Consider the following 144179-nt stretch of genomic DNA (forward strand, 5'->3'; position numbering starts at 1 on the left):
TCTAGTCTAGTCATACATCTACAACATCTCCCATGAATAAAAATTTACAATTATAAAGATATTTTAAATGCATGACTGAACGCGTGCTGTGTCATTAGCGTGAGACACACTGAAACGTGATGTAAGGTCGGTGTGAGACATGCTCTATGAGAGCAGATCCGAACTGATCTCCTCTACCGACTCTTTAACAATACCGTTTCTCTTATTTCCTTGCTGGCACAACGAGAATATGTTTTAGTGGCATATCATTGTAAAGGACCTGGTCCATCTCTATTGGACCAGATTGAATTTTAATACCATCAGTTTTTCACACTTGTTAGCCATAAATTAAGACCTCATTATACATAATCAACGTCCATCGTCATAGTTAGGAAGTCAATCATGGTTGAAGGCATCATGGGAGCAAGGGCAGCTTCAATTACCACTGACCTTTGTTTCAAGCACCGAACTAAAAAACAAAAAGACTAAGAAAGAAAAAATGACATATGAGTTGAGTTGATTGAAGCCAATGATCACAATCTGGGTGTCAAATAAGACAAGTGGTCTCTCACCAGCACAAAACTTGAAAATAAACAAAAGCTCCGAGTCTCTCACAGAGTTTGATACATATTCTGGGGCTATTATACCTGATTAAGTAGGATTTGGATCTTAAACATGGCATCCACATGCAATAAGATCATTAATATATATTTGACTAATTACAAAATGATATTGAAGCCATTTGTGGTTCATTTTATTAATGATTCCAATTAAATATGTTATTTTTACCGGTAACTAGTTGAATTGCATGTGCATAGGGATGCAATAGACCTGTTCATGGCCGGGCCAGGCTTGGCTCGGGTCAGGTTTTGACTCTTTATTAACAGAAAAATGTTATGTCCTAGCCCGAGCCCGAGCCCGTGTCCGGTCTGACCAACGGGCCTACAATTTGGGCCCAAGCCCGAAGCCCGACCTAATAAAAGAAATTCGATTTTTTCCCTATTCAAATGGACATTTTATTTTAATTTAGATTTTCCCCCTATTTAAATGAACAATGGGCCTACAAGTAAATCAACAACATTCTCAAATCAAAAAAATTATTCAAATGGACATCACATAGGGTTTTTACTTAGGTTTAACTATAGGTCGGGTCGGGCCGAGCTCGGGCCGGGCTATTTTGGCAAAGCCCAAGCCCGGCTCGAATTTTATGCGGGCCGAGATTTTTGGCCTGAGGTTAAGCCCGCGGACCAAAAAGCCTGTTCATGCCCATCTAGGGGTCGGGCCGGGCTATTTTGGCAAAGCCTGAGCCTGGCTCGAATTTTATGCAGGCCGGGCTTTTTGGCCCGAGGTTAAGCCCATGGGCCAAAAAACCTGTTCAAGCCTGTTTGGGGGTCGGGCTAGGCCGGGCCGGCCCGTCGGGCCACCCGGCCCATGAATAGGTCTAGGATGCAAGTATCTGATTTAAAGAATTTACATGCATTAGGCCTGGGCTTTTAAATTGGGTTCATTCAATTTTTTTTTTAATCTCAGCCTGGATCTTCCCAAATTGCAATGACCCATAAACGAAATTATTCTGGACATTGGTTTTTGGGTCGACAGTTTAATCGTTCGGTTCTAACGGATGGCTTGTTTTGACAAATAATTAAAATTTAAAAATGGCCAAAAACCATTGAATGGGTCAACGGTTCGACCACTTGAGTCAATAGATTGTTGACTTTTTTAACAATTTTTGGCCAAATATCAGGTTTGAGATAAAATGAAACTGGTTGCTTGGACGATTGTCGGGCCGAATAGTCTGACCGTCTAGGTCAATGGCAGTTCAAAACAGTTTGGCTTATTTTAACCCCAAACTTTACTAAGTTGGAGGGATGCCCACTTAACCCATTCTTGCCCAAAAATCCAATATTACACTCAACCCCAATCCCAATACAAGCAACCAAAACCAAAAAAGAAAAGACAAGCCAGGCTTAAAATCTAGTCCACAAAGTAGGAAAAACAAGTTGATTAATTTTGGATGATCATGGATTTGAGTTTTTTTGGGAAACATTTATTCAAGTAACTAAGTGAATTTATCCATATTCTTTTATTTCTTAGGTAAATAAGGCAATCATTTTTTTAGTCATAGATATCCATTATTACAAGGGTCATTTTTGCCCCATCCAAGTGTTGGCAATTTTTTGCTAGGTGAGAAAGTCATGTACCCATCTGGGAGATGGGTATCACTTACCTGGGTAAGTGATTCCCAAGAATTTTTTTTTTTAGTTCCCATACAAATCTGAGAAAAAAACATGGGTTTCTTGGTTAATCTCATTGACTAATTTTTCCTCCTTTCAAAATCCAAAAAATAATAATAATAATAAAATAATGACCCCTGAAATTATATAGTAAAGATATCTATACTATTAATCATTGCCTTGGTTTCAGTATAGCAATTTAGTACAAAATAATTCCAATAACAATGGAACAAATTGGGTTTTATATCTGAATCCAACTTAAGTTAGAGCTATGTGAAAAATGCAAGGAGAGTAAAGGAGGCTAAGAGTGCAGATAGCGTGAGTATCAAAAGACTACCCTTGCCCTTTGGGATTGGGGCTACTTATAATAGAACTTTATCGAATCAGCCCCACCTGCCTCTGTCAGGGCAGGTATAACCGCCACTATCGTCCTGTCGCAGCTGTTATAGTCAGGGCTGAAGTGGCACGTGTGGGGCCGTCGTTGTAGGGTATGTACTTGTCAGATGTAAAACATCTTCCAGAGGTGGAGGACACAACACCGTCTGACAAAAGACGTGGCCGCAATCTCCAAGTTTGTTAAGTATAGTTGTCAGGCAGGAGATCTTCCTGCGATATGCCGAATTGCTCTTCCACGAGCTACCCTATAAGTGGCGAGTTACATTGAGCTGTCTGTAAGTGGCAAGCTGCTTGTGGCAAGTTCTGTTGAGCTGCCTGACCCGAAGTGTCTCTACCTCGGGGTGTCTAGAGGCGGATCAGGGTGTTCCTTTTTTGGAGTGGCCTAAAACCCACTGGGAGGAGCTCGGGCATTAGGAAAAGTCAGGGGGCCCTGAGCTCGGAGCACCCCAGCCTTGGGAAGAGGGTGCAAGCCAAACGACTCTCGACGAGTAGCCTAACCCGTCGAGTTGCCAGATTAAACTCGATGAGCCCTTCCCACTGAGTTGCGGTTATGCTTGCTGTGCTGTCACGCTGAGTCATTGCTTAAACAAGATCACACCCACGTGTCCTCGTGCTACGAGGTCGGGCCAAATCACCCTCCATTAGTTATATAATGTTACATATAAATGAATCGGTAAAAGATATTTTAAACAATTTTCAGAAAAATTAAGAAGACTTTAAGATATTACATAAACGGTAAAAATAGAATTACCCTCTCCCAATTTCCAAATCCCCAATCCCAATCCCAGGTAAAAATGGATTTCAATATCAAATCCTCACTATAACGAACCAGAGATCTTATTATTAAACGACTTGGAACCTTCACAAACCCAACCACTTATAATCCACTTATTTGCTTAGCCCATTAGATGGGTTTAAAGTGGGATTTTTAGAAATGGATCTTGAGTTTTAGAAATTAAAGTGGGATTTTTTTCTGCAAGTTGAAAATTAATGGATCTTGAGTTTTAGAAATTAAAGTGGGATTTTTTTCTGCAAGTTGAAAATTGATCATGTATAAAGATTGGGATATATACAACAAAAGAACTATTTTAGACTGAACTGTAGATACAACGTGGTTAACGTACCAAAACCGACATTAGGACACCCTTCCGAAATGCCATTGCTTTTACATAAATAACTTCTCATGATTCAGAGTAAAAAGTCAAAACCCAAACCCGGACATACTCGCTCTTGGAAACGTCGTACCGCAATGTTTTATTTATTTATTTATTTATTATTTTCGACTTCTGTTATCAATCCAATAGCTAAATTATCTCTATTCCCCATCTATACTGGTACAATAGTAATAAAACTCTCTATCAATTTGTAACTCTATATATGGTATTAAAACCCCTTCTACTCAGTTCTTTACGGAGCTCAATCCAAGACAACCCCCTGTTAAAGGCGTTTGAGTACTCATCCGTCAGAGGCTACTAATGTAAAATGCTTACCTGTCATAGAGTGTAATAACAGGAGTGATTTTATAAATAATAGGGGTAATAACAGGGTGCAAAGCCCTATTTTATAAATAATAGGGCTTTGCACTTATGATAAGGGTTATAGCTTATGCCTAGGCCTAGTTCAGTTCGGTCCGAGGTTCTGGGCCTGAAACATAAGTCCTACTTCAAGTCTACACAGACCCAAGTCGGACTGGGCCTGATTCTGGATTAATACCTTTCATATATAAAACATTATATATCTATAATATTTTATATTAAATGACATAATATACATATAAACTTATTTTATATATGTCATGTTATAATATAATATTTTTATATAAAATATATCATGTAAAGTAAAATAACATGTATACATTATACACAAAATATATAAATTTAAATATATGTGAATTATCCTGGGCCCGGGCTGGGCTTAAAATATTAAGCCCAAGCTCGACCTTAAAATTTTTGGGCTTGATGTAGGCCCTCTATACCATTGAGAATTTAAATGTACATCAATTTTCATTGATGAGAACGGATGTAAATGTACATCGATTTTCATCGATTAACACTGTAAAAGCCATCCAAAAAATAGGATTGGATCAATTTTCAATATAACTTTTACATGAGAAACACAGGTGTAATTTACACCTGTGTAAATGCAAAAATAAACTGGATATAGAGCTGTAAATGCAAAATCTACTATTGCGTTTTACCTCAATCAAACCAAACGCAGCCTAAAACAAATCCTACTACCTGCATGACGGTCCGGCAGCAATTTCGAGGTGGAGGCGCCTTAATTATTTCAAGACGGTTTAAATGATTGAGACCGGACTAGACCACTCAGTCAACGGAAACCCGACCGGATGCAGAACGGTTCTGTGATCAGGCGCTAATCCAAACATGGAAGATGGAACACGTGCGAAGGCGGAAGTCGTGCAAGAGATTCTTCTGGGACCGGCCACTCGTCTTTAATGGCGTTTGGCGTTTCGTCTTCTGAAGTTAAGATTGAGACTTGAGAGATCTTTGGAGTGGGGCTTCTTTCGAACAGCCAGCGGGTCTTCAATGTCTTCTCCTGCAGAGTAAACCTTCTCTATCTCTGTCTTTTCTTTCCTCAATTCCAGATTCATATTATTCTTTTTGCTGTTTCTATCTATTGGCCTCATTTATGTAACAAGTGTTAGAACTTTGAGCTTCCTATAATTGGTACTCGATTCTGAACTCCAGAGCCCTAGAATAATTCTTTTAAAAAAATTATCTTCTTTTTTTGCTTTTTTGGTTATTCAAACTGAAGTTCCGTTTGAATGAGCTTGATGTGTTCTATTTCGAAGGTGAATCTTCTGCATTTCATTTCTGAGCTTCCGTTTTTTTCTCTATGGTTATTTGTTCAGAAATACTTGAAAACTCTATGCAATGGTCTTTATGTGTCTGTTGTATAAATTTTTTGTGAGGGATAGTAGCTATCAACTTCTTTTTCGATGAGATGATTTTCCTTTGGTTAAGAATTGACTAGCGCTGCTTGGGTTTCTAGAAACTTTCTATCGATGGATACTGCAAAACGTTTGTTGGATTATTGCAGCGGGTGAAGTGCCATGTGAACAAGTGTCAAATCTAAGTTGATTCTCATATTGTTTGTAGTGACAAGATTGAGGATCAACTTACATAGAAATGAACTTACTGCAGTGGGTGAAGTGCGAAATCTGGTTTTATTGGCTGATGAGTTGGGATGCAATGGTTGATGGATGGATAGAAAGCTGGAAAGATAGAAAACAAAGTACTCATCAAAAGGGGGAAATTAGTCTTGATAAGAAATGTGTTATCATGCTTACCAATATACATGTTATCCCTATTTCCAATCCTTTTTTTTTTTTTGGTGAAAAACTAAGCTTCATTCGAATTAGTGGGAAACTGAAGATACAATTAAATCAGGCCTAATAAGGTCCTGAAACCAGGACTCATTTTGAAAATCAGACTGAGACCCATGCGCCACCAGGTTGCAGACATGGGGCTTAAGCTGAAACTTGAATATATGATATCGGGGAAAGATGAAGACAAATTTAGGATGTCCTTTAAGATTGACCCATGCAGAGAGTGCTGAAACTTTTCTGTATCCAGTAATTCATGAACAACAGTTGCAGGATCTGCCTTGACTATAGGGTTCTGAATTCTGTAATTTGAAGCCAAGGCCAGGCCTAATCCGATAGTGTGGGCTTCTGCGGCTTGGACTGATGAGCACCACACTGATCTCATACATGCAGTCACAGGCTTTTCATTGGAATCTCTAATTACAGCCCCAAGCCCAGCTTTAAGGTTGCCAGACCTGGAAGCTGCATCAGTGTTGAGCTTGTGCCATAATTCTGGAGGATGCTGTCAACACCTTGAGAGATAATGAGGCTCCAAATGAGCTTGAAGCCTTGAACCACTTGCTGGATGCTTTGAGACCACCAGTTCCAGTCCTTTCTGATTTGGGATAGTATTTGGATTGGAGAAAGGCCTTTTCTAGAGAAGACCAGGTTATTCCTTGCCACCCACAAATGGCAGCAAGTTAAGGACATAATACACCGGGCTTGACTGAAATTTCATCCTTCTTGTTACCTACCCAATTGAGGGTCCAACCCTGGTAAAAATCAAACTGGTCAGTCTAGGCAGGAATCCTCAGAGTGATGCCTCTTCTCCTAAGATTTTTTTTTTCAACAATACTCTTATGGCAGCCCACCAAATCAGATTCCTGACCTTTGGGGGAGCATCAATCTTCCGAACTCCTTTACACAGTTGATTAGGGGCCGGCCTGTCTTGCCAGATGAACTTGGTTCTCTTCATCTTCCATTGTCTTTGCTAATTGGTGTGCTGATTTGGCTGTAACTTCTCCTGTTTCGTCTAGGAACCAGATCGGAAAGTTTGGGTGCTCTGCCCAACTGATAGGGACACTCTGGATAGCTCTTGCTTCTGCAGTGTTAAAATATGACTGTATCATTAATAAATTCCATCTCTGAGTTCCTGGATACATAAGGTCTTGCACCTTCTCAAACTGCTAGTTCACAGTTGCGAGGAGCAGCTATTGACGAATTGGGGGTGGATTCGAGCTGAGCCGAGCTGAGCTGAATACTTGGATACTTGAGCTCAGCTCAAGCTTGATTGGAGTTAGAGACCTGAGCTCGAGCTCGGCTCAGTTCATAGCTCGCAAATTCGAGCTTGACTATAGGACAAGTTTTTTTTTGAAAAATAAAAATTATATGTATAAAATTATTTTTTTTTTATTTTTTAGACAAAAAATTAAGAATTGCAAAAATTATTTACTATTATACATAAAAAATAAAAATATTATTATATATAAGATAAAATTATTTATTATATGTATGTATATATAATAAAAATTATTTATTTAATACTAGGCTTGCGAGACTCACAAGCCAAGCTAAAGTGGGTTCGAGCTTTGCTCGATTAGCAAACGAGCCTATATATTGGGCTCGAATTCGGCTCGAAGCTCAGTTTAAACCGAGCCGAGCTCCAATAGCTCATGAAAGGCTCGGCTTGTTCAGTAAATTCAGGATCCATCTATCTTCCCAAACCTTGACCTTAACCCCTTTTCCAATCCTCCAGATGCAGTGCTGTTTCGGAACATTCCTTCCCCACAGCAAACTGTGCCAAGCCCAAGAAGCCTTGTGCCCCACTCTGGTCTCCCAGAAAAGAAGAATGCATGAAGATAATATGAAAAGATTTTGGAATTGCAAAAACAATTGAAAAGATGCAGAATTTCTTGTAGGAGGGGTGGAGGGAGGAGCTTAAATTTCAGTTAGTTAAGTAGAAAAGAGTTTATACTCCAAAGAAGGATGGGGGGCCTGGAATTAGAAGTCTGTGGGATGCCAATATGGCTCTCTTAGGGAAGTGGCCCATGCTGAGAGCATTTTAAGAAAGTGAGAAGAGCAAGAGAGAAGAAAGTGAGAAGAAGATTATAGTTGGGGGAGGAGGGGTCAGGGGAGGCTTGGGATGAAGGAGTTGAAGGAGATGGACAAGAAGAAATGCTCGATAAGGAATTTTAATCTGTTTGGTCTCAGGGTGGCTCTCAACCATTTACCTATATTTGTGATCTTGGTGTTTTATTTTGTTGTTTGTTTTGTGCTGTAGATGGATGGGTGTAATCTTAACACCCTGTTAGTTGTCTGTACCCGAGCCTTTTCTTTTAATAAATTTATTATTTTTATTCTTCAAAAAAAAAAAAGATAATTTTAGGTTACTACCTCTTCATATTTGAAATAGCAGTGAGCTGGTGAGGAAGGAGCTTCTGTAAGCCAAGGTTACAGTAGAAGACCACTGACCTGTTCAATTGACCCATCATCTCCTAAGCACTTACGGTTCAAAATCAATATTTTTCATTTTTTTTAAGAAAAAGTGGCGGTATAATTTGAAACACAACCATTTTTTTAAACATGAAAAAAACGCCCCCTGAATTATAGAAAATTTAGTTGAAATTTTGTTATGGAGAAGATTAATTCCTTCTTTAGAATATTGAGATTTGGGACCTTGCATGCACGAGGGAGTCTAGGTCAAAAGATGGTTATTTTACCTACGTGTTTGGGGCCCATGAATTGCCACCTGCCAACAATTTTCTCAAGAATTCTGAACGACCGTTGAATCGGTCCCAACTAGAACTCTACAACTATTGGTACACTATATTAGTTTAATCAAATCAATTTTAACCGACTGATTGGAAGCAAACTTTTAAATTAATAGTCCATCTGGATTCAGAAAACATCACATGTTGAGGAGCTTAATCTTGGGCCAGCTAAGTAGGGTCTACCTAATGGTGAGCTCAGAGTCTGAGTGCTCCAAGGCACGGGTCCCCTGACACGTGTACGGTCCAACTGCAACGCGGGCATCACTAGCAAGTAGCATATCTCATCATGATGGAATTGAAACCCGGCGTGGCCTAACAGATCTGATTGCCCTACTTCGAAATCATCTCATCTCATCTCATCATGAGGCTTCATGTGATACTGAGCTGGCCAGCTGGAGGTGGTACCTCACCATACAGATTTCCCATGCATTCCCCCACCTTCAGTGATCAGACGTTAATGATCTCCGAACACATGGTGGGTCCCATTATTGTCTTGCCTCTGGCAAATTATGCTTGTAGTGTACTTGAAGAATTCCACACGAGACACGACACTCCCCTGGGGGTTCATCATGGGGAAGATCGTCTCTGCATTAAGAAAGCAACAATCATAGGAAACGTGGCACGCATCCGATCAATGAGAGTTGTGGGGTTACCATTTTAACGTGCAATCGTGCAAACACTAAAGTAGAAGGGTATTTTCGTATTTCCAATGAAATCCGGGCGTATTTTTCTGTAACCATGAAGGACGTGTTCTGCGGACGTGAATGGCACGAATTGAATCGGATGGGATGGACGGTTGAAGGAGAAGTAGCGGGATCCATCCATCGTGACCTCTACTTATCTTCTCTCTCTTTAACCTCGTTCCAAAGCCTCTCTCAATTCTCAAATCGACCTCTATTTATTTGCTCTGTTCATTTGAACTCCGAACGAGAAAGAAGAAACAAGAGGAACGCGCAAAACGCCCGAGAAGAGAAAAACCAGAGGAGAAGGAACAGAAGACGAAGAGCAAAAATGTCGTGGCAATCTTATGTTGACGAGCACCTAATGTGCGACATCGAGGGCCACCGCCTTTCCGCCGCTGCCATTATCGGTCACGACGGAAGCGTGTGGGCTCAGAGCGAGTCGTTTCCTCAGGTTTTCTTTCTCTTCGAGTTTCGATTGTTTTCCTCTTCCTTGTTGTTGTGATTTCCATATGATCTGACTATGTTCTTATTGGTGTTTTCTTAGTCCGACTCCGTATTGATAGATGTTCCCTTGAGTGATGATTTTAGTCAATCGGATGGTCATTATTATGGCTATTTTCTGATTGAATATCCCTTTGGTGTTTTATTATTGAATCAGGAAAGCATTCTCGTAATGATTTGTCCGTATAGTTTGATCTATTTAGTTGATTAATTTTGATCAACCGTCGACTCCACATATCTACACTTATCGTTATTTCTCGTTTGTCTTTATTCTTTGGTGGTTTAGTGTTGATGATCCGAATACAATGATTTGAAGAATGAAAGAATTCATCCTCATCGAGGAGATGCTGCATTGTTGAAATATGTATTCTAGGTTCAACCACTTTTGCTAGGATTCATGAGTTTTCTAATTCGACTTCGTTTTTTATGATTGTGATACATTATGCTGGTCCGATCAATAACAGTGTTTGCCCTTCTGGTTCATCCCTTTTTACATTCTCAGTTTTTATATTGCAGAGTTGTTATTTGTTTATTTATTCTGTTAGGGGATAAACATTTAAACATGATGGTATTTCTCTATATGTTTTGATTGTCTGTCAACAAAACATGATGGTATTTCATCATGCCGGTTGACTTCTTCACTTGTAAATGTTTACCTTCATGGTGTGACGCTTCTTCCAAGATGTTCTTTTTGGCATAAATCACTAACCTCCTTTTTCCCGTTGTTGCATTTTTTGTTTTTCAGTTTAAGTCTGAGGAGATCAATGGTATCATGCAAGATTTTGCTGAACCAGGCCACCTTGCCCCTACTGGCTTATTTCTTGGAGGTACAAAGTACATGGTTATCCAAGGAGAGCAGGGATCTGTCATCCGTGGGAAGAAGGTGATTTAATTTATACTTAGATCTTCAATATATCCACACGAACAAATTGGTTTTTAGTTTCACACAATAAATTTAGGTATCTTTTTTCTTGTTTTTGTGATTTTATGATACGCACATGTGTGCACGTATAGCAATCTGAAACACAAGCAAAAACACAAGGGTTTCTATTGTGTACTTCTGTTATATGCATACCGGGGACGTGATGAGCTATATGCTCTAGACATGGTTCAATTCATGCTTGTAAAGAAAACCCAAATCAACCTATTAGATGTTGCCAGCTTAATTATTGGTTGACAGTCTAAGCGACAACCATTAATCACCAGTAGTTGAATCTAAAATCACATTAGCAATTTCTAGTTGCTGCTGGTGTCTTTGTTACATAAGGCTCAAATTACTTTTGCAGTTTGCTTATCTACTTTACCAGATATTTGCTGGGGAATAACTAATATTTAGTATCTGCTCATGTATTTAATTTGACAGGGAACTGGTGGCATCACCATAAAGAAGACCAATCAAGCACTAATTTTTGGTCTCTACGAAGAGCCCATGACTCCAGGACAGTGCAATATGGTTGTTGAGAGGTTGGGAGATTATCTCGTTGAGCAGGGCCTGTAGGTCTGGATCGTAATCATGGGTCCCTTTCTTTCTTTCTTTTTTGGATTGTAATTCCTTTTATCAATTCCCCCCCCCCCCCCGGTTCTAAGCTTGCATCTTCTTCCTTCTATGGCTGGGAATGGCAATGGAGGATTTGCAGACAATAACTGTGTGAAGATGAACGGTTTTTTGGAATCCTAGGATTTTTTATTTTTTTATTTTGTTTTATTTTTTTGCATTGTCACCATATTTTTCTGGATTATGGTTGTTCCTCCTTTCCACCCAAAAGTTTCTACTTGAGTTGAACATTAAAGTCTTATTGATCTTTGAATTCTTGTTTGTTTTCCTGCAATATAAATTTGAAATTTCAATTGGTTTTGACATTCGATTAACTATCATGTGGTAAACTGGAATTAGAAACTGCAGCTACATATTAGTAATTTACTATTATTGGCCATTCATCGAGAAAATTTTGGCTGTCCACGTTCCGACAGCCACTACTGTCCACAAGGCTTGGTAGCACTATTATTTTTACGTTTTACTTTGGGTCTTCAGCACTGCCAGTCCCCTGAAGCCTGGTCTGAGCCTGTATAGGGCGAGCATACATCCTTGGACCATCCAATGATTTTTTGCCAAGTTCCAAAATCCAAAATTGTTAAAATGATCAAAGAAATAAGTCGGTAGTCGGTACATACAAAGAATAAATATATAAAATAAAATTGCTCAAATAACCAAGATGATCCCCTCTATACACATTTTGAACTTCCAAAAATATTAAAAATATCTAAATAAATACATTTTTATATTTAAACCCTCTAGGATCGATTGTTCTTCAGACTTTGGCTTCTCAATGGCTCATACCCAAATGTGTGAGATATGTATCTTTTTCGATGATGACCTAAGCCTCATGGCAACCAGTATGACTCGCCAAGCTTCAAAATGTCACTAAAAAAATCAAGGTTTACAATATTGCAACGTATCGGTGAATTTTGACTAATACATATTGGTTTTCAATTGAACCTTGTTCAAAAAATCAAAACCATATTAGTACCCACTTGTTCAACCTGAAATCCTGAATTGAAAGGGGCTTAAAAAGTAGAATAAAATAAAACTGAATTAAAAAATAATCCATTTAAAGAGGATTCGGTTGGATCCATTTTTAATTGGACCTCTATCTTTATCGAATTATACTATTATCGAAATCCAATGGGTAAGATCGAATTTGTTAATAGAATCAAATTTGGATCGAGGCAGCCATATTTGGAGTTTGGACAAATGATAATAAACTACCTGTATGATCGATACTGTCAATTGAACATTCCATTTTGATTACGTATTTTTAAAAATGGAGTATTTCTGTTTTGATCACATAATTACTACTTTTTTGGGTTAGCCTGTTTTTTAGATTTCATCAGTCATCCTTACCGAGTCAAGTGATTCATGTGGCTGACCAGTTCTGTAGATGGACCCGCTTCACCATTGTGTACATGGAGAGTGGAGACAGAATTACACCATTCCGAGGAAACATGACACCCATAGAGTCCGATAGCGGTGAAAATGATGTAAAGGCCCCTGTTCCACTGCACTGTACGGTTAGTATCAGTCTTACTACTCTACCTAGATAAGTTTTTGGGTTAAAAGGAGGCAGAACAGTTATGGTAATAAATAGTGATTTTATGAGAGATCATCAATGGATCTTCTAAGGAAAATGTTGCGTGGATCACCCTAATTGACAGTCACTCGGTTCCAATCTAAAAGGACCTGTTGAACTATAGTCTCTTTGTGGCATGGTTAGTGGCCTCAGTCATGTGCACCCTTCTGTGTATGGGCCCTATCAAGAGAGGGAATAAAAAAGTTAAGATAATTTGCATAACATAATTTAAAAAAAAAACTTTATTTTTTTGTTCATTTAGGTTATATTTTGGTACTATAATTGTTTATACCTGAAAATGTTTTAGCTTGATCAACACACAGCTGTAAAAAACATGTAGTATTAATAAAATTGCGTTTATGGGGCTGAGGACTTTGTATTGATCAATCCAAAATTTTAATCTCATTGGAGATTAAATCTAATAGAGTTTGATTGGTCAATTACATGAAAAATTATACCTATATATATGTTTTGAAAATAGCTTCTTTTTTTTTATTAAAAACAAATTTTCAACTTGTCTCATATTGGAAATTACAAGTTTTGTTTTAGATCTTTCAATAGGAGTTTATTTACACTTATTAGATAAAGAAATGAGAGTATGGATGCTTGCTACCATGCAACGTACACGCACGTGTGTGTATGGTGCAATGAGGTGCTTTAGAGGTACTTTGCTCACACCTGCGTGGCTCGTGATTGGTGCAAGACTGATCGTTGATGGGATTAATAATCACAATTCGATCAGGTGTGATCAAGAGGCATAATTCAAAGTTAAGAATCATTAACTATTAACTACCTTTTAAACAGTCAATATTTGAAATTGTAACTGTTCAATGTGCATTCTCTAAAAGCACGTTCCTCTACTCTATAACTCTTTAGAAACTATTTGAGGAGCATGAATTAAGAATTTTACACACAATTTCAAAAATCATTCTCTCTCTCTCTCTCTCTCTCTCTCTAGTAGTCTGGTCTATTATTGTTTCACAGAAGGTTTCTTTAGAGACTCTTCAACTTTGTTGGTTACATATTCTCGCCCAAGGCTCTGTTGTATCATGGGAACGGATTTGCCTGTAACCCAACAACAAACTCAATGAAATTGAGTAGGGGCAAATGACGTTATAAAGACAATACGCACATCGAAGCTTCTCCTTCAAGTCTCAATGACCCTATTTCCCAACATAAAATACCTCTTCACTAATTCATACAATTTTTTTATGACCGACAACAAATGCAGGTAGCTCTACCCCAAAATTCAAACCAAAGAACTCCCAAAATCTCAAAATCCCAAATGACCATAATTGGTGAGCAGCAGTTTGTGAGTAAACCCCAATAAAGTAGTGGGGTTTTAAAAAGGAACGGGATTTGCTTCTCACACATGGGCGCCTTATAAGTACATCCACGTGCACTGAAAACATATCCTATGAATAAAAACTTATAAATACGAGAGATGTTCCCAATGCATGGTAGGATATGTATGTGAGATCGGTGTAAGACGCCCTGTGTGAAGAGCAGATCCAATCTCTTCTAAAATGAGTTTTATAATACTTTGTTTGCCTCAATTATTACCATAATTTGTTAATTGAAAATTAATCTCCTAAAAAATGCTTTGAGAGGGGCTCCAACTTTCCAAGTGAATTGGTTATTAATAGTTGGAATCGTCGTATAGCAACTCGATGATAGATAAAGTCTCTATGTTTAGTCAATGATATGCCTCGCTTGGCTGCAGGCGGGCTGAGTCTGGATTAGAAAAGTTGATGTGTATACTTTAATACTTTATCCATGAAACGGAAACCAAGGAAGCTGACTGGTTGGATGAAGTTGAAGGCATCCATACAACCGTCTTTTAATTCTAAATTACTGAACAGCAATTTATGTGGATACTAGTGAAGATTTATGGGTCCAATTCCCAATTTTATATGTATGTATATATATATGTCCCCATATATAATACATTGTGTCGTTTAGCGTAAATATTTTTACAATTATGCCCTCAAAATAGTCTATTTGGCGTCCACTATTCAATCAAATAAATATGAGTCACCTGAAAGTGAAAGGGATTGAATTCTTCAAATAAATCGAACAAGGTATGGACAAGAATAAAATATGCTTTCAAAATATTTGGATTTAAGTATTATAATATCAAATTGATATATACACCAATATCGGTGCATTCAGATATAGTTGAATATACATTAAAATACTCTATAATATCCTCTAATACTTGTTAAACTTAAAAATATAAAATTAAAAAACAGATTATTAGGCATACCAATGTTTTAATCTTTGATACGGACAGATGTAATTAGTAAATGGATTTGAAATTTCTTTTTGGTAATTAAATGGATTTGTATTTTTTTCTGAAAAGTAGATTAATTGTGGATTTTGAAAATAGGTTGTTGTTATTATAACATGGAAAATTTGATGTGCTTTCATTTTGAACCTGGATTATGTTTCAATACCCTATCAACATCATCTGGCATCATATATTTTATACATGACGGGTCTCACTTTTATGTTTAGCCCCAATTTTATAATAAAATGTGTGGTGTCATATCAAGTTGGCAGGGTGTTGGAATGTATTTGATTGGTAGATGATCCCATCTCTTTCATTTTAACCTCTACTATTGCAATCAAAAGAAAAGGAAGGCAACTGATTTGTGGGCATACCCTTTATCATGGTAAGTGATAACATTCACAAGAAATTATTATTTTTATTTTTAATTACAAAAAAAATCATTATTTTATAAATAATTAAGGATATTTATTTCATCCCAAAATTGGGATGTGCTCAATTCACTCTCAATGAAAAGGAACCCTTATGAACGACCCCACATCAGCGACTAAACACAGGCTCTATGTTCACTTCTTTATGGGACAGAGGGACCGAATGTGGTTGATATTTAGTCAAAGGCATCCATTTGAAGACTGCTATGATCAGTGGTGGAGTCAAGTTGGGGAGGGCAAATTAAAATGTTAAACAATTTAATGAGATAAAAAAATAGGGTTTGAGGGAAAATGGGTTTAAGTAGATTATAAATATTTTAAATTACATATATATTTGAGAATTGGAAAGAGTATTAAAGAGAGTAATCCTTTACATTTTATCACTTTATTAGGTTTTGATCCAATCTGTACATATTAAGCGCATATAAATGATGGTTTTAATAAAGGTTTGGGGAGGGGGGCAAGGACCCCACCAAGATACTTGTCTCCGCCCCTATCTATGATGAATCCGGTTACGTGTTTTGAATTGAGGAGTCCATGAAAAAGGTGATGGTATAGTGTCCACCGCTTTAATAATTAAAAAGAGCTGCCAACGATTACATAAATGGTTCAAAGTTCAATCCTGAGAAAAGATGCATATCATATATACTGTCCCCTGAGTTACTTTGGTCAATGTTTTACTAATAAAACTACGTACCACATTAGCATTAATTCTGTAATCTGCAATGGTTTTAGAACTCTCCAGTTACCCAAATTTGAGGTATTTGTATGTCCAGGATTTTACAATGTTATAACAAGGAAAAATTGGGATAAGAACACGGTAAATGCTTAATAAAAAAATTCTTCAAAAAGGAAATCTTCTGTTCAAATAATAAAAGTGTGCATATTATCACCTATCAGAATATTTTGAAAAAGGTCCTAATGTTTATAAATTTAGATTGCTTTTCTTTGCAAATTTCATATATATGTTATTCCATACTTTTGAGAAAGAAAAAAGAAAAAGAAAATCCTTCACATAGACATGAAATTACTACAGATGGGTGTAAAGCACGAATTAGGGGTTGCAGATTTGTAGAATTTTAACTAATGGGTTCAGATATTCGTGCTTAGACACATCGAAAATTTAACAAATTTATAATCCAACCTGACCAAAATTGCACCTAAATAGTGGTGAATTATAAACCATGGTCTCACAGTTACAGAGTTTGAGTAGTCAAACTCAAACTGAAGAGGACTGTTTTATAAGATTAGCAATTAAAATTTTGACTAGTCAGAAGACTCAAAACTGTCAAAGAAACGAGTTCAGTAACTAAGAGGCTAAGAGGAGGAACAGTAGTTAGCAATGCAATATGGTAAGAACTAACAAGTATTGTGCAGACAGATGAAATTGCTAAGATGGACACCAAGGGTTGTGTTTAGTTTGAAAGAAATGTAAGGAAATCTATACAAACACAGCCTAAGAAAGGAAGAATAGTATTAGCAAAGTAATATGAAATTGTATAGGTTTCCCTACCTTTCTCTTACTTTGCCTACCTTTTCTTTTAAACCAAACACAGTCTAAGAAATATTGAATTAGAAATGAGTATATTTGGAAGAACAGTCTTATAATAAGAACAAGAGATGTTTTTCGATTAATCCCTTTTCTCCTGATTCTCCAAGAACTATAAAGATCATTTTCCAAGTTTGAATTTGTTCATTTGGAATATGGGTTCTACTTTTTTCTTTTTTTTCCTTTCCCTCTCTTTTCTTTTTATTCCCTTCCATCATTCTTTAAGTTCCATAGTTAATGCTCTAACAGGTGATTAAACGGAAGAAATATGTTTAATATAGTTGAATAAATCAAAGTTCAAAGTATGACAGATCTAGTTTCAAACAACCAAAACTCTATTTCTGCTTGTTATGACATTTTGTCAGGGATTAATATTACATCACCAACTATAATTTAAGATATTTAAACCCAGTCAATTTCAAAGGGAATTTTCAGATTCTCCCACATCACCTTTTCTTCCTGTATAATTATACAGGTAGGCGAATTTGACACAATAAATGGGAGTGGTACTATGGTATTGTTTCATAGATGGAGATTTTAGAAAATAAAATCAGAAAGAAAATGAAATTTTGCAAGGTGGGATAAAATGAAAATTTCTCTAATTTTTTTTTTCCATATTTTGAATCATCAATATAATAATATTAGGAGAAGGCGACAACTGAATTGACGCTAATATATGGTTGTAAAGGAGTAAGGAAGAGATCATAAAAGGCCCTGATTTAGCAATAAAAGATAAAGCAAGGATCCATAACATGGGGCTACACTACTACTGTTTCTTATTCTATCTTTGGAGCCTTTTAAATCTAGGGCTGCAAGTCGTGTTGGATTCAGACCCATTGAAAATTTAAATAACAAATTTCCAACTCAACCCAATTCAAGTTGCATCCCCACTTATACCTAATTGATGTCATAGGAGATTAGATTGGCTTCGGTCAGGGCAAGCCTGTGCTCAAACCATCCCAACAGCCTTTTGCAACTTTGAATTAAGAATATCTCTAAAACACATAAATGAAGAGATATCGGAAGATATTCCCAAAGGTTTTAAAGACTGTTAAGACAGGCGTTGCCCTAACAGAAGCCGAACTCATGTTATAGAGTAAGCGCATTCATCTCTACATACGTATGTGACATATTGTAGCTCACTTTCTCATGAAGAAATATGTAAAAGCATTTGAATTGCTACCTTTGCTATTCCATGTAAAAAATATTTAAAAAAAAAAAGATTATACTAATCTATACTATTAGAAAGTGGATTTCACTACATAATATTAAATTTTGTCTTTTATTTTAAGGATTTATTTCCTTTTAACAGTTGAGGCCAAAAGGAAATGAATTTAAGGAACGCCCATTGTAACCTAATTATGTTTAATGTCAAAAGGCAAACTTAATTACCTTTATCACTACTTGAATTGTGGGAAATATTATTAGCTCACCAACCATATAATCTTTCTATTTTTCGAAATGATCAGGACTCCTAATGTCGAATGGAAAAGGTCCTTCGGAAGGCCCCAAGCCCCAACTACCTATGTCTGACACGTGGACGAATTTAATGCCCGTGACCTAGAATGATCATGTGTCTCTCCACCGACATCCTTACATTGTAGTTTGTTCCCTCTTTCCACAGGGCAAGATAACTTTGAGTTGGAATTTGCTCAACCGTACGATACCAAAGTTATTAAGAAAAAAGAAGAAAAAGATTGATAACAGTTTAAGTTGATGAATTTAGTGGGGACAGTAATTAAATAATGAAATAATACATGATATAGTTGAATTGTTTTAAAATTTTCAGTTCAGCCACTTGCTCTTATTATCAAACGGCCCCTTAGGTCCTTTATTGGGAGGGTTGAGTTTAAAATTCAGCTAAATTAGTAGGGTTGTTCATAAGAAGACCCAAATTGACTAAATTGACCAACCCAAACCGGCCCAACCCGAGTCAACCAGGTTTTCTTTAGCAGCGGTCGGTTTCGGGTTATAAAAAATCACAAACCAATGATTCAGTTTGGTTTCGGTTTTTATGTGTAAAAATCGAAACCGACCCAACTCGAACCAAAATGACTTAGTAGTTAGTTCTTAGTTAGTAATTACAGCCTACTTAGTTTCTACTTAACTAAGTTGTCTCTATCCTAATTACAACCTACTTAACTAAGTTGTCTCTTAAACTCTGCTCCCTCCACATCTGAATCTATAGATGGGCCACAAAACATTAAGGAAATATTGGTTTTCTTTGGAAATGTAGAGCCAAAAATGAACACTTGAACAACAACTAAGTCACCACTAAGTAGAGCCGAAACCGACTCAAATTGATTAAATCAATTTTGCTTAACACAGTGCCAATTTCGGTTTCAATTTCAAATAACCCAATCAGATCGGATTGATTGAAAAAACATGAATAAACCGACCTAACCTGATCCATAAACAGCCCTATAAATTAGAGTTCAACTGCTTTAAATGCTTTAGATAAATTATTCAACGAGGCTGAAGTGGATAGCCCTTCAAATGAACAGCTGATTTAAAAGGCTCTCCTAATTTTCACTAAACATAGCTTATGGACTATGTAAGGCCACCTTAAAAAGCCAGATGCAGCTGCGTTTAAGCCCTCCATAATGGGCATTAGGGCTTCACATAACGGTTTTTGCTTTGTGAAACTCTAGGAAAGCCTGCATTTGCCCTCTTATAGCAAAAAAAAAAAAAAACGACTTTCTGCGGTGAAATTTCTTTTAATTCCTCGAAAAAGCAGTTCGAACAAAGTTTCAGCACTGCCAAACGGGTTCTTGGCTCCAATTTTTCAGAATTTTAATGGATATACTTCAGCCACGTGTAAGGAGTTTTAAACCAACATTTTGCACTAAAAGAATAAAAGCCTGTAATAGAGGAACGCTAGAGAAACAGGTGGAAAAGAACACCTACTATCTTGCCACGTGGAAGATTCTCCTATGCCCTGTCCTTTATTAAAGATTCCTCACCTCGCAATACGACTCGACCAGCAGCTTTATATTGCATGGTTCCATTTCCATTTAACACGAAGGGAGAAACTTGTAATTTAACACTGGCGGACGTGAGGGGCACTTATGAAATCTCGTTAAATACGCATTTTGAGGGAGAGATGCCATAAAAATTCAAGTCAGGAGCTTTTATCATTCAGAATTCAGATTACCAAAAAAAGAAAAGGGAAAAAATTATTTATTGATTCGTTGTTTTCACATTTTCGGTGTTTCTACGCTACCCTCTTTATATTACTATCCTCGCGCTCTCAAGCCTCCCTCGTTGTGGAAACTCGAACAACAACCAAAGAAACTCAGTAGTAGATCGAAGAAGAAGCACAGAGATCGAACAAGATGTCTTGGCAAACTTACGTTGATGACCATCTGATGTGCGAAATCGAGGGCAATCACCTCACAGCCGCCGCGATCATCGGTCAAGACGGCAGCGTTTGGGCCCAAAGCGCCACCTTTCCTCAGGTTCAGTTCTTGTTTCTATCCTGGTTTAGATTCTAAAGTTCGATTGTTTTGCGATTTTTAATTGATGGGTTTGGTTGATTACTTATGGGTTTCTTAGATTATGCGGATCTAACGAGGATCTGTTGAGATTCGTATTGGTTTCAATTGAAATCATGCCCGATTTTATGTTTTACATGCATTACTTTAATATATCTTTTCTTTTGTTCTATTTTTTTCTTTTATTGACTACCCCTGTTAATTTGTTGATTGTTTCAATCTAAAAAAAGATCACCACTTATCTTTTTTTTTTTTTTTTTTATTTCTGAGGCCTCTGTTTTTATTTTATATTCTAGTTTGGAGTTGAGGTTTGTCAATTTGATGTGTATCTTTCATATTCTCGAATTGATTCTGAAGCGACCCAATCCGTATGTAACGAGATGGATGTATTTGTCTAGCCGAACTAGCTTAGTGGGGATATGTCCGAGGATTTGGATTTGTTACCAATTTATTGCTGCTTTGATTCGGATTATTATGATATTTGAAATATTAGCTTTCCTTGTATGTTTTCATGTATTCATGTAATTGAGATGGATTTATCTCAGGCAAATGATGTGTATTGGCACTAAATGGATTCCCATTTCTGCACTTGCCCTGGTCTTTCTTCTTTATCAATTGTTTCTAATGGTAACACAATTAACAGTTAATTATCATAGGTTTGGGCATTGCCCGCCAGAGCATCAATTAAATCTCCAAGTTGCCCTTTTTATCATACTTTAGATGTTTTTCTTCAGAGGAGGATATTTTGAAGATTTTTATGGCTATAGAACATCAGGGCTTCTTTACTGCTCAATTTAAGCTAAATTGCCATCTGCGATTGGATATGAACACATTGTCTTAATATCGTAACATGATTTTGCAACGATATTCGCATTGCATCATTTTCTTCCTTAATAAATATTTGTACAAGTTATATATTTCTATTAAATATTTCATCGTATGTATGCTTCTCTGCTTCTCTTTAAAATGCTTTATATCATGTATGCACAGAATGTATGGTCTGATTACACAAAAGGAAATTCACGTTGTATGAGATCCCATGTTATGATGTTAACTTGGACTGAGAGAGTGGTTTCTGTCTTGATTAAATTCTGTATTAGAAGAATTAGCAGCATATACATGTATGTTCGTGTTTATGCCTGTTGTTTTTAGTTAACATATTGCAACTCATTAATCTAATCTGTGGCAATGTAGTTTAAACCTGAAGAAGTAACTGCCATTATGAATGACTTTAATGAACCTGGATCCCTTGCTCCAACTGGCTTACATCTCGGTGGCACAAAGTATATGGTGATCCAAGGAGAACCAGGGGCTGTTATTCGAGGCAAGAAGGTGATACGTTATATTCCTTTCCTCGCAACTGCTTTTTTTCCTTTCTTTCTTTCTTTTGGGTACAACACAAGTATGTAGACGCATACATGCATAGCTAGTAGTAAATGATGTTAAGGTTTAATCTAAGATGCGATGTTCCCAACTGCCAAAACCTGAAGTTAAGTTTTCAAGTATCAGATTGGTTAAGACTCAAATCATCCATTTGGCTAACACTCTATCGAAGTGCCTTTTTTTTTAATTCTCAGGTAAAATTCTATACTGGTGATTTAGGTGGCATTTGTGCGTGGTTATAAATTCATAGGTTCATCATCTTGCGTCATCCCATATTCACTTAGGGACTTTGAAGCAATTGATCTGACAGTTCAGTTTAGATCTTTATTTTAACCAGCAAAAGAAAGGCCATACTCTACTGTCTATGTAGAAGACATCCAATTCACAGAAAATGCTACTGCCATCATCTTGAGTCATCCGAGATGTTTGTAGCTTGTAATCATGGTTTCATGTTGTAGCTTAATAAAAACAGTTTACAGGGATCCAGGGTTTAGTTTCTTTGAGGATACAAAATGATTAATGAATTCAAGAGTAGAAAACCAAAGAAGGAGAATAATGAGCCAACTCATGAGCTGCCGAGTTGGCTTCCCTGTAAACATGGTGGACCTCATTATCTCGCTGTAGCTTTCTTTGGAAGTTCACATTTCAAAAAGAGCTAGATGAGAATCTTTTTTTTTTATTTTTATGTAATGACATTCTTGTATGCTGTATCTGTGCCTGTGTTGTGTTGGTTGATGGGAAGGAGAAAGTAAATTATTTATTCTTCAAGGCCTTATGTTTTTTCTAACATTGATTCTCCAGTTGTCCTATGTCATAACATGTCAGATTTGATATCTAGCAATTGTTTGCTGTTGATTTTCCTGAACTTTGAACCCAGGGCGCCGGTGGTATTACTGTCAAGAAGACCAATCAGGCCTTGATCTTTGGTGTCTATGATGAGCCACTTACTCCCGGCCAGTGTAACATGATCGTCGAGAGGCTTGGCGATTATCTTATTGAGCAGGGTCTTTAGTTGCCTTGGTATGTTTTATTACTTATAGCAATTCTTTTTTTTTTTTTTTTTGGCTTCTCTTTATGGGTTTGCTTCTACCTACCTGCCATTGTAATGGTTGCAGTGAATAATATTACATAATTTGAGGTCATGGGAAACTGTGTGGAAACAAAGGTATTTGGTTCTTGGGCGTGGTAGAAATGCTCTATTTCGTACTTATGCTCTGTCTTTGTATTCTCCCTGTTGAAGGGGTTATGATGATTTTCAAGTGAGATACCTGTTGGTCTTATCTATCATTCTGTTTAATTGTGGGTTCTGGGTTCTCTTTATAATGGATTTGTTAGATTGAGACTCTTCTGGTATCTATTCCCATTGCTGTGCCTCTGATTAAGAACAAGTTATTGGTTTTTTTTCCCTTTTACGTTTTCCATAATTCCAGAATCCCTACGATCTGAAACATGAATGCTAAATTGTGAGGACCCATAAGCCCCCCAACTCCATCACAAACCATGAACAATATGAGCTGCCCAGGTCTGTTAGAAGCATACACCTTCCCTTAACGTTAGCTTGCTGTTGGATGTGTGATGTAACTCTTGAGATATCTTCGATATAATTCACCTTTTTATTCACTCGCTGCAGCCAACGTACTTTAAGTATCACCTTAAGTTGAAAGTTGAAACGTTGTCTGGTTAGTTTATGGCTCCTTTATCTGGCTGTTCCCATTCGAGGGTGGTAGAGTTTAAAACTTCAGACCCTTGTCAGATCAGATGCCAATACAACCATACAAGGTTTGCCTTGAATGAACCAAGGAGGACCTGAGATCATATACCTCAACGGAGGTAACATTTTCTGAAAATGGTAGGTCATAAGGATGTTCCTGGTTGCCGGATCCTCTAAACCCCCTGGTTCAGTAATTAGTAGGTGCAACCTATAGTCCAACTTGTTAATTTGATCCCTTTTCAAATAAGGCGTTAACTTCCATCCAATGTAATTGTCAAGAAGAGAAAGAGACCCATTGAAAACGATAACTTATACCACTGAAAACAAATTTCCAGATGTGGAAAAGCATGTCCATTCACGCAAGTATCTCTAATTCTTCGTAGCCCATTTGTCACTGAATCCCACTTCTATTGGTCATTATGAATCGGTGAAAACCGGGAACGGCCGGTTCATGAGAAAAACCTGGATTGTGCTGAAAAGACTTTCGTCCCTCCCGGCATGTTTGAAATAGACAACGATATTAAGGTGGTGTTTATTAGGTTGTGTTTGGTTGCAATGCAAATGTAAATATGTATACGGTTTAGATCTTAAATCGTTTTTGCATTCATCTTGTTTATTTGAAATTAGTGTTAAGTGTGGGCTTCATCATTAAATGCTTCAATCAAGGTTTAAAATATCAGCCCGTATCAGTTGATACGGGCCTGTATCAGCCAATACAGATCCTAAACGGCCTGTACTAGCCGATACATTCGAAAAAAAACGGAAGACATGGATTTTACATGTTCCGTGTATCAGTTTCTTCGTTTCGGATCTGTATTGGATGATGCAATCCCGAAACCGAATCATTTTGGTTTCCCTTATTCAATTAATCTATATTTAATACTGGATCTCTCTCTCATTAATGTCTTTTATTACTTATCTATTTAAGTTTAACTTTTTCATTAATTAGTTAATTACTCCTATATTGGCAAAGTTAAATTTGAATTTTAGCGTCTAATTACATCTCTCATTAATTCTATTAATTAATGACTCTCTCTTTCTCTCTCTCATTAATTTCGTTTTCTTAGTGTAAACTACAAATATTAACAATAACAAAACTCAAACCCTAGTCACTAAATTTTAATGCATATAATTTCACCACTAAATCAGTACGATTTGTTTATTGTAATTACATGCATTTTTAGTTTTAAGTCAATTGTTTTTCTTTTCTTAGTGGTGCTTATTAATAAATGCTGAAATTAACTATTAAAATATATATATAATAAATATTAAGATAATTATATTGGTTATTTGAAAATTGATGTATATACATTCATATTTTAGTTTTTTTTTTCACATTTTAGTTATTCCATCATTTTTCAATGGCTACTAATTATGTATCAATATGTCACATTTTATATAAAAGTTAAATTATGGTTTTTTAATAATATATTTTTTATAATTTATTTGAATTTCTTAACATATTTATGTGTATCTTGATTTTTCGTCTATATCCATGCATATCCAAAGCGTATCCCGATCGTCTCTTAAAATTGTCTTTCCGATACACCTTGCGTTTTTTATACTTTAAACCTTGGCTTCAATTACCTTATGCTCTAATGCCTTAACTTTGGTTAAAAAATGATTAAAAGAATATAAAATTGTATCCAAAAAATAGGTATGGTAATGCTCACTTTTCAAAGTACAAAAATGTCAAAAAAATGCATCTTTGATATAATAAACATTACTTTTCAGATGTCAAACAAACACTCGCAAACGTGAACCACAGTACATGCATACCTTGATTCGGTGTTTGTATTGCAAACAAACAGTCTTACTGTTTTCATATCATGGACGGACCTATTTTGATCTTGTCCACGCAATTTGGTTTATTGGGGATGATTCCTCTCCCTAATATCTCATGGGCAGAGAACCATCTCAATCCAAAATCTCGGCACATCGCATGCCCTTTGTTTATGTGAACCAATGGAACCTATAATTTAATGATATTCCTTTTAGTTTTTTTAGCATAAGTTTTGTTTTTATTGTGTTTTAAATAACTTATTAGCTTTTTATGTTAAATTTTAATTTCTTTTTAACAAAAAAATATTTTTGTTAAAATAATTTTTTATTGTATATAATGAATTTATTGATACTATTTCCAAATTAGTTTGGGTATAATTATTCATTTATAATCGATTTGTAGCTATTTCACAAATTGTATATGAAGTGCATATAAGCAAAAGGTATGGACACTTGTAAAACACTATGTGTGTAGATTGATTCAATCCATACAATTTGTCTAGAGTTCAAAACAACTATGTGGACTATAATGTAGTATGTATTGGCCCCTATCATGTGTTGTGGATCAATTTATATCCACAAATTTTGCATCCACGTTATAGAACACCTCCTATGATATGCAAATCATCAATCTGAATTTTTGTTCTAACTTAAGATATCTGATACAATTAAGAGTAATGAAGTAGGAATTTTCACATTACACTTCCTAATTTACCCATGGTGAACTCGTGGGTAAATAATTTATTTTATGGGGACTTGGTATTTATTAATTCAATCTGACACAATGTGAACAAGATCACATCAAAGCCCCACATGAACATCTTAGCGTGCATTAGGAACATTTCCCATACTTGTCATTGGAAGATGTTCCCATTACTTAGTTGGAATGTACTCTGGGGTTTCGGTGGCTGCAGAACAGGAACCTTTTTTATAGAACGTATGTTATTTTAATTGTTACATAATGATCATCATTTATAGTGAAAGAGCAAATCTATTACTGCCGATGCAATTTTAAACTTTGCCCAGCATGATTTAATCGTGTGACCATCAACAAAATAAAAACACAATATTTTTAGGGTGGATAAGCCGAGCCGAATATCAGTTATTTAAGCTCAGTTATTCAAGCTCAGTTCATTAGTAAACCATCAGGCCTGAGTTTAATTCGAACTAGAGACTTGAGTTCGAATTCGGCTTGAGTCAAAAACTTGTAAGTTTGAACTCAACTGCTTGTGGGCCTTACGAATAGAGTTTTATAGGAGGTTTAAATTCAGATCAAAGCTTGGTTTAGACTAAATCGAATCAAACTTTTCACGAAGCAAATTCGAATAACTCGTAAAAAACTCTTCATAGCTAACCCTAATTATACCCCATTGCTTTCAGAAATTCAAAACTATTTGATGATTTAATCGCTGGTGTATTTGATTTATTGGGAACTCACAAGGAAATTGTTGGGATCACATCACAAGGAAGTGTGACGGCAGCAAATGTGATCTCGTTAGCAACGGATTTCAACTCGTCAAGGTTTAAATGGCCTGATTTGCTAAGTTTCATGGGTCTAGGATGGTTTTTGGGAGTTCAAGATTTCCTCCTTACAGAATCGTTCTCACAGCAAGTTACAGCTGCACATCGGGGAATATGAATCTCTCTCCCGTACTTGTATATTTTTTTCATTCCCGTCTTCATCCCCATCAAAAATCTCCATCCTTGTCACCGTCCCCATTCCCGCTAAGGGGGATAGGTTATCCCCATCAATCCTAGTGATTTTTTATAATGTTAATTATTTTATTTTTATTTTTTTATTTTATTTTAAAAAATAAAAATAAAATAATTGAAATTTATAATATATATATATATATATATATATATATATATATATATAACATATGCATACATACATACATATATATTAGTGGAGATCCCATAGGACAGGGATTAGGGTCCCCGCAGGAGAAATCATCCCCATCCCTGCCCCATTCGGGGTGTCCCCACGGAGATCAGGGAAATAGGGAAAGTTGCCATCCCTAAATGCACATAGCTACAAGTGTTGTGAGGTATTTGGAATACCAAGCCCTCTTGTTGAAATCTATATGGAGAATGATGGTTCAGCCCAGGGTCAGAACTTTTAGGCCCAAAGTACAGTTGGTGTAGGTGTTAGCTCGGTATTGATGCCAATTCATAGGCACATTGGTATATAAAATGGGGGTTTTTGATATTTTGAATGTTTATAGATCTGCATTGGAATTCAGGAATCTGCATTGGACCAGTATGTACTCCAAAAATTTTACTCAATTTTTTCCTCTCTCGCACCTACACCTGAGTTCTGTATAATATCCTTACTCAGATGTCAATTGTCAAGTAGACATCCCAAATTCAGCTTTGAGTCCTACCCGATGAATGAAAACTCCTACTGATTCTAGATGGAACGTTCAAAAAAATGGAGTATGGGTTTTTGACATTTTGAATGTTTAAAGATCTGCAGTAGAATTCAGAAATCTGTATTAGACGTGTACGTACTTCTCCGAAAATTTTACTCCATTTTTTCCTCTCTCGCACGTACACCTGAGTCCTGTTTAATATCCTTATTCAGATGTCAATTGTCAAGTAGACGTCCCAAATTCAGCTTTGAGTCCTACCCGATGAATGAAAAGTCCTACTGAGTGTAGATGGTACGTTGAAAAAAGGTAGGGAGTCTGGGTATTCCGATCCGATACTCCAATGGAAATTTTGTTATGACAAGAGTGCATAGATCCTCTTTCTCTACCATTGAAGGAAATGAAAATGAAGCACAGGCGTGTCTCGAGGTCCCCGCAGCAGAGTTGACCTTGGGTGTACCCAACTAGAGTGAGGTGCTTAAGTTGCAATCGCTGCTCTAAAGGAAAATTGTTTTATCTCCTTGGTGTATCAGAAGAACCGTGACGACTTGCAATTTGCAAAGTTATGCTCAGTTCGATTCAATGCTTTGTTTTACCATAAGTCATAGCCATGCAGCTAATGGGGGCGTGGTTGCCCAAAGATGTTCTCTTGTAGACTTCTTAGCTTCTACCATACCATGGGCCAAGATGCATGTAATTCTTCCGTTGCGTGAGTTTTCTCGTAAGCGGAATTAGCCAATATCCTAACCTAGATTAGAAGGCCGAGATTTGCAGACTGTAGGTCTCTACTCCATGACATACCTTGATTGAATAGGCTCTGCTCGATCAGTTCGCATTCTGCAGAAATAAAAAAGATCGAGTCCAGACTGATCAGGCCGACCCATTCAACCAACAATCCTATAAAGTTCCAACTGCCAAGGCATCTCCCCAAGACTTCAGTTAGCTAGCTCTCTGGATATCCAATGGCATTGTAGATTTGAACTGCTGGCAGGACCAACATGTTCAGCTTCGGAAGGTCAGAGATCTCGAAACAAAAAATTCAGTTTCAAAGTGGATGATCTGGACTCCCAGTACCCCTGTCATCATCTTACATTGATATTGGAAGTTGGAATCAAGGTTCAAAATATCAATACGCCCGATACGCCAGAAGAGGTATATTGGTACTTTTTTTTATTTTTTTTTCAAAACCGGTTCAAGGGACTGGTTTAAGGCAGAACCGGTCAGAATCCCGATATACCCCGTGTAGGGGCATATTAGGGAGCTCCCGAAACAATGTGTCACTACTTTGAACCTTGGTTGGAACCAAGAATTCTGAAGTACTGCTGTTTGTAAAGTTATTACGTTATTGGTAGTCACTATGCCAGAGGATAATCAAAGCAACCATAAGTTTTGAGATAGGACCTTGATTTGTCAATTGATATACAAGAACTCTTAAATGACACCAAATTATTCCTATACTCGTTTACTACCCATTGTCACATTTCCACATATGAGCAACACAGATCTACAACCAACCCTATCTCTTGGACAGACCAATTTTTCATGTATTAAAACAAATGGAAACAGATCACTCTACAAATACAAAAGATAAGAGGTTTGTCTTGCAATTCCCTCCTTGTCGTCTCTACCTGCATGCAGCAGGATACCTCTTCTCTGCAAAAAACTCCACAGGCTTTTGGAGCCAGGCTTATTTGGATATGGCCACAATGTCAGAATAATGAGATGAAAACCATAACTAGGCAACCAGATATCCATGCAGTTATATTGAATTCTATAGAAGATGAACTTGAAGGGGATGCTGTCACATTATTTGCAGCACTCGTGTTGCTCCTGTTTAAAATTGCAAAATCAAATCCACTCCAATGAGTAGTTGACAGAAGAAACAAAGTTATATATATATATATTGCCATTGAAAATGAAACAAGGGATTTATCTCTGGAAGACATACCCAAATGTCATGTACAAGCAGTTGTCGTAGCCTGCACATATTACACACTTGTGAGTAATAAGTTTTCATGTTTTACAAGAGACCTTAGACAGGAAATTTGTTAAAACCTTATTACCCAGCTTGAGTGAAAAATCCTGATTAAATAGCAAGTTAACGTAACGTAACTCAAGATGGTTCAACAAGAGGTTTTCAAAAGTAAAAAAGTTTTGATGATGGGATAATGGACATACAAATAGGGTCTGCTAAGTCATGATCAATCAACCATGAAACATTTTGTTATAGTAGATCTTCTACACTAATAATTGTATATTCTAGGACCCTTGTGCAGCTCTTATTCTTGTTTCCTTCCTTTCATAACGATGAGTTGGCTCAGTACAAGGTATTCATGTCAGAGAGAGAGAGAGAGAGAGAGAATCATAACAAGAATAGATGAACAACATGCTTACTTGGGTTCTTATTAGTTTTCACCCCTGTACCTCCAAAGCTACAAGCAACATCAGTGGCTCCATTTTGCAGGTAATAGCTGTTGAATGCATATGATGCATGGGAGAGTAAAGTATCTGGCTGATAACAGGCCTGGCTAGGCTGAATAGCTGAACAATCCACATTCCCAGGACCACAAGCCCAATCTAAAGCATTTTGCAAGTCCAGTTCTGAAGCAGTTGATGAAGCAATGCACCAGGTTCCGTTTGAACTCGTAATGTTTGACTGTGTAATGTCAACAGCCCCTCTTCCAGAGAAATCAAGGCTGTATACACTAGTTTGGTCAGGATAAAATAAGCCCCAGTTCCTCTCAGATTCCAAGCCAGGTTTTCTATTCTCATTGAACAATGAAAAAATATAGACATCAAGCTCCTCCCCGGGCTTTCCTGGAGTTCCAGTATCATTAATGACATGGCGAATGAGATTGGAGTTGTAGGTTTGAGCATTATCGGGAGTTGCATCTGTTTCTTTGGGTGATCCTTTGGAAGGCCACCCAGTCTCAGTAACCATGATTTTTATAGTTCTAAAATTTAAAGCCATCAATGCAAAATAGAGAGCATCAATCTGGGCATCAAACATGCTTGTATAAAGCAGACCGGTGTTTGGATCAATAACTTCTGAGGATGACTGGAACAGAGCATAATCCAGAGAAACATTTGTAGGGGAGTCTCTATAAGCATAATAAGGATAGATATCAACCATGAAAGGGGACTCATTCTCTGCAAGAAATTCCAACATGGGTTTCAAGAAGAAGGCATACTTGGGATCGAAGGCCCCAGCAGATGGTGGGAAAGATCTAGACAAGACCCTAAGTGAGTGAGTACTGGAGACTTTGATCTTCTTATGCAGGCCAGCTTTTTTCAAAGCAGTGTGGACATTTTGCATGGCAGGTATGACAAGAGCAGAGACATTTGAAGGGTTTTCAGTGATTTCAGCACCAACTGTAATATATGTAATCTTTGTGGCAGGGTAGTAGGGGAGAATGTTGTTTTTAAGCCATGTATCTGCATTGGATTGAAACTGGGAAAATGGAAGCAAATCAGAATTTGGAATCCCTATCATGAGTTCTACCCCAGTGTTAGCAAAGGCCTTGAGAACCTGAATGTTGGAATCATAAATCCTCAGGTATTTAATTTTGTGTAATTGAACCAATTGGGCTACTTTATCAGGGGTGGGAAGGTCATCAGCATTTCTTCCATAGCAGACTCCAATTGTACTTGCCCTGCAGAGTTCTGTAATAGAAACTGGCAACTTTTAGAGGCCCTGGGTGAGATTGTAGGGGCAATTCCAAAAATTTTGTGAAAGCAGAAAAAGAGAAAAGAAAATAGAAAACAAGCATTGGTGCTTTTTATAAACAGATACTACAGGAAGATAAAAGTAGGAAAATAACATGAGCTTGGCTACAAGGAAATATTAAACTGCCAACCATAAATCACATGCGCACGAGTCTTGTTATGTATTTAAATACACAAACAGAGAACAAACTGGATAGCCACAATACAACCTAACATATGTCAAATTTAACTTCTGTAGACCTCAAATAAGTAAAAATAAAAACAATAACTTCTTCTCTGCACCTTAGTCTGCATACCCACCTTGTGCCTAAGGGCATCCACCTTTTCACCAGGAGACTTAGGCCTTAAAATATGTAATTGAGGCCTAGTCCTTGAGGCAAAATCCTAGAGCCTTTTCTTCAATCTATACTGTTTGAACCATCCAGATCTACAAAACTTGATGTTTTCTACTAAGTTGTACACTATCCATCCAGATCTACTAGAGCCTTTTCTTCCTGTATCATACCCACCTACTCTCATATTTGAGAGTGGGACCAATCAAAACCACCCTCATGAATTTTGATAAATTCTCATTGGTTAGTTTACATCTTAGCACAGTGTGTCAGGTGTAGGAGATACAAGTCCCTGTTTGAAGCCATATGCATGGAAACAAAAGGAAAATTAAAAGCTTAATAGTTGACTAAAAAGCTAGCTTCACATGCATGCAATTCAATGGACCTTTAGATCGCAAAGGAATAAAACATAAGTAGGACATTCTGTAACAGATACACAAGGGTTATAGGGTTATTCATTTTGTTCCTTTATGATACAAGGGCTCCATAACAAGCACAGCCCATGACGTCAATATCACTCGGGTTGGTGAAGTTATGCATCACTGAAGAACAAGAACTAGAGGGTTTGAAAGCAGAACCTTGTTCCTCATGAAAAACAACTAAGCAAACCACTACTCAACTAGTTGTCAGAAAATTGATTCAGTTAGGGCCCCTAGGGATGGAAGATGTTATGGTCAAAGTGATTACATTCCACTTTAGAGAGGGGCCTTCAAGTGCAAGAGAGCAGAATACAAAATCAATCCATAAAGAGCATGTTAGAAAGAAATTAAATTTTCTTTTTTAAAAGAGGAAGGACAAATGCGAGGGTTTATTTTTGTCTTTTTCCTCTGTTTAATTTTTAATAAATTCTCTTTACAAACTAGGGTTTATTTTTTCCCGTGCACAATGTACCTTTGTGAGCTTCATTCATACAATGAAATTTACTAACTCACTCAACAGAAGGATCCTTCCAACAAACCCTGGTTGTTGACTCCTTGCTTTAGTCTTTCATGGCTTATTAATGGATAGGAGAAGATACAAAATAGACATGCTTGATACATTATGATTCAAGGTTCATCATCATTTTTAAGCCGCAGCTAAACAGATGTATGCATGCTACATCATGATTCAAGATTCATCTTGAATCCACTTGAAAATATTTAAGTTGCAGTTTGATACAGATGCATCCCATGTGCAACTGTCCTGTGCGACATATTGCAGCAAGCGGAAGTGTGCATTTGAAATGGTGAAGTTCATGAAGCACAAACAGAAAATAGGTAGAGACAAGGAACAGAAAGAAGAACAGATAAGTGATCGCAAATAACTAAGTCCTCCAAAACAAAACGAACAATAATATCAAATGCAGTTAATGGAAGCAGCAAATGTGGACCACCATGGAGGCCAAATTTGGCGTTATTATTTTAAGTGATGTGCCAAAAAAGAGAAACCATTAATTCCCACAAAGACCACAGTAGGTGTCAGAACTTAGCAATTAGCACCAAACCATCACAACGAAGAACATATAGCAGTTACAAACAATCGACTTAGACAATAAATAGGAGAGTAAAAAGGAAAACTCTTTTGTGTTCAAGTATTTCCAAAGAAAATTATACAGAAAAAGACCTCCAGAGTCTCGACATCAATGGAAAAGAAAGTAGGGTTGCAGGATTTCCGAAGGAGAGAACTGTAAAGGGGCGCCCAAAGGGGGGAAGCACGATGATTGAATGGAGAAATACATTCGACAAAGCTTGGCAGTTTAAAACTATTGAGTCGAAACAAAGTAAGGAATTATAGCATGAGCTTACAGCGAAGAAAAAACAATGGAAGAAGAAAGTATTAACAACAATAGCCCAAATCAGAGTGAGAATAAACAAAATGCATATAAATTTAGCTTAAGAAGAAGGTAGGATAACATTCAACAATCCGGTAAGAGAGGAGACTAAAAAAATAATTCCTTTTTCTTCTGAAATCTGAAGTCAGACATAAGCATCAGAAACTGCAGATTTTCATTTTATAGGGACTGATGTCAAATAACATAAAGAACATGACCATAGGAAGCTCAAAACAGTTGAAGAGAAAACAGCGTTGCCCAGGTTCATACATCAAAGGAAATGCATATGAAAGCAAGAAACTGGGAATGCACGACGAACCTGCATTGAAAAGAAGTAGCAGTATTAGCACCACCACCGGAGTCGCAAATACAAATCCTTTCGTCATTCTTCCCCTCCTCCGACCACAACTTTACTCCTTACCTTCTCTTTATTTTTCTCTCTCTTGCTTGATTGCTTCACTCCCACACCCCCACCCCTTTTCCTTGGGGCAGAAATTCCGATTATAGTATTGGTTTTGGCTTTGCCGAGATATTCACCCTTGTTCTCTGTATCTCAGTCACAGTTCCACACTTCCACTCACTCACTCACACTCGACTCTCGAGTTCCGACTTCCAAGTGAGAGACAGAGAGAGAGAGAGAGAGAGAGAGAGAGAGAGAGGAAAGGAAACTCATCGACGTCGTACATACCGGTGTTGTCAGCACTTGAACCGGACTTCAGACGGTTTTATGAAATTGGATTCAGTGAACACATCTCGGTCCCGTAGTTGAAGTAGAGTATGTTGGTTGGGCTGGGCTGGGCCTTGAGAAGTTGAAGAGTGAAGGCTACAAGAATACTACACGCCATTATTTATTTATTTATTTACTTTTTTTGAGAGAATGCTACACGCCATTACAACGGTAAGAAAGAAATGGGAGAAATAATTAATAAAGCAAAATTTTCTTGTTTGATGCGTTTGGAATTCAGCTGTTTTGGACTTTTCGTGATTTCTATCAGAAAGTTTGAATATAAAAAATAATAATCGGGTTCGGGGGCAGGCAGCCGCAGAAAGGGAGGACGGGAATGATCTGTCTTCCCTTACATCTGAACAACGAGATGATAACGTTTGTGGGCCACCACCATTTCCTCAATCACCGATCAATGATCATATGACAAAGATAATCTCCAATGACAGTTCGTCTTGATGATCTGATGCATCTCTAATCTCTACTTCAGGAATCAGGAGGAATTCAGGATGCAGCCTCCAGGCTCCAGGACGAGACATTCTGAATGTTGATGATGGAAGCCCATTTGCGACTGCAAGAGAACGGCTCGCAGTCGCAGAATCCGCAACTCTATTTGGACCTTGGGGGCCTTTGGTCCAGAGGTGGCATCCAAATCCATGTAAGAGAAGTATTAATTAATCTGATGAGTTAGGGATTCTGTACTCCAAATCCAAGGACCGGTCCAGAGTTTAGGGTGGTGAGGAGACATGAGACATGGAGGGAGGGGGACCCTCATTAGAGCTGCTTCAAAGTAGAGGCCAATACTTTTGTAGTTAGGACAACTGTTTTGGTCATGTAAAGCGGACCAAATTGGACGAGTGTTGTTGAATTAGAGGCAAGAGCCTTGGAGGATTATCTGAAATTCCTTTGGCCCACCACTTAGCCTTGTCGAGCTGCTGCTCAGACCACCCAACAGGAGCTAAGTCAGGACCGGATTACTGGAATCTACCATGCGCAGCGCTAGCGCTTGGGGTGATGTCATGGCACATTGGACCGTATGTGATACAATTGAACATCATGTAGGCCCGAGAAAGCATAAGAAATGACAAGCAATCTGACTCACCTTTTGAAATCGCAGCAATATGAATATGTCCTAGAGAGTTCAGTTTGGAAGAAGTACAAATATAGATATATATATATAGATGTATAGAATGTAAAACCTTGTATTTGTATTTGTATTCTTTTTAATGAGGATAGTCACGGTAATAGATCGATAGCAAGCTAGCAAACTGAATTAGATTTGACTATAGTTCTAACAGTTTTGGCTCGAATAATTGCATGACCCACATCTCCAATTGTGCGAGAATGTAGGTCCAAGTTTGTGGAGAAGTGCCAAATATCGGGTCTGTGTCTGGGGGTGCAGGTCTGATTTGAAATTGAAGAATTTACATTGCTTCAGGTTAATTTGGGTTTCTGCCTTTCTGGGCCGGATCTATTCAAGTTTTTAACAAAACCACATAAGTTGCACGTCTAATTATGCCAAATATTAGGTTTGTATCCGATCCACATAAGTCAACCTTAAGGCCCATTGGCTGTAATGAAAACATGCAAGTTTTATCAAATACTAGGAACTTGATTTGTTGCATCTGGATCTAGTTCAAATAGAATACGTTGTTTATCAAAATCAAGTAATTTTCATGAGACTTAGGCCTATTATTGTAATAGAAAAACAAGACATCTCAGTTAATAAAAATGAGCTTGCTAGTTGTGTCTTTTAGTGACAAAGTCTTAGACAACCCACGTGGCTATTTAGTTTATTCCTTTTCTTTCCCTATTCTCATAGAAAAAGAATTTTGGTAAAAGGACATTGCCATGTGATAAAAAAGAAGCTATTGCTGAAAGGGCAAAACTCCAGGCTGATGTGAGTGTAGGATCCCAGTACATGTTTCTAATCTGTGGCTGCAAGTGCAATGTATTGTGGGGTTGGTGTGGGGAGCATATCTGATTCCATCCAAAAAGCCTTTTGCTAAATGCTATTCACAAGATTCCTCAATGCATGTAACAGAAATACGGGAGATTTCCAGGTTGATCTACTAGAAACCTTTATGGGGAGCTTATCTAATTGAGTTATAGTGAGCTGACGACCTCCCCTAAGTTAGGGATGCAAACGGATCGGATCGGATCAGATTGGATTTAAAATAGGGTATATTCGAATCTGATCTGAGTTCATGGCAGATTTATTTGGACCTAATAGGCAATGATCTGAATTTGAATCCGATCGAGAAGTCAGATCTTCGGATATGATCCGGTTTGTTTTCTTTAAAAATTAATAAATTATTAAAAGAAAAATAAAATAGATCAATTTAAATAAAGAAAAACAAAAAAATACAAGTATTTTTAATTATTTTCATCATATATATACATATTTTTATAAAAAAATAAATAATATAAATAATATATTTATAAATAAATAAATAACATATATATGTATTATATATACGTATGTTTATATAAATAAATCTATAACATATATTGGATCGGATAGGGGTGATCCGAATTCAACTAAATAGGATCAGATCATATCATACACCCCTACCCTAAGGCTATGTTTGGTTTGAAGGAAAAGGTAGGGAAAGGAAGGGAAATGTAGGAAAACCTTTACAGACCTTGTATAAATTTCCCTACCTTTCCTTACTTTTTCCTTCAAACCAAACACAGCCAGAGTGAAGTCCCGAATGTCTAATCTTTTATCCTGCGCTTCCATTCAGTCTGTGACAAGTATCCTATTTTTATACATGCTGAATTGGACAACTAGTGAATGGAAATGCATGAAAAAGTGTAGTAGATTTGATTAGCCCCATTTGATTCATGAACATGTGGCAATCTAGTAGAGAGGTCAAAAAGTCCCTACATATTTGTATTGAAGGTCTATTTTAATTAGACTAATATATATATGCTTATGAAATAAGCAATAGCTTATTAGAGTTTGGGAGGTTCTATTTCAAACTGCTTGTTCTTATTTTAAGAATAAGCAATTACTTGTATTGAAGTATTTGGTAAGCTATTTATTCTATAAGTGCTTATTTAATTATAACATTCACTTAAAATGCATGGAGTTAGAACGGACGTATAATATGTATCAGTTGGCCATCGATACTCTAAATGTTAAGAATTATGTGATATGTTAATGAATGAGATGACATACCCACTAACAAATAATTATCAAACCAAGACAATAAGTTAAAAAATAAATAAATAATTGGTGACAATAAACCCTGACTACACAAATTTTGCATATTCGAATATATTAATATTTGGACCGTTTCAACCTATAGCACTATTCATGCATGAATAATAGCCACTCCTTTTGTACATACTTTTATATATTAAGAATTTCCTTTAGATGGATCATGGATGGCTAGAATTTGTTGGGGAAAGCCATCCATGCAAGGTGGGGTATATAGTATTGATTTGGACGAAAGAATGGGATATGTAGTGGTTCATTCTGCCAGATCAATTGTCCACGCTGCAGAAATTGGATAGATCATTTTGAGAACCTCCCTACTTGACCATTTAGGGAATCTTTTCTCATATATCAAATTAATTCGGTATATAGCAAGTAATTGATATAATAGCAAGCCTGATGGAATCTGATCCGCTGGTTTTTCTAACCTGATCAATACCTACACTACATTGGTCTAAATTCTGATATCTGTTTGGTGGGATCCTCACCAGATCACCATCCAACCTTATCACTACCATACATGATACATGGAGGAGTAGAGCCCTTGGTAAGAATTCGTCTAATTATAATATTTTATCTTAATCTCCAATAGTAGGGGTTATTTGATTATAGCTAAACTGTCTTATCCTTTAGATTGTGTTTGGTTTGAAGGAAAATGTAGGGAAAGGAGGGTTTGATGCTTGTGCTGATCTTGATGTTATTTCTCATCTTCAGGATATTTCAGCTCTTTCGAACATTTTTTCTGTTATATTCTCTTTTACTGACATTTGTTTTAACAGTGTAGCCCACTTGTTACTTCTTAGCTCTAAATAGGGCTGCAATTTGGGCCGACTTGAAAAAATTAGGGTCGAATTGGATTGGTTTGAAATTTGGGTTAGAGTTGAAAAGTATGAATCCAAGTTAATTTTGGATTGAATTAGGGTTGCAACCCTTGACAGTTTCACCGATTTCAACCCAATTCAAACCTGATTTAACTTCATATTTATATGTATGAATATTATATAGATATGTATTTATTTATATATACTTATGCTCATATGTATTCACTATTCAAACATGTATATACATGCAATTATGTATACAAGTATTCATCTATATATTTATGTATTTTTGTTGTAAGTATTTATGTATTTATCTATCTATACAAGTATTCATCTATATTGTATGTCAAAAATTTTAAGTTCAAAAATAAATATTTTTAAAACATGATAATCATATTGTTTTACACATAATAATGCTAATATTTAACATGAATTCATATAAAAATAAATACATTTGACAGAAAATAGAGAAATTGAACTAACCCAAGCATCAACCGATTCAACCCAACCCAATACTAATTAGAGTTAAGGTTGAGGGTTCAACAATTTGCACCTGTAATCATATTCTGACCCCATTTGCACCTGTACTCATCGAGGACAGTTTCTTTCTCACTATCAAAAAAGGAGAGTTTGAGCGTCCTACTGTTTTAGTTTGTTTCTGCAATAGCCATTGAAACAGCCATCAAATGTAGCAGCCAATTCCAAATTTATGTGGGTGCCCTACAATACATCCCAACTATGTTCCCAATGACAGGTATGGGAAATGTTCTCAATGCACAAAAGATGTGTATGTAGGGCACACTACAAGAATAATGGTCTAAACCAGTAGTTTAGAGCCGGCAGTCTTTTTGGTCGCTGCTATAAGGATATCTGAGGCGGCGCCTACATTGGTTTTAAATGCTGCCGCGGCAGTTTATATTAATAGACTTGACGGATTTTACAATGAACTGGTCTAATCGTTTACAATGAACCGGTTTAATCGTTTATATTAATTTTTTTCTAGTTTGGGAAATGTTCAAAGAAAGATCTTAGTTTAGCCAGATGGAAGAGGCTTTTGGTATCACTAGTTTACTACAAATAAAGTGTGTAGAAGGAATTAATTTGTATATCCTTTCTGCTTTTGGTATCAAAAACATGTAAAACACTATGTATAATTTAATCACTACCCATGCATTTCCACATCAAAGTCCATAACAGGAACATGTCTTTTTACTTGGAACATAAGGAAGGTTAACCATCTCAATAGAGCAAGTCCAGATTGGATTTATTGGGCATATGTTCAAGAACCAAGTATTGGAGATCACCATTTTAGGGCCCAATTCTTGTGGGCTTGGATCTAATAGACAACAGAGTAAATCTTGTCTTACAAGGTCATGAGCTTGATCTGATATTTAATAAGTTGGAATTTGTATTTGAAAGATACTTAATAATGGTGATTAATTGGATCATAAGCTTAAGAAGTACTCATAAAGAGAGCCTCATTCCTCAATAATGCTATTCTTGACTATGATACCTATAGATAACCGTAAAAAATACCCAAATTATTTTTTTGGCATCTCTCTTTCTCTCTGTGTGTTTCAAAGTCTAATCACCATACCATATGTGCCTGTAGAATGACGGTCATGACCTGAGCCTCATAAAGAGAGTCTCATTCCTTAGTCTAATCATCATATCATATGTGGATGCAGCAATATCGAAGAGTTCTTGATGCTTTAAGGAGTGGTTCAATTCCGGAAATCTAGGCATGCATGAAATTGGGAAGCATGCAAGAGGCTTTATCACTAACATCTGCCATTCTGGTTGTTGGTGTTCCATTGACTATTGTTCTTGAGCCCACACAGGCATAATGCTATGATGTTTTTCATGTATTAATTTGTATTAAAGAATTTGTATTCATTCTAGACTTAACATGTATTAATTTGTGATTCGAATGGAAATACATCTTTTAAATTGCATTTATATTGTTTTTGTACTTTTTATGTTAATTGGATATTGTATTTAAGCAATTTATTTTTGGATATTATAATAATTATTAATTTAATTAAATATTTTTTTAATTTGATTTTTATGCATTATATATCATGAGATTTGTATTAAACATATGCAAAAAATGTTGAAATCAAATTGATATTAATAAAAGACATAAAAAAAATTAAAGCCGGCGGTCATGCATCCGCTACCTTAGACATAAAAGAGCTCTAAGGCGGCAGTTCTGACCGCCACCTAAAAACGGAATAAACATATTGACGGTCCTAAGGCAGTAGTTCTGACCGCCACCTAAAAATGGAATAAACATGTCGATGGACCTAAGGCGACGGTCCTGACCGCCACCTTTATTAACTCTAAGCCAGTGGTTGTGACATATTGCCGGCTTAGGTATGGTTGAACCACGTCGAACCGGTCCTTAAAGGCGACGATGCCGACAATGTCTTAGGGGGCGGGCTCATGACCGCCGCCTTAGGTTTAAGGCAGCGGTTTAAGTGTCAAAGGCGGCAATCCTCCGACCGTCGGCTTTGATCGTTTTTCTTGTAGTGGCACCTGTGGGGCAGTGATGTGATCGAGATCAGATTGACGCCTCACATGCACATTTCACCGTGGATTGAGAATATCTCCCATAATTATGGAAAGATGTTACCAATACACGGATGGGATAGGCTGTGGGGCGCGCGAATTGGATGTGATCTCGCTGAGACAAATTCGGGTATATCAGGTGAGTCCGATTAAGCAATTATGAAATGTCAAATTCTAATTGATCCGTCAATAGTTAGTCAAATGTCGGTACAGACACACGGGCCCAATCGATAACTCGAGATGTATATGTGGGCTCCGTTCAATAATCGAGATGTGTGGTGTAAGATGCCCTTATTAATAAAGATTTCCCCTACGAAGGGCCCGAGTTGATTCAAGCAGCGTGATATTGAATCCTTTTAGGCCATTTTTGTTTTTAACTTTTTATCTGAACGGTAAAACTCTGAAAGGAAGAAACAAAATGGGTTTGGGATTTGGGAATCCCAGCAGATTTGAGACATGCCCGGATAAACAGAAATAAATCGATTTTGATTGCTTCTCCCGGTGAAGATGATAAAATTCTGAGATCAAAACGCTGTAAAAGTAGCTCACCCCATTTAATTTAAAATCAAAATTTCATTTCAACTTTAATTGACCTTATAATTTGATTAAGACAAAAATGACATGGTTAAGCCATTAAGGCCATGTGTGGTTAATTTTTCTGGGCCTGGTTTTTTTAATTTTTGTTTATTTTAAGTAAGTATGGACAAGAATGAATAACATTATAGTGTTTGGTTACAAAATTCTTTCCATGAGATACATTATTTTTAGAATGAAAAATTAGTCCCATAGCACAAAAGTTGAATAGCCACAACATGAAAAATAATCATGCCCCATCTTGATCATTTTCATTCATTGTGGAAATTCCGCCTATAAAACTGTTGCCATAGATGTTTACTTTTGTGAAAGTACTTTTACGAAAGCATTTTTATGAAAGATTTTTATAAAAATACTTTTACATGAAAGCACTTTTATAAAAGTAAATTTATGACATGTATTTTTATGAAAGTACTTTTATGAAAATACTTTTACAAAGATACTTTCATAAAAACACCTTCACGAAAGTATTTTTATAAAAAACACTTTTACGAAAATACTTTTGTGAAAATAATTTTTATAAAAAGTATTTTTATAAAAACACTTCTACAAAAATAGTTTTACAAAACATCTATGACAACTGATAAATATTGACTGCTAGCCATCCACAATAAACATCTATGCCATATGGACAAATTATTATTTTATTTATTCATATTTTGTTAGGATTGTGGGGCCATTGCTCGGTCTCATGGTAAATTCTCAGGTTAACAAGCGTGAAAATGCAAGTTCTAGATAAGAAAAGAAAAGAAAAAAAAAAAAAAACAAAAACAAGTGAGAAAATTTAGATCCGTTTCTAGTCCACTCCTCCCAAGAACCTAGAGAGCCTGGACCACATGCATAATATCCGCTTTATCTTTTGTTAGGACTTGGAGATAGGCTGTTGCAAATTTGAAGACTTTTGGGCAATGAGTCTACTGTTCTCATAAACAATGCGGAGCTAGCATTCAAGTTAGGCCTTGATATTTGATAATGAACAGTTTCAATTGCTGCCTACTTCATCACTGCTGATAAAACTATCTTTTAGAGTGTGTAGGGACAAGGAGAAATAACATAGCAGAGTACGAGAAAAACAGCTTAAGAGCTTGGATTGCTGGGTCATGTTAAAATAACACTGACTATTAATTTTGGATCATAGCCTGTTTGAACTTTGTGTTGTACTCTCTGTGTTGTTTTGATCAAGGTTCAAAGTATTTGTGGTGTATTATGGTGGTCAAAATTTCGACTTGTCACATTGGTGACCTGGGCTCATTCTCAAGCCCTAGCAATAAGAAGTCCATTACCCGATGTTGGTCTTGAATCTTGATCCCATTTATCTGGCATGGGTCTTGGGAGAGGGATTGTTTAGGCAAAATGGCCCCAAGAGGTGATAAGATGAGGAAAGGTGGACTACGATGGTTCGAAGACCATCTACACAAGGGCATGATGCCATGATAAAAAATGATGGGGACTGAATTAGTGAAGAACGATTTAAGGGCCCACAATTTAGTGGTGGATATTAGCATGCAACAGGTTGGAATGATGTAACTGTTAATGTCATTTTGAATTTTTCATTAACGAATCTCTTAAAACTAGAGGAGAAATCAAATATATCTTTCACAAAACAGGGGAGGTAAGTGTTTGCATTAAGATCTTAGCAACTATGAAATGTCTTTCCATATAAAAATATAATGAAAAAAGTTAAAAAAAAATAGAAAAGATTTTATTTGGAGTTTTCCGAATATAGTCGAAAACAAACTTCATGCGTCTTTTTAGGACAGTATTTTTTGGTGCCAACAACCCGCATGGAAAGGCGTGTCAAACAGGGCCTAAATTTTCTCAGGTATCATACATTTATAGCATCATAGAAATTGCCCAAATTTTTATATTGTCATTTGCCAAACTAGCAAGAATGGTCACCACACATCTCACGGTTTACTAATTGGATTCTGGGACTGCCACAAAACAAGGGTTATGAAATCCAATCCAAAGTAAACACATTCATGGTTTTTAAAACCAGATCAGACCGGACTATCAGACTAGAAAAACCGGGGAATCGGTCATCTGATTGGTTCTGTTTTACCTTAAAACCATTTTTTGATAAAAAAATCATTGATTTGGTCAGTAAATCGTTGACCCGAGCAGTTGAACCGTCGATCCAGACAATGTTTTTTGACCATTTTTTTATTTTATTTTATTTTTTTTATTTTCTATCAATGTGGGTCATTTATTCGAATTGGACGATCGGACCATTTTTCCCAAGAACACGTTAGGAATTCATACATCTGATGACTATTGAGATCATCACTTATGTTTTGACTCGTGATTAACTTATGTATCCCTTTGTGCACATCTTGTGTGTAAGAGATCCGATCTTAATTATTAGTGTTTCTAGTTCCAACCAGGTTTATATGTGATGTTTCTAGCGGATTCTGCTAGTCTTTACCCACAAACAATTCTTCATTGGGTTCCTAGAGATATTTATGTGCACGCATAACGTAAGCTGTTAAAACGAGAAGATTGTAGTTATGGACCTAGGGCTCTTCATCCTACCAAATGCAAGCTAACATGGTTCATGAAAGGAATCTTGGACTAGATGCCCATTATGCAGCTGGAAGGGAGAGAGTCATTTCTTATTATTTTTATCTTCCATGAGTAGATAATAATAGATGTCATTTTCTTCAATTAATTGGACATACGCATTTTAGGTAGATAAAATGTCTAGGATTCATAGATTAATTGAATTTTTAGGGGCAGCTATCAGATCGGTACTAGACCCGGTTCGAATCCTGACTCTTGAGTGGGGGAAGCTGGAAGCCAATCTTTTTCAACTAGTTAACCAACTGAACTAGGTTGGCAACCTAGTAATTAGTAAATTGGTGGGAGTGCACGACTTAATGCTTGTATATGACTCCTTATCAAACATTCTGTGACTGTGAGGCTCGTTTCGTGTGATGTAAATTTTTTAGACACAATCTGAATCATTTCTTATCCTTAAAAATAATAAGAAATGATTTCAAGTTGACTGAATAGAATGGAATGGTGAATTAGGACTCATTTAACCGACCTAACCCCATGTAGATAGGATCAGGCTTAGTTGACATCACAATGATGAAGATGATGATTCCCGATAAAAGAGAAAAGCATGGGGGCAGAAGTTTTGATTGAAAAGCCGTTAAAAAAGAAGCTTAATTTCACTGTAAATGCACGCATGAATCTGGCTGTCAAAAATTGACCACCTCTTACCTTTCCGTTTGATATTTTGAATATTTGATTTCACTACATCTCTCTTCTTCTATTACTATAACCACTGAGTGTCCACCAACAATATCATCAAAAGCCTCAAATTACCTGGGCTGAGGAAAGAACAGTCATCGCATTTACCAATTCCTTGCATTTTGGACTATATATTGCTAAAATTATGACAATTAATTCAGCAATTTCTATACTTGGCCTTTAATGAAAGGAATTGCTAATCCTCAATTCTTTTATTAACAGCAACCCACTCTTTCCCCAGAGAGAAAAAAGAAGAAGAAAAGAGGAAGGACTTTTCCAAACTTGTTGGAAATGGGAAAGGGAAATTCTATTGGCTGATCATTCGATGGGATTTCTCTCTGATCATTTGACAAAATGTAAAATAAAACACACGCGGATTCCAAAAAAAAATGTATGAATCAATCAATAAATAAATAATGCGATAGAGATTTATTTAGTTGACACTTTCCACATGGGAAAAAAGGGTTTTATCTCAGCTGCCACCTAAGACCAAAATGAACCTTATGTCGGACTTTATTGAACGCGGTGTGGCAGTTGATGGGTTCAAGAGACCGATCTGTGGGCTGCTGGTGTGGATAAGACCACACTTATCAGACGAGCCTTTCAAGTTTATGGCCGAGATTTTAGTGCCCATCAAATACTATGACCTGTACTCTCGTCAACGGCCTTATCCAGCTACCCTCTTCTCTTATCTCTCTCTACTCTTATCTATGATCAACTGATTCGACTCAAACCCACGAAACCCTAACTTTCTATGATTAAAGTTAAAATTTATATTAGCAATAACTCATCTGCCACAAAGTCAAAGACCTCCTTTGATTGTATAAAAAGAAGCAAAACAAGTTATGAGCTTTTTTTTTTCTTGAAAAATCACCGTTGTTGTTTTAACTTTTGCGGTGAAGTGATTTATCTAAGAAGTAAGAAAAAGAAAGGGTTGAGATTTGGGTATAACCAGAAGAGTGATTCAGATTTCTGAGATGAGACGGTCAGACGGAGGGGTTGATCATGGGACCCAAAATTGAACAAGGCACAAACAAGGACCTAATGGAGTAAAATCAAATGGTTGAAACCGCCTAATCAGAATCACTTCTATTTAATGGCCAGAGTGGTCGCCCAAATTTTATTATTTAATTAATGGTGATGCATCATCTAAGTCACCACCTTCCCAAACCAAAGCGCAAGAAATATTATACTGGTTTCCCTGTAAGCAAACAAAGGTTCAAATTTTCAACATGGTATTTGTTCTTTGACCATGGGATTTGCATAATTTCCAAGTTTGGTTTAAAAGAAAAATTGGAGGTAGATGCATTTGCAACATAGATCTTGCTAAGTAGGTGAAGCCAGGAGTTGGTGTTTTTGTTAAATCTAGAAGATCCTCTTTTACAGGACTCAACTCTCTCCATGGATTCCGTGAAATATTAAAATTAAAAGGAAAAGGACAATACTTTGTTATGGAGGAGGATGGTGACTGGGATATGAAGTGATTGCCTTCAAACCTTTGGATCTTATCCTCTTTCTCTGATACAGTGACAACGCCAAGTAATTCTAACCACAAAGATGATAACCTCGAATCTCTAGATAAAGCAAAACACCAATACATTAAATCAATCTTTATTCTCGAAAATGCTTCATCAATAACTTTGTTTCCCACTTCCCATCAAAGTCTAAACATAAACTGATAAACCTCTCTCTCTCTCTCTCTCTCTCTCTAGACTCTAATCAATTATTGTATTACAAAATCATAGAAAAATTACTTGTATACGGATATATATTCTGCTTCAGCAAAGGCCTAGTTCGTATGCATGACAAAAAGATATATGTCTTTTCTGACCAACGCCCTTTGAGCATCTCCTCCTTCTTCAGGCTTGGTTTCATGATGGGTGAAGGCCGAAATCAAAATTTTCGAGACCCAATCTTGACAGCAATTCATTCTTTTCCTCCCAGTGCTGCAAGGCATGATCAATGAGCGGCCATGGATGGTGACGACGATGTTTGTGACTCTTCATCTACTGCATCTTCCTTCAAAGACTCAACAAATTCCATTGCTTCATCTTCTTCATTAGACTTCACCGAGGATGCCTCTTCCTCGAGTTCGTCTTCACCACCACCGCCGGTTTCAAAGGGGCCCTTGTATGAACTATCTGAGCTGATGGCCCAACTTCCCATCAAGTGAGTAAATTAGCTAGCATCCGATGGTTACTTGTAAGTTATTGACTCCTGAAGCATCAAATACTCTCGTTACAAAGATTTATGGGCATTCTGTGTTTTCAGGAGAGGACTTTCAAAGCATTATCAAGGCAAATCCCAGTCTTTTACATCTCTTTCCAATGTGAGGTGCATAGAAGATCTGATAAAGAAAGTGAATCCCTACAAAAAGAAAATGAAGTCGTCTAAGAGCTATGGTGGGTTGGACACCAACAAATCATATACTCCTAAAGCTTTCATATCGAAGAAGACCTCAAGGAGCTCTTTTTCATTGCTAGGTAAGAGAAACAGCTTCATGGGTAGCTGAAGGCTTCCTGTTCCTCTGCATAGAGGAATTTGAGATTATTTTTCCAACTTGAGTCACTGGCCAAATGCAAAACAACAGTAGCAGATTGGGTAGCCAAATTGTCGTGGATGATTTTCTCTTCCCTGAAAAGATCTGGGAAATTTGTATGTAATCGTATAGTGAAGCAGATAATTATGGACCAGGGAATCAGAGCAAACTTGTGGATGAAATGCATTGAACAGTTATCTTTCCCAAAAACAAAAACAAAAAAGGGAAATGTATTGAATGGTTACAGTAACCATGGAATCCTGATTAGAGGATCAAATTCTGTGTCTAAGAAACTGATTTCTTTAGGAGATCTCCATCTGTGCATCGACTTCATGATTTCCCCCTTGCTCAAGTGCATCTCCTCAACCTAAAAATTCATCCATCAATCTTAGATGCAATATTACACCCAAGGACTAGAAAGAAGGGCCACTTCCCTCTCTTTGAATTAGGAAATTATACAAACATACAAGAAGGAAGCACCCTGTGGATGAAGCAGTTCATTGACCATTTCCCTCTAGTCTGCCCAACAAAATGGTAATTCCTTTCTTTTTTGTGATCATATTTTTAACTGTAGGATTAATCCTGCTACAAAAAGGCAGGAGCAGAGCACCATCTGCTATAATTTCCATCCGCAATCATATAATGCACAGGGTTATCAATTCATTACTAAGAGATGTTTTGGGAATGTCATATATATAATTTGCCTAAATTCCTATAGAATTTCCTAGACGTATAATTATTTGAAGTATAACTGTCATTGCGACCATTACAGATGAAAAACCTCTACATGCCATTCGAAGTCATTGATGGAAGCCATGACGCATTTCAATTTTCAACCCAATTAACCCCACCTTAGGCAAGCCATCAGCAATCTCCTTGTCCTAGAAATCCATTTAAGGCACGAGTATAGGAGTTCAAATGTAAACATATCTTGTTTAACATGGACACTTTCCAAGGACCTCTCATGGCATTTGCAGAGTATCTTCAGTCAAAAGGGAGATGGGGGTTTCTATAATTCTATTGCTAATTTTCTAGCTGCCTAAGGCCTAAAGGGATAGCTCTCACCTAAGTTTTTGCCAAAACCGTATCTCCAATGGGTCGGGACTCGGGGTCTATTCTATTGGATACACAGATTAATTCTAATGTCTTCCCCCCACCATCCCCTCAATCTTTGAAGGATAAACTGTCATTGAATGTCAAACGCAAGTCCTCTTGCGTTGCAAATTACAATGGGAATAGATTGTAAAATTAGTTGGTTTTTAGATATCCCTCAATGCTTATGTGAGGTGTGGACTTGGATATAGAGTCATACATCTATCTAACCTTTGTTTTTATTATTTTATTTTATTTTTTTGTGCCAAGTGGACATTCTGACTGGAATATATGCCATCATGATTGTCAGCCCAATATTTTAACATTGAGTTACCAAGCAATGACCAAAACCCACACCCATGACTATTTATATATTTAGAAAAATGAAGGAAACCAGAGAACCTAAATAGCAAGCCAATCCCAAGTTCACCAAGTTTAATCCAAAATATATACAAATGGACATGCTCAGGTTACATGAGGCCTCAACCCGAGCCCAACCCAAGTTTGGGTTAGGTCCAATTTTAATTTTCTAGGCTTAACCTGGAGCCCAAATTTTCAAACCCAACTTGTGCAGAAGCTTGGGTTAAACGGATTAAGCTTAGCTTCTTCCAACAGTGTCTAAGAACAGCAACTTCTGTTAAGCCAAGAAAATATTGAGAATTAAAAAGCGAAAGAAATTAGCAGAAATAAAAAAAAAAATGTTACTGAAAATCATAGTGTTTCAGGTGCTAAATTGAGGCAATTGGCAGGACTCAACTAAGGCATTTTGAGGAACATTTTGTATTCTTAGAAGATCTGCATCTGTTTTCTTTGTCCTTTTTTTTTTCATTTGGTGGGGGGGTGGGGGGGAAGGGATCATAGAAAGGTCTCCATGCTCATAAATTCCACTCTCTAAGAAAAAAAAAAAACCTTTCTGAATTATGTTTAAGCTGTGTTAGGTTGCAGTTCAAATCTGAACCAGATACAAATTTTACATCCAGTCCAGTTTTGAATGGTAGCAATGATTTACACTCCTACCTAATGCAGTATTTGTACTTTTTGCCTCATTTGCACATCCTTCCTCCTACCTCAATTCTCTCTTTCATATAAAGTGGAGAGTCTGGAGACCACATCAATACATCATCTTGTTTCCTACTTCATTCCCAAACAAATAACCCTCCTCCTACCTTCATTTTCTTGTATATAAGGTGGGATCACACTATTTTACTTTTCACAATCAAACAAGACAAGGTCAAATCTGTAGTAAAAGTAAACCAGATTTTACACTAAACATTTTTACATTCTTGTGCATTTACAATGGTGCAAATTGCAATTAAAACAGCCTTAGGTACCGAAACGATCTCAATCAAAATTAAACAACTCCACGAGCATACGTTTCTACTGGATCACTGTAAAATTTTGCTCGATGCATGTAAGGAAAATCCATCCAAGCTGGAAAACGCAAGAAAAGGAACCTTGTGCTTCCTCAAGTAAAGAAATGCATGCAGTTTGATTCTCTTCCAAGTTCCAACATTTTCAAATCTGGCATTCTGGCACTTGGCTCTTCCTTTTTTTGTCCTTTTATTGGGCTCCCAGCCATATTTGGGCACTATCTATTTTGTTGGTTCAACGGGGATGATGGCAAAGATGATGTGGGAAGGCTTCTCAGAAGCAGCTTGTTTGGTAATTTGGACGTAGAGTGAGGAAGCTGAGGTTGCTTGACTGGTAATGTTGGAACTTGAAACTGAATTGTAGCTGTACAAATGTCAGGGATAAAACCAATGGTGCTGGTCATCTGTGATATATATATATATATATATACTACCACTTAACCCATTAGACAATAACCAAACATCTCTTCCCACCATATTTGGATTTTGGATAGTAGCCTTTGTGCTTGTGCCTTGTGCCTGTGAGTAGTGAAATGAGTGATCATGGACTGGGCTCAGTCTGGGCTTAGCATCTATTATAAAGTGGCATCGCCCGGGTCTAGGCCGAGCTTGGTATTCAATGAAGAAAAGCCCAGGCCTTGCTAGGCTTCAGGGCCTATAACGTGAAGGCTGTGTTGGTTTCTTAAGACAATAAGAAAGAAACAGAAACTTGAGGGGTAGTTTTCAAGGAATTCCACAAAATTTGTTAACAGTTTTCCCTCAATTGTTTTCGTTTTGTTTTGGTTTTGTTCGTCTCTTTATTTTTCATCAAACCAAGTATAACTTAAATTATATAAAAATATATGTTACATCTAATATAATATAAAATATTTTATATTCCTGAAAAACTAATACCCAATAAATTGATATTTGTTTAAATTCATCATGGGTTTCTGATTGATTAAAGTTTTTCAGGTATCATACCTATCGGGTATATAAAAGGTGCCCATATATCAAAAAGGAAAATTCCCGATTAGTATCCTGTACTTTGGGCCTAGTGTCACTTTGGTCCCCGAACTTTAACATGCGACAATTCAATACTTGAACTTTCAAAACGTGTTGATCCAGTACTGTTGTTAATCAGCCGTTAAGTGGCATTTGAAAAAGACATTAATACCCTTCAATTGTCATATAGTTTTCTATTCAAGAGTCTCAAATCCTTACATTTTCTATTAATAGTCTCAAATCCTTACATTTTCTATTCAAGAGTGTTGACAAAATATTAACAGACCCCAACTTTTTTGAATAGAAGAGGCAAGGATTTGAGATAGTAAATTAGATAACACTCGAAGGACATTTGTGTCTTCTTTAAATGCTACTTAACGGCTGATTAACAACTGATTAACGGCAAATATAAGATTAATACGTTTTGAAAATTCAGATACTAAATTATGACATTTTAAAATTCGAGAACCAAAATAACACTAGGCCCAAAAATATAGGGAATTTTCCCGTATCAAAATTACAAAATATGTATTTCTAGCAATCGAACCCAAGCCGGGCCTGGTCGCAAAACTTGCGCGCTGAAGCCCGGAAATTCGCGGGCCGGGCTACTGGCTTCAACCTACAACAGGTGATCACCGCTGTGATCCATGTTGACATGGTACAAAAAATTAGACGGTTAAAGCAGCCAATCAGTGGGTCCCACTTTTATAACCGGCAGATACGGGATAAATTTTCGTGCGCATGACACGTTAGCATAGTCCGGGGTAAAACAGTAATTATAAATAATGTTTTTAATTAAAGAGACAAATAAAGAATTAAATGGGATAACGTGTCATGTCCAGGAGGAAGCTTCAGCCTTCAAGCAAGCCGAGCTGTTTTTTCCAAACAGCGTAGCTTTTGTCGAATCTCTCAGACTCAGCTTACATACGGCAAACGGAAACCAAATACGAGAATGGTAGATCGTAAATTTGTGAAAGCACCGCAGGTTGCTTAGAGCAGCGACAAGACAACAACGACGCAATTGAACCCAACAAGAAAGAGCGAGAGTTTAGAATTGGGGAAAAGCTTTCGTTGATTGTTTGCTCTTTGGTTTCTGGCTTTTTGGTTAGGGACTGGGGAGGAAGCAGGAAAGGGAAATGTAAGAAGAAGAAGAAGAAGAAGAATAAGAAGAAGAAGAAGCAAGTAGCAGAAGAGGGACGATGGGAAATAAGATTGCACGCACGACCCAAGCTTCGGCGTCGGAGTATTACCTGCACGATCTCCCGTCGTCGTACAATCTGGTCTTGAAGGAGGTCCTAGGGCGAGGCCGTTTCCTCAAATCGATACAGTGCAAGCACGACGAAGGGCTCGTCCTCGTCAAGGTCTACTTCAAGCGTGGCGACTCCATCGATCTCAAGGAATACGAGCGTCGCCTTTTCCAAATCCGCGAAACCTTCCGCTCCCTCCAACACCCTCACGTCTGGCCTTTTCAAGTATTAATTCCATCTCCCTCTCGCTCTCTCCTCCGCAATCACCATTAACCCTATCTAGATATGTCTCCTTCTCCTAATAATCCAATTCCTCTCTTTCCTTGTTTGTAGTACTGGCTTGAAACGGATAAAGCAGCTTACCTTCTCAGGCAATACTTCTTCAATAATCTTCACGACCGATTGAGTACTCGGCCTTTCCTTAGTTTGGTCGAGAAGAAATGGTTGGCCTACCAGGTGAGGCAATTCTGGTACTTCTGAGTCTGTTTTCTGGAGCGTGTTTGCATTTTTTCCATTTATTGTTAGAATGATGACGCCTTGGCCTGTTTATGCGAGTGCGGATTTCTTCTTTTGATTTTCTTTTTTTTCAGATTCAGTTGCCTACTTAGATTTATGGTTGTGCAGTTACTATATGCAGTGAAGCAGAGCCACGAGAATGGTGTCTGTCATGGTGGGACTTCTTTTTGTTCGGGCCAATTGCATTGGATTTCGAGTTCTGGTCTAGTTAAAGGCCGTAATTTGGGTGTTTTGCATCTCTACAGGTGATATCAAGTGCGAGAATGTTTTGGTCACATCTTGGAATTGGCTTTACCTTGCTGATTTTGCGTCTTTTAAGCCGACTTACATACCTGATGATGACCCCTCCGATTTCTCGTTCTTCTTTGACACTGGAGGGAGAAGGCGCTGTTATCTTGCACCAGAGGTTGGTTTTGTTGTTTCCATTGCATTTCTTGTAATATGCGTCAAATTTGTACCGTTTCAATTTTTTTTTGGATGCCCACTTGTTTAGAGAGTATTAGTATTAGTATTTTTTTGTTCAGTGTGGTATAAGGTTTTCTTTTTGATAGATTGGAATCCAGTAACATAGATGGAAATGACTAATAACTAAGGTTGCACGAGATTACCAATAAAATATAATGATTGCGTGAATGCTCATCTCTTTCATTTATGGATAACAAATCATTTCATTGTAGAAGGAAGAAAGAGAATGGGAGTTGTACTGATCACAAGAAGAGGAATAAGAATTGCTCAGTCTAAAAGATCTATGGCATGTGAGTGGTGCTAGTCCATTCAGCATCTCTGCAAAAAGGAGAAACAATGATGAATTGACTATTCATTCTAGGCCAACTAACTCTGAATTTTCTACTCTTTTCACTAAGGTCTTTGGGAGTGGATGAAGATTTTTTTTTTTTTTTTTTCACTTTACACCCTAGTTATGTTAACAGAGGTCTGACTTTCACTTCATCGTTAGAAAAGTAACAGTTAACTTAAGACTCAAACCCAATTTACAGTGATCAAATCCACCTTCACATTGTTCAAAAGAATGAGCCTGCAGCATGCCCCATGTTTCAATTGTCTGGGGCTGCCAACCCAGATGATAAATCAGAATACCAGTAATTCAGTAATGATGGTCATAATTCTGAGCTTCTCTTTTAATTTTTCTTCTAAAGGATACTATCTTCATATGGGCCTATTTGGAGAATATCCTGATTTATTGGTCTTTGTTCTTCGTAGTTAGTTTATTGGAGAAAATGCCTTTACCGCTAACCTGGTAGCTGCAAGAATGGTAAAATGCTAAAGCTTTTAGTATGGATCAACATAACTGACACCTTAATATTAATTGGGCTCTTTGGACGCTGCTTAGGTGGATAGACCTATCATGGGTGGGAGTGATTTTTCTTTTTTATTTTTTTTTATTCTTTTTTATGTTGGATAAACTTCCCTATCAAATGAATAAAATCTCATTGACAGATGCTTTGATGATTTAATGGTGCTAACTAATTTTGGTTAGGCGTAGTGGTTTCCATACCCCATATCTGTGATCAAATTTTACCTTAAACATTCTAATGATTGATCATTGACCACCGATCCAGTTATAAATCCTAAATACAAAAATTGAAATGAATGAATATCAAGAATAATTGCATTTAGAGGAGCATAGGATTACTCCTGCCTTCTCTTTTTCTTTTTCCCTTTGGGCATGGGAAGGGAGCTATATCAAAATTCAACTCCACCCTTTTTTGTGCTGAAGGGACCCGTTGTTCCTTGGAAACTCTTTAGGCAACCCATGTCCTTTTGGAGTTGGGAGAGCTTTTAGAGATGGGGGAGGGGGGGGACTGACTTAAGAGCCAAGATTATGGCCTTACTCCAAGGCTTGAGGTTGGCTAAGCAGTGGGACTTTCACCAAATTGAGGTAGAAGGGGATTCTAAACTACTAATTGGATGGATACAGTCAAACAGGTTGGGGGTCTGGATACATAGACAGCTTATGAGGGAGACCAATTGCTTAGTAAGGGAGGTTGGGGTTTTGTTTAGGTCGACTAGGAGATCAGCAAATGGATTAGCTGATACTTTGGCAGAGCAAGGAACCTTCAGAGGCAATTTGTTTTGGGCTGTTTTGTAATCTTGAGGTAAATCTAAATATTGGGGTCAACACCTTTGTTTTGGGTGGTGACAGTTTACTCCTTTAAATGTTTCATTAATTAAAGCATTTCCAATCAAGAAAAAAAGGGGAAGGGAGCTAAACTGTCATCATCATCGAAGCCTTATCTCAACTGTATGGGGAAGGGAGCTATAATTACCCTCTAATTTGTTGGCAACATATCAAACATTGAAACCATCTTCATCTTAAACTCATAATACCCTATTCAATCCACATGTAAATGTCATTCCCATATACATTTGAAAATAAGTGGACTATGGTCCCGAGGATGATTGTTGATAGACATATTTGCCTAGGCAACTATCCTTTATTTTTTGTTTTGATGTATTCAGTCTCTTTCTATATGGGGGCGCAACTTAGGTCAGGTTGGATTGGGAATTTGTCAAATGTACAATGGCCCTGAACCTTGACCCAAGCCCAATTAATTGAAATTCTTCAAGCCTTACAGCAATGTTCCTATATATTCATCTAGAAAATCTAAAGTTGTTTCTGGTAGCAGTAACTCTCATTTGTTCCATGTCACATTTTTCAAGAGATTATTATTTTGTTATTTTGTTACTTATCAAAAAAAGAGACTATCATTTTGTTTGGCATTTCAACTGTATACCATCTGTCAGAGATTTTATGAGCATGGAGGGGACACACAAATTGCATCAGATGCACCATTAAGGCCATCCATGGACATCTTCTCTGTAGGGTAAGCATCTAAAGCCATTTTACTGAATGTTGATGCAAGTTCCTATTCATATATAAATATATTTAACTACAATTTGGTGTAGGCTATATGAGAACTACTTTATCATTCCACTACCAAGTGCTATTTATTTTATCAGATTGTCAACACTGAGGCTGTATATGCACATACAAGGAAAAATCTGTAGTTTGTATTTGAGGATTGTGCTCTGTAAAGAACTAAAGATTTAATATGAACAATGCTATTACAGAATCTGCTTTATTTTGAAGGTAATATGTATAATTAGAACAGACGTATAACATGTTATGGTTTTAAGCATTCTTCATTATGCCATTTTCATCTGATGAATATACTTGTTAGACAAATCTGACTTATTTTGGGGAGTCTGTTGCTAGGTTCACTGTATAATGGTTCATTGTACATGGTTCTACTTTTTGTTATTTCTTGTTTGAAAACAAATTATTAAGAAGTTGCATTAAGCTCTACATTTATACAAAGTAATAAATTGGGCTCTCATTACATTATAGCACATAATTAATCACATTTAAGTGTTATTACATGAGTATAACATTGTTCTTGTATATATTAATCCTTTCCCTCTAAACTCAGAACATACTGTAATCGGTTAATGTACATCTTGTCTAAGCATATTAAGCTCCTATTTTGAAACACTAAAAATAATTATTCAAATAAATACGTATTTTAAGTGGCATGACCACACAATAAGTGGAAAATAAGCACTTATTCATGTTTGGCAAAAAAAGCCCAGAATAAATGCTTGGCCTTTTTTTACTAAATAAGTACCTATTCTTTCTTTTTTTTTCTTTTTTTTTGGGGGGGGGGGACAAGACTGTCCCCAATGTTTTATTCATTTTCCAGGGACTGCCCCCATCTTCAAAAGAAGATCACTGTTCACTCTGTCTCCTCCTGCGGAGACCCAAATTAACAGCAGTGATTGAGCACCCTTCCACATAACCACCACCACCGCCTTCTCCTATTCCTTCCTCCACCATCATATATGAATCTTGCCCGAACCACCAGTGCCTATCTCTCCTTTATTTATCTATTTATTTTTTCTCTTTATCTTCTTCTTCCTCTTCCTTTCTCTCATTCTCTCTCTCATCTTTCTTTCTCTTTCTTTCCTTCCTCCTCCCTTGCTCTCTTTCCCTCCTCTCTTCCTCATACTGCTACCGCAGTGAGCATAGAAACAGGTTCAGTTATGGGATAAGTATTTATTTTTTTGCCTTTGTGCTTATCCAATATATGGTTATGTTAAGTTAGGGCTATAATTGCCATTTCCGCAAATATAAGTACTTATGGGATAAGTGACTCACCAAACACTGCAGCACAAATAAGTGAATATAGAAACAGGTTCAGTTATGGGATAAGTATTTATTTATTTGTCTTTCTGCTTATCCAATATATGGTTATGTTAAGTTAGGGCTATAATTGCCATTTCCGCAAATATAAGTACTTATGGGATAAGTGACTCACCAAACACTGCAGCACAAATAAGTACTTAAAATGAGTATAAGTGGTTTGAGAAAAGACCTCCCAATAAGTACGTATTTTCCAAACATACCCCAAATGGGATACCTATGCCTTTATTTGTGCTAGACTTGTAGGCTCATTTCCTGTATCTGTTTCCATGTTGGCATCTGTATCTGGGGATCATAGCTAATCGGTGCTTATAAGCTAGCATAGAGATGGCATTGACGGTCCATGGGCATATTGTCACTGTGTCATGATATTAGAAAAGCTAGGGATTTAATTTCCAGGGTGAACATCTCTTTCAGATGGATTAAGAGATCGGCTAATGCCATGGCTGATAGTCTAGGAGAATTCTTTCCCAGGATATTCATTACCTTGTATTTAGAATTTACTAATTACTATTTAATATTTTTTTTCTGGTTTGCTCCATAGGGAAGTTTTGTATCTTGTTAGTTATTTGTGAGGTGTCTGAATAGTTGAATCAGCAGCTATATTAGTACATGCATCTAGTTGATCTGTTCACAAATAAAAAGGGCCATTAACCAATGTTGGTCCTGGTTATCCAGGGTCTTGGGAGGGGTGGACTGGATACAGACCTAACTTTTAGCATTTTCTTGAACAAAGTGGCCACTTTCAGACTTGAGCATGCACTGTCACATTTGTCATCCCCAGATTTCATCATCACACTAATCAAAGATCTGAACCTGATCACCAATAAAAAATGTTAATAAAATTAAAAAAGAAAAAGAGAAGCCAAGACAACCTAAAGAGCATCTTTGAATTGAATTCAATTCCCTAATACCTGTTGAACTTCAAGATTCCAAGGAATTCACAAACTAGAAATTGGAGCATAATATGTGATAGGACTACTTCTGAAAGAGGAACATTATAGGGAGATTCCAATTGAGAAGTACACCCCCACTCAAAAACAAAAAGAAAATCATATATCTTCTGAGAAGAAGGCCATTCCCAGTGTTGGTCTATTCAGGGTCTTTAGAGTGGTGGACTGTAAACAGACCTAACCTTTGGTATATTTTTGCACTCGCTGGGCACTCTCAGTATAAATCTTTTGAGAATCTAGTCCTATTCCTAGAAACTAAATTGTATTTGATGATTTGGAAAAAAAAAGGGAGTAACTCATTAATGGATTTCTGATGGCAAATAGGTAACCCTATTGACAGAACTAGTGTTTATACCATTGCTGTGATACCATACTTTCTTATGATAATAGAATGCCCATAACTTAACTGTTCCATGCAAAGCAATGTAGCCATTTGTCCTTAGCTGAGATGTATTTCTATCTCTTATCTTGACTATGTAGTTGGGACCTGGGACTTGAGCAAAGGATTTTGAAAAAAAAAAAAGACCACACAGCAATTGCAAGTCCTTAAACACTAATGGGAACATATCACCTTTACTTCTTCCAAAAATTTTCATTTCAGCATATTGCAAATGTAAAATGTCAAGAAAATTTTCATTTCAGGATAAAGACTTGCACCTTCTAAATTCCAAGTCCTTAAACACTAACAGGGGCAAAGCTAAGATGTTTGAACTTTGGCCGTGAGACCGGGGGGGGGGGGGGCTCACAGGAAGCGTGTGAGACCACATGCTTCCTCTTCACAGGAAGCGCGTAAGACCACACAGGACGTGAGACCGGAGGTGCGCACGTCGTCCTCTTCAAAAAGATATCCCCGTTAACGTTTTTCTGCTGTTAAGTGGATAAATCCGGTTCAACCGGAGTACTGGACAGAAAAAAGACTATGAATTCATTCGAACTCCCCTTCCCCCATTTTTCATCCGAGCCCAAAACAGAAGCAACCGAAACCTCCAAGATTGTGTCCATTTTCCTTATTGCAGTCTCATTGTCTGAACTTGCTCTGGCGAACTATGCAGCAGTTATCACAAAGCAATGGCTAATCTATATCACAGTCCTTGAATGGTCAGTCCAGAAGAGTGGGATTTGGGAGTTCCTGCTGCCTCCATGGGAAGCTTGCAACTACAGACATATTATTCTGATGAACGGCAACCATTTTTTAGCATTGAATCATGGATGGAACAGGAATGAAGTGAGATACTGTGTGGCAATGCCGACCAACAACGATTTTCTAGCATTGAATCTTGGATGGAACAGGGATGGAGCGACTGAGCGAGTCCAGATCTGGGATTCAGTTTGGGAGAAAGACACAGTGGACCTAACATGTTACAAATTTTCTGAAAACTATTTCTTCCAATGAGGTGATACAGTGGACCTAACGTGTTATAAATTTTCTGAAAACTATTTCTTCCAATGAGGCGATAAATTTTTAAGAAAAATACAAGTTATGTTAAAAATAATTTTAGGGGTTTTGATTTTACGAAAGAGGAAGTGGAAGTGGTAGCAATTCACATAAATGGCAAGCTGGTGGCAGGGGATGTTGTAATGGAGAACGATTTCTTCTTGTGTGTGACAATGAACAGAAACAGTGGTGGCTCCTCTTTGACGTCCCAAACCGAGGCGGTGGTGGCGGCGTCTGAGGCATCAGCACCGGTAACAGCCACAGCAGGAGTGGTGGGTGAAGCTTCTAAGTGTGCAGCTAATTTTCTTGATTTGTCTATGAAAGCTTTCCTGTTAGGAATTCAAATGAATGGACCTTATCTTTGTGGTTTGCTTCTGTTTAAGGCTCGGGTGAAAAATGGGGGAAGGGGAGTTCAAATGAATTTATATAGGAAAGGGTCTTTAGTTTGTTTTTTTTTTTTGTCTGTTTTTTCTTTCCCTGTCCGGTTGAACTGGATTCATCCGCTCAATGGGAAGATAATGTTAATGGGAGTTGTTGAAATAATTTAGTTATTTGTGTTAGGGTCTGTTTGGCTAGTTAAAGCGTTTTTTTATTTATGTTATTTCTGTTATTGTACTAACTTACAGCAGGGGCACAAGGGTTTTTTCCCTTCTTATTTCAGCCGCCCTATATAATATAATAAAGGCTGGCGCTGCCAGCACTGTTCTATTGCTCCAAACTTTTTCTTCTTTCTTTCTTCCTTCTCCTTTTTCTCTTCTTTCCTTCTCTTCTCTACTTCCTCATATTTCAATCGGATTTATTGTCAAGATGGTGTCAGAGCAAGGCTGTTGAATTTGGGCGGAACAGAGGACTGAATCTGGGTTGATCAAATCAAATCTACAACTGGTACAACCCTAAAGTTTTCTTTCTTTTTTTTCTTTCTTTCCTTGGTCGTGTACCAAGTGGAGAGCAAATGAATCCAAACCACTAAATGTCAGCAGACTTTTGTTGGGGTTATATCTTTTATTTGTTGGATCGTGTGATCCTGTACCTATGCAAAGATGACTATAGGTCGTAGATGACCCGTTTTCTCTACTCGTTAGTCTGATTTCATCTGTGTTAGGATCTCTCTTATTGATTAATGTTGTGGTGGAACTTACACGTTATTGATTAATGCTGTGGTGAAAATCAGTCTCGTCATAATTCTTCTTTGGAAGTTGGTGTTGTTTGTTTTTGTGCTTAGATTAAGCCCCTGTTGAATTGTTTTTGTGCTTACCATGTCGTTTGAGAATTTTGCTACTTCAGAGATTTCAGGGAGCCAGAATGGAGTGAGTGGGGGAATGGATATGAGTTTCCCCATGGCTGTTATTCCCTTTGATGATCTAAACTACCTTGAGTGGTTTAGGGGAATAAAACTCCACATCACTACTAGGGGGAAAATGTGATACATCAATGGGAGAGTGAAGGAACCGAAGTACGAAAGTGTTGAATATGATAGGTGGAACCAAGAGAATAATATGGTGATGTCATGGCTCTTGGTTTCCATGCTGTCACAGGTAAGGAAGACTTTTATGTGGGTTGAAACTGCTTGTGAGATATGGGAACAAGCAAAGTCCACCTATTCAGAGCAGAGACACTACTTGCAAGCAGGGGGAGAGGTGTCTCTCGATGTACTATTCTGATTTGACATCGATATGGAAAGAACTTGATCACTACCAGAATGTGAATTGAAAGTGCGATGAAGATGCAAAGGCGTATAAGTCACTTGTATCTCAGCAATGGGTCTTTGCCTTCTTCCTAGGGCTGAATCCTTCATATGAGTCCATTAAGGTGCAGATCTTGGGTAGTAAAAAACTTGCCATCAGTTAAGGAGGTGTATGCCTTAGTGCAGTCAGAAGAAAGTAGAAGAAGTGTGATGAATTGTGTAGAGGGGGGGTTAGTTGGCCTAGATGTCCGGGGAAATTCAGATACAAATGTCGGAAGTGCTTTTAAGAAAGGTGACTCTCAGAAGAGAACAGATGATAAGAGTAAACTTTGGTGCACTCACTGCCAGAAGACACGACAAACAAGGGGCAGAAAGGGATTCACTTTTTTGGGCCAAGCTGTAACTTTAGTGTGTTTTCTTTCTTTTCTCTTTCTTTTTTCCTTTTCTTGAGATTCTTTGTTGCTCTTGGAAGATAAGCGTGTTTGTCTTCCTTTGTAAATCTTCTATTGATGAATTAATGAAAGTGTTATTGATAAAAAAAAAAGACACGACACACGAGAGACACATGTTGGGATATCCACGGAAAACCTAAATGGGCACAGGATTTGGGTAAGAAGTCAACACCTGATCAGGGTAAGAAACCAAGCCAGCAGAATCAGAAAAAATATAACTCAGCTAATATGGCGTCGACATAGAATAGTCCATTAGTAACTCAGGAGAGGCATCCCAATTCTGACCCTAAGGAAGAAATTATCAACTCCTTTCGTGACCATTTGGAATTGTATGGTAGGACTCTCCGCTAGATGGATTCTGGTCCTACTCCCTCGACTTCTTTCGCGTCTACATCAAGTAACGCTGCCACTGCCTTCCATGTGTCATCTCATACCATTGATTCTCCTTGGGTTATTGACTTTGGAGCCTTAAACCACATGACCGGTAAGTCAAATTTATTTCAGACATATAACCTTCTCTCTAGGAGAGATAAGGTGAGACTAGCTGATGGTTCTTTCTCTACCATAGCTAGCCAAGGTACCATTACCTCTCCCACTTGGCCTTACCCTTTCTAATGTACTGTATGTTCTGAAATTACCTATAAATTTATTGTTCATTAGTAGTATAACTCATTCCTTGAACTGTTCAGTCACTTTTTTTCTGTCTTCATGTGTGTTATAGGATTTGGCCTCGGGGAAGACGATTGGTAGAGGAAGCATGGTAGATGGTCTCTACGTGTTGGAGAATAAAGTTGGTCTTGTGGCTACAGAGTCCATGAGTTTGTCAAGTGAGAGTCAAGCCTATTTATGGCATAGTCGTCTTGGTCATCTTTCTTTTGAGTCATTAAAAGTTATGTTCCCAAAATTGTTTGAGTCCTTGTCAGTGAGTTACAGTGTCAGACATGTCAATTGAGTAAACATTGTAGAAGCTCTTTACCTCTGAGAAATAAAAGATCTGAATTTCCATTTCATATTGTTTATTCTGATGTTTGGGGCCCTGTTACTCTACCCACTGAGGCTGGATATAAGTACTTCATTACCTTGATTGATGATTACTCTAAATACACTTGGGTTTACCCTATGCGATCTAGAGATGAAGTGCCAAAAATTGTGAAAGACTTTCAACGCATGGTGTTTACTCAGTTCCAAACTGAAATCCATATCTTCCAGTCGGACAATGCTAAGGAATACTTTCATAGTGATCTCATTGAGTTTTTTGCTTCGAGTGGGTCACTTCAGCAAAGCTCGTGCCAGGACACCCCAACAAAATGGTGTTGCTGAACAAAAGAACTGTCACCTTCTCGAAGTAGCTTGTGGCTTATTAATTCATATGGATGTGCCAAAACGTTTTTGGATGGATGCAGTTTTGTGTGCTACATACATCATCAATCGTATGCCATCTCGGTTACTAGAGTATAAGGCTCCACATCAGCTTCTGTTTCCTACAGCTCCATTGTCCACCATTCCGATGTGTGTTTTTGGGTGTCGTTGCTTTGTCCATAACTTGTCCCCTACTCAAGGTAAGCTTGATTCTCAGGCTATTCCTTGTGTTTTCCTTGGTTACCCTTTATCTCAAAAGGGGTATCGCTGCTATGATCCTACCTCTTGCAAGTACTATATCTCCATTGATGTATCCTTCTTTGAGAATCAACCTTTCTTCTCGGTTTCTCCTTAGGGGGAGAGTAGGGTTGAGGAGAAACAGGCGGATTAAACTCAACTACCTCATTTACCCGATCCTCCTCCATTCTGGGTTTTTCATCATCGCCATAAAATCCAGCAGAGTTCAAGAGCCATGGAACTTGACACTATGCAACCAACATCATCGGATTCACCAGAGGCAAATCCGTTTCATCAGCCAGGTACACTTGCTCCTATTGATATGCCTATTCCTCTCAATGTTGATTCACTTGTCATCAATGATCTTGATATTCCTATTGCTAAGAGAAAGGGTGTTAGATCTTGTACCACTAATCATCATATCTCTAATTTTGTGTCCTATGATCACGTTTCACCTTCATTCCGTGCATTCCTCTCTTCTGTGGACAGTGTTCCCGTTCCTAAGAATGTGGTAGAAGTTTTATCTAAACCTGAATGGACAGATGCAATGCAGGAAGAAATTGATGCATTACACAAAAATGGCACTTGGGAGTTGGTGGACCTTCTTGAAGGGAAGGAACCTGTGGGTTGCAAGTGGGTGTTCACAGTGAAACACAAGACTGATGGAATTGTTGAAAGGTACAAGGCTAGATTGGTAGCAAGAGGTTTTACACAGGTATATGGATTGGACTATGCAGAGACTTTTGCTCCAGTAGCCAAGATGAGTTCTATTAGGATCCTTCTTTCATTGGCAGCAAATCTTGACTAAGAACTTCACCAATTGGACATCAAAAATGCTTTCTTGAATGGAGACTTGGAAGAGGAAGTGTACATAACCCAACCTCCAGGTTTCTGTGCCAAAGGCAGTGAACAAAAGGTGTGCAGGTTAAAAAAATCTTTATATGGGTTGAAACAATCACCTCGGGTTTGGTTTAGTAAGTTTCATTTAGCAGTTCAACAGATGGGGTTCAAACAATGCTAGTCAGATCACACTCTATTTGTGAAAAGAGGTGAAGGGAAAATTGTAGCTCTTATTGTGTATGTGGATGACATAGTGATCATAGGAGATTGGGAGGCTGAAATACGGAGACTAAAACAATTCTTAGCCACTCAATTTGAGGTGAAAAATCTAGGCCCCTTACATTATTTCCTTGGAATTGAAGTTGCCCGCTCTCACAAGGGCATCTTTATTTCCCAACGGAAATATGTACTAGATCTACTAGAAGATACAGGCAAGTTGGGGGTAAAACCAATTGACTCACCAATTGAATCTAATCATCAGCTAGGAGACAATCAGGAAGAGTTTTTGAAAGATGTGAAGAAGTTCCAGAGACTCGTAGGAAGCTCTTGTATTTGTCTATGGCCAAGCCTGATATTGCTTATGTAGTGGGTGCCCTTAGTCAGTTCATGCACAATCCTATGACAATTCACTTTGAAGCTGCAGAGAGGATCCTTAGATACTTCAAGAAGTTTCCTGGAGCTGGTTTGTTGTTCCAAAAACATGGTCACTTAAAGGTGGAAGTATATACTGATGCTGATTGGGCAAGAGCGATCGATGACCGAAAGTCTACCAGTGGGTATTGTGCCTTTGTAGGAGGAAACCTGGTCACATAGAGAAGTAAAAAACAAAGTGTGGTGGCTAGATCTAGTGCTGAAGCAGAATATAGAGCGATGTCTCATGGGGTTGCTGAAATCATGTGGATAAGAAATTTGTTAGGTGAACTGGGTTTTGCAGTGAGCAATCCTATGTCACTCTACTGTGACAATAAAGCTGCCATCAATATTGCTGCTAATCCAATCCTGCATGATAGGACGAAACACATTAAAGTGGACAAGCGTTTTATTAGAGAGAAACTTGTAAATGGAGAAGTGTGTACTCCATATGTCAGCTCAGAAGAACAACTTGCAAATATCTTCACCAAAGGTCTTCATCATGTACGACACAATGATTTGTGTGACAAGTTGGGCATGATTGACATCTATGCTCCAACTTGAGGGGGAGTGTTGAAACAATTTAGTTATTTGTGTTAGGGTCTGTTTGGCTAGTTAAAGCATTTTTTTTATTTCTGTTATTGTACTCACTTACAGCAGGGGCACAAGGGTCTTTTCCCTTCTTATTTCTGCCGCCCTATATAATATAATAAAAGTTGGCGCCGCCAGCACTGTTCTATTGCTCCAAACTTTTTCTTCTTCCTTTCTTCCTTCTCCTTTCTCTTCTTTCCTTCTCTTCTCTACTTCCTCATGTTTCAATCGGATTTATTGTCAAGAGGAGTGTCTTTGGAGGCCCACCTTCCCTGGGTTCACCCCTAAAAACCAACCTTAAACTCATTTGTTTCAACTTAAATAACATCCCTACTCTATTAGTACCTAAACAACTAAATAAGGGTTTTCAAATAGTTGTAGGAAGCTACACAACCTTCAATAGATGTCTGCATGTCTCTTCTCCATTATTCAGTACACTTGTCATCAGGATGAGATCATCTTTATATTTTACATGGTATATTTTGTATCATAAAATTGGATTGTGATCAAATGATGCTGCAGAATGTGAAAATTTGAATGGAATACAGTTATGAATAGTGATTTTGTTAAAGAAACTGATTTGAAGAAGGAATTAATTTTTTTCTTTAACTTGCATCTAAAGCATTATCTATGTCGCGATGGGACTTGTGAATACTGTTTTCTGTAAATATTTTGTGTTAACCTTGTGCAGTTGCACTATTATATAAACCTGAATTCTTGCTAGTTTTATTACTCAGTTTGTATTTTATCTTGCTACCTTTTTCAGATGTGTTATTGCAGAGCTTTTTCTTGAAGGGCAGCCATTATTTGAACTATCACAGCTACTTGCATATCGTAGAGGGCAATATGATCCTAGCCAACACCTTGAAAAAGTGGGTTGCATCTATCTATCTATCTATCCATCCATCCATATGTATATATGCCCTTAGCCCTTCTAACCCCTTCAACTTGTAACAGATCGCTTCTTATGGGTGCTGTATTTCTATGCACATAACTAAACCATCTTAGTCTAAAATTTCTCTCATTTTGTCATCTATTGGAGCTATTCCTGGGTTTTTGAATGACTTCATTTCTGACCCTATCCTTTCTAGTTTTTCCACTCATCCGTCTCAGCATACACATTTCTACCACACTCATTTTTTGGACATGTTTCTTGACTTCCCAGTACTCTTCCGTATACAGCATAGCTCGCCTTACAACTATTTTATAGAATTTTCCTTTTAATGTAAGTGATATTTGCCTATCACATAGGACTCCAGATGCACCCCTCCATTTTCCCCATCCCACTCTAGTTCTATGGGTGACATCCTCAATCTTTCCCATATTATAGATTATTTAACCAAGGTACCAGAAAGGGCAATATATGTATGTCCATATCCATGTCTTTTTTTTCATCGAACTCCAGTATATTATTATTCTTCTCATATTGTATGTTTTTTCACGTGCAGATTCCAGATGCTGGAATCCGAAAGATGATTCTTCATATGATTCAGTTGGATCCAGAGTCACGCCTGCCTGCTGAGGGCTACCTACAGAATTATGCAAGCATTGTGTTTCCTAGTTTCTTCTCACCATTTCTTCATAATTTCTTTTCCTGCTTGATTCCTCTTGATTCTGATACAAGGGTAAGAAACTTTAGCTGGTTAGATGAGAAATTTCCAGTTACTTTATTATAGACGGGCCTTAGCTACACCTTTTCTATCATTTATTATTAGTTTTTATTTATGTTCTAGGTTGCAGTTACGCAAAGTGCCTTCCATGAGATACATAAGCAAATGATGAGCAACAACACAAATGAGGATATTTGCCCTGTACCATGCACACCTTCAAATTCCTTAAATGGAGAACTTCTCAAACAGATGGACAATGCAAAGGAACACTCTAGTACAGCAAAAGACTCCCTGAGGAAGAGAGCAGAATTAGAGAAAGGCTTGTTCAGTGATCAGTTACTTATTGGTGATATCAACTCCCTCCTTAAGGATGTGGAACAAAGTAATCACTGTTCTAATACTAAGCCAGTGGCTAGTGCTGCTTCTGGAAGTTCTGGTGCAAGTTCTGCTATATCTATCCAAAATCCAGGGCACTGCAGTGGGCATTCTCCAGGGCGAGCCCTTCGAAGTATTCCTAATGGATTTAAGGGAAGTGATCACCCTTATTTAAGGAAGATTATGAAGAGCGACTTGAACTCCTTGATGTTTGAGTATGATAGCCAAACAGATATTTTTGGAATCCCTTTCTCTCCTATTCCCCGACGTACTATGAGCTGTGAAGGTATGGTCCTGATTGCCTCACTGCTTTGTTCCTGCATACGTAGCGTTAAATTGCCACAACTGCGGAGAGGGGCTGTCCTTCTGCTTAAGTCTTCTTCCTTGTATATTGATGATGAAGACCGCTTGCAGCGTGTGCTTCCATATGTAATTGTGATGCTTTCTGATCCAGCTGCAATTGTGCGCTGTGCTGCCTTAGAGACCTTGTGTGACATTCTGCCATTAGTTAAGGATTTCCCTCCCAGTGATGCAAAAATTTTTCCAGAGTATATTCTTCCTATGTTATCTATGCTTCCAGATGATCCAGAAGAGAGTGTACGGATTTGTTATGCTAGCAATATCTCCAAGCTTGCATTAACTGCTTATCGTTTCTTGAATCACTCACTAAGCTTGAGTGAGGCAGGGGTACTTGACAAATTGAGTCTATCTGATAAATCATCAACTCCATCTATTGAGACTTCTGGTCGACTGCAGAGTGAAAGCTGTGATGCACAGCTTGCTCAGTTGCGAAAGTCCATAGCTGAGGTTGTTCAAGAATTGGTAATGGGCCCAAGGCAAACTCCAAATATCCGGAGAGCCCTCCTACAGGACATTGGAAATCTTTGTTGCTTCTTTGGTCAGAGGCAGAGTAATGACTTTCTTTTACCTATTCTTCCTGCTTTTCTAAATGACCGGGATGAACAGCTAAGGGCTGTATTCTATGGACAGATTGTTTTTGTATGCTTTTTCATAGGTCAAAGAAGTGTAGAAGAATATCTTTTGCCTTATATTGAACAGGCCTTAAGTGATCCAATGGAGGCAGTCATTGTTAATGCATTGGAATGTTTAGCTATGCTGTGCAAAAGTAATTTCTTGCGGAAGAGGATATTACTTGAAATGATTGAACGTGCTTTCCCATTGCTATGTTACCCCAGTCAGTGGGTAAGAAGGTCAGTGGTCACTTTTATTGCAGCTAGTAGTGATAATTTGGGTGCTGTAGATTCGTATGTTTACCTAGCTCCAGTTATACGCCCTTTCCTCCGAAGACAGCCGGCATCTTTAGCTTCAGAAAAGTCCCTCCTTTCATGTCTCAAGCCACCAGTCTCACGACAAGTATTCTACCAAGTCTTACACAATGCTAGGAGTTCGGACATGTTAGAGAGACAGAGAAAGATATGGTACAATCCATCTGCACAGTCAAAGCAATGGGAGGCCGAGGAATTGAACAAAAGAGGGATGGGGGAATTGAATCCCATTAAGAGTTGGCCTGGTAGACAATCTGATTTTCCAGGTCAAAAACCTGTTGATAGTGGTATTCCACAAGTAGGGATACCTGAGGGTGATGATACCGAGACTAAACAAAGAGCAACAGGAAGCTTCATGCCTACTGCTTCTAGTGCAATTGATGTTCGAGATCCTTTATGTTCAGAAAAGTTGCAATTTTCTGGCTTTATAACTCCACATGTTAGTGGTGGAAATAGTTTTATTTGTGATGGATCATCTGAAGGTATACCTTTGTATTCTTTTAACATGGACAAGCAAGCAGCTGGGCATGCTTCTGCAGGATCTGATTCTTCATCACAGTGGAACTCACTGGGGATTAGTTCATCATCCATGCCTTGGATAGATCCAGTCAATAAATCATTTAGCTTGGCTAGTTCAGTTACAGCTCCCAAGCTTGTTTCAGGTTCCTTCAGCATTGGTGGTGGCTCTAAACAGTTCTACAAAGTTGTGAGAGAAGAAGGCAGAGAAAATGAGCAAATGACCTATATCAGCAACAAGTTTCAAGACATGGGCCTATCAGGCATGCGAAAAGGAAGCTCATCCATAACCATGGAAGATGTCTCTTCACAAACTGATACTACTGGTCTAACAGCATTTGGTCGAGCAGCATCTGTCCCAGACACAGGATGGAGGCCTCGTGGTGTGCTTGTGGCACATCTCCAGGAGCACCATTCCGCTGTCAATGAGATTACCATTTCCACTGATCACAGCTTTTTTGTGAGTGCATCTGATGATTCTACTGTTAAGGTATGGGATACCCGAAAGTTGGAAAAGGATATATCTTTTAGGTCTAGGTTGACTTACTCTCTAGATGGAAGCCGTGCACTATGTGCTGCAATGCTACGGGGATCTGCACAAGTTGTTGTTGGAGCATGTGATGGAACAATACATATGTTCTCTGTTGATTACATATCCAGAGGTTTGGGTAGTGTTGTTGAGAAGTATTCAGGTATTACAGACATCAAGAAGAGGGAGGTTGGGGAAGGGGCCATTCTCAGCCTGTTAAATTACACAACTGATGGATGTGCCAGTCAAACTATTATGTACAGCACCAGGGGATGTGGAATCCATCTTTGGGATACAAGAACTAATTCAACAGCATGGACATTGAAAGCATCTCCTGAGGAGGGCTTTGTATCTTCTCTGGTGACAGGTGCTTGTGGTAATTGGTTTGTTTCAGGCTCTTCAAGGGGTGTTCTTACTCTTTGGGATCTGAGGTTCCTCATACCAGTTAATTCATGGCAGTATTCTTTGGTATGCCCCATAGAGAAATTGTGTCTATTTATTCCCCCTCCAAGTGCTTCATCGTCTGCTACAGCAAGGCCCCTAGTATATGTAGCAGCAGGCTGTAATGAAGTTTCCCTCTGGAATGCGGAGAATGGTAGCTGCCATCAGGTACTTGAAAGTTTGTCTTTTGCTATATTCTGATTCCAACACATTTAAACTTTTTTTTTTGGTCTTTCTACTCTTTTTTGCAGGTGTTCAGACTATCAAACAATGACAGTGATGCTGAAATCTCTGATCTTCCCTGGGCCTTAGCCAGGCCTTCCAGCCTGGCCAGTCTGAAACAAGATCTGAGACGAAGTTTCAATCCAAAGTACCGAGTTGATGAATTGAATGAACCTCCCCATCGTCTCCCTGGTGTCCGTTCACTGCTTCCCCTACCTGGAGGAGATTTGTTGACCGGAGGGACTGACCTTAAGATACGTCGCTGGGACCATTGCAGGTTTCTTTTTGAATTCCTTTTCCTTGTCTTTGTTTTCAAAGTTCTTTGGTCTGATCAACTTTTCATCATTGTTTTGCAGTCCTGATCGTAGTTATTCTGTTTGTGGACCTTCACTGAAGGGAATTGGAAATGGTGAAATTTATGAAACCAGATCCAGTTTTGGAGTGCAGGTAGTGCAGGTATGTCAGACTTTACTCTTGGGTTCTGAAAGATTGGGTTTTGACTTATTTTATGTTGCTGGATTTTGGAAAGCTAGAATCAAATTTGTGATTTTTTTAAGTGAAAGGCACCACGCGCACAACTAAGGCTCAAGGAAAGGTGTGTGCCTGAACAAAGAAAGATTACTCGTTTGAAAAAAAAGAAGAATAAAACATTAATATAGAAAAAAATGTTAATATGGTTGACTTTTAAAAGATAAAATCTTAGAAAGTGGTCGACTCCCTGGAACTTAACCCTTTTTGCTGGTTGCTAACTTGCTATTGCCTACTCGTCTGCTGCTCCACCTAAAATGTAAAGGTCATTTCAAGGGAGTGACATATAGTAGTTCAGTCTTAAGTTCACTTCTCTTCTTGGGTGGCTAGAGGCTACAGCTATAACACTTGTATCAAGTCTTCGACCATTATTTCTCTCACTTTATCATTACCAATTCATAAGAAAAAAAAAACTAATACAGCAAATACTTTCTTGGCCAATTTAGGTAAAGCCTAAAAGCACAAAGCCCCAAATTTAGACTTTATGCTTGGTGTTTAAAAGTGTTTCAGCTTTAGATTGTTGTTTTTGAAAGCAGTTATTTACCAAACATTAAGAAAGTGAGGGGCCTTTCATAATTGCTATTATATATTCCGTGATACACTGATACCCACGGTATGAGAGCATTCTTGAATTGCTTAGCTCAGGCGTTCATGTTGAACGGTTGTCTGCTTGGGAAAGAATACTGTAGTTTCTTGCAGCTTAAAAATATTGTTCACTTTGTGGCAAACAGGAGACAAACAGGCGATCTCCAGCAACCAAATTGACACCTAAAGCTCTCCTTGCGTCTGCTGCAACTGATCCTGCAGGTTGCCACCGTGACTCCATTCTATCTCTTGCTTCTGTCAAGTTGAATCAGAAACTGTTGATATCAAGCAGTAGAGATGGTGCCATCAAGGTGTGGAAGTAAAGATCAAGGATGGCTTGTCTGGGTGGCGCATTGTATATATGCATGACAGTTGTAGGAAATTGTATATTATGTTCTGGGAGGTGAAATGTTACTCCCCGAGGATGATGATAATGAGCTTATAGGTTATACCCATTGTTTAGGAATTTCCTGAATAGCCCTTGTCTAGGTTGTATAGCATGTTAAGAGTGGAAGGGTTGCTCAGGATTTGGAAGCTATTATTTTTCCATCTCTTTTATTATTTTATCTCCATTAATTTCTGGAAAAAGAAACGACGGTATTAGGATACAAGTAGTTAGTAGTGGGACGAGTCATCCCAGAGAATGAGTATTTATACGTCTTTTGCTTCTTTCTGCCAATAGGGGACTTCCACATCTTTCTGGTTTGCTGTTTGCAGCGTGGTGAGGTATATTACTGACTTGTAATCTGATTTGGTAGTTCTTCCCTTGCTTACTGTGTCATTTGATTGTCTCTGGGTTTTGAAACTTTTCCGGGTTTCCGTTTATACCAAGGTTCAAAGTATCGCTGATACGTATCATGCCGATGGATTACCGATACACTCCTCCATGGGTTGTATGGGTCAGATACTGGTTCAAAGGGTGGTCGGGCCTTAAACCGATTCCTCTGAAAACCAGTTTCCAAAAAATAAATAAATAAATAAAACTTAAAAAAAGTACTGACGCAGGGGTATCGGCCTGTGTCGATATTTTCAACCTTGGTTTATACTTTATACTGCTCCAAGTTCGGGTAGCGCATTAAGTAAGATCTGTGCAAAGTGCAAACAATGCTAGAACTCCCTATAAGGGCTAGCTAATTCTGCACTATAACTCTTTAAACTCTATTCATGTAAATTTCTCAATATGAATGAAGGTTGCGATGTTTCTTTTGTCAAAAAAAACGAAAAACAAAACCCCCTGTATGTGACGTACATCGAACAGCAAGAATTATTACTGAATGTGTTGAAAGCAGGGAGTATCTTTTTTCTGCAATACGAACCAATTGGCCTCACCGTTTGACGAATTGGGATCTGCTCCTCAAACCGACGGCCACATCCCACCGTGTACTGAAACATGATTCGAGGTCGGTGTGAGTACAAATTCAGATCTGCTCTTTACACTAATCTCACAGTCACATACCACCGTGTACTATAAATTTCTCCCTGAATAATAACATATAAGTATGGGAGATGTTCCTGTGCAGTTGAAATATGATGTCAGGTCGGTGCAAGGAGCAGTGTGAGCCCGTTTGACTACTGATGACTCTGGATCTCTTACCCATGAGAACAGAATCTGATCATGCGAGTTTAATGGACAAAAAGACACAATAATAGAATCTGACACGTGTTTGGGTGCCTTACTGAGAAAAAAGGGGAAGGAAAGAACTTGAAATGTCTATAGAAAAAAAAATGTTGTTAAAATATTTTACATATTTTGAATTCTAAATATCCATAGAAAAAGGTTTTAAAGTTTATCTTTGATACATGTGGGTGTCAATTGGACTGGATGTGGTCCAATCTCATCCAATCCAATGTGAGTTCATTACAAATGGACTAGGTTGAATTCAATCCAATGAGTATTCTAGACCATCTTGGACCGGTCCAGTTCAATGTCTGGACCATCCTATCTGTTCAAATTCATTTTAACTTACATTGGTTTCAACCCAAACTCAATCCATTGACACCTATATTCTTATCTTATTTCAATGGACCGAATATTGGCTTAATCCAACCGAATCCAATATAAATTTATTATGGACGGATCAGGTCCAGTCCAATCTAATAAATATTGTGAAACGGATTGGTCCAATCCAATGTCTTGTTGGTCCATTCAATCCGTCAATTTTGATTTTGAACTGGATGGAATCCAGTCCAAAACTGGTCCATTGACACCCTTAGATACATGGTAATATTTTGTAGCAAAAAAAAACCGACATTCATCAGGTAAATTAATTAAATAAGCAAGAAGGAAAATGTTATCTCCTCAAAAAAAGGAATGAAAATGTCATGAAGTGTCCCTCGAGAATTGAGGGAATCAATACAGACAATTAGCTAATTAGTAGAGTCCATGATCCATGCTTCTATCAGCTATGCACCTCACAGTAGTATAAAAGGAAAACCTGTCACTTTAAATTGAAATGAGGAAGCACGAGACATAGGTTGCCTCACTTGGTTGATTTGCCAAAGTTGTAAACTTGTAATAATTAATAAGGCCGCTGTTACAAGGCCCACACCCTTGGATTTTGTCTATCCAAACCAACCATTTGGTCCTCACGAATGAAAACCTGAAAAAAAAATCTAGACTCTAGAGAACAAAAATATGAATAAAAAACATTGGAAAATCTTTATGAACACTAAACAGTTTTGTGCGAAGAAATAAGCAAGATAAAAGATTTATTAAAGCAGAATTATATGGTTTTATAAAAGGAGATGTTTGACAATATTTAAGGACCAGAGTGTTTATTTATTTTTGTGCATGGTTGTTAGAACTTTATTATCGACATTATTCCACCCAATTATTTATACTGTCAACAATTACCGTAGGCGGGAACCAGAGAAATGACCTACCAGCAAAATCTATGGTGCAATCGCTGCGTTTAGGAGACAAACGATGCGTGTGTGAGTTATGACAGCTTCCCTTGAAGCTTTGAGCCTCTTTATCATTTCCTCTCTCTCTCTCTTTTACATCATATATTCACATTTCTCAGATTCAGATTTTAGACCATTTAAGTTTCGTCAACAAAAATGCAGATTCATGATTCATCAATAGGACTGAGCTTCCCAAGAGTGCATTTTTAACATAACACACTATCCTCATAGACAAAATAAAAGGAAACAAAACAAAAGCTTTTAAGAGAATCAATCAAAAAATCTTAAATATCTTCTTCTGCAAACGATAGTTCTGCCATTATATTAGCCTGTCACTACAGTGGAATGACACAATCCGTACCAGAAAACCTCATTTTCTATTTCCTTGGGCTTGTCTGTTTTTATTGAGAGACCATGAATTGCAAATTCTCATTGAACATTATCACCTGAATGTGCTGCATATTGCATATTCATGTTTGGCACGAAATCTATTGCATCAATCTATTTATGTTTCTTTCTACGAACAAAACATAGAAACAGTTTTAAATGGGGTTATTATTTGAGCATAATTAAATCAAAATCGGCTTTGAAAAGCTATTTTTATGCCCTTTTTGTTGTTTCCATGTACAATGCCGTTTCCGAGAAAGAGCTTGCATTTTACCAATTCTCCACGAATTAAAGTATGAATTTACGATCATTATTTCAGATAAAAAAAATGCATAGTTGCAATTTTGTAATTCATGACTATCAAATAACAAAAGGAACTGAGACAATGTAGAAATGCCCTAGTTATTTAAAGGCTTTCCACTTGTTTGTTGTCTGAAACAACAATTTACATGCAGAAGTAAAGCAATAGGAATGGCCACCCCGTGCTGACAACAAAGAAGATAAAAGATATAAGGTTCCAAAAGCAATGCAATTACATGTTCTTGGCAATGACAGAATAGAAAGCTATATGAAGAATACCCATAAAAAACAGTTAATGAAAATATGCAACGATGACAGATGATATGATTAATAAAATAACTTGAATCTTACTTTTGTTTGGCACAGAAAATGTAAAATGGAGAAGAAAATGGTCAGTGTTGAACAATGCCATTAAGAATTATCAGCAATTGATTTCTTTGAATAAAAATTAGCCAGGTCAAACAGGTTAAAGATAGTATACAATTCAGAAATATTAGGAAAACACTAGAAAATGGTAGGAACTAGGAACATGAAACAACTGGAAGCTGTTTCTGAATCACAGTTCAGAAAAAAACACCCCACATGTTCAGAAAAATACACCCTAGGGTCAGCTTGCAATCACATTATTCATGGAGACATGACTGTACGATTGCGTATCCGGCTGGATCGCCTCACTGGAGTTGTGACCTTCTTCATCATCTCTTCTCCGTTTCTATCCTCCTGTTTCATAATGAGGAAAAAAAAACTGTAGTAAGGTAACTATTTTAACAAAAAAAAGGGAAAGTATCCCTTGTTATGAAATTCAATAAGAAGTCATAATTCTGATGATATGTATGTAAATCTACTTGAGAAAAGAGAGAATTGATTAATGAAAAAGAACTCGGTGTTGTTTTTTTTTTCAAAAGAACCATTCGAGTTGGCGATCATCACCAGAACAAAAACTATTTTCCATGAAATGCAATCTAAAACTTCAATAAGAAAAAGATAAGAATCATTTTAGGTCAGCCTTTTCACTTAAAAATTATCATCACAATAGGGGGAGATGAATTGAGGTCCAATTCAAATTTTCAATAAGAAAAAAAAAAAAAAAAAAAAAAAGATCTGCAGTATTCTAATTATATAGGAAACAGCTTCAAAGTGCCACTATGTTGTAAAATTTGGTCAAATATTTCACCTAAAGCTATCCTGTGGTTAAGCTTAAAGATGTTTATCCAAAGATTCAATTTAAAATTTGAGCAAAGTCTTTCTAGAATGCTTTCTATTGATCATCTGCTTATGGAAGGATGTGCACCATGTAAAGCTAGTCTGCATGTTCCAAAATCCGGTTTGATTTTTTATTTTATTTTCATGGACATAGGTGTGTCCATTTTTCATGGACATCTAGGTATGTCCATGGTTAACCTTAAAGATGTTTTTCCAACTGACTTAAGATGCAATTTAAAATTTGAGCGAAGTCTTTCTTTCTATTGATCATCTGCTTACAGAAGGATGTTCACCATGTAAAGCTAGTTTGCATGTTCCAAAATCCAGTTTGAGTTTTTATTTTATTTTCATGGACATCTAGGTATGTGTGAATCTGGAGAAATGCCTACATGTTAAACGTGGTTTATATTCAAATGACATTCGTTATATGCATCCAATCCTAAGGAAGTTAATTGCTCTGGATACCACAGAACAACATCAAAATACATAAACATAGCAGCCTAGATTACCTGGTTAAATGAAGATGGAGGTGAGAATGAGTGCATCTATTGGAAAAAAAAAAAAAAAAAAAAAGATGAGCAATTAGAATTTCTATAAACCATTTTATTGAAACCAGAATAGCTTGACTGCAATTGTATATTCTCACCTCTTTCTTCACGAGTTTCTCCTCAGCAGTAAAACTTCCATATGATGGGGACTTTGTGACCGAGAAATCTGAAAGAGACTGGCGTGACTGCTTAGGAGATGAAAGGACCTGCCTCCTCGACCTCTTCTCTTGAGACACAGAGAAGTTGCTCTCTTCACCTTCTGTCTTCTGGGGTTTCGGACCACAGCTCTTGATAGAACTACTGAGCTCTCCCTGCTTAGAAGAAATAACCTGCTTCTCAAATTTCTTCTCTTGAGACACAGAAACATAGCTCTCTTCGCCTTCTATCCTCTGGGACTTCAGATCACAGCTCTTGATAGAGCTGCCAACCTCTCCCACCACAAACTCTCCCAGAAATTTGACTGATGGTGCCTGACTTCGATTGATCTCTCTCAAGACTCTGTCCTCAGAATGAACTGAAGATGAGAGATAAACGCCAGAGTCCGCCTTCAGAACGTGGTCTTCTGTCTGGGGAGGTGATGATTTGTGGTTATCTATTACCATTAATTCAGAAGAAGGTTGAACCATCAGTCTAGTATCCTCTGCAGACGTCTTCCTACGCTTCAGATGGAGAAATCCCATAAGAGTAGATACCAAAATCACAGAAATTCCAAGAGCAACTTTTTTCTTATGCGGTGAGTTTTCCTCTTTTGCAGGAACGCTGGAAATATCCGAAGCTGTATTTTCAACAGGTTCTCTACCTTGTAGTGAAACGGGTTCGCCAGTGCCACTAGGAACATTCCCAACTTCCTCCATTGCAGGATAAACCACCGTTTCTTCTCCCGTACCCTGATCGATATCTCTCTCAACTACTTCTGCGACGACTTCATATTTTGGTGGTTCAATCTCGGAAGTTAAGTCAGCATTGGGGTTCTCGCTGTCTAAACTCCTATCTTCCTCTGAAGTACTTGAAATAACAAATGCTGAATTTAGCTGGTCAACCCCATCCAACACTTCATCTGTGCGATCAGAATCCTCCCCTGCTTCCTCCAATTCATGGACAGAGATATGTCTAGTTTCTGTCCCTTGTTGGCTCAACACTTCATCCTTCTTACCATCAACGTTCCACAGTATTTCCATGTCCTCCCCTACCTCTCCCAAGTCATGAACAGAAATCTGTCCGGTTTCTGTACCTTGTTGGCTCAACACTTCGTCCTGTTTACCATCAACGTCCCGCATTACTTTCATATCCTCCCCTACTTGTTCTCCCAATTCATTGACAGAAATATGTCCAATTTCTGTACCTTGTTGATTCAACACTTCATCCTTCTTACCAGCAACCTCCGACATTATTTCCATATCCTGTTTAACCGTCTCTTCCTTCTCATTACACTCGTAACTAGTTATGTCATTTGCTTCTGTTACGTCTAAAGCAGCATTTCCTTGTTTTTGATGTATGAAACTACTACCCCATCTAAAGTTCTCTACAGAAGCTCGGATGAGATGGCTCTGAATCTTCTGGTAGCCTTCTCTGAGGTCTTGTAAAGCTCGAACATAAGGGGGAGGAGTGGGAGAGTTCATGGAGGATATGTACAAGGTAGAAAGGATCAGAACGCCAAAGAGAAGCAAAGATTTTAGTACCTCTTTGAAATGCCAGTGTCTGTCTCCCTCCTCGACCTCTTCAAAATCATCATCTCCATCCTCCCTTCCGTTGTTTTCTACATCTTCAGGTGGCTTTGGCTCCAAGTTAGTTGTGCATGGACTAGATCCGTGTTCTTGTTTCATAGAACTCTCTCCTGAGGAAGAAGAGAATGCAGAAGCGTCGTCACTCAAAACTTCCCCTTCAATTGGTTTCTGAGTCTCGAGAGAAGCACATTGATTGCCTCCCAACTCGTCTTTGGCTTTTGCCAGTTGGTTCTCTCTGCGAAGGAAAATTTCAAGTCGCCTGTTTGGGTTGTATCGAAGGAACTTGGGTCTTGGGGAGAGAGAATTCGTGAAAGGATCGTAAGGCTGCGAAGACGATTCCGGAATAGAAGTTTTCTGCTCAGCTTCATCTGTTTCATTAACACTCGATGACAAGTTTGTGACTTGAGATGAATAGCTACCGCGAGTTTCGGAACCTGAATCTGCAGAAATGGCGTCTGCAACAGCATGTGGGGTTTGTGGAGCATGAGAATTGGAGGAAAACGGTCCGGAGGCATCTTTTCTCTCGACCAAGATCTTTTTTCTTGGCAAAGGAACTTTTGAACTGGGGAAAATCGTCGGCGACTTGAAGTCCTTTGCAGCTAATGTGTTAGGAATCTGGGGTGTTGAATCCATATGGTGAAAGCTTCGGTCATTCTCGTCCATCTCTCCACCATCATTCGAGTAACAGATCTTTTGTTGCAAATCTGAAACCCATGAAAAGGAAGAATGAATGAGAATGGAAATAAAATCAAGTCAACGAAACCTACCATAGGTTTAACTGTGATTTAAAAAAAAAAAAAAAAAAAACGAAAAGAGGAAAATGAAATGGCATGCCTGTGATTTTCGGAATCGTGTAAGGTTTGACTGGGATGGAGGACGAGAAATTGTTGTTAGGAATAAGAACATCCATTGGAATTTGCTTCCCTTTTCCCTTCAACAAAAAATTCGCGCTCTTTAACTCTGAAAAGATTGTTTTTACTAGTATGACGAAGTAGAAGAAAGGAGAGAAAAATGCTTGGTGATGATGACCGTTGGAAATTTGAATTGTTAAATTGGACCGTTGAGGTTGTCAGTTGTTAACGGCACAAAACTTGCCCACTGTCCACTGGACCTTGGAGTTGGTAGCGGAGGCACCGAGATAGTCTAATTCACGTGATTGTATATGACTTCATCATTTTGGTCGAGATGAGATTGGCCCCCCACGTGCACATCTCAGCGTGCATGGAAACATCTCCCGTACTTGTCATGGGAGATATTCCCAATACACGGGTGGGAGGTGCTGTGAGCGCCAATCTGATCGCGTTTTAATCAGAGCCTAAACTCACATAACATGCACGCTGAGATGTGCATGTGGGGCGTTTATGAGGCGCTGCGCAGATGTGATCTCCTTTTTTGAGCCAAACAGCGAAATCCGGAGAGCGTGAACAGTGGGGTGCAATTTGGGTAGGGTTTCAGATGTCGGGTTGGGCTGGAACCTAAATCCTATCCCAACTTGCAGTTGAGCCGGAGGCAATTTTCAGTCTGGGCTTGATGCATCTCCATTGGAGTTCAGATGGGCTCCCCACAGAGCGTCTTAGGGGAGCCCATTTAAACTCCATATGGGAACTGGATAATGAATATGTATTTTTTATCTAGTTTCTTAATGGAAATTGCTTTATCGATGACAAATAAAATAAATAAAGAGCTCGGATCTCCTGCTCTCAAGGATCTTACCCGCATCTATCCACAGGACATTAAAACTGTACATTAGGAATATCTTGGTAAGATTTCGTCGTGGGTCAGGCACAGTTAGCTCCCAGAGATCAAGGCGCTCTTTGAGGAGTGGGTCCAGACTCGGAGGTCATTCATCAGAAGTTTTTGTTTCACCTTAATCCGATTTGCTCTTCTTAGAGCACGACTCACACTGACAACTTGCAATTGTAAATTGAGAACATCTCCTATATTTATATGTTGTCATTCATAAGGATATTCTCAATGCAAGACTGCAATTTGTTATGGGATTGGCATGGAACCCGCTTTGTGAGGAGCAAATTGAAATTCCTTTTACTCAAGCATGTCTTAAGGTTGCATTTGTTTGTGTAAAACCTCATTAATGTAGAAGTCCATCAATGGAGTTTCATACCAAACGGTTTAAAATCTCTAAACCATTTAACTCAGAAAAATATAATTATCGATATAATATTACATCGACAAAATTTACATCAATAATCGATGTAAAACTCTACCATAAGTGTGGTTTTATATCAATTTACGATGTAAAACTCCACTCCATCCAAATACCGATAAATTTGAATTGTGAGTGGAGTTTTACATCAATCTTGATATACACTACAAATAAACACCAATAAAACTGAACCACCAGTGGACTTTTACATCAACATGGGTTTACACCACAAGCAAAATGTAAGGTGATGTTTGATAATATTTTTCAAACCTTTGAAGTCTGAAATATCTGCTTTTCAGATACTGTGCTCATTCACGTTCATTACTTAACGTGTTCAGATACGTTTTAGACATGGCCTAAAGTCAAAAATGCCTTTATTTTAACCCAATAAAAACTCCATTCAATCTCTCCCCATCTTCTTTCCACCGTCGCTGCAATTCTCAATAACAGTAGTTCTCTCTCTCTTCCCACCATCGCCGCTACAACTGAGGGTTCTCATGTCTTGGTTGGTAGTGTCACAGTGATGACTACAGTGTAGTAGTGTTGTCTGTATTGGAGGAAGGCATCCCCCAAATTTGATCTGAACTGATATGATTGGAAGACGAACGAGCAACCGGGATCACCTCTTATTATTGTGTGGGTCCTTCTACGATCAATGTTGTCGGTCTCATAGTGGAAAAGCTTGGGACAGAGGCACTGCTCTCCAAAGCAAGTAGAACTCGCAGAGATGAAGAGGAGGCGGATTAATGGGTCGAATTAATGGAGGTTTAGTAGGGATGTTGTGACAAGGAACGTCTAGAAAAAGAGAGAACGAAGGAGGTGGAAAGCATCGAACGACGGTGCTCTGTTCATCATGATTATTTCAACGGCAAAAATTGGAGAGAGAGAAAGAAGATTGAGAGAGAAGAAAGAAATTGGGAGAGGGCAAGAGAGAGAGGTCTGATGGAGGAAGAGGAGGTCGGAGTAGGGTTTGCCGCTTCTCTGTTTGCGTAAAAGAAAGAAGACGATGAACACTCGTTTTTCCAAAATTCGAATGGTTAAGAGGGACAGTGGGAAAGAGAGATGGAGGGAATGGGGGAAGAAGGTGAGAAGAGGGATTTTGATCCGATTTGCCGTTGCAAGCGGCAATGACAAATAAAGGTCAGGAAAGTTAGTCAGCATTTATATTAGGGACAAGGGCAGTTTCAAAATTTTGGAAATCTTAAGGGGCATTTTTTATAATTTTAGAAAAAAATTGGGCCACACCAGGTCTAGAAGTCAAACATGGATTCTGTTTTAATGCAAATTAAACTCAAAATTATTAAATAGCATATTTTAGGGGTAAAGTAATAAAATTAATGAATTTCAGACGCGGAGTTTGATCCAACACAAACAATCACAGTTTTATTCAAAGCCTCTAAAAAGTCAAAAAACAATTATACCTCTTTTCAAATTCAAGACAATTTTAATATCTTTTTAACTTTTCAGGTTTTAGATTTCATATTTACCAAACCACAAACAACACCCGAGAGATTGAAATTTGAGTACTTGTTACCTAACTAGAGGGTGAGTGATGCAATCATGCCCTCCTCCAAGATCTCGAACAATGATGTTCTCAGCCAAATGACTTACTATAGACGTTGTTTACTCTTTTGAAGCAATCTTTATTATAAAATCAGATGATAGTCCATTTTGGAAATTTGAGAAAAATGGAGTGTTAACAGTGCGTTCAGCCTACTACATAGCCAATTAAAGGGAAAATTCACGATACGTACACTTTATGTCGAGTGCCAACCCATACTTTTAATTACGACAATCTACTATCCGAATTTTCAATTTGTGATAATTTGGTACCGGGCATTAAATTTTCAATACTTAAAAGATAAAAAATCTTAAATACCCCCAAATAATTCGAATAATGAATGAATTACCGATTAAAATTATGAAAATAACCCATCATCTATTCCGACCAATGCAAGTGGGAACCACTGTTCATATTTGCATTTACAAAGAATCCAAAAACCAGCTCCCTCACACCAATGGTCTCAAGCGAATGTGCCACCGGAAAAGTTGATTTCCATGATCGTATACGACACCGGAAAAGTGGAAGTCGAAGAATCCAAGTTCCAAGCCCTTCCAACCATGACTCAACTGTGCTGTAAGTCGGGAAAAGCTCGGCAAGGAGATTGTTCTCTCCAATCCCAACATAAGAACAAGGAAATGGATTCTTCTGATAACAAAACAGACAAACCCATAGTCGTGATTGGTAATCGACACGTGCGTAATGGTTCAAAACAGCACCACAGTGACTGCAGACAAGAGGGTCGTAAGGGAGCAAAGGAAGCTCGATGAACTCCATCAATGGAGTACACATGACGCTCAAAGAAATTACCAAGGAAGAAGCTTCGGATCTTCTCAGCTAAGAGTCCAGACAATAGAAGCCTCCCATTTTCTTCTCCAAATGGAGCGCCTACCCGTCGCTAGAACATTATTACACCCACTGCTTACTCAGTCGTTTCCGGAGAAGACAACTTGTTGCCAGTGCCGGAAGAGACAACCAGGGTATGTTTATTTACTTTAACAACCACGTGAACAATTGAATTGAAAAAAGCGGAGCGACCAGCTATAAACGGAGCAGAGATAGTCGGAACAATTGTAATGCTCTTTCGACATGGCAATGACTCCGACCAGCGTTCGCCTTAGTGGCCTCTCCAATGCCACATTCCTTCATCCTATGGCACCAAACCATCTCGTCTCCTCCTTGGCATCCAAAGGAAAGAAGCCTTACCGCCTAAGATGCGCATCGGTTCCTCCAGATAGGCGAGATAGCAAGCGCTCCATCTCCATCGCCCTCTTTCTCTCACAGTGGCTCTCTATCCCCAAACGTGCGTCTCTTCCCCTCTCTTTAACTTTCTAGCCATCTTGTCTAGTTTTCGTTCCAAGGTAAGCCGGATGCCGACGAGAGAAGATAGGTTCATTTTCATTCAAGAAAATTAGGAATAAAAGGATGATAAAATTGAAACACAGCGGGAGGATAACCTTAATGGAATCAGTTCAGATCTGTGCGCGGCTCTGGTATTGGAGTTTTCATGGTTACTATGGAATGGAAGTGCTAGGAATGAATAGGAAGGTTGGCTCTCTTCTCCTCTTTCGTTCGTTGAACCTAGAATGAAGAGAAAAGGTCCTTATATTTTCGTAAAGGGGAGTTTTAGCATTTCGAAATTTTTAACCCGCACCTGATATCACGTGAGTCCTTTTAACTGGCAGGAATTTAACGTCGGCTACTAAATTGTCATAAATTGAAAGTTTGGGTATTATATCAGCGGCCTTTACTGCCTTCTATTGAGAATATCTCCATATTTATGTGAAAGATATTCCCAATGCAAAGTTGGGAAAGAATCTTAGAACAGTGTGGGCACAAGTTTGTCCTGATGGAAGCCGATCTCCACATTTACACCGAGTCTGAATCCACCCCCCACAGCACATCCCTGCCGTGTATTGGGATATCTCCCAATGATGACATCACCATCCCTGATATATCATCGGGAGATGTTCTCAATACACAGCAGGGATATACTGTAGGACGTTGTGGGAGGCTGATTTAAACTCATTTGCACCTTATATGAACATCTTAGCGTGCATTAGAAACATATAGGAGAGATGTTCCCAACGTACAGTTTGGATGTGCTGTGGGGCACAGATGTGATCACGTCCCACATGCACATATGAGCATGTATTGGGAACATATACAGAGATGTTCCCAATGCATGGTTTGGTTGTGCTGAGGGTACCTGTGGGTTACAATCACTGGAAAAGAGTCTAGTAACCTCTATTAATATTTATATATGCCATAACCTCTATTAATATTTATATTTGCCATATCTATCAATGTGGAGTTGATACCACTGAACATGTGATAAGTTCTTGTGATTTCGCTGGAGCTTGCTGGTTTGGTTTGTCATTGTTGGGGAAGATGGGGTCACTGTAACTTTGGAGGAGAAGCTCTGAGGCGCGTCTGAAGACACTGTCTTTAGAACGTTATTTGCCCCCACTTAGTTTTACTGAGTTTGCTGTTGAGTTACAGGCAAATTCGTTCCCAGGATACAACAGAGCCTTGGGCGAGAATCTGCAACCAGCAAAGTTGAAGAGTCTCCAAAGAAACCTTCTGTGAGACTGTAGTAGACCGGACTGAGAGAGAGAGAGAGAGAGATAGTGAATTTCGAAATTGTGTGTTTTGGAGTCTGATTCATGCTCCTTAAATAATTTGTGAAGAAGTATGAGGAAAAGGTAGGTGCTGGTTTAGAGAAGGCACCTTGAACAGTCACAATTTCAACAATTGTGACTGTTTAAAAAGTTGTTAACAGTTGGTGAATGTTAACTTTGAATTGTGCCTCTTGATCACACCCGATCGAATTGTGGCCGTTGATCTCACCAACGGTGATCAACGGTGATCAACACACCAAAACAAGAACCGCCCATCGCGAGCCACGCAGGTGCGAGCAAAGTGCGCCTCTAAAGCGCCTCATTGCGCCACACACACGCGTGCGCGCACGTTGTGCGGTATCGAATCCCCATACTCTCCTCTACTAATTCTAAGGAGTGTAAATAAGCTCCTATTGAAATACTGAAAATAAACATTGTAATTATCTAATGTGGGACAAGTTCAAAACTGGGTTTTTTTTTTTTTGTAAGAGAAAAACTGATTTTTCAACCAAGTGTGCAGGTGCAATTTCTCATGTGATTGACCAATCAAACCCATTGGATTTAATCTCTTATGAGATTAAAATCCAACCGTCATTTACTGAGTGTGTTGCTGGTTTATCCTTATTTGATTGGTTTATCTGGTTATTTAACTCGAAAGCTGAAAGCTGAAAGCTGAGCTAGCCTCCTCTGGGCAATCTGGAAAAAAAAATTAAGATCTTTCATGACGAGTTCGGCGTCCGTCAGTTCGATCAACCTTTTATAGCAGAATATCCTCTGCTTTATTGGAGGAATTGGGAGATATTCTCGATGCAAGATTGCAAGAGGATGTCAGTATGATGTGAGCACGGGCTTGCCCAGACCTAATGATATATATATATATATATACATATATTTCCTGTTTTCAGTGTTTTGCATTGGGATATGCAGGGATCTTCGTATCCAGGCCCCTGGGGTGGGAGTGGGAGGATCCAAACTCGGGTTCCAGTCGTTCCATCTCCTGCACCCGGCAAGTAGTCCAAATGCTCGCTCAGCAGTCAGCACACACAAGTTTAGTTTTGGGAAACTTCCTTCCTGTGGATGGTGCTTTCTCATCAGAAAATGTTTTTGCTGGTTTTGGTGCAGTGGCAACAGTCTGTATTTGTAGTGGCTTATTGTTCTATGACATGCAGATTTCCCTCGATCGATCGGCCAAATTCTCTGAAGCTCTGTCCAGTTGCCCTTTAATTATCTGCTGGAATTTCTCTCAAGTCCTGGTATTCTCGAATTGTAAAGACCTAAAGCCGTGGTTGGTCAAGCTTCAAGGAAACCTTGTTGTGATTTTGACATTACAAGTCAGTGTTATCCATGATATCTGTGTGGTTTGTAATTAATCTCATGTTTTCATGTCTGTATCTTCGTTTTCATTAATCCTAGTTTTAATAGTTTTGGCCCACCGTCGTCGTCTGGCGAGAGCAGAGAGGTATTTGGTGTGGTCATTGTCCTCTTTTGTCCTCAGGAGGTGCTGGTGGGCTGACTGTCAAATAGAGTTGTATCAACCTTAATGGTTTGAATTTCTTTAATTCATCTGTTACCTAAAAAACAAAACAAAAATATTTGGGTACTTTTGTGATGCATTATCTATTGTTTGTACAATTTATTCATGAATTGACAAGATTATGATACATTCATTAGCATGTGAACAAATTAAAACTCAGAGAATTTGTTGAATATATAATCATGATGAATTGACAAAGTTTGCGTGGTCCAGAATTCTAGTCCAATGTCCATTCATGGTTCACCTTCGATCATCACCACCCTGTGCTACCATCTCTTAGCTAGCGACCAGCTTTCTTTTCCAATAATAACTAAACCAAGAAATCAAAATTATAAAATTAAGTGCTTTGAGAATCTCATCACCATCAGCTTATTGACTTATTCCATTTTTATTTATTTGGGTTCATCTATCTAACACATCCACTGCCTTAATTTTTGTTCTACTTCCGTTCTTTTCAATATCTCTTCCTAATTTTATGGATAAAGGCATCAGTATACGTCAAACTTTCGTTTTCAGAGTTTCTTGACTGATCCCATTAATATTAATTTGTATTTGAACCGGCCCATCTTTTCCTTGGGATTCAGATACTATTCAGATCAGATTTGCATACTGTATCAAAATTTTATATTTTGTTAATAAAATTAACTAGAAATAGCGGCTTAAAATTAACTTGTGTCATATTTGAACCTATAAATGTTTGAATTTTGATGAATATAAATATTAAAACCAACATTTTATATAATTGCATATCTATTTTATATAGACATAAGTATATACAAAAATTAAATATTATGGGATCAGATCAATGTGAGATCGGACTGGGGAGATCCATATTCGATCCATTTTGGTTATAAGTAAATCAGATCCAAACCGCCTCAGTTGGACATGGTTTCAAATATAAATTTGGACAAACAGATATGAGAGGTATCATTTGCAGCCCCTACATTACATATCAGATACCCTGTGCCTGTGGGCATCCTAATTCACAATTCACATTAAGCTAAACTTTATTAGTAACTGAACCCTGACATTATAGACCCAGATGGTCGAACCAGTGACTCAGTGAGATACCAGGTCGAATTATAAGATTTGGATAGTTCTGACCATTTCACTTGGCGAACCAGCCGGTTGAACCGACCAACTTGCCACCCGGCAAACCCTCCAGGCTCTGGTTGACAGCCAGACGGGTTCCTAAAATATTGCCTTGTATTGGAGCTTTCCCAGCAATCATATTGCCTTTATATATTCTCAATTCATCTTAATAAAAGCAAGAAGCAGAGACTACCTTTGCCAGTAGGAATTGAAATTGATGTGGAGGTGGTGGTGGAGCATTTTGGGCTAAAATTTTGTCCACTATCTTTCCCAAACAAGATTCCCTTGTATGGCTACCAAACAAACTTGGAAAATCAAAATTTAGGACTTAAAATTGAGCGCAAAAATGGGTAAGTGAAAAAACCCATGCTCCACATGTAAGTTGTAACAAATCCAGAGCTTTGGAATGAGTCTTTTGACATGTATATAAACAATGTGGGCCACTGTGGGGCAGAATATTTATGGTCTTTTTTGTTTCTTGATTCTGATTGGATGGTCGTGATCATCATTCCTTCATGGGTCCACCTTACTCTTGGTCTTGGGTCCACCCTTGTGACAGTCAGAGGGAAAACAATCAGACATGTAAGCGCAGCGCAGGGTGGGGTATTATATGATGTGGAACCGTCTCATGGTCCAGTACGAATATATTCACCTCCACACACAATGACACAAACAGAGACGCGAGAGAGAGAGAGAGACTCACTCACGGTCACGGGTACCAACAAGAAGAAAAGCGAAAACAAGAACCAATAAACAATCAAAAGGAGTCTGTCTTGTGGCGTAAATTGTTTCCTTGTGAGTCCATGACGACTCTCTCTCTCTCTCTCTCTCTCCTCTCTCTCTCTCTCTCTCTCTCTCTCTCTCCATCCTTCCTTCAATGCAATTAGAACATAGAAGAACCCGTGACCCCCATATTTTCACTTGATAGTCTCTGCTAAACATCTGTCATTCCACCTAAAAGAGAAAAACAGGTTTGTTTATAAAATGCTTTCAATAAGCCCTACTCTCGTAATACATCTCTCAACAACATTCTCATTCTCCTTCCCTCGCTCCACCCCCCACCACCGCCCCCCTTCCCGGCCCTTTCTCCACGTCAATGTCGAATTTACGACGTATGTTGTGTATTACTCTGGTTCTTCTCCTCCTTAATCCAAACCAAACGCTGTGCCACACCAAAGGTGTCCGACCGAGGAAGTCAGCGGGCGTGAATTTGTCGACCAATGTGACAAAAACCCAGTTGGCAGAACAGCAATTCATGAAGTGGGTTAAATTTGTTGCAAGCCTTAAACACTCACTCTTCTCCACAGCAAAGAACAAGCTCTTCCCATCTTATACTCTTACTGTTAGTAAAAACCCGGCTGCAGGAGATTTTACATCAATTCAGGACGCCATCGATTCACTTCCATTCATCAATCTTGTTAGGGTGGTTATCAAGGTCAATGCAGGAGTTTATACGTGAGTATTGGAGTATTGATTCCCTAATTAGTTTTGATTGTGTTTTATTCTGTTGTTCCGTTCTTTTCCGATTGGGCCTGTATCAATTTATTTATGGATTCGAGAGTTTGTCTCTACTCTGGTCTGGTTGATTCTTTTCTTGTTCAGTGTGACAAAAGTAAACAGTCTGATTATGAAAAAGTGGAGTTTCATAGAACAGAGTGATTTATATTATTATTATTATTATTTTTGTTTTTGTTGTTTCGTTGTTTTATATCTGATGAAATGTCCTTTTTCCACATTTTCTTCTTGTTCGCTTTCTTTGTATTGTAACTATTGGTAAAATGTGACTTAGGTTGGATTCCATAAAATGGAACTTTCAGGGAGAAGGTGAATATACCACCATTGAAATCCTTCATAACCATAGAAGGAGCAGGAGCAGATAAAACAATTGTTCAATGGGGAGACACAGCTCAAACGCTTGGGCCGAGAGGGCAACCGATTGGTACCTTCAATTCCGCGACTTTTGCTGTGAATTCCGCTTATTTTATAGCTAAGAACATCACTTTTAAGGTAAAATTGCAAATGTCCTGTTTTTTGGTTGAAAAGAAAAGTCCTAGCATTTCTGTTTCTCTCTCTCTCTCTCTCTGCCCCCCCCCCCCCCCCCTCCCCCGAATCATGAATCCTGATAAACACAAACATGTGGCGCAGAACACAAACCCCCTTCCACCTCCAGGAGCAGTTGGAAAGCAAGCAGTAGCATTCAGAATTTCAGGAGATACAGCAGCCTTTTTGGGTTGTAGATTCTTGGGCGCACAGGATACACTCTATGATCATCTGGGTAGGCACTATTACAAAGACTGCTACATTGAAGGCTCCGTGGATTTCATCTTTGGCAATGGCCTGTCACTGTTTGAGGTTGGTTTCTCATATTTTATGCACCATTCCTGACAAACCCATCTCTTTTCTCACTGCATCAATCAATCCTGTGAAAACAGATTCTCTCCTTTTAGCACAATCTCAAACTTGTAAAGAAATCATCTCTTTTCAACCAACATTTTACATCAAGAATATTCTTGATAAAGATAAACCGTTTGTTTTTTCGAGTGTTTTTATCATCAGTTCAATAAACAAGAGAGAGGCCGGAGAAGGGGAAATTTCTGTCTCATTTTGCTCTGTCTTAAAACATAAAAAAATAAATAAATAAACTGGTGCTGAGTGAAGGAGTTGGATTCAAGGAAGGGGTCCCAACTCCCAACCCGAAGCAATGAAGCATAATTTTCTGTCGTCAAATTGGGATCTAGACAACACCCATATCCCACTTTGAAATAGGCATTAGCATCTAGCAATGCCAGTCCAACTGCCCAACATAGCATCTCTTAATTGAACTGCAGCCTCTATATGAGTATCTTATAGAACCTACACCTGCAGAAAAGTCATACACAATTTACACGTGAAGAGTGGGACCCACTTTCTTGTGGGAAACTCCCAACCAAGAAGGCTCACTGAATCCACGAGTACATGTGAGTGAATGATCCGAAAGAAGTGAGGATGCTAGGTTGAAATTCTCTTCATCATCTGACCTGCTCACTGTGGGGACCAGCCCAGTTTTTCTGGATCTTGTTTACCTAGTTCGGCCTTTATATACATAATTGTTTTTAGCCCAGCCCAACCCGTCTGCCAAGACTCTAATAAGCCATGAATGTATAGAGTGAGACTTATGTTAGGACTTAGGACTTGGTCCCAAGGCCTAATAACCACCGCACCGATCCATTCTTTTTGCTAAAGATGGGTAGGCTTATTCTTACTTAATAGCCTGGATGGTATCAGCATCCACAGCCTGGTCCCCTTTTAGCCAGCTAGCTAGCCTGGAATAGGGAATGGCCGGGGGCCGGGGCACATGTGCTTCTTTAATTAGGAGAAGAGTGAATGGTGAATGGGGTGGTGAGTTCAGTTAAAAAAAAAGAAAAAAAGATTCAGAAGATGATGGCTTAATGGGTAATGTGTTTTCATGACTTCTTGGCAGGGATGTAATGTGCATGCAATTGCTCAGAACTATGGGGCAGTAACTGCCCAAAACAGGATGAGTCTACTGGAAGACACGGGGTTTTCATTTGTGAACTGTAGGGTCACGGGCTCAGGAGCTCTCTACCTCGGGAGGGCATGGGGTACATTCTCTAGGGTCGTTTTTGCCTACACGTACATGGACGATATTGTCATTCCCAAAGGCTGGTATAACTGGGGAGACCCCAACAGGGAAATGTAAGCTCTCTCTCTCTCTCTCTCTCTCTCTGTGTTGTGTTTTTCTTCAAATTTGGAATCTGCAATTTCAGCGTATATCAAGTGAACATTTTACACCTCCCCCTCCCAAGAAAAAAAAAGGCTTAAAGCCTTAAACCATATCCTTGTTTGGGCGTTTGAGACCAGTGGGCTCAGTCATGAAATCAGATTTAAGAAATCAGAAGAAAAGCTTTACAGCTCAGTTGTTGAAGAATGGGACAAGATACCAAGAATACAATGATACCTCCAATCTTTAGAGTTTAGAGTAATGGTACCCCCACTTACCCATCCATTCCAAAAGTAGAATATGTTATAGAATATTGTTATAGTTGTTGCCGGCACCGCTGCCGCCACCAACACCACCAAACCAAAAGCGAAGTGTTAAGTAACCATCCAAACATTGTTAAAATGGGGTCGACTAGGTGGCCACTTTCTCCACTACCAGACCCTAATTACTATGGCATGATCATGAAATGAGTCCGGACTCAGCACTGTTCACAAACTTTTCTGTATAATCTCAGAGCCCTAGCCCTACCAAATGTTGTCGTCTCTCTCTTATACTAACATAGTGGCAGAGCAGGGCGGTGGCCACTCAGTTTTTTGCACAGAGGGAAAACTACAAGCCTTTTGTCAAACTCATTTGATCCATTTATGAAACGTCTAAGTTTGGATTTTGTCATTTTCACTTTCTACAGACCCCTCAAACCCTCTCTCCTTCCCAGTTCCCACTCTGTTCTAACAAAACGACTATGAGCAGAACTGGGCCCATGACCAAACTACTGATGGGGTGACAAAATTAAACTATGTACGTGTCTTCACCTTTTCTAGTGCAATACATGTGTAGTGCACTCTCTTTTTTTAAAAGATGAAAAGAAAACAGAGCCCACCTAACCTTGACCCCGGCTGGGGAGGTCTGTCATCTGTGTTAATGAAAAATTGCAAATGGGGGTCGATTCAATTTTGTTATCTTTATTGAGTTGTTGTTGTTGTTGTTGTGTTTATAGGACGGTGTTCTATGGACAGTACAAATGTACAGGACCTGGAGCAAGCTACGCGGGAAGAGTTTCATGGTCCAGAGAACTCACAGATGAGGAGGCCAAGCCTTTTATCACACTGAGCTTCATTGACGGATCTGAGTGGATCAAATTGTAAACTTTTCCACACCACCCCATTCTCACGCCCTCCATAAGTTTTAAAATAATGTTGATAATATGTTAATGAAAATGTTATTTTTGCATCTCCCAACTCTTGGATTTGGATTCTTTATTATTTTTTTTTTCTTTTTCATTTTTGGTTAGAGAAGACACTTAAGCTCATATTTTGTATTATTTGTATTTTTACTCTTTCCAAAATCCAAACTGAGTGAGCCTTAATGATAAGGGGCCAAGGCCCCAGGCCCACGAGCTAAAGTAAGTCAAGGATAAGAAGCTCTAAGGATGAGCGCATTCGATGGCATATTACACCTGTCTCACAAAGTGCCATTACCAGTTCAAACATGCAATGACATTTCTTATTTGATTTATTTGGTTTTATTCAAAACGTAGTTGCAATTCTTTACCTCCATTTCAGTGAAAATCAATATTTTTAGAATTCATTTTTTTTCTTGTTTATTGTGAAGAGAAGCATATTTCCTACGTGGCACTTAATGTCAGCTGTGTGTCTTAATAGAAATAAATAATAGAACCTGGGAGTTTGTGCTGGATTCAACTTTGCTCATGAATTTCTATTAGTCAAATTGTTGATTTCAGGCATTGGCTTTGAATCTTTGATACCAAACAGGTAAACACCACCTTATTAAATTTTAAACATTTGGTTTTCATTAATGTAATAAAATTTAATCCAAAATACCATATGTCCTATATGATTAATATTTTTATTTTTATATTAATACTTATTCGTATGCTATTAATTACACATGAGAAAAAAAGTAGAAAACCATCACTGGGCTCAGCAGACAAGTACAAAGCCCATAAGGGGAAAAACGGAAAAAGGCATTAATCACTTATTAAGCACACTTGGTGGACAGAGATCTGATCTCGCATGCTGCTGATTCTGTGTTCCCACCGAGTATTCATACCAAATTCCGGTCTGGTAAATACTTGTACATGAAGGCTCTAAATCTGCGGTTTGCGGAGACGACATTGGAATTCACTATTAGATCATAGATGGGAATGGGTGGGCCCTGCTTCGAAGACGCCATGCACCAAAAAAGTATTACTAGAGGAAAAAAAAAAAAAAAACTTTTATTTGCTTTTGGAAGAAAGTAGATATCGTTGTTCCATCTTTGTAGTTGCTTTTGAGCTATTTATTAGAGATTAGCAAGATCACAAAAGCTTATGCAAGCAATCCCCTAATTTCTAACTTTCTTGCCACTTTCAAAAAAATAAATAAATAAAGTGCCAATGCCAGGAAATCATTCCTTTTTCACGTATAGATTATAGATAGATAGATCACATCATACATCGTCCGTCACCCGCTCCTCCTACCAGTCTTATTTTGAGGAGTTCAAATTTACCCCCCACAACGTCCCATATTGCATCCTCCTTGTGCATTGGGAACATCTTCCAATGACAATCTCAAAAAATGATGATCTCACGTCATCAAGAGATGTTTATAATACATGGTGGGGATGTGCTGTGGGACACATTGTGGGGGTTGATTTGGTCTCTTCTTTTAAGTATATGTTTGGCATAGATACAACACCAACACCATGTTGCTGATGTGTGGATTAGAAGTATCATTTTTTTAGAAAATAATGTTTTTTTTTTCTATTTGGAAATGTCGCTACCAAGTAGAATGTTTTATAGAGCAAAATAAACACTTTCTATTTAATAATAGTACTGCAACCTTCATGTCTATTTTCAACACTGATACCTATTATAGAAAGTCTATGTCACTACCATATCATGTTTTCGTACAATTTGAGAAAACACCAAATTCAGCGTTGCTCCAAACCACACCTTCTCGATTTCCAAAGCGTGGCTTGGAGCACCATTTTTTTATGAAAAAACGGTTCCAAACAAACAAATGTTTCCTGGAGCACCGTTTTTTCCAACGTGACGTTGATGTATCACCGTTTTCTGGAACAATGGTGTCGATGCAAAACAAACGCTATGTTTCTACAAAACTGGAACCTGCAATGCTATAAAGTTAAAACTCACCCACCAAATTCGTTTTCTATTCTTCTGGAAGTATTAAAACGGAAACAGCCGTTCCACCCACCTAGTATATGTTTGGCATCAATGCTATAGTTACAACAGCATTTTCTTGGTGCTGCTGATGTGTGGCTTTGAGCACCATTTTCTCAGCTGAGCCTTTTTTTTTTGTTTTGGAATCGTTGCTGCCAGGTAGGACGTTTCCTGGAGCAACTGCAATTTTTTCTGTTTGATACCAATGCTCCAGGAAACGTTTTCTACACTTCTACCCATTATCCACTGCCACATCACTGCCCTGTTGGCAGCAATGAACTGTAGCTCCAAGAAATGCTAAATTTGACATTGTTCCAAACCATGCTTCCTGATTTCCAAAACATGGCTTAGAACACCATTTTCTATATAAAAACAGTTCCAAACATAAGTCTGTTTCCTAAAACACCATTTTCTCGTACATGGCGCTAATGTTGTGCAATTTTCTAGAGCAACAGTAACGGTTTCAAACAGATGCCTAATTAAACGACATCATAGCTGATCCCATATCCCACTTTCTTATTTGTATGGAGATCGCGGATCATCATCTCAGTGGATCCCACGTCTCAGAGCTCAGGCTTTCCTGAAATTGCCAAACATGGAGAGACGCAGACTCTGGTCTCTGGCTTTACCCCGCCCCCTCTTCCCCCCACCTACAATCTGAGACCGGATCTGCTCCTCACAATTGGCGCCTCACACGCATATTTTACCATGTATTGATAACATTTTTCGTGAATAAATACGGGAAATGTTCCCAATATACGGTGGATGTGCGTGTGAAGCGCCCATTTGTGAAGAACAGATCCTGTCACCCACCATGAATGCGTCAGGAGTTCATTACAAACACGTAGTTGGCGCGTCTACTCCTCTCCGTATAACTTCAATAAGCAAACAAATCAAACCTCACCAAAACGTGTTGCGTTACAGAATGAGCTGAACCATTTTTTAAAACTTTCTGACCTTTTTGATTAATGAACCCCCAGCTTTGCTACCTGCAGGTATTCCCCCCAATAACCAGAATTGATACTCCATATCCCTAATTTTATTAATGCTGAAGCAGCTCTTAATTCACAATTTAGGTCGTTTGTTTAAGTGAATACACTCTCTCTCTCCCATATTCCACTGGAGACAGAGAGAAAGTGTGAGATGCCTCAAACCCAACCAGTTCTTACTAAACTAATGGAATTGCACTTGCGGTACAGAAACCAAGCTGAAGGGATTAATCGCACAGAAACCAAGCTTATGACCACCTGTTCAGGTCATGGTTGAGCTGGCATTAGGTGACACGTGGATGTCCAATCATCGTCCAATCACCCCAGTTAGCTCCGCGGTATATATCAATTCCATGGCCCCAGCCGTGCTACGCTATTACTATAGCCCCCCATTTTATCTATTTAACCACGTCAGGTCATCAGCTGCACCTTACGCGGATAAGTACAACTAAGGATAGGAAGAGGGAGGAGGACAACTCCGCTAGGGAATAAGACTCTATCTCAAAGACCTCGGTGGTTAATCTCATCCCAGCAACCCCGGAAGTCCAATCCGATTAGAACACGGACCTTTGACTATAAAAATGTATCTCTTTCTCAAGGTAAGGGATTCTGATTTTTAGCACCCATACTGTTACTCTACTCGGATCAGCACCTTTATTGCTCGGCCCGACCATTTACCACCCTCTATTGAATTGAGCATCGGAGTATCTATACGGGGATAACTCCTCAAACCTTTAACGCCATTTCTTAATCACAGGTCTTGAAGCGTGACTCCATCCTATCACCTCAGCTCCGCCCTATTGGCAAAAACTATCTAACTATCTTCTTTCTCGGTTCGTACACCACCTCAGATCAAACAGCATCACTACCAATACTCTTTGTGGATTGGGCTCAGTCAGATTCATTGGCCCACTTGCATGGGGCATTCATTTGCATCACCAACTGACATAGCACTAGCATTCGCTAACTTGGCACTGGGAATCCATAAACCAACCACAGGGATAATCAGTTCTCATTTGATTTTGCCCAATAAAAATCGGGGTGTTGAGACTTGAGAGTTGAGAGTGAAGGCCCACCCAAAACGGATGCTAAAATAATAATAATTCAAAAACAAGCCCAATCCGAAACTTGGGCTACAATTTTATTAGCCCATCAGATCATCAATGCTACCTCAGTGAATTGAAAATATCTCTCTCTGCAAATGCTGTATAAGAAGATAAATGTTATCCATTGTAACTGCAATGTTATGCAGGTAAACGGCAGGGAATCCGGACTCGATCAATGATGGGTATCCCAGCTGTGACTACCATGAGAACGGAATGAATGATAAAATCCACCCCATTAATCTAATTAGATTAATGGGTTTAAATTTTTTTTATTTAAAAATTTTTGTTTGTTCCTCTTTTCTTTCTCTTTCAAACGATGATAGAAAAAGGCTAATATTTTACAAGCATATTGAACCAGACGGAGACATCCTAGGAAAATCTCTTCGTTCCCCTTTATTCATACATTTTCAAATTTGTATGGATAATTAAATAAAACTGGTCCAATGTGAAATAGGAAAATCTATGATGAAATTCGATAAATAACACCTGATTGACTATCAGGTTTATGATTCCAATTGACTGGTAAGAAGTTTTTCAGATATGATATCTTTTCCAGTTGAGAGTTTATCACTTTTAATTGTATATTCAACATTGGCATCATGGACATTAAAGTGTAGGTTACTTGGTCTTAAAAGGCTGAGGGACCTTGATTTCTTACATCTTTGTTTATTGAAGAAATAGTCGTATCTTCCAACCTGAATTGCCCGTTCATCTGAGTTTGCTGGTCTGCCAAGAACTTGGTAGATAATCGAGAAATACTGTAACTTCCGTTAGAGTAACTATTTTCCATTAGAGTAACTTGGCAGGTCTGCCAATCTAACTTGTAATTCACATCTCTCTGAAACAAAGGGAAGGAAATACTGTAACTTCCATTAGAGTAACTGTCTTGGAAAAACATCTGATACCTCCGTTTGTCTTCTGACGGAAACGATTACAGAGATGATGACAGCGACGGAGGACAAAGAACGTACAAATCTACGCGGCGGACGGGCAATAGACGTTAGAAAGCGAAACCCGAAACTGTCAAGTGGACCAAGAGGTGGAGAAGAGGTTGATTTTGCCAACGAAGTCAAAAGCAGATTCGATTATCACATGGCTCGAATCAAATAAAAACCAGTCGAACTAGGAGATTTTGGACTCGGAAGCCTTAAATCAAATGCTTACATTCAGGTAAGCATTACAGGCTTACAGCTCAACAAAATGAAACATAAAACAGGGTAATATGAGTTGTAAGGGATCTTCGACCTGTTGAAGATCCAGTGACTACTGACTGCCGGTGTGAGCTAGTAAGGGATCTTCTATCTGTTGAGAAGAGAAGAGCAAAAATAACATTGGAATAAGAAGAAGAAGAAGGGATAATGAAATCGTTGGTTAACGTTATTCTTTGTTGAGTTGATCGCATAAGTCTTGGTTCACGCGTCCAGTGCCCCACAACGCGGACTCCTCCACACATCGTGAACCGACATAATTTGTGGGCCAGCCCATCACATCGACAGTGGTCGAACCAGTTTAAAATAGCACCAGTTATCGCAGTTAAACCAATCCTTGACCTTGAGCGCCATGACCTCCTTGATTTTTAAACCCCATTAATCTTTTCCGAAATCAGTAATGATGGACAACCGTCTACCGACATCTTCTGTCAATCCGTTCGAATTTCCGATCCGAACTTTTTTGAACTAGTGAGTGAGGAATCAGGGACGGAACGAGCAAAGAAGCTTCATTTTAAATAAGTTCAAAAAGGGGAAACTTTAAATACTTAATACGCAATTTGATTCCATAAAAGTTGTGTAAAAGTGCTAACCCCCTCTTTAATCAACCACAATTCCCACCATTTGAAAATTCAAACTTTTATAAATTATTGCTAAAAACAACACCTCGAATTGCATTAATTTATGCTAAACAAAACAAAAGCTTTGCTTTGTAGCGAAAAAGCAAAAGCTTTACTTTTGCAGTTACATTATAATAACAATAATCTGATAAATAAATGGTGACAAATGCATTAGATTTAGCCCCTAACCCCCAAACAACCTATAATATAATAAAAGTATAAACCAAACTTTGTCGTAGAAAGAGCTTTAATAATTCCTGAAAAAAAAAAAAAAACAGAATATAATTTCGCAATCCTGTTGCTGGCTTGGCTTCCTGCATGAACATGAAAGAGACAAGGGTGGTACTAAAATCATCTCCTCTTTAATTGTGTTTAGTCGTTTTCGACGTTTCTTTCACCAATTGCCAAAAATAAGAATATACCTTCACCACGTTCAAAAAATCTGAAGCGTTTCCATCACTTTCTCTCTCACCATTTTTTTTTGTCGTTTTCACAACGGTTTATACGCTTGTTGCGGAAACGGAAAAGCAAAAACAGGAATCCTGGACATAATTGACATAATTTTAAGGTCCTAGATGGTGTCGGAACTCAACTCGGAAGTCGAAAGACCGAAGACCAGACCTCATCGGCGTTACACATTTCACGAAATTTTTGTTTCCTATCAGAGAGATAAATGAAAGAAATGATTCAGTCAAACAGGCACCATTACCAAAAACAAGTCCTATTCCCAATATCTGTGCTGTGCCAAATGGATGATGATGCAAGCCCCAAAAGTACGTATTCGAAAACCCTACAATCATCAATCAAAAACCAAACCCTCTTCTAATCATTATGGATGGAAAAAATTCTTAATTCTAAACAAGGATCAAAGAGGACCCACCCATCTTTTCATATTTGAAGTAGGGCCTCCCTCCTTTTATTTTCCTTTATTCCATACCGACGGCTACTTTTAAATGTACATGAGAGACAACTGGCCGTGGAATTTTTAAACAGCGTAAAGCTTACTCCCCAACATCCCCCTCCATGACGTAACGTAATGTTAAGTCTAAATAATCCAACAGTTCCTACCACTAAGTCAATATGGCCATGATCTTCACACTTGAATTCGAAACAAACAGTTCCAGTATTGTTTTAAACGATACCCAAATGGGGACGGGCCGGCCGGAGAGTTGATAGCAATTCACAAGATCAAGGTGAAGTTTCCCTCTTCGTTTCTTTTAATCGAAACGTCATTGTTCTGTAAACAAAATTATCATCCCAAGAAAATTCAAATCAGATCTTGATTGTGAATTTACACGCAACACGTTGTGTGTTATAATCCTATTGGTTACACTGAGATAAAGAAACTGGACAACGCAACTCATCCTTAATTTACCATCTCCTTTGCATGTAATAATCTCTCTCTGTTTCTCTAACAAACTCGGCAGATCTATCGAGCCTGCCCACTACGGCATTCTTAAAATTGATTGCTTCCTGAGCTTGAGAGCAGGAGCGCTGCATTCGAACTCCACTCAGACTAGCCCTTGATTCCACCATTTCGTTCAGTGAGAGCCTTTTCCTGGGACTCGGCTCTGGCCTCTGCTTTGGAGCACTGTGTGACCTAACTTTTGCTTTGAACGATTGTGTATTAGCCATGTAATTCGGGAAATTCGAATAACGACGGAAGAAGCTGTCGGCACACACGCTCTTCGCGGGTGTGACGGGTGCATTCGACCCACCTGAATTTACAAACCGAGGGGTGCTTTGTGCTGTAGAGAACCTGCACTCATCTCCGGTGAAGCCCCAGTCCAGGTCTTGAAAATTGCGGCAATCTGGAATGGACAGACGAGCAGGAATTTGGCACGGCAAAGGAGAAGAAATCGTTAGGTAAGGTGGGTCTTCTCCGCATTCCGACATTGAGGTGTTTGTTCTACGAGATCTCGACTTGGGTCTTCCAGTATCGATCTCAACGATTTTAGGACTCTCTTCAAAGGTGTTAATTGCAGTCTCAATGGATGCCGATAGCCTCCGACTGTGAATGGACGCTGTGTGCTCGCTTCTGGTTTCGTCGAATCTTTCCTGAAAATGACAAAAAGGGGAGAGTTGAGACGAAATGCTTACTAACACAATAGAACCACTGTACAACAATGCCAGATTTTCCAATTCTCGCCCAGGATTAAGATTCTTACAATGGATTTACGCGGTGGGTATCTGTGCTCTTTGTTGACGAAAGCACGAGATTTCTGGGCTCGGACGGTGGCCTGGGCTCTTATGAGAGCTTGCATACTGTGAAGAGTTGCAGTGGCTTGCTTACGCACCAGATAACCTCTAACAAGAGCCTGCAACTTTACTAGTCCCTTCAGAGCTCGAAGAGCTTTTTTTGCCTGAAACAGTTTGAACCGAAACAAACACATGAACTCAGAAAGAAGAACAAGTTGAAAATAACCAATTAGCAAATACGGACTATGGAAGAAAAAACAGAAGCAAGCCAGCTGAAAAAGAATCAGAGAATTAGACCACTAAGCGCACAAGTGTTGTGCCAGATTAAGAATATGAAGAGCACTCGAAAGTAGTAGAATTAGTAGGGACCAAGGCAACTAAAAAAAAACCAGAGGCAGGGAAACTAATCAGACCAAATTTGAAAAAACTACCACAAACTCAGTTTCCAAGATAGAGAAGAAAGGAACAAAAAGATACAGATAAGACAAGAATCCGCTGATTTACAAAATCAAACAAAGAATATAAAGGATCCTAAATACGAAGAACAATTGCTAGGCTGCTAGCTACAGATTCAGTTAAGCATAAGAGAATCAGACGAAACAGGGAAAGATCGATATCCAGATGAGAAAGAAAGAAAGAAAAGCGTGACAAACCTAGACGAAACAGGTAAAGATGAAAAGCACACTTACCAAATATCCCCGGAAAACAGTCTGGATCTTTATCGCGGCCCACTTTTCCCGCCCACCACCAAACATTGTCCCTCTGCCCTGGCTTGTAAGCCTCACAACGGCCACCGCCGCCTGCGCAGCTGCAACGGCAGCATCAGCTGCGGCTGCCGTGGCCGCAGCCACCGCAATTGCGTGCTTGTTCTGATCCTTCTCAGTCTCGGTGTAATAAGACCTCAACCAAACAGCATCCGCTTGACTTATGCTAGCCGGAATGCTAGACGAGATCTGACCCATTCCCCCCGAATCCCTCCCTGACTTGCCAAAACTCCATCTTCTCTTATCTTTCCGGTCGGTGGAGCCAGAATTATCCTTCTGTTCCTTATCTTTCTTCATCCCCAACAAACCCCTCAACCATCTCGTCGCTCTCCCCATATTCAGATCGATAATAAAAAGAACTGAACAAATGGAGGAAGATATTAACTTCAACGAGCCCTACAGCCAGAGAAAGACGTTAAGGAGTGAAATATAGAATAAAATAGGTGGTTCAGAGAAAAACGCTCTTAAAGCGATCGAGGATCTTTCCATGTTGCGAAACACTGAACTGACGAGTAAAGAATGGAGGAAAAATTAAACAAACTCGGTATAAAAATGAAGAAAATGAAAAAGGGATAAAGATGACGGAATTTTGAAAAATAAAAACCTGTCAAGACCTCGTGAAAAACTGCACTACAAGACAAAAACTTGTCACAGAGAGAAACAAGGGTTAAAGAATAAAAGCTTGAAAACTCAAATTAAACAAACAAAATGGAAATTACAGCCAAACCCCAGCAAGATGGCCCATTAAATAATAGAAAGAAATCATCTCAGTGAGAGTGAATAACCACCTTAAATAAATTCAGAAAGTAAAATAAAAAAGATGAAAAAAGGAAAAGCTCGAGTTTTTCCATCGTCCAATAAGAAACAAAGTAAAGCTTCAAAAAAAGGCTCACCTTCTTCACTTTCTCTCTCTCTCCCTCTCTCCCTCTCTCCCTCTGTATATTACTTTATCACACTAAAACTTTCTGGAGCGACGTGTCCTCAAAAAAGAAAGATACCTCAGCGTTCTCAGCAGCTGACAATCTCGTGAATCTCTTCAGTTTTTTTTTTTTTTTTCTATTTTCTGTGAGGTCTGGAACAGTTCTTTCTTCTTTAACGCATGCAAAAGAATAACAAATTTACCCCTTTGTCCTCGTGTTTCTTTCTGCAACTCTTTTTACTTGCTTTCCAACTCTTTAGAAGAGCCCAAATATCAAACGGAGAAATGGGTATCAGAACAGAGCTCTACTGTATTTCTGAACCTCCATTAGAACCCAGCCAATAAGAGGGCGTTTCCTTTCTTCTCTGACCCTAATGATTTATCAACGCCTGCAACTTCTTTCTCTCTTTTAGGTTGGAGAAAATCTGTCTATTGCTTACCGTATCTTACTGCGATTTCAGTGATTTTTCACTGCTCTTCGATGATTCGTTTAGTAATTCTGCCACTCTCTCTCTCTCTCTCTCTCTGCACGAGAATCTCTGCACCGGAGCTTAGTTGGTGGAAAGAGTTCTCGCGACGACCTCAGCACATCTGAGTCGTTTTATAGAGTTAAAAAAAAAAAAAAAAACAGGCTTCTTCCTTTGAAAAAAAAAATATAGAATTAAATACCTAGAAACCTTAAATTTTAATTAATTAACAAATTAGGCCCCCTATTAAGGTCTCGTTGACATAGGGGTGTTTATGTAAATGTAAATAGATTCTCATCCATCATCGTTTATGTAAAGACGCGTATCCCATCCCTTGTTTTATCACCCTTTTAGATGACAAAATCCGAAGGTGGGCTATGCAAACCCCCCTTGTTTTTTCCGGAATTTACGAAATATAACCAGTTCACTTTTACAAAACCCATGAAAATTTTCTTATCGACGACGGAGGGTACCCGAACTTAGGATCGAAATATGATATACTTGGTAAGGGTATTGTGGTAATTTGGGAACTCAACCCAAGCCAAGCAACCGGGCGAACAAGTATAACCCTAGGATGGTCCGGTTCAGTCAGGCAGTCACCACTCAGCAGTGTGGCCACCATTGAACTGGTTACTGCCACTGACACTTGTAAGTCAGATGCCAGCTGGTGGGCCCCTATGTTCGTTTTGACTTATAACTCTAAGTGAGACATATATTCAGAGTTGGATCAGAATCAGATGGAATGACCTTAACCATCAGATTTGGACAGGGGAAGGCACACTAAGATCATCTGTTGAAGATAATATTGGGCTAATGGGACGGTTGTGATTGGCTCTAAGATTATATGCGCCACACGGCCCATACCCACACCATCCATACCAAACCAACCGCGTTAGTAGTAGTAGTACATAAGAGAAGTACTTGATGGTGGTGGGGGAAGATATAAGTAATGATAGAGATGTTGACGGAAATCAACGGTCGGGGCGATGAAAAAAAAAGAATATTGAGGAGTTATTTGAAATTCCCGCGTATGGGCGAGAATCTTGCATAAAATTTGAATACTGAGGAGCATTTAAACTTGAAAGTTTAAAATCGGAAAATAAAATTAATTAATTTGAGTTACGAGTTACGACGACAAAATCCCTGCATCTACTCGAAATCAAAATGCGAAATTATTATTATTTATTATCACTAAACTATTGGTAGATCATAATTAGATTTGGAGATGGAACACGAGGAGAGGAGACCTTAGCCCTAGGATATCGCCAACAACGGTAACGGTAGTGTCTCGGGTCTCGGGCTACGGCAACTACGAGGCCGTAGCCCGTAGATGGGGACGGGGTATGGCCCCAGCCGCACGCGACCAGGAACTTGATCCTGCGCCCCAAATTTCAGAGACATCAGTGCTGACCGTTAATAATGGGCCCCGCCTAAGGGATTGACCGGGTGGGGTAAAGAAATAAAGAAGCAGGTAGGATGCATCAGACAGAGAGGGAGGGTTCCGAGTTTCAACTTTCAACCCCGTATGATATGATCCATGCATTCATTATTTCTTGGAGCTTTCTGAAAAGGTGACTCTCACGGCTGCACTCTGCAGAACGGCTTCCTAGTTCCTTCCTGCCTTGAGCTACTATTCTAATTTCTAAGCTGCCCTCGGATTTTCAGGCTGGGTCTGGTTTTAAATCTAATCTATGGACCCAAGTTCAAATCCATTGCGGGCCGGCAAATAGATGTGATGTCCATTGTCCAATAAATAATATTAGGAGACATGCTTAACCCAATATTTATTGGGCTGTGAAATGCTCCAAATCCAATATTACTTACTAGGCTGTGGGCCTGCGTCTCTGTGTTGTACCCAATATTAGCTTCAATCCTTAATAGTCCAATTGGTGCATCAAGATCAAACATTGGGGTTGGATCATCCAATCCAAGTGATGTGTTAGAATCATATCCAACGGCTATGATTTTAAATTGTGAAGATTGAATCTCCTGTAAGATGGGGAACAAACAACAGACAACTTCCAATAATGGTTCTAAAATCTCACAACGTTTCCATTTGGAGAAAGGGGGTGCTCCATAGTCCATACAGATTACAAAAAGATGAAATATAATGCTCTGACCTCTAACTTCCGGTCGGCAATAAATTACATCAATAGTAACTTGGGCTTGATTCGTATTGATTCCATCAACAAGACATTTATGGTTGTTAAATTCTTATTTAGAGCATGGTACAATTCAAGGAAGTTGTCAACTGTCTCAAATCTGAATTGGTAAGTTGTTAAAATGGAGACTTGGTGCCCATTCGGGAGGGCTGAACTCTGAAGTGGGTGATGAATGCGCGGCCTGTAAGCTGTAAATGGGTCAAAAGAACCATAAATGGCGCTATTTGTTCAATTGACTTTGGGAGAGTGGTTAAGAAGAAAGAATACTGAAGAAAACATCCAGACGCTTGAAGAAAAACATAGCCCCAGGTTGGGTCTTTCAAGGAGAAGGAGGTGCTTGAGAAAATTCCCATGTAGATCTTCAAAGGAAAGCCAATATGACAATCCAACCATTCATAAGGCTCTGCACAAAGTTAAAAGATTAAAAACAAATAATTATATCAGACATGGAGGCAGAGCGTCACTCTTATCACTTCAAAATAAATTGGATCATTTTTAAATTGGTTTAATATAGTTAGTTATAGACTTATAGCATAAAAGCAATTCAAATATTTGCCCAACAAAGGATTTGAAATGGGTAATTAAGTACCATTTCCTAAAGTCACCATTAGCTATCTCAGCTATTCTAGAGAATTCTGAAGCCTGTCATTAAAGAATACAAGGAAAACATTTATGGACTTGGGATATAGGTATCAAGATTTAGGGGGTTAGAATAGTTAGGGGCAAATAGAAAAAGGACTTAGATGAAAGTAATAATAAATGATTTAAGAGCACATGACACTGAACAAAATGGAATAGCAAAAGTATATTGATGTGGCTGACCTTGTATAGTAGGCATAAGGCTTAGATGATGAAGATGGTCAACTGGTGGTGGCTCAACTGGTAGGGTTTCTGATTCGTTGTAGTGGAGGCTTGGCATCAAATACCATTGCCTCCAAAGTTGGGGGGTTATGAGCATGGAGATGGGATACCCTCGTGTGGAGCTCCATGAATAAAAAAAAATTAGAAAACAAAAAAAAGATGATGGTGATGATGATACATGCACAACAACATTAACAACAATAAATTAGGGTTTATTAATAGGCAAAATCTATGATGCATGAACTATAATATGAAGTAAAATACATGAACCAATGATAAACAATACATCACAATTGACATCTTCAACTTTTCTGAACTCATTAAAGTAAAAACACCTTGTAAAACATGCACCGATGAAAAGTAAATAGACCATTTAATATTTTTAACATGATTGGTTGAAATCTTAATTTAGCATGTTGCAAATATTATGCACTATAATTGGATTCTTATTAAAACTATGGGTGTTGGCAGTTAAGGATTCCTAAGTCTTTCAAACTGATCAAACACATCTTAAATAGAAGTTTATTTTCCTTTTCTTTTTGTGAAAGACTATAGTCAAAGTTGAGTTCATTATTGACATTGGAAAATTAAACATCTCTCTCTCTCTCTCTGTCCTCAAATCAGCTAAAGGATGTTCCATAGATTGTAATTTATAATCAAGGCTTTGAAGGGTTCTTTATGCTCCAAGAAGGAATTGGGTATCAAATAGGGTCTCTAGTGCACAAAAAGGAAATAAATAACATTGTCATTGCAAAAAATCAAGTGTTGATGTAACTTATTGAATACTTCAAATAATTTTTCTCCGCCATTTGAGATGAAATGACTCATCTAATGGTGCACTAAGTCCAAGGGTAGGTCATCTTAGTAATATATCTCTATGTTAGAATTGGGACGTTTAGGTGGCACTTGGTTCATTAGTTGGTCTATATATGCAAGGGTGAATTCAAATTGAGCTTTTCATGAGTCATTCAAGTTTGGCTCGTGAAAAACTTGATTCAATTTGATTTAAATCAAGCTTCAAACTAATCTCAAGCCCAAGCCCAATGTATAGGCTCATTTGTTAATCAAGCCAAACTCAAGCACAATGAAACTTATCTTGTAAGGCTTGAGAGGTTAATTGAGTTTATATTATATTATATTATATATAAAATAAAAAACATCTTCATATGTATAATTTTTTACATGTATAAGTTTTCATTTTTTATTGGGAGCTTGGCTCATAGTCGAGCTCGAGCTAGAATCACAAATTTTTCTGACAAGTCAGCATCAAATAATCAAATATTTGGCTTGACTCTGCTGGAATCCATCCCAGGTTTATAATAAGTCATTTAACAAAAGGTAACTTATCACTTAGGTTAGTTTTCATTAGTCATATGGAAGTTTTACTTGGCCTGTTTTACTTAAGCTTACTTATCAAAGCTGTTTTATAGATGGAAAACCAAATTCACATTTTTATTTTTCTACTAATAGTTAGTTGATATAAATAGTAAAAGGTATTAATCTATAGTGAACCAAACTACCCTTCAAAAACATATTGCTATTTTGCTTCTTTAACCATGGAATGATAAAAACAATTAACCCTGACAACATTCGCTCACAGGGTTAATTCAACACCATTAATTACTCCAACGTGACCGTTTCCTTTGCCCAAATTGTTGCGGTAATATGAAATCAAGGCTTCATTTGTTTGCATTCAAATCCAAAGTAGGATGCAAAATTTGCACTTTTAGTCTAACTAGGAACCTAGGATCCATTGCAAATGTTGCACCTCGAAACATGCAAATTTTGCACCACTTTCCTACCTTCATTCTCTCATCTAAAGTGGGTTCATTTTACTCTTCTAAAATAGGCAATCTTCCTCATACCTTCATTTGTTTATCCTGAAAAGGTAAGATTGGATTTGCACCAAGGTCATTTGCACTCCCATACATACATCTCCACTGATACAAATGAAATTTCCATATTTCTGTTAGGTTTAGATATTATTTACAAGCCAAACCAAGTCCTAATAGAGATTGTGATAAGATATATAGAGAATAGAACATATCAGGGTATTTATTTCCCTTTGTGTATTTGTTTTTGGGTTATTTAAATTGTCTAGGAGGACCATCCTTCCAAATTGAAGTTTTTTCTTGGAAGTTTCAACCTTATTGACCTACAACAGTTGCAACTATAAATATGACACGGTCATGGCGGTTTTCCACATGTAAAATGAAAAGAACCTAAATTGCAGGAATATATGAAAATCCCTAAATTGCAGGAATATGTAAAAGACGTTTAAAATGTAAACATAGTGATGACTAAAATTAGTATATACAAGTATATTAGAAATTAGAAAGAAAACAAAAATTGTTTTGATATGTATAACTCCATCCTTATCTTAATTCCATATACCAGTGTGACATGTTCAGTACTGCACATGGAAGTACTTTGGAGTTTAATAGGAAGGACAGAGCCACAGAGGAATAGAATGAGAGAGTACTGTTATCTATGTGGGGGGTGAAAGGTAACAGTTTCACAGTTATTCAAAGTTATATTCTTGAAGGGATGCATGGGAACACATGGAATTGGAAAGGAAGAAGGAATATAGATTAGATGTGAGAAATAATAGGACAGAAAATGGTGAATTTTGTTAGAGAACAGAAAGCTATTCAGGGACCATCAATTATTGGATTTGGACCACTAAGTATTAATTATTATATAATTGGTATCACTATAGGAGATTTATTAAACCAAAAAAAAAGGTAAAATTGGGTGCCCCTAGCACCCCCTCAATAAGTAAAAAAAAAAAAGAAATAGATTACTTATCCAAAGAATAGCATCCTTGTCTTTTGATGGTTCAACAATCTTGTGGTTGGTTGGTTGGGATATATCCAAATGCACTGCTTTTTGTTATTATAAGTTTTCACATTGGAGATTACAAACTGAAAAGCTTTGAATTCGTACATAGATTGTGTCATCACCTATTAGTATCCTACTAGTACAATGGCTATCTAATGTTGATTTACCCACCCACCCCCAAAAAAAAAGTTATTAATTAAAGAAAACTTTGGTTTTATTGTAAGATACAAGTAAGCTATTGAAAGTTGAAACAATGACCAATGACCTAATTTTGGGGTATCTGAATAGGTAACTTTTGTTACGTTACTCAGATTATTTCTAGTAATTATAAAACCATGTCCTAACCAAAATATGTAAAATCGAATTAGTGATGCTAGGTAGCACAATGAGCCATGACTGGTACGATCTATCAAAGCACAATAAAAAAAAAAAAAAAGACAGGGGCTTGCTTTTCTTGGCTTAATGAGTAGTTTGTTCTTTTGTGTTTTATTTGCAAGGGTTTGTTCCTATTTGGCTCATTTCACTAAAATTGCCTCTACACATTGAGCCCATGAAAAATTGTCTCCCTTCTACTTAGATTAGGGCCCACCATAATGGCTCCCATCAATAGCTTAAGTGGGGTCCAAAAACCAACTAGAACACATGAAGATAGCAACCATGTAATCGAGGAATTTAATTACATTGAAAATCAGAAGAAAAATATGAAACTAGTAAGCAATTTACATGGTTGAAATTTGAATATCATCATCTCAGAATGCTCATTCTGGGCATAGACAACTTGTAAGGCCACGGCCACGGTGACATAAAGAATTTGGGAATCGATACGAAAAAGCAGCATGTGTAGTTCCCATTACCCCTGCCCAAGTGCCCAGTGCCCAGTGAGTTTTTTGTTGTTATCTTTGGTAGAGCATTTCCTTTGTTGTTATCGCTTCCTCTCGTTCCAGAAAAGCTCTATAATCCAACTGCTTGGCACATCTTCTCCTTACCTTGGCTAAGTTTCCACTTTCCATCTACCAAAAAGTTCAGTGACGATGGGAACATCAGAATTCATCACAGAGAAGATCTACATGCTCCACTTTCCATCTACCAAATATTAGACCCAGCCCAATTAAGTCACACTCCAAAGAAATGGACCCAGTTACGAGCGTTTGGGTTTGGGCTAAACTTATGGCCCAATCGGCAGAAATGTGTTACAGTTGTCTTTTATTTTTTAACGTGATAACAATGAATAATTGATAATTCATTGAAGGGAAAGGTAGAGATAAGATTTCCCTCCCTACCTTGTATAGGTTTCATGTTTTCCTACCTTTTCTTTCTAACCAAACACAGCCTAATGGAATATAGGGGTAAATTATTTTTTGAAGCTTTTGTTGAATTGTTGATGCCACAAGGCATGATAGAGGAAATGCTTTGAGCAATAAATAACGTCTGCGAATTTTGATGAAAACCTGCTTACCACTCTTATAATGTCCGTTTATTGTTATAACTTTTTCTAGTATTATGTCCTTTTCAGTAGCATAGTCGAACTCAAAATTATACCCTTAACAACACCCCGTATCGATGATCATATATATATATATATACCCACAGCCACTCACTTAGCAGCATGAATGATGACGTGGGGTGTTATTATTGATTAAACAGCCTTTAACTAGGGGTAGACCTGTAAACGGTATTTGAAATTTTGAATTCTAAGCCAAGATTCTGTACAATCGAATCGAATTTTTGAATTGGATATTCGGTCAAATTCGAATATTAATTTTTAATTGATTAAATTATTCAGTCTAATTCAGATATGTATTGATCAAATCCGATAAATAAATAAATAAATATATATATATATATATATATTACAAATGACATTCTCCATTTTCGAATCTCCTTTCTCATTTCGCATTGAATCAAGCAAACATGAAACATTCAAACCTCTGTATCTCTCTCCAATCTCCATCTCCTTTCAAACCCTAACCCTCCCTTCATCATCGTCGCCCGAGCAACCACATTGGCCACATTAATGACTCGACGGTCAAGTACCGATCACCGGCCACCACTCCTTAGTTCTCTCTCATATCTCATCTAATCATCTTTTCCTCTATCTCTCCTCTTTCAAATATCGATTCAGCATTGCCACCACCCAAGCAACCACCATTACCAACAGCAATGCTAGTGATAGCTGTTGAGTGACAGTAGTCTCAATGGAAACCACAATCATCAATGACAACCATCATCTTCTCCTCTATCGCTCCTTCGCTGCACTACCATCACCAATGACAATAGTCTCGTATCTAAGACTACAACCCAAGCTAATATTGTGAGACTGCCAACAATCCAGCATCACCACCTTAACGACCACCATTGCCATCGGTTGAATTCAAATAAAAGCAAATATTTAATTTGATAATCGAAATCAAATTCAAACTGAAATATTTGATATCCATCAGATATCGAATCGAATTCGAATATTAGAGTTCATAATCGGTTTTGAATTTGAATCTAGCCTTATTCGATTCGAATTTGACTTGTTTACAGGCCTAACTAGGGGTGGCCACAAGCCAAACTTTTTACAAGTTATTCAAGTTAGCTTGACGAGATTTAAACCAAGTTTTGAGCTGAATTCGAGCTCAATTTATAGGCTTGTTTGTTAATTGAACCTAATAAAGCTTCTACGTATATGTATACATACATATACATGTATATGTATATGTGTATATATATACACTACAAGAAAATCAGCCTTTAGCAACAGTCACAACTTTGTTGCTAAATGCTGAAAAACTGTTCCTAATGGTTTTAGTTACAACCAAGTTGGCTATTACTGATAGTGCCGTGGTTAAAAGTTTTTAGTTACAATCAATTGTTGCTAATGATGATGTAAAGCAACGGTCGATACATTATTTCAAACAATTACTATTGATTGTAGCTAAAAGTACTTTTTGCTACAATTTGCTAAATATAGTCATATATGTCAATAGAAACAAGCACATTAATTGTTGCTAAAGCATAGGCAACAATTGATCAATTATTGGTTATAACTATCTTTTGTAACAATTCTCATTGCAATAAAGACAATTATTGGTTATAAATCACTTGAAAAATACTTTACCAATTTTTCCATTGATCGAAATGAACATCAGGAGGGCAATTTCTAATTCTTTCCTCATCAATTCCATATTTGTCATAATAGTTCACCTTTATTTTATTCATGTATGCCCTCCACCTATCTCTAAGCTTTCGGATGACCCAATCCATATGTTTTTCTTCAAGTTCAAACTTCTTCTGCAATTAGTTAATAAATTATAAAATTAAAATATATTAATTTTAGATTGAAAAGGCAACATATAATAGAAAAATGATCTTATATGTATTATGTACATTGATAATATTACCTGGATCACTTGTCATACTTCATCCTTATGCCTTTGAGGAACTTCATGCCAATCGACATAATGGATAGGTACAAGTCTCCATTCTTTGCTTGCATTTCTATATAATTTACAAAATTTTCTCTATGTTCCCCTTAATTATTTGATCATTGGGTAGTTCTACAAAGTTTCTAAGGGTTGTATGCCCTCGACCTCGAGTTTGTTATCTCGTATTATCATAAACTAGACCAAAATAAATAATACATATTATAGTAGCATACTAAAAAATGATATAGATATGAATTGTGGAACTTTATTCATGTAAAAATTACCTTTAGGAACTGAACCAATAGAACTACCAATTGTACTAATGGAAGGGGTATCTCTTTGTAAATTTGTTGCAACAAGACCTTCCAAGATTGAAGCTTCATTTCTATTATTAGTAGGCATGTTGGTTCCCAATTTTGTATTAGTAGGCTGACTTTGCTCCCTTTGTATTGATTGTGGGGGCAACATCTCAATATCATTATTGGATAGGGAGCTATGAATTGGTATATCAGCCTCTCTTGATGCATTCTCTCGGAAACTTTGTAAAAATAATTGACGTTTTGATCTCTTCATTTATTATGCAATATTCCACTACATTAAATCATATACACAAATTATTCAAACAAGCACATAGCTAATAGGAACAAAAATAATACATTAAGAAAAAGAAAATAAAAATGATTTATAACTTAACCCAAATATATTGATAAAAATTAAAAAGTTATAGCAACCAAATAACAAATCAACATCAATCTTAAAGGATGATGTAGTTACGCCATCAACAAAAATAAGGGAGCTAATCCTATTGGTATTGGTTAATGATAAGGGAAGCTCATTTATTTACGAAAACTCTACATAAGATAGATATTGCTTCCAACAATTCGGTATGTGCCAAGAGGGGGTGTTTCGGGGTCAATCGGTTCAAGGGGTGATCGGACCTTAAACTGACCCCTTTGAACCAAATTTAAAGAAAACTAAAAAAAATAAAACAGGTACTGACACACCAATAAGCCTCTACCGGTGTATCAGGTGTATCAATACTTTGAACCTTGGGTAAAGGTTTGATATATCTACAATTCTACATAAGATAGATACTTCTTCCAACAATTTATCAAGGCATTACATTTGCATTCACGGCTCATTTAGATAACCACAAAATAAGATATATCTAATTTTCTGACTATAGTAACAATTACCTTGACCCTGGCCATTTATGGGTTGCTTATAAATTCAAAAGGGAGGGGACTCAAGAGGATGTTGTCTCTAGTACTCCCTGAGAATTACTAATCAGAACTTTGCCCATGAAAATCATATCAATTATATATATAGAGAGAGAGAAAGAGAGAGAGGGGCGTACAAGATGCAAGCATGAGGGTTAGAAATAGTAAGACACCGCAAAGAAACTTTCTCTCCATAGTTCAGCCATCAAGCTTCAATTCACAAGTATGAAACGAAACTCTCTACAATGGAACCACCTACACCTTTTGTGGGTTGTAGTTAGGCCTTATTTATACCAAAGTTTAGGGTCTTGCATGGGTGAGCCAGCTGTGCATGCTATCTGCATCTTCCGATAAATGTTTTCCTCTTATTAGGTGATGAAACAACTGAAGTGAATGACTTATTATTATTTTTTTGGTTAATAAGTTAATGAGGTGTGTACTGTCGCTCCCTTGGATTTGTGACTATGTATATCCCTTAGGAAGTTAATTTAATGAGTCTGCACATATGTTGGCTCAATTTTGGTGAACAGTTACTATCCAATACATGGTTTGATGCTCCGGTATAGCTAGAGGAACTATTTGTATATATACTTTCATTATCCTAAGTAATATAGTTTGTTTAGATATCAAAGAAAAGTTAATGAATAGAGTTTTCTTTATTAGGAATTTTAAGGAAGTTACGAATTACTCAAACGTGTTCTTATATTTTTTTATATTTTGTAAAAAAGTTGTAAAATTTAATTTGTGGGTTTTACTATTCATTGTAAAGTCAAACCTCGGTGGGCTAGGGGGAGGTGTGTGGCTGAAAAGGGTTGGCTTTATTTACAGTACCATAAGGTAAACATACAACCCCAATGTGACCCAGTTTAACTTTTAAACCTATTATCCTAACCACAAAATATAGCAATTGGGTATTAAAGATGTTGTTCAACCTAAAAGCTTAATATAAGAGCTTCGATGCTGATTCAAATTATCTAGGTCAACCTCTGTAGTGATTCATATAACTGTAGAAAGGCCCCTAAGCCAATTAGGTATCAAAGGTGTTGTTCAACCTACACCACTGGTTGACACTTGTCCATATGCTCTTTGTGCACATATTACTTCCCTACCTTTTAATTTATCAGATTAAGTTAAGTCCTTGACTCCTTGTATGTAGAATAGACAACAGAGAGGGTGTCATGGTGTATGAGTGTCCACCGAGCCCAATCTGACTTGACAGGTTCTTTTAAGACTTTAAACCTTCTTACCACTTCACTCACAAGTGAGCCAGACATAATGTCAGGGACTGTTTGATCATGGCTTAAGTGGCTGAATTGAATGACTTAATGCTTTTGTCATTAGTGGATAACACAAGAGCTAAAGTCTTTGTATCTCTAATTAAAAATCTAAAGGCCATCAATCCTAAGAATGCTTGAAGCAGCAACATGCATTACATATGGAAATCAATTTTTGTAAGTATCTTAAATAAAAAGGGAAAAAAAACATAAACTGAAGAACCTTCAAAAACTAGATAGAACCTATTTGTACCAAAAACCAGATAGGACCTTCAAAATCAAACAACCTAGTTGATATAATTTGCTTAAACATAATGGATTCAATCCAGCCAAGTTGAATCATGAACGGAATCAGGTGGGGCATGGTATTTCACATAGTATCATGATGATGATGAAAAGGTGAAGATGATAGACCCAATGTAATGCACATTTGTCTTTTACAGATTAAAACAAATTTCCCAAACTACTATACACATCAAAGTTCTAACTGGGTATTTTACACTTTAAAGCAGAGTACCCAACTTATCTCCTACCACACCACCCCCGTCCATACACACACACAAAAGAGAGCCTAGTTCTCTCATGTTAAACTATTTTCTTTTTTTTTTTATAAGCCCCTCGTATTAATCTATTTGTCCAAAGATAGAATACTTTTTGTTTTTTTTCCTAAAAAGTATTTACTTCTTGTTTTCTTATCAGGGATAAAAATTTCCTGTACAGCCATTGGCCACACACGAGCTGCACCTCTATATTCTGCACATTTTTTGTGGAATGCATTTTACTTTATTTCTTCAAAAATATAGTCAACATTAAGGATGTCAGTGGATTGGATTTTAATCCATTCCAATCCAACTCATTACTAGTAACCTCGAATACCGATATCCATTATAGATTTAATAGATTGAAAGTAAATATATATATCATGACTCCAACTGGATATCATGGTAGTAATTGACAAGTAGTAATCAGTTCATATGGACATGGTTTTTCTACGAGACATACTTTAACAATCTTTTTTTTATAAGGACATACTTCAACAATATTTAATCATTAATTATTACCTAGAAGTTAATGTTCAACCAATTTATAGATAATGGATTGGATTGTTTCAGGTATCAAATGGAACATGCTTGGCTTTTCTATATTCTTCGAAAAAAAAAAAGAAGGCTTACTATCAGCCTGTGCGTTAACAAAAGAACAACAGGAATAGACTAACAACAGTGTTATTGAATAGATAAACCATCTTCGTGAATGCTTATCTTCAACAACAGAAATAAAAATGTAATTCGACAACACCAACTTTGATTGATGGTTATATTGACTATAATAACCTCTCTGTCATGGAATTCATTACTAGTTGTTTGCTCGAAACTTTCCAGCAAAATAAAGAAAGAGACACATAAACATTTTGAATGCAGAAATCTTACCTCAAATCACCACTGAGACGACTCAGACTGGAGGTTTATCTTCAAATCACTATTTTATCTTATAGCCCCTTGTCTATCTTGATCTGCTACCACAAATCTACAAAACCTAATGTTAGAAGAAAGAGAAAACCCTATAGAAAATAATGATAAAACCCTATAACAACTAACCAATAGAATAATAGAGAGAAAAACAAACAGAGCATAACCTGTGTATCATCAAACTGAATAAAACCATTTGAACAAAGTAAAGAGAATAGCAAGTGAGTAGTAGAAGTGCAATGGAGAAAATGATTTATGATCTTTCGGGTTCAAGTCGAACTCGAAGTGATTGAAACCTACTCGAAGTTGGAGTCGTGAGCCTTCACGTTCTACCCGAGGTTGAAAACTAATGGAGGGAAAATTGGGATACAATATGGAGGGAATAGAATAAAACGTAAAGTGTGGAAAAAGGTAATTTTCTAATTGATTTTATTAGCAAGAATTAATTTAGTAAGAAAAGTTGCAATGAGTAATTACAAATAATTATTTTTCTTTAAAAAATTAGAAACATTTTTTTAATCTAATCAACATGGTTTTCAAAATCGGACCAGACCGGATGGTTAGACCAGAAAAATTGGGAAACGGTCAGGTGACCGGTTTCGATTTTCCCCAAACCAAATTTTTGCCAAAAAAAAACATTGATTTGGTCAACAAACCGCTGACGCAAGCGGCTGAACCGTTCAATGATGTTGACCATTTTTTATTTTTTAAAATTCGAACGATCAGACCATTCAACCTGGGAACTAGACCCTTGATCGGTTCGTTGTCCGGGTTGATTTAAAAAACTTGCTAATCAGTGTTTTTGTACCTCCGTTGACTCGGACAGTCAAACCATTCGGCCTGGGAGCCATCTAGGCAACTAATTCCATTTTACTCCCAACCCGTTCTTTAGCCAAAAACCGTTCACTTGGTTAATGACTCGTTGATTCAAGCGATTGAACCTTTGACCCATTTGTCACAAGCAATGGTTTTTAGCTATTTTTGTATTTTAATTATTTTTTTATTTTAAATTTGGAGTGGTCCATTCATTCAAACTAGACGATCGAATAGCTGACCCATAAACTAGTGGTGAAAGTGACTCTAGTTTCATATGTGTTTTTAAAACATTGAAACCAGTGTATAAAAAACCAACCCAAAGGCCGAACCATTTTTTGCCTGTAGGTCACGGGCCATTGATTTCGATTAATCAAGTTGAACGGTTTAGATTGTGCCACATCAATGTCTATATATTTGAAGATATATATATATATATATATATATATATATATATATATATATATATATATGTTTTTTATATACTTATATAGGCCTATGAATGGTATCGAAAAATCCGAGGCCCGACCTAACATCCGATCCAAATATCTCATATTCGGATGATGTATTTATGTAATCAGATCAAATTTGGATGTTATAATTTACATCATGTTAATAATTAGATCAGATTCGGATTTGACCCCGTCCAATCCTATAAAAATCCGAATCCAATTATATTATATTATTTATTTATTTTAATATATAAATTTTATATAATTATATCTAAAATTATAAAAATATAGTCTATATATTATATATGAATTTATATATATAATAAATTTAGTATGCTATATATATATACTTATATAAGCCTATGAATGGTACCGAAAAATCCGAGGCCCGACCTAACATCCAATCCAAATATCTCAAATTCGGATGATGTATTTATGTAATTAGATCAAATTTGGATGTTATAATTTACATCCAGTTAATAATTAGATCAGATTCGGATTTGACCCCGTCCAATCCTATAAAAATCCGAATCCGATTATATTATATTATTTATTTATTTTAATATATAAGTTTTATATAATTATATCTAAAATTATAAAAATATAGTCTATATATTATATATGAATTTATATATATAATAAATATAGTATGCTATATTTATATTAATTTATTATATATAAATTGAAAATAAAAAAATATTAAATTTTCTAATATTTTAAACAAGTTATAGCGAAGTTGGATTAAATTTCAATCCAATTTGAGTCCTTTAAGATTCGAATTCGGTTCCAAGTCTTAAATCTGATCAAATTCAAATGTAAGTTCTCAATAATTGGATCACACACACACAAATACATATTTTATCAATAAATAATGTATAATTATGTTTTAGATATGATATATGTTTTATGGCCTCTCGAACCACGACCTGGTTACCGAGTTGACCGGGTCAACAGTCAAACCATTTGGGTCGAATGGTTTATAACAAAATCAATAGTTTTTGGCACGTCTTTGGGTTCTACTCGAATCAGAGCTAGAATCGAACGGTTCAATTGTTCGGTTAATGACAAGTTCAAAACACTAATTGAAACTAATTAAAAAATATATTTTATTCTTCTTCTCTTTTTTATCAAATTATCATATAGTGATATCATTTAGTTTTTTTTTTTTTTGGGGGGGGGGGGGGGGGTTTGTGGTCACTTATCATAAATAAATAAGCTTTGTTGTTGAATAAAAAAAAACTTCTTTCCCAACTTCTCAATTGGGCTTTAGGCTTTATACAAGGGTCGGTCTTGAGGCTCAATGGTTGGGTTAAGCTCGAGCTTGGGCCTAAATATGTTTTATTAATATAGAGACAAAGTCTGACTCGAACCCATCTCATGAACAGGGCTAATGGTGGGTAAGTTCAACTACCTGAATCAAAAAGGAATTTTTTTTTTTGTAAAAAAGTAGGACAAGGTGCCTTTGGCCCCTTGGTAATGCATATCAATTGCGAAATGATATTCAAATTTGAAATTGGTATAATCTAATATGAGTGGAAAGTTATGACCTAATCTAGAAATTGGTATAAAAGTTAAAAAAGGAATAAAAAAAATAGTTTTATGAAATCAAACCTAGTTTATTAGTTTTGGAGTTGCCCAATTATGGAAGATGTTTTTAGCTAATAAATTTTTAAAGCCTAACCAACAAATTAGCTAGTGGATTGCCTCCAATTTTTTTATCATATTGACTAAGTGTTACGAGCTTTCTAAATAATGTTCTATTGATATTTTAACATTGAAATATTTGTATGTTTAGAGTTAATTAATTAAAGGTACTATGTATCAATGTTTTAAACCATTGTTTGATGCAGACTTATCACAATTTTATATCCAATTACGCTATGGCATAATGTTATGGGAAAAACCATTGAGATGGAAAATAAATTGTCGACTCTATTATTTAAACCATTGAAATGTTCAAATCAAACATTGCTTCATGGGTTAATTATAAAACAAATTAATAAAATTAGGGAAAATATATATGGAAAGACATAGTATATATAGGAAAGACTATGGCCACTCAAAACCCCTCTTTAATTTAATAACCAACTAATTGTTTACCACATTTATTATATGATACTAGTTGATTTGATTGAAAGCTCGTTGTTTCATTATATATATATATGTCATAAAAGTTCTAGAACCCTAAAAGCATTTTTTTTACATTCTTCTATATTTTTTATTGCTGCAATATTAATCGTTCTTTACCTTAGTTGTTGATGTTTTAAATATCATTATGACTATGATTTTTCTAAGAGTTGTTAAAGTTTAAAAAAAAATAGCAACAGTTGATATGCAATTAGCAACCGTTGGATAAGACTTGTTGTCCATACAATTCTAATCAGTTGTTGTTAAAAGAATACTGCAGGCAACAATTGGCTAAGTAATTTGCGACAGTTGGATAAAATCTGTTGCCAGTTCCTAATTTAGCAACAATGTTAACCAATTGTTGCTAAAGTTTGGCTTTTGGCAACAACTAATTGTAACTGTGATCAGTCGACTGTTGCCAAAGTCCAATTTTCTTATAGTGATATATATAATATTATACATATAGAAAATAATATATATAAAATAAAATGTTACATATATATATATATTATTTTTACATATAATAATAAGTAATTATTATAATTTTTAATTTTTTAAATATCAAATAAAATTAATTTTATAGTTTTATAAAATATTTGCCTCATAGTCAAGTTTGAACTTACAAGCTTTTGACACAAGTCAAATTCATGCTCAAATCTCTAACTTGAACCGAGCTCGAACCTCATATTTTCTTGGCGAGCCAAACTCAAATAGTTAGCTATTCGAGTCAGCTAGCATGAGTCCACCCCTGCCCCTAACACAGCCACCATCAAGTGCCTAATCCAGACTCAAAATTGTAGAAATGTTGAACTAATATTTGTTTTGACCATAGTAATTTCCCCTTTTTAGAGTTTCAATTACATTGCTCAAAGATCAGTTTCGCTTGGTCCACCTATTTTCTACCTGGATGTGTATGGTTCAATCATGCAGTCTCTCCTCTATTGATCCTTATATTGGAGTTTTTTTGTTAATTGATAATAGCCAGCCTTTTTTTTATTTTTATCTAAAAGCTACTCTCATCTTATTGTAAACAAATGGCGGTGATTGTTTTTTCAATAAGTCGGGAAGATACCAGGAAAGCAAGGAAATAAAAACTTAAGTAGGTGTTTGGCATCGGTGCTGGGAATTTGTTTGGAACTGGTACTGTTATATGAGTATTTTCTGAGAAAATAACACTAGTTTTATTTGGTACCAATGATGGCAGTGATGTTTTCAATATTAATCTATATTATCCAATGTCCAGGATGATGCCACATCTCCAGACCACACTTTCTCGATTTCCAAGGCGTGGTCTGAAATAATGTTTTTTCTAGAAAAATGGTACCAAACAAGATGGTGTTGTTTGAAGCACCGTTTTCTCAGAAAATGGCATTGATGCCAAACACCCACTAAACCACAGCTATACTAACACACCACCGAAGTAGAGCCGGAGAGGGAGAGGGCTCGGTCTGCTGCATAAGATGATGAAATTGCATTCGAAAAAGTACAAATAGGCCCAATGCAGATTTCTGATTTCCACTGCAGAGATATAAACATTCAAAATGTCAATAACCCACACTTTATACACGCGGCATCAATTCTAAACTGGCACCTACCCCAACAGTACTTTAGGCCTACAAATTCTAACTCTAGGCTAAGCCGTCATTATCACAATTTTATTCACAATCACTGGATATGGATAGGGGGCTACAACTAGAAGGGAATGCTCACGATCCACACCTTTACTGGCTAACCAATCAGCTAATGCATTACTGTTGATGATGACGAGAAAGGAGTCTGCTTCAACGGTAACGAACGGGCTCTTTTGGACCTGAAGGGGTAGCTTGTTAGCTTCCCACATTTCAGCAACAACTACTGATGCACCCAAAGGAGGAGAGGTTCCATTTGCTTTCACCGATGCATCAATCAAAGTTTATCCTGTGACTGTGGGGCTACCCATCTAATACATCATAGATTTTTGGAAGGCTAGGCTTTCTCGCTGGGGGTGATGGTGATGGTGATGGTGAAGGAGCAGTAGTATTAGCTTCTATGAATTCTTTCGTGAAGTCCCATGTCTTGGTTGTTAATTGGGAAGGCGAAAACGATTTATTATTGAAAATTTTTTCATTCAGGTTCTTCCAAAAGGTGGAAATTGGGGTCTTTTTATCTAGTTAGTCCTTAATCGGTTGACCTCTTCCACCAATCTATTAAGTTCCAATTTAGGGAGTCCATGAGTCTAGGAGGATAAGGGTTCTCATTTGTCTCCAAACTTGCACGACCACCAGCCTCTTAATTAGCGACTAAGTCATCCATGTCCTCCACCTAACAACAGAAAGGGCGATCGGGTTGCAAGGTTTTGCCTTTTCCTAGGAGCTTCGTTGTTGTGGGGATTTTGTTTAGAGTCAGAAGTTAGCTAGAGGAAGATTTTCAATTTTTCTGGGCAATAGAATTTCAATTTTCTTGACTGTTTGATAAGACTTAAGGCTATGTTTGGTTTGGAGGGAAAGACAGGAAAACTTATACAAGGTTTGTAAAAGTTTTTCATCTTTCCCTTCCTTTCCGCCTAATATATTTGATTTCACACTTGGTCGTTTCTTAACGAATTATAAGCACATTTTACTGTTAGACAGCCCGTTGTACTCCATCCCCACACCCTCTCATCCTCTTGATCTTGAGAAGGGATATAGATGATCATGATTTTGTCCACTAAAGCTTGGGGGATGAATTCTCCCAATTTTTCTTGGTTCCATTTTTTTTTGGTTAGTGGGTTGATGAAATCCTTTGCCTTCAACTTCAGGATCAGAGAGGTGAGGGGTCACAAAGAGCATAATGGGTTTTCAGGTAAACAATTTCATTTTAGTGTGCATGGGGTGTCAATGGACCGGTTTTGGATTGGACCCGTCTAAATCAAAATTAATTTGGATGGATTGGACAGACCAACAAGACATATTGAATTGGACCAGTCTAGACTTAATGGTCCGAAGTATTTATTCGATTGGATTGGACTTGGTTCATCCATAATGTTTTTTATATCGGATTGGGTTGGATTGAGTCAATATCTAGTCCATTGATAGAAGATAAGAATATAGGTGTGAATGGACCAAGCTTGGGTTTAGAATTGATGGAGTGTGATTTGGTGCTCCCTGCTAGAGGATAGCTCGGATGTCGGGCTACTAAAGCCACTAAGTCAAGCTACTAGGCAAGTATGTCAAAGTGTCTAGGGTGCTTTACCCGATGTGGGCACTCCGATGCTTAAGTTAGCGATTTGGAGGTTTTGAGAGAGCTAAAAACTATGCAAGAGAATTCAGAGAGTTGAGTCATGTATACCTTGTGAGACTAGAAGCAAGGCCTTTATATAAGTGAGCTGCCGTGAGCCTCACGATGCGTGTTCGAGATCATCGGCCCATCTAGTTCAGAGTTGGTTTCACACCCGAAGATGAACTCTGCATAAGTTGATAAGGCTTATCTAAGTCCATCCGAACCGGGCAGGGAGAAGATAAACTCCATTAACGTTGTGTCGAGATCTCAAAGAGATTGGAGACAACTATCTTGCTTCTAGATGGAGGTTATGTGGCACACCGGCATATCAATGCACATAGTTGAGCTATTTGAGCCTCGGTCTAACTGGGTGACCAGAGGTGTGCGAGGTGACTGGAATCGCCGAGGTCGCCAAGGTGTCACCACATTGTTTTGTCACTCTACATGTTGTCACATCATTTGATGGAACAAATTATCCTTCATCAAGAATTAATCTAAATTAAAACAAAGTTGAACATATTGGATGGTCCAGACATTAAATTGGACCAGCCCAAAATGGTCCAAAAATATTCATTGGATTTGATTGGACCTGATCCATTTGTAATGGACTCACATTGGACTTGGTCGGATTGGTCATAAATGAGTTTAAACTTTAAGTAGCATCACTTTAATTGGGGTGGTTCAACATGGTTGTTTTGTTATTCAAAATAAAAAACAAAATCATTAATGTTGTCAAACATCCCCTAAGCTACGTTTGTTTTTGGTGTAAATATTTATTGATATAAAAGTGAACCGCTATAACTTTGAAAAGTGTGATTATCAATGTAAATAATTACATTGATTTTTATCGATAAGTAGAGTTTATACCAAATTTCGATATAAAACTATACTCCAACCAAAAGGCCAACAAATACGGATTGGGGGTGAAGTTCTACTCTAATTCATATTTACACCAAAAATAAATGCAGCCTTAATGTTTTTTCTATTATTTAGAAACTCTAACAAAAACCCAAAATTAGAGTAACAATGAAAAGCCTATAAGAATTGTGACACATGGAGTATGGACAATTCCATTTGATATCAAGGATTTAAATATCGTATCGGCCAGAGGGGATGCAAGATACGCTACGACTAAATCTGTATCCCCTAAGTCACACGTATCAAAGCGATACACATTTGTATCAGCCTGTATCGTGTTGTATCGGCTATACGCGCCAATATGTATCAACGTCGTTCTATTCACGCTTTTGTTATAAAAAATGCAATTAGAGTGATTCAAACCCAAAACACCTAACACTAAAGCCTTACCCACACTCTTAATTCACCAAAACCACATTTTACACTAGGACAACAAGTGAAATAGAATATTATTTTATCAATTCTAGTGTCCACATGAAATGTGGACAAATAACATACATTTTTGTCCAACTCAATAAAAAAATAATATTCAAAAGTAATATTTTGTAAACTACTAGAACAAATAATTTTTTAAATCCGCATTTATATAAAAAAATGGTTTCTAATCTTCTACAAAAAAAAAGTGGTTTTTAATCTCAAGAAATTTATATGAATAAAGATATTAATAATAGAATAAATTATTAATTACTATTTTAATTTGAATTAAATAAAAGTATATATATTATTTACAAGAATAAAAAATATATATTTATAAAATACTCAAGAATATAATATAATTTGAATTATCCAAATCCATTATTTTGCATTTATATAAAAATGATATTTTATCTCAAATTTTATGGAAAAATATGTTAATAATGGAATAATTGTTTTAGTAGTTAAAAGTTATGAATTTGTATATGATGTGTATCTTAAAAAATTTAATATAATTGATATATTTTAATTTAATGTTATACATTTTTTTATAAATTTTTAATTGATATTTTAATTACAATTTATAATAACATGTTTATTATTTACAAAAATAAAAATATTGTTAACTAAACATTTGAGAATTAATTCTTAGTTGACTTTTGGTTAATACTAAAAATTAAAAATAATAAAATAGAAAATAATCAATATAATAATTCATGTATAATAGTTGCATATGTTTTGTGTCTTGAAATTCAAAAGAAAATAACATAATAATAACTTTATGCATGTATTAATTTGTAAAAAATATATATAATATGTTATAGGATTCTTAATTGATACATTATCAATAAGATTTTATGATTTCTATGCATTACATTGTCTCAAAGCATATCCGTATTTGAGTGGTCTGACGCGATACTCGAGACCAATAATTTAATCCTTGTTGAAATTTATTTAAATTATTAAATAATGATTAATTATGTTAGTTAATAAATAATTATCATTCATTTCCTCAAACTCTTATGCCAATCAAGTTATGCTTATTGGCTATTATTTTCAAAATATTTAATGAAAATTAATGAAAGTATTAAATAATAATTAATTATGTTTATTGCTTTTATTGACATTAATAAAAATATTAAATATTATTTTCCGTAATTAAATATGGTAATTACTGAAAAATAAATAAATAACAAATAATAAATAAATCATAATAATTTTATTAAATTTTTACTAAATTAATGATTGTCTATAATTATTGAAATTTTTATTTAAATTATTGAATAATAATTAATTATGTTAGTTAATAAATAATTATCATTTATTACCTCAAACTTTTATGCCAATCAAGTTGTGCTTATTGGCTATTATTTTCAAAATATTTAATGAAAGTATTAAATAATAATTAATTATGTTTATTGACTATTTATTAACATTAATAAAAAATTAAATATTTTTTTTCATAATTAAATAATAATATTATGGTAATTACTGAAAAATATATAAAAAAAAGTAAATAAATCATAGAAATAATAAATAATTATTAATTTGTAAACTAAAAGTTAAATTATGTTGTAAACTAAAAATAAATAATGACTTTAATCCTTAACATCCTAAGTCAGTTCAGAGGAAATTCATCAAATATGTGGGAAAAAATAAGAGAACAATTAATAAATCTCAGATGTAAAACCTTATCTAATTTTAGATGGTACAAAGATGTATTTTTGTCCAAAATACATAGATTGACCAACTCCAAACAGGATTTCTGGAAAGAACAATTTATCTCTGGACTCCCACCGGTGTTTGCTGAGAAGGTTAGGAACTACCTTAGGAAAATAGGAAGTGGTAGAAACTTGTACTCCAACTACTCCTATGGATATCTGATCCAAGTAGTGAACCAAATAGGTCTAGAAGTATGTAACAATATGCGTCTAAAGAGACAAGTCAAGAAGGAAAAACTTAATTCTAAAAGAGAATTAGGAGACTTCTGGTATCAATTCGAGATGGCTCCTGAACACCCTGCTCCTCGGATAGTTCAGAAGAAAAAGAAAATAAACTTTTACAAAAAGGAAAAGAAGCCCCATAAGAACCCTAAAAGGCTTGCTAAGATTAGAAAGTCAGCAGCCCCAACTTGTTTTAAATGCAGGCAAAAAGCCATTATGCTAACAAATGTTTTAAAAATAAAAACACCACCAAGAAACTCGATGAATTAAATGAAGAAGGAGAGTCAGAAGTCTCAACAAGAGAATCTTCTACCTCTCCAGAATAATGTTGTGCTAATGATATATGCACCTGAAAGAGTGAAACAGATACTGCTGAGGAAGAGTCAGAAGAACTCAATGTATTAACCTTAGATAAAGAATATCTTTTAGAGAAACTTAATGAAATTCCTAATGAGGAACCAAAGAAAAAATACTTGCTAACAGCCTTACAAAGTAGAGCTGAAAGAGCCAACAAAGATAAACCTAAACAGCTATTGGATGAAAAGAATATAATCTCTTATAGAGAACTGATTAGAAGGTCTCAAGCAGAAACTCTCGACCCCCTACAATACAAGGTTTACAGGAAGAAGTCAACCAACTCAAAAGAGAGTTAAAAACCCTCAAACTAAGGGTCGACCAATTAGAAGCTGAAAGATTATGGGAGAATCAATCAGAAAAATCGTCAGAACAGGTTTCTGTTGAGTTTGTCGGAAACGATGAAGAGTTTATATACTCTACAGAAGAAGTTAAATATCAAAAATGGTATTGTAAAATTACCATCAGAATCAAATATTACAATTTCTTAGTAATAGCCTTAATAGACTCAGACGCAGATATTAACTGTATTAGAGAAGGGATTGTGCCTTCTAGATACTTTGAGAAAACATCCCAGCAAGTTAATGCCGCGGATGGAAAGAAGTTTGAAATAAAATACAAGATTCCGGCATCCCATATTTGCAATCAATGAACTTGTCTAAAGTCTACTTTCTTTATGGTAAAAGACCTATGACAAGAAGTCATTTTGGGTACTCCCTTCTTGTTATTCATCATTCATTGCCAAATTGATTATTCAAGAATCACGACAATAATAGGAGAAATTCCAGTTATTTATAAGTTTTGTCAAAAACCTAGAGGAAATTTGTGCTGAAACGCCTAGTGCATTTTGGTATAGGAAAAAACATACAGTAGAATTACCATATGAATAATATTTTAGAGAATAAAAAATTCCTACAAAAGCCAGACCAATTCAAATGAATAACAGATTACTGAAAATCTATAAGAAAGAAATCCAAGATTTATTGGAGAAGGGTCTAATCAGACCAAGCAAGTCCCCTTGGAGTTGCCCTACTTTCTATGTAGAAAGCGTAGCAGAAATAGAAAGAGGAGTACCGAGACTCATAATAAATTACGAACCCCTCAATAAAGCTTTAAGATGGATTAGATACCCCATTCCTAATAAGTAGGATTTGATGAACCGCCTACATGATGCGGAAGTATTTTCAAAATTTGATATAAAATCAGGTTATTAGCATATTATAATAGAAGAAAATGATAGATACAAGATTGCATTCATAGTGCCTTTCGGACACTATGAGTGGAATGTAATGCCTTTTGGGTTAAAAACTGAATTTCAAAGAATTATGAATGAAATATTCACCCCCTATACTCAACTCATAATAGTATACATTGATGATGTATTGATCTATTCTTCATCTATAAAGGCCCACTAGAAACACTTGAATATATTCATCCGGCTGATGAAAGAAAATGGATTAGCATCATGTGCTAAGAAAATGAAACTCTTCCAAATGGAGATTAGATTTTTAGGATTTCAGATATCTAAAAAAACAATAGCGCCCATCCAGAGAGTGATAATGTTTGCTGATAAATTCCCTGATGATATCAAAGAAAAAACTCAGCTTCAAAGATTCTTAGGCAGTCTAAATTATGTAGCATACTATTATAGAGGAATATCCCAAGACTGCCAATTACTCGAAAAAAAAATACTAAAGAAGAACCCTCCAAAATGGAGCAAACAGTTCACTCAATCAGTGAGAAAGATTAAACAAAGGGTAAAAACCCTACCCTGCCTTAACATCCCTCATCCAAAATCCCAAAGATAGTGGAAATTGATGCCAGTGATATAGGATCTGGAGGATCCTAAAACAAAGAAGAGATGGGAAAGATGAGATAATTCGATTCACCTCAGAAACTTGGAATAATACCCAGAGAAAATACTTTACTGTCAAAAAAGAAATGCTCAACATAGTCCTTTGCATCACTAAATTTCAAAGTGATTTAATAAACCAGCATTTCACTATTTAAATTGATTGCAAATCAGCCAAAGAGATTTTGGAAAATGATGTGAAAAGCATGATTTCAAAACAAATTTTTGCTGGATGGCAAGCTATTTTGTCGGTTTTTTATTTTGATATTAAATATATTAAAAGATCTGAAAATGCTTTGCTAGATTTTTTGATCAGGGAATTCTTGCAAGGTTATCTAATTAAAAATGACCGACATAAGACTTCGTCTTCCTCTAAGTCCTAATTCCAGGCGCCCTAAAAGGACTAATGAGTCCAATCCAAGATCTAATTATGAGATCGGAGCAAGTTCAATGACTAATCAGTCTTCATTAATGTCTCCCTTAATTAAGGATTCATCTCCCGCAGTGGAAGATGCTAATTCCAGCCAGTACATGCCTAATTCATCAAATTTCATGGTAACTATCTCATTAGAAGAAGAAGCCGCCGCTGTCTCCACTCATGTCAACCCATAAGGAGCTCTTTAGCACCTTGCCCTCTCCATCTTAGATGGGCATCATTTCACTCTCTGTGGTCGAAATAAGGACCTGAAGTATTATTAAGAAATTCTTCTTCATACGGGATATGCACGAATTCAGCACTACTTTAGAGATCCTAGTAATAGTAAAGTTCATCTCTCTGTCTGCCTGGGGTGATGCAAGAAAGCCAAAATTCATCACCAAGCTTGTTGATATAAGACCCAAAATATTCAATTACTATGATTACCAAGACGCTTGGTACATAGTCTTTCTATTGCAGAATTCCATTTTTAGACATTCATGGTTCATTCGTTTCTCTGAAGATTTTCAAAGCCCATACCCTGATTGGGCATATGTTTTGTGGACCTTTTGGGGAGCTTCCGATGGTATCTTCCCTCACCAAGAGCTCATGGACAAATATAGAGCCTTTGGTAAAGGAATAACATATATGGAATTTGAGCATGTAAAACAATTTGAGTTCTTCAAGACATTTCGTCTCCCTTGGATTCTAAAATGGAGTTATCACTTGGATATTTCTTGGATGCCTCTAGTTATTGAAAGGAAATTTGAAATAAAATGGTGGGATAAATTTGATCTCACAGACGTCCTCAAGTCTATTGCGGAAGAAGACAACATCTTCCAATCCATTTTTGAATCCTACATGGACAAGCTTCGAAGTAAGTTCCCAAACTTGGACCTACTAGAGCTCGAAGAAATGGCCTTACGAATAACCGAAAAGATGAAAGAGAAAAGCAAAGGAATCTCGAAGGACCTCGAGACGGAAAGTGTACACTCTTTCAGCCCGTACCACGGTCATGAAACTATTTAAGGATACCATCTCATCCGAAACAGATCGACAGTTGTTCCTAATAGGACAAGAAGGTGATAATGAAGCATCTCAATAATTAAGATGCACAATAAAAAAAGATAAATGGTATCTCAATTATAGATGCCCTAAAGATAAGATCGAATAATGTGGTATTGCTCTGTAAAGCTCGACCACCTTTATATAAATCACTCTCATCTCAAGCAGAAGGGGTGCAAGACTCTGGGTGTAAGATTTGAGAAATAAATCTATAAGTCTCTAGAGTATTAAGTCCTATTTTAGTGTTTATTTATTTTTTATTGAGAAGTTTTGAGTGCTTTCTTTCTGAGAGATTTTCTGTAATCTCGTAAGAGTGTCTGCTGTTGTACCTGTGTGTGCTATATCTCTTTAAGTACTATTAGATTTACATTGAGAAATTTTTCAATAATTACATAATTTCTGAATAGTATTTTCCAAGTATTGTTACATAACATCTCTCTGCATATCATCACTGTTCATCATTGTTCATCATCACACATTACTGTTCATTTACTGTTTATTACTTCTTTACTAATACCTATTTTTTTTGTGATAAATAAATTTTCAATAATTATGTACAAATCTATATTTATTTTCTATTTAATAGAAAATTTTAAATAATTATTGGAGATTAAACTACTTTTATTTTAAATTTAATTTATTATATTTTTGTTATGAATTTAGTTTTAGTAATTATGTATCTTTTTTATAATTTATTGATTAATATTTATTAGAGATTAAACTATTATTTGAGATTATACTATTTATTGACTAATTTAATATATTTTCAATTTTTATTGCATTCTTGTATTTTTATTAGTTATTTATTGTATTTTCTTTATAAATTTATTTTCAATAATTGTGCATTTTTACTATAATTTTTTAATAACTATTGGAGACTAAACTATTATTATTTATTAGAGCTTAGACTATTAATTTAGGCTCTGTTTGGATAGAGTGCAAATAAAAATATGTACAGTACAAATGCATACTAAATAATACAAAATACAAGGTTTTACACTACATATTTGTATTTGTAATCCTTCCAAACCGAGCCTTAGTTGAAATAAGGAGTGTTCATGAATTGGTTCAATTGTAGGTTGTTTGGCCAATCTAATCATCTGGTCATGTTAGGGAGTTGGTTGCCCGAAACCAATTGACCACTAGTTATAACTAGCCAATTCAGGTTGTATTTGTTTGGGTTGATTTTTGTGTTTTGTGCGGTTAGTTCAAAATATTTAAACTTAAAAATTAAATTTAAATTAAAAAAGTTACAATGTGTTATTAAAAAAATTAAGTTCATAATATAAAATATTTTAGACTAAGAAATATGGAATATTTCCCACTTTTCCATATTAAAAAAAATATATATATATATATATATATATATATATATATATATATATATATATATATGGTCAAGTTAATTTGATTTTAATCGGTTTACAAATGATCAAACCGAAATTGATCAAACTTGGTTGAGTTGAGAAATTGTTAAACCAAAGCCGGTCAAAAATACTAGAAAACTAGCACACTTGGGTCAAGTTGGATTAGGTTGGTCTATTTCATTGATTTAACAAACAACCCTATCTTAAATTAATTATTATTACTTTTGAATTGTAAAAAAGTTATTAAAAGTATAATATATAAAATATAAATAATTATTATTTATTAAAACTTTAAAAAATAAAAATAATTATATACTTTTTTTTATATTTCTATTATTTATTGTTCGCTTAATAAAATCCGTGCACGAGACGGGTCTGCGCATTGATATTCAGCCGTCAAACACGTCAACACTCAAGAGGTAGAGGCACCGCAATGCCCAGAAAAAATATCCGGGTAAGAGATCAGAGAGTAGTGAGAGAGAATGAGAGATGGAAAGAAAGAAAGAAGCAACGAGGATGTGACCTCACGATCCCGGTTTATTTGACTTCCCCGAACCAGCCCCACCCCCTAAACCGGATCCCCCGGTTCGTATAAATGCGTATACTCCCTTCCCCCTTACTCCCTGCTATTGCCGCCTCGCTCTCCCTCCCTCCCCCTCTGGACCCACTTACCACCAGAAAGCCGCGAAACAGCTTTTCTTTGCCGGTCTTTGGTTTTATCTGATTGTCTCCTTAGATCTGTTGAACCTTTTTCTTTCCCCATATTAAATCATTCCTCCTCTAGGGGCTGTTTTGATATTCCGTGTTTTGATATTTTTTCTCTATCTACATCTCTTATTATCTCCATATAGGCTTCTCTCTCCTTTTTTCCCCCTTCATTTTATTTACTCGAAATTTCTTCTCATAGTAATCTCCCTTCTGAGCGCGTTATTTGATTTGATTTTGGGTTTTAGTACTTGCTTCTTGTTCGATCTGGAGGAGTGGATTAGTTTTGGATGGTTTTTTAGGGTTTCAATCTCCACCTCGTTCTGTAAATTCTTCACCAATCTTTTTTTTCTTGATGATTTTTGGGTTTCATTCTTCGATTTCACCGTTGCTGGTGCCCCAGCCTCATCGATCTAAATCCAGTACTATCTTTTATGTGAAATTGTTTGCTCGCGTTTCGGATTCGATCGCTTTCTTCTGCGTCTAAAAACTAGGGTAATTCTTTCTCTCGTTCCTTTTTTGGGTTCTTGCTTTTATTTTTGTCTTTGTTTTTTTTTTCCGAGTAGTTTCTTTGATATGACGATGGTGAGTTCCGAAGGTTTGAGTGGTCCGTCGCCTCCACAAGCAGTGAGGCAGTATGGGGTGACGAAGCCGATCTCTGTTGCTGGACCAACGGAGGCGGATATCCAGAGAAATTTGGATTTGGAGAAGGTATGCCGTATGCGTAGGTGTTGTTTTTAAAAGATTCTTTATTTCTTTTTTACATTCGCATCCTGATATTCCTATGATTATGTTGAAGTTCTTGGTTGACGCTGGGCTCTATGAAACCAAAGAAGAAGCTGCTAAAAGGGAAGAAGTTCTTGGTCAGATTGATCAGGTAATTACTAACTAGTCAATGATCTTGTTTTTATCATGAAAATGATATAAAAATGACCTATTTTTCCAAATTAGAAGCCAACTTTTTGGAAATTTTATATTTTCAGATAGTTCACATGGGCTAATGCTCTTTCAACTGTTAGAAATTCGTTTGCTGAGATAGATGAAAATCAGAATATGTCTCTGAGCGTTTGGCTGGAAGTGCTTAATTAACATTTGTTTATAGGTTGCTCTAGAAGATGTAGAGCCACTTGTTAGTTCCTTGCGGAAATGATCGCATTCAAAGTTCAAACATATAAACAATGTATAAGGATAAAAATTAATAAATTTACTCTGACTTAGATGCTTATGGCTATTCTTCTGCATAAAACCTAGAAAAGTAGAAAGTACCTGGATGCTGCTAATAATAGTGATGATTTTACAAAAGTAGCAGAAACGAGCAAACAATGTCTGAAGTTCCTTTAGTAGATACTGCTAGTAACATTTGATGCAGAGGAATCCACAGTTTCAACTAGCATTACAAGGGCAATTAATTTGGTAAAGATTCAGTTCCGACAATTATGGGATAATGATCTCTAAAATCCGAGGATTTATCAAAATGCTGTTTTGAGGCCACCTAGAAATAACCTAAACCCCATATTCCTTGGTTACATGTTATGGGGCTGGTGCCTATAAATAAAATTCTAATTAAACTTTATATTTTGGTGTGTTTGTATCCTAAGTAATAACATTGATATTATCCTTACATCCTGTCAATTACATGTAAAACCCCAATATGCCTTAGATCATGAAAGTGGTGGGACCTTGGAAGTAGAAACAAAAGATATTAAATGGCAATGTCTTGTTGATACCACAGGCAGTTAATTAATTTAAAATGTTCTTTTTGTTAGGAACTGGAAACTAATGATAATGTTATAGTTGATGCAGGATTTGAGAGCTAAGATCTTTTTTCCCTTGTTTGTTTGATGCTGCTTCACCTAGTTTGATTTTGATTTGCTGTTTATCCAATACTTTGCAACGGCACAGCGAACAATTGAACTACCAAGTTTATCTGCAAACCAGTGCTACTACAAGTACTTCAAAGAGGTTCCATTTGTTGTGCAGTTGCTATTTTTTCTGTTGGAAAAATTTATATCAGTTTGCATTTTTGGTTTCTTTTGTTGCCTGGAAACTAGTCAACTCTATATGGTTGGAACAAGGCCTAGTTGAGTTCAGTTCGTTGGCTGAAAAGTGGAAGTGGATAATGGGTCAAAGAATATGGGGAAACGTATATGACAAATCCATAGAAGGATATAAATACTATTCTGCTTCTTCTTGAAGAGTTTTTTTAATTACGTAAACAATGGAAGAATATTGGTAATGTGTTTCTAATGTTGCTTGATATCAAGGTTCAAATGCACATAACCTCTCATTTCACATTTCCGCTTCTTCCATACCCTTGCAGTCATTTCTTTCATCCTTGTACATTCTCTAGTGTCATATCAACCAGCTTTTGTTTTTGAGCTACTTGTGAGTTTAGTATTTTTCTATATTTTTATTGTATTTTTCTGTTAGTTTTTTTTTTTAAATTTTTATAACATTTTCTGTTGTAGCTAATTATTTGCAACATTGTCTTTTCCTTATATTTAGATTGTAAAAGGTTGGGTCAAGCAATTAACTCGCCAGAGGGGGTACACAGATCAAATGGTTGAGGAGGCAAATGCTGTCATATTTACCTTTGGGTCTTATCGGTTAGGGGTAAGTAGCAGGTTTCCATACTTCTATGTCATGTACAGACTCACTATCTTCTTGTACTATATGCATATTTTTTAATATTATGCTTCTGGAAATGTTTGACGACGGTTTCTCACTGGTTTTCAAATTTCAACTTTTAGAAATTTATTGATTCATGCAAGGTTCAAAATATTGGTACGCCCGATACACCGGTAGGGGTGTATTGGGCAAATCGATACTGTGTTTTATTGTTTTTTTTTCGCAACCGGTTTCAGGGGGGCCGGTTTAGGGCTCCTTCACCCCCTGAACCGGCCAGACCCCCGATACACCCACTGTAGGGGCGTATCGGAGGGGTCCCGGAACGATACGTATCGGACGATACGTGTCGATACTTTGAACCTTGGATTCATGTAAACTTCACCTTTCTAAAGTGGAACTACAAGTCAGCCCATTATTTTCACATTCTTGAAGCGTAGTGCCGTGTTGTGTAACTTTTGTTTTCAAGTTTACATCTGAAGAATGCATTATTCCTTCTGTATGTTTCCTGCTTTATGTGGGACAGTCATTGCTGGCTATGAATTTCTGCTGCAAAATGCAGATGCCCCTTTGGGATGTGGTCTTCAATTTCATAATTTGGAAATTATTGGTTGCTAGGAGATTGATTGCGGAAGCTAGAGAAAGATGCTTTCAAAATTTGGAAATAAGTAATCACCCCATTGAAGCCCATTTTATTTATTTTTCCTCACCTATTACTGATATAATGTGCGACCACTCCTGAAAATGAAAGCAGAGAATAAAGCTAGAAGGGGTTTTGACTGTTTTCAGATTGTGAAAGTAGTGAAAATACATCAAGTATATGGGGGCCATTTTCTTGATGCAATAGCTGAAGCAAATAATCTCATTGGTTAACACCACTTAATTTTGGGTTTCGTAGGTTTTTATCTCAAGGTGATGCTTGGCAGTCTAGTTTCTATTAAAATTTCAATTTGAAGCAAACTAACCCTTTGCTCCCTGATGAGTGGTTAACACTTACACTTCAATTTGCAGCTCTGAATGAAAAAGAAGAGTGAGAAATAGGGTGGATGTTGAAAGAATTTTCATATTATGTATTATATTAAATAGCTTTATAGATATAATATTTTTTCTTGTGCTGTAGGCCTGGTGTTTTATTGTTGTAGCTGGGTGGGTGGGTTAACTCCCAACTTGTACTTTTCTCCTTTCCTTTTTTTTAAATAAACTTTACCTTTTTTTTGTTATCCCTGATGAGCGATGAAATTTACCTTTTCCCCAAAAAGTTATGTATCTTTGAACATGTATTAATTTTAAATTCTTTGTTTTTTTATCAGCAAAATAGAATTTTATTAATTAAGCAAACTAGATACAGATCAAAAGACAACCAATGCACTACAGAATATTACAATAAAACCCAAAATAATTGCTGCCTGTAGGCTAAATAGTCAGCCATTCCAACTGTTTCCTACAAAAAAAACTCATCCATTCCCATTCCATCTGCTGTCCTCCTAACCTTACAAAAGAAGCATTGAACTCCCTTACAAGGCTTTCAATCCCCCTCATGATATGTCTGTAAATCCAGGGAAAATTAACTCTGTTGGAAGTCCAAGAAATCACCAGTTTTGAATCCCTTTCAATGTCCTTTTTCTTTTTTCTTTTTTTAAAAAAAATCAGCCTGCTTAGAGAGGTTTAGCTCATTGTAGAAGTGCTAACAGGTCAGACTTTAGAGACTAGAGAGTCACCAACCCCAAATGGTCCTGAATACATTGCCGCCACTTTGCTTGAGGAATCTCTAAACACACCACCAATGCCTGCCAATCCTGGATTTCCCATAGAGCTCCCACTAAAGTTAAGCTTGATTAATTAATGCTGGGGGCTTTCATTCCATTATCTTTCCTTTTTCCTAGAGGAGTGTGCTATTTCATTCTAAGTATATGGTGTTTACTGTAGATAAAGTGAGCAACAATGGGAGTGGGATAGAATGTTGTCTTTTCTATCTTACAATGTTTTTCTTTGTTTTTCTTTTTCTTTCTTTTATCAGTAACTGATGTTGTCTTTTCTATCTTACAACATTTTTTCTTTCTTTTTCTTTTTCTTTTTTTATCAGTAACTGATGTTGTCTTTTCTATCTTACAACATTTTTCATTCTTTTTCTTTTTCTTTCTTTTATGAATAACTGATGAAGCATTTCAAGAGTAAAATCACATACAGATGGGTTAATTGTTTAGATAATGGTGTGGCAGATATCTTGGCCAAACATGGGGTTTCTAGGGGCAATTGTTTTGGGCTCCATTATAAGGATGTTTGGGGGCTGGGGCATTTCAGCCATTTAGTTGGGAAGCAAGGATTAATGTAACCTTAATTATTATCCTGTTATTTTAATAAACTTCCGTTACTGATAAGAAATGATATTGGAAATATACACTATGTGTTTACAACTTATATACTCTTAAAGTACAACGTTTCTATTGGAACTTACCTGGTGCTCCTCATTGTTCTTAGTAGACTCCAATAATAGCATAAGCTGTGATCATCAAGGCTGGGGTTTAAGATATTTTTCTTTCAAGGCATAAGCATCACGTGCTTTTTAAAAATCTGATTTCAATGGAGGCTCGATTTATTTTTACTCTTTTGGTTTTCCTCTTGATGTTATTTTATTTTTCCTCGTTTTATATGTGCTGTGCACATGATATCTTCGGATCTAATATGCATCTTCTTTTTTATATCAAACCTGATCTTGGTTGATTAGCAGTGGGTGGTTTTACAGAGTTGTTAGTTACATATTTTTTTTTTCATTCAACTGGGACTATTTTGTATTGTCTCCCTATTCCATTTTCCCTGAGTTGAGGGTTTTTCATCATTTAGTTGTCTTTTGATCCTTCTTCTGATAAACATCTCAATTTTTACTCATCATAGAATTGAAAAAAAAGGCTTGCATAGATAGTCGTAGGCGGTTGTGCTTAAAAACATAGACTTGCAGAACTCTCCTGCCTCTAGGCAGCTGGTTGCCAATTTCCAATGAATTCTCCTAGAAGGTGACAAGATGTGACAGTAGATTAAGATGGTATAATCATGTGCATAGACGTCCCATAGATAGCACCCATAAGAAGAAGTGATTTGTTGCAAATTGAAGGGGTTAGAAGGGCTAGGGCTAGAGGCCAAATGGGACATGGTTAGAAAGTAATAAATGATTTTAGCGCCAATAATTTAACAACAGATATGGCATTAAAATGGTGAAGCAGGATTTATGTAGCTGACCCCATATAGTTGGGATAAGGCTTGGATGATGATGATGATTCATGGAGGTATTTTTTCTATGATGTTGACACTTGACAGGTGCATGGACCTGGGGCTGACATAGACACGCTGTGTGTTGGGCCATCATATGTCAATCGAGAGGTTAATCCTGGGTTTGCTGATTTTTAGTCTTTTAAATTCTGGTATTATTATTATTATTATTTTAATTTTGGGTTATTTGAAATATATTCAATGTTCTGTTGCTTATTTCAGGAAGATTTCTTCATTATCTTGCATGATATTCTAGCCGACATGGAAGAAGTTACTGAACTTCAGCCTGTTCCAGATGCCCATGTTCCTGTAATGAAGTTCAAGTTCCAGGGGATTTCAATTGATCTTCTTTATGCAAGTATCTCCTGTTTGGTTGTTCCAGAAGTAAGTCTGAAGTGGATCCATCCCTATGCTTGCATTCTCTAAAACACCTCCATTGCTGCTTTGTTTTTTTTCACAGGGAACCTCTTTTTGTCCATTTTGACCTTGTATTATACTTTTCGGACTTTCAATGTTCTATTTGGAGCTTGGTAGATGATACTTATTTTCTATAGTTTGGTTGGGAGAAAGATGCAACTGCATTCAATGGAGGAAGGAGGGCCCTCTTTCTTCTCCTAAAAAATATCATCTTTGTCCTTCCTGTATTACTGTTTCTTTTTGCATATAATGTAGGTGCTTTCTATCTTCATACTTGAGCATTTATAATGAATATTAGTTGTGAACTTGTTTTTGTTATTCCTTAATAAGGCAAGTGTAGTAAAAGCATTCTGTGATATCAGATTTGCCTAGCCAGGGTCACAACATGATGGTCTGTGCTCCATTTTATTAGGCAATCAGGTGGTTACCACAATTTATATTATAGCATATTCAGGATTTTCCTTTTTGATTTAATGATGATTTGTAGGAGACTCATTGACTGCTTTTTTGGTTCATCGGATGGACATCTTTATTTTTATGGATGATGTGTTAATGGACTGGGCATGTTTGCATATTTAATTTGCTGGCCAGATCAATGATATGCATTTTTTTGGACCAACCCTATGCACAGGATTTGGACATCTCCCATAGGTCTGTTCTGTACAATGTTGATGAACCAACAGTCCGAAGCCTTAATGGTTGCAGGGTTGCACATCAGATTCTCCGTCTTGTTCCAAATGTTGAGGTGAAAATTTGAGATACTTGTTCTTGGATTGTAATTTAATTTTTGGCGCTCTGATCCTTCTGACTCCATTATTTTCTAATTGTAGCATTTTCATACCACTCTAAGATGTTTAAAATTTTGGGCTAAAAGGCGTGGTGTATATTCAAATGTAAGGGAACTTTCTTTGCCATTTATCCATTGAAGAAGCTTCCTGTTTTTCTTATACCTGCCACTTCAGTTTCAGAATTTTTATTTACTTACCTCTCTGATCTGCCATCATCAGGTTACTGGATTTCTTGGTGGTGTGAATTGGGCTCTTTTAGTTGCTCGTGTATGTCAGCTTTACCCTAATGCAATTCCCAGTATGTTGGTTTCCCGTTTTTTCAGGGTTTATACCCAGTGGCGTTGGCCAAATCCTGTGATGCTGTGTCCAATAGAGGAGGATGAACTTGGTTTCCCTGTGTGGGATCCTCGTAAAAATCCTCGTGACCGAACTCATCATATGCCGATTATCACACCTGCATACCCTTGCATGAACTCTAGTTACAATGTTTCAACAAGTACCCTTCGAGTTATGATGGACCAATTCCAGACTGGTAACAAGATCTGTGAGGTAAGAAAACGAATAGTTCAGTGAACTCTAGTGTAAATGTGGTTGTAGCTGACACCTGTTCTCTCTTTGATACCATTCAGGAGATTGAGTTGAATAAAGAACAGTGGACTGCATTGTTTGAGCCATATCTTTTCTTCGAAACATATAAAAACTATTTGCAGGTTGACATAGTTGCAGCAGATGTTGATGATTTGCGTACTTGGAAAGGTTGGGTAGAGTCCCGGCTGAGGCAACTTACTTTGAAGGTAGAATTAGGCTTTCGGGCCTTTACTATGAACCAAGGGGCTATTGTGAATGTTGACCTCAGGTTATTCCGTCGTTCAGAACTTGTCAAAAATGGATGATATTTTTTTTTCTCATCTTTGCATTTCATGCGTTAATGTGCAGATAGAACGGGACACATATGGGATGTTGCAGTGCCATCCTTATCCAAATGAGTATGTAGACACCTCCAAACAGTGCTCACATTGTGCCTTTTTCATGGGGTTGCAGAGGAAAGAGGGGGTGAAAGTCCAGGAAGGTCAACAATTTGATATACGGGGGACAGTAGATGAGTTCAGACATTCAATTAACATGTATATGTTCTGGAAGCCAGGGATGGAAATATATGTTTCTCATGTTCGTAGAAAACAGATTCCTTCATATGTGTTTCCAGATGGGTATAGACGACCTCGGCCATCAAAGCTTTTGAGCCAATCAGCTGAAAAATCATCTCGTGATGATGGATCCAGAACTGGATCAGCAGAAGGAAGACTCAAGAGAAAAAAAGATCCTGTAGTTGATATAAAGCCAGAAAAACGGGCTTCCATTAGCCCCCAAAGGCAAAATTCTCTTTCTCCTGAAGTTGATAGTAACATGTCTGGTGGAGCCTCTCAGTTCAACTCTGCACAAAGTGATCGGCAGCCACACCCAATAGGGGTTAGTTCATCATTTCCTCGGACTGAGCATTGTTCAAATTCTGAAACGGTTATAGCTGGCATTCAAGACAAACAGGCTTCAAATAGCTCAAGGCAGGGGTTTCTTGCCTATTCTGCAGTTCATAGCAGCGGGTTAGATGGAACATGTCAGATAGATGGGGATGCTGGTTCTATTCGTAGAAGGCTTACGTGGTCAGAGGGTGATGTTGAGAATGGTAGTGAGCTAGTCAAACTGGAGAAGCAATCACTTGGCACTGAAAATTCTGATGCAGGATTGGGGAGAGATAATAGTATCCAAGTCACACGTGAGGTTAGTTCCTGCGAGGATGTCCGATCAGAATCTGTAGCAGGTAGCAGTGGGATCTTTGGAGGGGGTGACAACCAAGGCTCTTTGCAGGTTGATCCATGTAAGTCCAACTCAGAATTGCTTTTGGAGAATGGGTGCTTAAACGGGAATGGGATATTTCAGAACGACCTAACAGAAGAGTTGGAGGTTTTGGTCTCTCTCTCTCTCTCTCTCTCTCTCTCTGCACTCTATCTCGATAATGAGAAGAAAAAATTCTAACCACCAACTCCCAATTTAAGGTCTTATTGCCATCGGTTTTCTGTAATAGCGTAATTCCCAAGTCCTCCAGCATCTTTTAGACATGAATATGTTTCTGTTCTGACCTGTCAACTTTTGCTTGCTCCTCGTGCTTTTTGTATTTTGAAGCCAAATGTTGCACTTGGGATGGTCCTAAAAGCTCGAAGTGGTGCCAATTCGGAATCTGTATCAAAACCGGTGATAAGGCACGTTTTTTCTTAGCTCTTGTCTATTTTTGGAAATGCCCAAAGTTAGTTGTCTTTATACTATCCGCGTTGGTCGATTGTCTGGTTATTTATGGCAGGTTAAGTTTGACGTCTACAGCTTGAAGAACCGAAGCTGATCCAGTGAAAGATGAGTTAGAATGTGGGCGTAGATCGTAAAGCCAGCACTACTTCGGTAAGTATTGAATCAATTGCTGGCTTTCGTTTTCATTTTTCAGGCATGACTATTTTATGCTGCGGAGTGGGAGCTGTTGATGATCTGAAGAGTTTTGCGCTAGGCTTGCCATTTAAGTGTACAGTCGTAGTTGTGTATCATGAGCCGCACAAGCTTCTATCACCCAATATCTCTATAAAGAGGTATTTGGTGCCTTTTCCAAATTGGGAGTCTGATTTTTTGTTCTACATTTTCTTGGTGGGCGTGGACTTATTAGCATTTTTATTGAAAACTGTATCTTTTTCTCTGCTGGGGCGGGGTGGGATTGAGCATGGTTATTTATAATGTGCAATGGAAGTATTACTGTAATGGGGGGTGGGGGGAGCTGGGATTCCAGATTTGTGCCATGGGTTATTGCCCAGACATGTGTTTGTAACTTGGTGCGTTTCAATATTATGCGTCTGTGTAAATTACAAGCTCACATCATTTATCTTTTGAGGAAGGAAAGCAGTGAAACTTTACGGTCTTTTGGATTGTGGGAATAGGGGTTTGGAATCCGAATGCTATTCTTCCATTTGAGGGAATGGCCCCCTCCTTTAGGCAATGGGAATCTATTTTAGCAAATTCTGATTTCAATTCCGATTCTACTGTGAATTAAATGGACCCTTAGTCTTTAGACAGACTAAAGACAGCATATAAGTTATTTCGGTAAGCTCCCTCCAAGAACACGAGGGTCAAGAAGACTTGCCGTTAATCGTATCAATGGCTAACTTCGAATAATCTGAGCAAGGTTGCTAATCCCGCGATGCTTGGCCTCAAGAAAGCCTTGACGATGATGAAGGTTTATGTCTAAGGCGGGGCTAACAGTGGTATCGCAAGTACAACAAGAAGCATTCTCCCACCAATCCCTGAGCACAAACCCAAAGCTTCCATCATCCATCACTGTTAAGACCATGGTTTTTAAAAACGAACCGGTGACCGAACTGGTCAGGGGTCCGGTTACCGGTTCAAATGGTCCAACCGACTGACCTGAATGGTTGGCCCGTTTTGACAAAACAAAAAAATAAAAAAAATTAAAATATTGGAAAACGGTCAAAACCATTCGAATGGTTAACCGGTCAGTTCAGTGGTTTTCTGACCAAAATCAACGGTTTTGGGGAAAAAAGTGGTTTGGGGGGAAAATGGAACTGGTCACCTGACCGGTTCTAGGTTTTTCCAATGTGACTGTTCGGTCCGGTTTGGTTTTGAAAACTATGGTTGAGACACCAAAACCCAGAAGGTGTAGCCCTTCCAAGAGTCACTGGGGAAGGGGCGTTTACTTGGATGCCCTAAGGCCATGTTTGGTTTACTGCTTTGTGCTTCATTCTTTTAATTATTGCTCATTCTAGGCAAAGAATGAATAATATTAGAGTGTTTGGCTACAAAATCTTTGCTATGAGCAACATTCTTTTCACAATGAAATTTCAGTCCTAGAGCAATAAAATTAAGTAGTATGCAGAATGAAAAATAATTATGTCTCATCTTGCTCATTTTCATTCTTTGAGCATCTCTGCCTCCAAAACTACTGCCATAGATGTTTACTTTTGTGAAAGCACTTTTACGAAAGTACCTTTAACATAAAAGTATTTTTATAAAAGTATATTTATGAAAAATACTTTTGCAAAAGTAAAGTACCTTTATGAAAACACTTTTATAGAAAGTACTTTTACATTAAGAAAGCACTTTATTAAAAATACTTCTTTGAAAGCACTTTAATAAAAACATTTTTGCAAAAGCACTTCTATAAAAGCTCTTTCTATAAAGTACTTTTATGGAAGTACTTTAATAAAAACACTTTTACAAAAGTGCTTTTACAAAACATCTATGACCAAGGTTCAAAGAATCGACACGTATTGGCCTGTATTGGCCGATATGTATCATTTCGGGACCCCCTCCGATACACCCCTACAGTAGGTGTATCGGGGGTCTGATCGGTTGAAGGGGTGGAGGAGCCCTAAACTGGCTCCCCTTGAACCGGTTGCAAAAATAAAAAATAAAAAATAAGTATCAAAAGCTGTATCAATTCGCTCGATATGCCCATATCGGTGTATCGGGCATACCGATATTTTGAACATTGTTTATGACAACTAGTAAATATTGGTTGCCAGCCATCCATCGGTAAACATCTACGCCATAAGTTTTGGAGACCTAGGCTAGTGGTTTATGATTATCGACATAATTTTGTTTTTGAAAATGAAAATAAGCATCATAGGACACTTGTCAGTTTGAAAATAATTCATTTTTAGGAAGAAGTGTTTGATTCATGGCAATATTTTCTCATTCTACCTATTTTTACCCATTTTTGTCCATTTTAGAATTTCATCTTGGGTAAGAATGAGAACTGAACCAAATATGGAATAAATATCCAGAAGTTAGATATTATTGACAATTTGGTCGGGGGGGGGGGGTATTGGATTCCATTTGGCTTTCTAATAAACTATTAGGCTCAAGCTCAATTCGAGCTAGAGACTTGAGCTCGAATTTGACTCAAGTCAAAAGCTTGGAAGTTTGAGCTTGGCTCGAGCTTGACTATCGATTCAACGTTTTATAAAAATAAAAGCATACATATAAAAATAGTTTTTATTTGACATATAAAAAATTAACAATTATAAAAAAATAATAATTATTATATATATAAATTAAAATTTTGTATATATTTTATGTATGTATATATAAAAGCTTGATTAGGCTCACGAGCTTCATGAGCCAAGCTTTATTACGCTCAAGCTCAACTCGATTAGCAAACGAACATATATACTAGGCTTGAGTTCGGCCCAAAGCTTGGTTTAGACTGAGCCGAACTAAGCTTGAATAACTCGTGAAAAAGCTCAGGTCATGGCCACCCTAGGGGTGAAAGGAGTTCTTGACGCACCTATTGTTGTTCTCCGACCAGAGGATATAGGTTGGACATAAACTATAGCAGGGATGCATAACTTGCGTTGCATTGCACAGGGGTCCCTATGGGAATAGTAATAGAGGATTAGAGGATGTATTGTTGATAGGGGTGCAACTTGGGTGGGTCCAACTCGAGCCTGTATTGGCCCAGTTTGAAATTTTACACGGATTGGGCTCGCACCCAAGAAGTTGGGCTTTCTTATTTTTCGGGCCGGGCCTAGAGCCCTTAGGTAGCTTGAGCCCTGCTGAGCCCAGCCCAATTATACATAGTTATACATACGTGTATATATA

General features: G+C 37.3%; 8 protein-coding genes across 24 annotated transcripts; 5 read left to right on the forward strand and 3 right to left on the reverse strand.

The window, feature by feature from the left end:
• Positions 1 to 9464: 9464 nt before the first annotated feature.
• Positions 9465 to 11697, forward strand: LOC148847052 (profilin-like). Its single transcript, XM_088948234.1, has 3 exons — positions 9465 to 9839; positions 10635 to 10772; positions 11253 to 11697. Exons 1-3 carry the CDS (start codon positions 9489 to 9491, stop codon positions 11385 to 11387), a joined length of 624 nt encoding a protein of 207 aa, XP_088804360.1. The 5' UTR covers positions 9465 to 9488; the 3' UTR covers positions 11388 to 11697.
• Positions 11698 to 20494: 8797 nt separating this feature from the next.
• LOC148847053 (profilin-1-like) lies at positions 20495 to 23521 on the forward strand. Its single transcript, XM_088949529.1, has 4 exons — positions 20495 to 20745; positions 21976 to 22113; positions 23042 to 23184; positions 23280 to 23521. Exons 1-3 carry the CDS (start codon positions 20623 to 20625, stop codon positions 23174 to 23176), a joined length of 396 nt encoding a protein of 131 aa, XP_088805655.1. The 5' UTR covers positions 20495 to 20622; the 3' UTR covers positions 23177 to 23184; positions 23280 to 23521.
• A 5876-nt stretch (positions 23522 to 29397) lies between these two features.
• LOC148847054 (glucan endo-1,3-beta-glucosidase 13-like) lies at positions 29398 to 34724 on the reverse strand. Its single transcript, XM_088949530.1, has 4 exons — positions 34217 to 34724; positions 30424 to 31692; positions 29978 to 30008; positions 29398 to 29859 (listed from the first exon to the last, which is right to left on the reverse strand). Exons 1-4 carry the CDS (start codon positions 34281 to 34283, stop codon positions 29739 to 29741), a joined length of 1488 nt encoding a protein of 495 aa, XP_088805656.1. The 5' UTR covers positions 34284 to 34724; the 3' UTR covers positions 29398 to 29738.
• Positions 34725 to 52022: 17298 nt separating this feature from the next.
• Positions 52023 to 72021, forward strand: VPS15 (protein kinase family protein / WD-40 repeat family protein). 2 transcript variants are annotated; one of them, XM_088949532.1, is made up of 11 exons: positions 52023 to 52542; positions 52651 to 52773; positions 52908 to 52987; positions 53079 to 53239; positions 55597 to 55676; positions 66000 to 66105; positions 66682 to 66858; positions 66967 to 70158; positions 70242 to 70489; positions 70569 to 70668; positions 71472 to 72021. In XM_088949532.1, exons 3-11 carry the CDS (start codon positions 52930 to 52932, stop codon positions 71646 to 71648), a joined length of 4299 nt encoding a protein of 1432 aa, XP_088805658.1. In that variant the 5' UTR covers positions 52023 to 52542; positions 52651 to 52773; positions 52908 to 52929; the 3' UTR covers positions 71649 to 72021. The 2 variants fall into 2 exon arrangements, with proteins under 2 accessions (XP_088805658.1, XP_088805657.1); XM_088949531.1 differs by having other exon boundaries at positions 52067 to 52542; positions 52942 to 52987.
• A 3313-nt stretch (positions 72022 to 75334) lies between these two features.
• On the reverse strand, positions 75335 to 79526 carry LOC148847056 (uncharacterized). 2 transcript variants are annotated; one of them, XM_088949533.1, is made up of 4 exons: positions 79226 to 79526; positions 76766 to 79095; positions 76629 to 76664; positions 75335 to 75636 (listed from the first exon to the last, which is right to left on the reverse strand). In XM_088949533.1, the coding sequence occupies exons 1-4, from the start codon at positions 79299 to 79301 to the stop codon at positions 75544 to 75546; spliced, it is 2535 nt and encodes an 844-aa protein (XP_088805659.1). In that variant the 5' UTR covers positions 79302 to 79526; the 3' UTR covers positions 75335 to 75543. The 2 variants fall into 2 exon arrangements, with proteins under 2 accessions (XP_088805659.1, XP_088805661.1); XM_088949535.1 differs by lacking the exon at positions 76629 to 76664 and having other exon boundaries at positions 79226 to 79400.
• An 8597-nt stretch (positions 79527 to 88123) lies between these two features.
• On the forward strand, positions 88124 to 92532 carry LOC148847057 (putative pectinesterase 53). Its single transcript, XM_088952585.1, has 5 exons — positions 88124 to 88818; positions 89181 to 89370; positions 89509 to 89715; positions 90824 to 91059; positions 92082 to 92532. The coding sequence occupies exons 1-5, from the start codon at positions 88460 to 88462 to the stop codon at positions 92227 to 92229; spliced, it is 1140 nt and encodes a 379-aa protein (XP_088808711.1). The 5' UTR covers positions 88124 to 88459; the 3' UTR covers positions 92230 to 92532.
• A 6844-nt stretch (positions 92533 to 99376) lies between these two features.
• On the reverse strand, positions 99377 to 102645 carry LOC148847058 (protein IQ-domain 26-like). Of its 2 annotated transcripts, none has more exons than XM_088949536.1 (4): positions 102045 to 102645; positions 101077 to 101547; positions 100357 to 100551; positions 99377 to 100246 (listed from the first exon to the last, which is right to left on the reverse strand). In XM_088949536.1, the coding sequence occupies exons 2-4, from the start codon at positions 101485 to 101487 to the stop codon at positions 99560 to 99562; spliced, it is 1293 nt and encodes a 430-aa protein (XP_088805662.1). In that variant the 5' UTR covers positions 101488 to 101547; positions 102045 to 102645; the 3' UTR covers positions 99377 to 99559. The 2 variants fall into 2 exon arrangements, with proteins under 2 accessions (XP_088805662.1, XP_088805663.1); XM_088949537.1 differs by lacking the exon at positions 102045 to 102645 and adding an exon at positions 101756 to 101912.
• A 28653-nt stretch (positions 102646 to 131298) lies between these two features.
• LOC148847059 (nuclear poly(A) polymerase 4-like) lies at positions 131299 to 141435 on the forward strand. 14 transcript variants are annotated; one of them, XM_088950356.1, is made up of 15 exons: positions 131352 to 131928; positions 132032 to 132144; positions 132233 to 132310; positions 133237 to 133395; positions 133754 to 133818; positions 133939 to 134046; positions 137371 to 137433; positions 137545 to 137706; positions 138371 to 138484; positions 138570 to 138632; positions 138747 to 139076; positions 139157 to 139321; positions 139464 to 140486; positions 140706 to 140782; positions 140881 to 141435. In XM_088950356.1, the coding sequence occupies exons 6-15, from the start codon at positions 133993 to 133995 to the stop codon at positions 140903 to 140905; spliced, it is 2076 nt and encodes a 691-aa protein (XP_088806482.1). In that variant the 5' UTR covers positions 131352 to 131928; positions 132032 to 132144; positions 132233 to 132310; positions 133237 to 133395; positions 133754 to 133818; positions 133939 to 133992; the 3' UTR covers positions 140906 to 141435. The 14 variants fall into 14 exon arrangements, with proteins under 14 accessions (XP_088806472.1, XP_088806473.1, XP_088806474.1 ...); XM_088950355.1 differs by having other exon boundaries at positions 131354 to 132144; positions 133228 to 133395; XM_088950351.1 differs by lacking the exon at positions 133754 to 133818 and having other exon boundaries at positions 131354 to 131928; positions 133228 to 133395; positions 139464 to 140492.
• The last annotated feature ends 2744 nt before the right edge of the window (positions 141436 to 144179 follow it).

Source organism: Nelumbo lutea, chromosome 6 (genome assembly GCF_056320005.1).
Source record: "Nelumbo lutea isolate HS-2025 chromosome 6, American lotus-T2T, whole genome shotgun sequence".
Classification (NCBI taxonomy): domain Eukaryota; kingdom Viridiplantae; phylum Streptophyta; class Magnoliopsida; order Proteales; family Nelumbonaceae; genus Nelumbo; species Nelumbo lutea.

Bases quoted from the DNA above. Each gene is read 5' to 3' on its own strand.
- LOC148847052 (XM_088948234.1), top strand. From the start codon at position 9,489: ATGGGATGGACGGTTGAAGGAGAAGTAGCGGGATCCATCCATCGTGAC. The intron at 9,840-10,634 runs GTTTTCTTTCTC...TTTGTTTTTCAG, and splicing joins AGAGCGAGTCGTTTCCTCAG to TTTAAGTCTGAGGAGATCAA. The intron at 10,773-11,252 runs GTGATTTAATTT...TTAATTTGACAG, and splicing joins CTGTCATCCGTGGGAAGAAG to GGAACTGGTGGCATCACCAT.
- LOC148847053 (XM_088949529.1), top strand. From the start codon at position 20,623: ATGTCTTGGCAAACTTACGTTGATGACCATCTGATGTGCGAAATCGAG. The intron at 20,746-21,975 runs GTTCAGTTCTTG...GTGGCAATGTAG, and splicing joins AAAGCGCCACCTTTCCTCAG to TTTAAACCTGAAGAAGTAAC. The intron at 22,114-23,041 runs GTGATACGTTAT...CTTTGAACCCAG, and splicing joins CTGTTATTCGAGGCAAGAAG to GGCGCCGGTGGTATTACTGT.
- LOC148847054 (XM_088949530.1), bottom strand. From the start codon at position 34,283: ATGACGAAAGGATTTGTATTTGCGACTCCGGTGGTGGTGCTAATACTG. The intron at 31,693-34,216 runs GTTCGTCGTGCA...TTTCTATTACAG, and splicing joins GCTACTTCTTTTCAATGCAG to AACTCTGCAGGGCAAGTACA. The intron at 29,860-29,977 runs GTATGTCTTCCA...AATTTTAAACAG, and splicing joins TGCTTGTACATGACATTTGG to GAGCAACACGAGTGCTGCAA.
- VPS15 (XM_088949531.1), top strand. From the start codon at position 52,270: ATGGGAAATAAGATTGCACGCACGACCCAAGCTTCGGCGTCGGAGTAT. The intron at 55,677-65,999 runs GTAAGCATCTAA...TACCTTTTTCAG, and splicing joins ATGGACATCTTCTCTGTAGG to ATGTGTTATTGCAGAGCTTT. The intron at 70,159-70,241 runs GTACTTGAAAGT...TCTTTTTTGCAG, and splicing joins AGAATGGTAGCTGCCATCAG to GTGTTCAGACTATCAAACAA.
- LOC148847056 (XM_088949533.1), bottom strand. From the start codon at position 79,301: ATGGATGTTCTTATTCCTAACAACAATTTCTCGTCCTCCATCCCAGTC. The intron at 79,096-79,225 runs GCATGCCATTTC...CATGGGTTTCAG, and splicing joins CACGATTCCGAAAATCACAG to ATTTGCAACAAAAGATCTGT. The intron at 76,665-76,765 runs GTGAGAATATAC...TTTTTCCAATAG, and splicing joins AGAAACTCGTGAAGAAAGAG to ATGCACTCATTCTCACCTCC.
- LOC148847057 (XM_088952585.1), top strand. From the start codon at position 88,460: ATGTCGAATTTACGACGTATGTTGTGTATTACTCTGGTTCTTCTCCTC. The intron at 89,716-90,823 runs GTTGGTTTCTCA...ACTTCTTGGCAG, and splicing joins ATGGCCTGTCACTGTTTGAG to GGATGTAATGTGCATGCAAT. The intron at 91,060-92,081 runs GTAAGCTCTCTC...TTGTGTTTATAG, and splicing joins GGAGACCCCAACAGGGAAAT to GACGGTGTTCTATGGACAGT.
- LOC148847058 (XM_088949536.1), bottom strand. From the start codon at position 101,487: ATGGGGAGAGCGACGAGATGGTTGAGGGGTTTGTTGGGGATGAAGAAA. The intron at 100,552-101,076 runs GTAAGTGTGCTT...AAACTGTTTCAG, and splicing joins CTGTTTTCCGGGGATATTTG to GCAAAAAAAGCTCTTCGAGC. The intron at 100,247-100,356 runs GTAAGAATCTTA...TGTCATTTTCAG, and splicing joins ACCCACCGCGTAAATCCATT to GAAAGATTCGACGAAACCAG.
- LOC148847059 (XM_088950346.1), top strand. From the start codon at position 132,010: ATGACGATGGTGAGTTCCGAAGGTTTGAGTGGTCCGTCGCCTCCACAA. The intron at 132,145-132,232 runs GTATGCCGTATG...ATTATGTTGAAG, and splicing joins GAAATTTGGATTTGGAGAAG to TTCTTGGTTGACGCTGGGCT. The intron at 138,633-138,746 runs GTAAGGGAACTT...TGCCATCATCAG, and splicing joins GGCGTGGTGTATATTCAAAT to GTTACTGGATTTCTTGGTGG.